We start from the raw sequence: 144,179 nt of genomic DNA on the forward strand, positions 1-144,179 counted from the left end.
AGATTTTTTGGACTTGACTCTGGGGCAAACAACATAGACATCCTGAGATATATAGCGTTAGATCCACTGTGTTCAACAGGAGCACACTGCTCTTTATCCACAACTCCAAGGCAGGAATCACTATTCCCAAATACTCCTTTACAAATATAAGTTGGATCAGCACTCTGTAGCAATAGAGACTACAAATGCCTGGAGCAGAAATAATATTTGAAGAAGGGAATAAAAGCCAGGATGAAAGCAGCCTAACCACCAGGGGACAAACTGGGAGTAAACATGGTGGGTAAAATTTAATGGGGAGCTGTGGGCTTGGAGTTCCTCCCTTGTCCTCTCTGCCTCCCTGGAGCAGCAGGTGACTTGACACTTTCCGAGTTCTCATGTCAAGACCTGAGCAGGAGCCGAGAAGACAAAAAGCTGTGAATCCCCTTCAGCATCAGAGCCAGCAAAGCAAGTGCTCAGCAGCACCAATGCCAACCTGCCCACTGCCAGTGGGAGCCAGACTGTTTCCTCCCCCACCATGTCTGAATCATGACAGATTAGATCGCATTCCACCTATATTTTCACCCAGAAAAACTGTCTGAACTCTAGAGAGCCTCGGTCAGGTTTCTAGGTTTATACCAAAGGCACAAATGCCCTCTAACTCCCCCAAACTCCTCTGGTACGTCCCAGGAAGCACAAACCCAGGATGCCGCAGGGCAATTTAAAGGCTTGCATTGCCGAATAAACAGTGACAAATTGTAGATTAAGAAAAAGCCTGTTATTTGTGTGAAAGAGGCAGCCTTTGCCGCCAAATGGATTCATCTGTCATTGCTACTGATTGCTCCCTTTCCACTCAACGTCCCCTAAGAAAAATGTAAATCCTATGTAAATCCTTTGTTATCGCCCGACAATGTGCGTATCACAAGCTGCATGGGTTAGAACACAGGTCCATTTTTCTCCAGACTACACCACTCCTCTTTCAAATTTCAAGGTCTTAATGTCTCAAGAGTGAGGCGGCAGAAGGCGTTCCACCCCCCTGGGACAGACTGAGCGAGGAAAGCCCTCACAAGAGGAGGAGAAGGGGAATCTCTTTATGGGTTTTGCTGCTGCAATCAGCCCCATTGCAGTTTATTCTCTTCAGGGAGATGAATGCCGGCTGCAATACAAACCCAGAGCTCAGAAGAAGAGCATCTCCCCACAGTGAGGAGGAAAGCATAAAGAAGAGGAGGGAGGGAAAGTTAAACAACAGGGAACTGTGCAGAATTCACCTGCTACAGCATTTTCCCCAAAAGTTTGTTCTCGTCTTTGTGCCAGATTGTCACCTTCATGCCACATTGTCACCTTCATGCCACATTGTCTGGGTTGTGATAGAAAAAATATAAACTATAAATGTAGTAGCCAGCCTCATGTTTACAGAAAAGCCAGCAGCAGTTAATCAAATGAATTTGAGTGCTGTGGCACTCAGCATTTGTTACTGAAATATTAATCAACCCTGTTCACTGAGCAACCTGTGAAACTCTGGACTAGCCTGCCCACCAAATCCCAGGAATCTCACAGACATGTACAGGTCACTGAAAGCTACATTAGCCTATTTCCTTCTCATAACAGCAGGACATAAAATACAAGTTACTTTTCAAATCTTGCTCTCAATACTCTCATGGCACCCACAGGTAGATTTCAACCCTGTGAGCATACCCTGGTTGGGATAACATCAGCCTAACTATCAATCCAACAGAAGTCCTTCTAGTTTTCCAGAGGCAAATATTCCTCTTTGAAAATCCAGCCCCAGAGAGCTGAATGTGGAACTGCGATTACAAAGATAAAGAGTGAGGAGTTCCTGTTTGTTAGGTGAGCTTTAAAACCTCAGATTTCTGGGGTTTGTGATTACCTACTGTAATAGGTGTATGGAAAATCACTGTTACTAGATAATAATGTCATGAATGCACACCATTATTAAGGATGACTCCTGACACGTAAGCCCAGCTGCATCCAGGGAGTTGCAATTATCATCATCATTATTATTATTATTATTATTATTATTATTATTTATACCTTTTGGAGCTCAGCTTATTTTAAGGTGACAGGTAGCCTGAGGCAACACTGAAATACCTCTAGCTTACTTCTCATGGTACAAGTCAAGTTACCTCTAGTTTGCTGAAGGAGTAGATATTTGTGTGCACTTGCAGGCAGTGGTGAGATGGGATAATTTACTCTAACATCACCACAATTAAAGACTTTTATTTTCATGCTCTCCAAAGACTACAATACTTTGCTGTTAAGGATGATTTTTGTATAGTGAATCCTAACTTTAATCTTAACTCCCAGAAACTGAGATCTGCCATTCAAAAAATGGAAAAAGCTTTCCCAACCATGCATTTCTACCCCAGTTCTCATTCCCAAACCCACCTGCAAAGACCTGTTCCTTTGTGTACTGTTTTTCTACATAACCCTACTCTGTTCCACACATAACCCTTTCTCTGGTTCTGTCACATCACACATAAGCTACTTATCTCCACCTTGGCAGTCCTTAGTATTTCTAATTTGGTCTCCTTCATGGGATACACCACTAAAAACTCATCAGGTGTCCTGCTGGAGAAGACTGATACAAGAAACACCATGTTTTCTTTTCCACATGTAGATTTAGAGAAGGGCTCCTATCTCTTCCCTGTCTCTGATGTTGCTAGACAAATTATCGTTTTAAAGGGCGTACTGACGTGTCTGCGAACGTCTGAAGGAAGAATTCAACTTCATGTTAATTAGCTAATTACACTAAGAGCATCTCTCTTTCCTCACAGCTCTCAACCATTTCTGCAAGATTCCTCCTGCCCATCAGCCCTCCACTCTCTCTGCCACAGTCACATTCTATCTGCGTGGCTTGAGTCTCCTGTAAACAACAGTGACACAATGCTGTGCAAGGATTCCAGGGCAGGATGGAAAACAAAAATCTGATGCCTTTGTGGGCATCTGTGTTTTGGAAGATGCAGAAGCAGACACAGCAGCCAAGAATGAGCACTGGTCTAGCAGCTGTTTGGCCACAGCCCTAGGAACAGAGACAGTGTTTTGCCTGCATAGCTATAATATAGTTACAGGCCAAACTGAAATTGCTGCAACATTTGAAGAAATTGTGTCTTTTTAAGGGTCTTCTGCCAGTAAGAAGCCCATAGTCCTGCCACGGACATTCACACTGCACAGAGACTGCCAAGCACACAATATCAGAAACTCCTATCTACCTTTATGGACAACAGACTCAAAAGTGTTTGACAGATGCCACCCCTAGGCATTACAAGATGCCTGCATGGTCATATCAGGCATTGTATAGGTCGCTCATGGTAGGGTTCACATCCAAAAATTAACACAGGCTTGGGCACAAAGAACAATTTGGTTGAGCAAGGTGTAAACTTGAGGCTTTATACAAAATGCACGGAGGAGATGTGGCCAGGGACACTGAGGATCATATTCATGAGGTACTTGTGTGCCTTCAACTCTACAGAGGCCCCCAGTGGAGTTTGCAGAAGTGAGCACAGAGAGGTAATGAGGTGTCTAAAGTCCTGCTGATCTCAGTACCGTTGAAGATCAAGGAAGGAGTGCCTACATCCATGAGATTTTGGAAAGCTTTCCAAGCTCTCCTCTCCATTTTAAGTAGTCTAAATATCTTTAGTAATCTAGCCCCAGTAGTCAGAGGAAACTGTACACAATGCATTCTTACAAATTAAAAACCTAAACACCAGATCCAAGCAAAGGACTTAAGTGCTAATATTTTTGAGTGTCTGGCCCTGAAGCAGAAGCTCAAACCTCAGCATTAGGCTCCTGGGCTCTCCGTGCCTGATGCATAGGGAGTGTTAGGTATCTCAGAGAGTGGAGCCTTTCCTTACACCTCCTCCCTGGTCCTGCTACAGCCTCAAGCCTGGAGGCTTAAAACTAGGAAGTCTGCCACAACAGGGAGCAGCCCTGGGGCGAGACTCCATGCGGTGCATCGGAAGCCACGGAAAGCAAGCCAATTTGGAAATGCTGAGCACAAAGGGTGTGCCCAAACTCCAACCCATCCTAAAGTACATGAATCAGGTCTGCAAAGTAAAATATCTCCCTCCACTTAGGTTCCAGAGGGCCGAGCCCACTCCTGAGGGGAGACATCTGGAAGCACTCAGAGCTGAGCTTTGCTCACTCTTTTTAAACATGGACCAAAACAGGGGTGCACACACCTTTTTTTTTTTTTTATCAGGAGACAAGTTCACAAAATCGCTGGCCCATGAAGTGAGAAATCTGGCTTTCAGTGCTTTCTTCAGCCTGAAGGGATCCAAACCACATTTCCCACCTCCCAAGAGAGGGCCCAAACCAACGGGGGTAAAATGAGGTTGAGATTGGGGAGATAGGATGTTCAGCCGTCTCTTCTCCTTGAAGCTGCACAGAAGTGCATTCCGGGGGGCATAGGGAGATCAAAGGAGCCTCCCGGAACTCAGACGCACGTAGACCACCACTCGCAGTCTCGTGGTTATGCTCTCAGCTGGCCAGCGTGGGCTCTGGGTTAGAGTTGCTCTAGTTAGAGCCTTTCATATGAAAATCAGTCATAGGGCAAAAAAGAACAGAACTGCATCTCACAGCAGGGAGAGGAATCCAGTGTCTCCATCGCTTCTCCTCACCGGAGGTGCCTCTATCAAAGAGTCGGGAATCAGGGAGCTGCAGAGAGCTGTGAGATAACATTTTTGAATCTGTGGGCATCTTTGTTGTTTCTTTGGTGGTGGTTGTGAACAAAACAATGCATGAAAATATGGGCCAGATCGCCAGTTTGGTGTTCCAAACACAAGGAGAGAATGTAGTGAACAACATTAGAGACTAGAAGCAGGTAAAGAGCCATCCATGTTGTTTTTTAAATTTTCTGGGTCATGTAACCAAATCATAGGCAAGATTTCCTTCTGGCAAATTATCTTTTTTTTTACCCTTTAAATTTTGTGTGAGTCAATATTCCCCAGAATCAAATGGGAGAGAGGGAAAGGACATGCTGGGGACATCTGGTCCTGCTGAGACCATGAAATGGGTCATGGGGCAAAATGCAGGAGCCCAGCAAAAGCTGCTGCCAAAGCATGGATGTCCCAGTAACTGACCACCAGCTGACTGGGCCAACCAGTCATATCTGGCTCATGGGGTGGGTGAAAAAGGACATGGCTGCATTCCTCCTTTTAGGAAACCATTTTCCTATGTGGAGCAGGAGATAAAAGCAAGATAGAGAATTCTTTAGTCTCGTCCTTGAGAAGCTGATGATCAATTCCTTTCTTCCCCATTTGCATCCTTATTCATTTGCTGTCTTTCACAGCTCTAACAACGCCAAGGGCTAATTTTCCCTACTCTAATGAAAGATAGGATTAATCAGTGGGTTCTCCCACGAACTTGATCCTTGACTTCTTTCTGATGTGAGCCCAGGAGCAGAGAAACTGGTATACCCAGGTAACAGCTTTCCCTCCAGAAAATTCTCTTGTTCTAGGTAATTTTTGAACCCCTTTGTGATTTTGGGCTGAAACAAAGGAAGAATATTAGTCCACAAATGAATATGAGGAATAATTTCAGACAACTGTGGTCCAAATCTCCAAATATACTCATAGAAGTGTATCTGTATTTACCAGTGTGGGCATTGCAGATGGAAATATTGCCTGTGGAAACACTAACAGTACAGTTCTTGCATGTAAAGTCTGAGAAACTTGTTCAGTTTTTAACAGCACTAATGGAAAGCCTTCATATCATATGGGAGTGTTTATCTGTATATATGCACCGTGTCAGGAGATGCCCTGGAAGCTCCTGTTTAGCAGAGAAGCTGCCTTAACACAGTCCCTGGCCTCACCACCTATGCTAGAATTTTAGGCATGGAAAAGAAGCAAAAGTTAAAACATCCTCTCCAACGTGGGACATGTCTAAGCAGTTCACGGCCTGGAACCTAGAACTTCCCATGGCCATGATATGCATTCACTGTGCTCTCTGAAACAAAATTTCTCTTACTTCTGTGCATATTTTAGTGAATTCACCCAATCTCATTTTTCAACATTTGCATCTATCGCCATTCATCTTGCAAATTAAAATATTTCTGCATGACACTCTGACACACAGGAGGGAGAAAGAAAAAAAAATAAAACACAAAAGCATTTCTCAAAGTAACAGAACTACAGAGCTTTTCAAACTTCCTGTTTCATAGCCCTGATAGAAAAAGTACACTGAGTTCCTATGAAGCACCCTCCTGACATTTCCAGACTTATTAGCCAGTTTTCACACTGACTTCAATCAACCTCTTTAATCCTCCAAGGAAAGAGCATTTTTAATTCACCGATTGGCTGATAAGCTTGAAGCCAAAAAATGATTTACACGTAGATGAATTGTGCTTACAAGATGGAACTTCGAGCATTAGAAGCGGATCTGAATTTCCTATCTGTCATTTTATTTGCCACATTCATTTTTGCTCTGCCATTACCCTTGCTGATTATGATCTTTCAGCGCTATTGGGCTCCTGCTTCCACAGTTTTTAATCTGCCTTTAATCCCATAGATTTTAAATATTCCCCGGCACCGAGAGACTGGAGGCAATTAACTGCCCTTCTGATGCTCTCCTTATCAGTTGCCTCCTTGTATCTCTCAGAAGCAGCCTCAAGACACTTCCAGGCTGACAAATACTACCAGCATTTCTGATGAAGCAGCCGCAGCAAATGCAATGTGAAGTCCAGCTGCGTAACCTGATTCTAAAAAATCCAGTCATTCAAAAAAATAAATAAATGCAGCACAGCCATCTAAACTCCTGTTTCATTTTGACTTGATGTGAATGGAAATAAACAGAATATCTCTTTAAGTTTTTAGGTTGGGGGGGGGGGGGTTAGGTTTTTCCTTCGGCTTTTGTTTTGTTTTGTGCTTTTTTCTTTATTTTTTTTTCTTTTCCTCAGAGATAATTTCTGTCTCTTCCAATCTGATTGCTGTTTCAAATTGAAAAATGAGGCTGTTTTCTTCGATCTGCCAGGGCATTTCTGATGCCCAGAAAACAGATCTGCTGGGTAGCCAAAGATCCTTGGATCAGAATCCGCATCTTTTTGTTCTCAAGCACTAGCAATAAAAAATCGGCTGTGCTAGTTCGCCTACCACTAGTTGATGCAGTGTCAATTTTCCTGCCTTTCTAAAGGATGTCCATTCGAACTTGGGCTTCATAAAATCAGCTCTACTCATTTTTCCATTACATCAAAGATCTGATACTATAAATAAAGAATCAAAACAGTGTGACACAGCTCATGAAAAGATGTTTTTCATTAAAAACCATCTGTTTATTCACTAACGTATACATTTACATAGCCCTTCAAGAATGCTAAACTTTCATTCAAATAGGTCACATGGCAATAGTTGGGAAACACACAGAATTAAATGCAAAAGGCCCAATTCTCCATGGCTTTGCATATAAGTAAAACAGCCCAGGAAAACAAGGGAAAGGTGTTATTATTTTCATCTCCTTTGTGCAGGCACAAATCACTACCTCTGAGATAAAAGAATTCATTTTTCTAGTAATATATATACATATAAGTATATATGTATACCTATATATGTAAACATATCTAAATGTGCATATCTATATCAGTTATAAACAATTGAGACTTCATCTTTAGAGATAATAATTTGACTAAAGCATAGAAGATAAATGTTTTACCTAATTCGTAAAATTGTGATTACTAAACTATGCAATCTGGTACAATGGTATGGAGCAGGAAATTTACCTAGGGGTAAATATTCCCACTCTCATCTTGTTCCTAAAACAACTAAAAATGGGTATCTGAAGTTTATGTTCTTGTATTTATTGTCTTAATAATCTCTTTTTTTATTTAAATGCTCAAAACAATGGGGAAACTCCATATTAGAGTGAGGGAAAAGGAAGCAAAATCCCTGACAAGGAAGAAAAAAAGTTCTAGTCCATAATCTTTTTTTGGGAACTTCCAATCAGCAGTATTTGTCCAGAGCAAAGGTCCTCTTAAATTAGGATCGTGTTTTAATAAAAGCCAAAAGCGAACACACACAGTACAAGGAAAAAAGTGCAGGAACATGATGGTACATCCCATATATGCCAGAAATTTGCAGATCAAGAATTTCTGAGCCAGAGATCACGTCCTTATATTTAACAACTTTAAATAGGTTTCTCTTCCATTAACTTCTCCTGTGGCCCCCCTAAGCTGTGTAGATTTTAAGCATCGACAGCATCCCGTGACAGCGAGTTTGCCAGCACAGCTCCCCGCCAGAGCCGCTGATGTTTGGAGAAGATCTGCTGGGGTGTATCAGATCGTGCTGGCTCGCTCCGAGCACTCGATATATCAGATCCCCAAAAAGGTGCAGAAACAAAAATTCTTGGAGTAAATTTATAGTCCTCTGCAGAATCGAGTGAAGGCATTCCAACTAAGTCAGAGGAACTCGAACGATTCCTGCTTGCTCAGTAGCTTATCTGAGGTTAGTGGAACTATGCTGATTCTCATTAGCTGAAAATTTAGCTCAATATTTTACTTTCGAACGTGTCTTACAGAATTATGAATTCCATTCCCGTCAAGCTGATATATTGTGCTCACAGCTGCAGGAGCCGAGCAATTAAATTGATAATATTTGATGATAGTGTATGTATGTGTGGGGGGAACATATTCAATTTTGTTTGGCTCTTGAAACAAAGTCTCTGATTTTTGCAAGGTTGCAATTCCGTCTCTCCATGTGCAATTGAGCCTGTATTTCCCTTCCAAAGGGAGTGCCTGCATGCTGGAATTAAAATTTGCTTGTGACTATCAGGCAGCAATCTATGACCGATTTGTTCTCACAATCTTCAAGGCAGGTACAGAAGAATGAACATCAGAACAAGTTTTCTCCTTCCAAATGCATCCGTTTGCAAAGGCTGTCCCATAGGTCAAAAGGTAGCTCGCCCTTTGTGCAATGAGTTTTCAGTGTCTTAACACAGAACACCTCAACAAAGTCCTGGGAGGAGAAACTTTTCTTTGGTGGATACATCTCCCATGAAAACTGGGCCATAAACAACATCTTTATTTCCCATACCTCAAAAAAAAAAAAAAAAAAAAAAAAATCTACTTTTGTCCATTACTGGCCTGGACAAGATTTGGACCAGCAATATCAAGGTAGAAGTACCTCATTAAAAGACTCTTTGTTTCTTTTCTCTCCTTTGTATTCCCAATTAAAGACCAGAAGAAAGCAGCCAACTGTTGGTCTTAGGATCCTGAGCCAAAAGCATCTGAGTCAATAAAAATATTTCTTCTTGATGCCATAACCTGCAGAATGTGTTGCCACTGAGCTATTATGACATTTGTATGGAGCATGCCTTACTGGTTATTATCCCTTCTTCTTTATATTTGCAGATGGAATAAAACAAATGTAGAGAAACAGTTCTTTGTTGTACATTTTTGCAGTGTCTAATATAGGCACAATAGCAGACTTTGAATGTTGTAATAATATTAAAGATAAAATATAATCATACTGGTCATGCAGAGTTCAGCTGTGGAGTTTTCTATCTGCAGTGATTGGCATCATATTTTCAATTATACAAAATAATTGTCATTTGCATTACTTAGTGTTCCTTATTAATTATAATAGTAGCTCAATTTTATTAGTGCCTGGGATAACAAATAGCTCAACAATATTTTAAAAGTAATTTATAAAATAGTCATGGAGATATGTTTACTGCTGTCCTGAAGATACTTCAGGGCTGAAATGCACCAGCATAAGAGCAGGAAAGGACCCAGGGAATAAAAAGGTGATAAACTGATGCTGAAATAATTGGTGCTAATTTAAAGGTAAAAATACATATGTATATATGTACTTAGTCGAGTGATGCCACATATCAAATTCATAATACAGCAGAGGGGTTTGTATAAAAATATGTTGGGTTTTAGAGGAAATAATAGAGCTTTGGTTAGAATTAGAATTTTTTTGTTGTTGTCCTTTTTCTCGAGAAAACATAAACAATTACCCAACAAAAGAGCAAATTGTGGTAAGCGCAAACAGACCGAAGGAAGAAACTTTGTTATATAACACGACAAACCTGTGGTAACCATCTCCAGTGTGTGTTGTTTGCTGTGACTTACAGCTTTGCTTAAGCATTTTAAAGATTCTTGCAGGTCTTTTTCAAGCTGCCAGCTCTAGCCTAGGAATTATGGTAATGTGCCACTTCTGAGCCCTCGGCAGGATTTGCAACAGAGAAATCACATCAGCCTATGCTGATTAACAATTCCATTCCATCCAGAGATTTATATAAAAAAACTATCTTACATTTTGCTTTTTAATAAGAACGATCGCTATCTCAAATTGAGTCCCAGCAAATTTTAATAAAGGCCCAAGGTTGAGTGGCATTTTGCATGCTGATTTAGCTGTGATTGCTTGCTTTTGATGAGCACCAGCCGGGCATGTATAGCTTTCCTCAGAGCAGGTTTAAAGACCAGTAGTAAGGAAAAGGATAAAAATAAAAACTTCCAACTGAAATTCGAGGTCTTTCCTCTCTATGATTGATTACTGAATAAATACCTACACATATCTCTGCATTCAACCCACAAGTAATATTCCCTACAGCAAAACAGCTGTTTAATGGCTTTTAATATACTCCACTGTCAAAATATGTTGTTTGAAGGATACAATTATTTAAATATATATATATATTATCAATATATCTATCTACCTAATCTTCATGACAACTCCTCAGTTTAATCAGCTGAGTATGGGTTGGAATAAACTGATGCTTTTATGCTGTGTTTGTATGAGGGTCCCCATTTAGCATATTTTTTTACCATTGTTTTGGGTAGCACCTTCAGGGCTCCGAGTAATAGTGGCACACTGCTGTGATAAAGCGTCGGGTTTCTGCCCTTACGCAATGGAGACGAGCTCTGTTGGGGGCTGCTAAAAAAGATGAACAAATTATCAGCCTATAAGCTTTTTGTAGTCACATTTTCCCCTCTTTGTGTTTTGAGTGAAAAAGGGCATTGGAAATATTTTTTTGGAGAAAACTGTCTTCTGAAGATATGAGGGGAAAAGAGGTTGCACAGAACAGATGAAGTCAGGGCTCAGTGGCAGACTGTGTGTGTGTGTATACACCTTATGAAAGCAGCAACGCCATAAAAGTGATCAGGTAAAACATTCCATTTGTTTTGATTCAGCTTTTATGGCTTTTCTTTTTCATCCCTCTCAATAAATTGTATTTCAACTTCTCTCATTAAAATAGTAACCCTTTCTTGCTCCAACTTGGGGAACAACACAGGCAAAAAGCCTTTCATATAGGAACCATCCATCATCATTAGAAATAATGATCCTCCCACACAGTAACTAGTGCAATGTACGTGAAGGAGCAACTAATTCCCACCCTGTTTCCTTTGCCTCTTTCTCTTTGTGGGATTGCAAATGATAATTTAAAGAAACAGTGTGTGAAAGACGCCTTCAGTCACAGGAAAGCTATTTCCATCTTGTAAACTGGGAAATCGCGTTAGGTGAGACAAAAAGGATCCTGTATGATCTCAGTGGAGACATGGCCCTGTTTTCCAGATTAATGTCCCACCTTGCTTTAGCACACCCAGGGAACCATTTTTACTGAACTGTTTTTTTTTTTTTTCATAGGGTGTAACAGAGGAAAACAATTAAATGTAATAGCCAGCACACTGAGAGGCAGCTCCCAGTGACCTGCCTTTAACCTACCTGAGGCACATCACTTAAGCACATACCTAAGCCCGATGCTTAAGCCCATATACTTAAGTCCAAGCATATGGAATAGTATGGGCTGGAAGGAACCTCAAAGATCATCCAGTTTCAACACCCTTGCCATGAGCAGGAACACTTTCCACTAAGCTGGTTGCTCAAGCCCCATCCAACATGGTCTAGAACACTTCCAGGGATGGGGCATCCATATCTTCTCTTGGCAAGCTGTTCCAGTGTCTCACCTCTCACCAAGAATTTCTTTTTTACATTTAATCTAAATCCACCCTTTTCAGAGTAAAGTTATTATACACATGTAATTTTAAGGGATCAGGACACTGCATTAAAGCAGCTCTGCAGTTTCTCTTTATGGTTAGTGAAGAGACGAGCATATCCTGGAAGGGGAATTCTGGGTGTCCATTAAAGGGCTCCATGGAGGCTGCCCTACCTAAAGGACCTCAGTGTTTGCTGATGACATCTGACAGAATAGACTTGGGGAAATTTCAACATCCAAAAAAATCACAATCCCCAAGCCCCTCCTTTCTACCATCTCACCCTGGAGGTGCCTCAGTTTGTCGTGTGCCTGGCTTGGCTTGGGCAGCCCCACTGCGATCCAGCACAGCAAGGCAAGGTGGCACCAGAGTCCCCTGAGGGACCCAATCCTGGAGAAATTCTGGGAACACACCTACCTCTCACCCACAAGATCACACCCTTCAAGAATGCAGTTGTAGTTGCTTTATTCTTTTAAATGCAGCTGGCAGGGGAGGAGGCTGCAGTGACAGTGCACTCTGCTCCTGTAATAACCCCAGGATTAAAGCAGGAGCCGGGACAGTGGGTCCTGGGCCCTCCTCAGCCCCAGGGGTTCAGAGTTCCCATTTCCCATGAAACCAACTTAAACTCTGAGTTATTGGGTGAGGGTGAGATCCAGGGCATGGGAAGGAGAAAGTATTTATTTCCTCCTTCAAACTATGTTGATGAGAAAGCAATGAAGGAGTCATGATACCCCAAGGTGACTTTCAAGCAGAACATGTGTTCATGTCCTAGGGTTTAAAAAGAGGACGGTTTTAAATTTCAGTTTCAGCTTTCATTTCTTTTTTTTTTTCTGCATGAGCATTTTGCACTACAGTGCTATGGACTGAGATTTGAAGGAAGTAGAGAGTATAATCTCTAGGAGAAATATTTAATTCATTAAATGTCTCTCTGACTCACTCCTGAAATTCACGCCCTCTCTCCAAATCCAAATCTCATACTGTGTCTAGATAAACAGATATCAGGCTGACACAAATGGGAAAATGCCCCAGAAGCCCAGCATCTCTTTCTCTTCACAAAGGGTTGTGGGAATCTCTTCATCTTTCCTGCATAGTCCCACAGCTTGACCAAGGAATGCAGAAATGCTTTCTCCACCCAGCGTCACCTGCAGTCTTGTGGTTGGGGTACTCCCATGGCAATTGGGAAATGTAGGTTTGAACCTCCCAGGCAGAGGCAAACCCAAAACTTGTCTTGCTTTTCTTGGGCAAGTGGCTTTAACCAGTGATCTACAACATAAATGGTGAGAGGCTCCTCCTTTTCCTTTGGTGATTGTGTTTTTTGAAGGGAGCAAAGCAAAGCTGACTTTGCTTAGTCCTTTGAAGACCTGCTCAGGTGATGCCTGGGACCTAGTTGTTCCAGCCATAGATCCCTGCAGCCCTGGTTTGGGCACTTGCATTTGGTGTTTTCTCTCTTGACAACATACTGATCACTGTAGGGCTTTGGAAGTATTTTTCTGAAGTATTAAATGCACTTCACATGCTGACATGAGGCCTTAACACTGAGTTGGGGGTCCATTCTGGGCACAGGTACTGCAATGAGTTGTCCCATTTGGCATAAGCATTAAACGCCCATGTGTGCTCAGCTTCTGCAAATGACAAAACTTTCTCTCTCAGGATTGTGAGCTTTCTTCACCAGGTCTACCCTTCAAAAAAGTCCACAGAGCTAAAAACAAGCAGGGTAAGCAGAAGACCTCTGCTAGCAAGATACCTGAACCCCTGTGGATGACTTCAGCCAGCTCCAAGAACAGCTGGGAATGCAGTGCCTCCTATCCTGGTCTGGATCAGGCCTTAAGGACAGAGCTGAAACTTCAATAAAGGTTTTTATGAAGGAAGGAGGGATAACATACCACAACAGAGATGCCATTTCAAAAAATTGAATGACTTAAGGCAGATACTCAGAAACCATAGAGGTGACTGTGGGATGGCCTGGATCCTCAAAATATTCTGCACCCTGGCTCAGCCCCAGTTGGGCAATTCAATGCATAGTTCCTTTATGGCTTATAACCAGGTTCTGTGGGACCACTGCTGTTTGCTGTCAAGAATGGGTTTAAATGTGAAGCTGGATGCAAGCCAGAACACTCAATACTTTGCCTAACTTAGCTTAAAAATATATAAGGCATAATGCCTGGCAGTGGATGCATCAGAAAAGTGAAACTTCTTATCTGCCAGCATATTTTACAATAATAATATCAGCTTGTGATTTATCCCACATGTTTACTTAGGGTAGAAAAGTGTCCTGAAATGCAAGTAAATATGCAGGTGTGAAATGAATTTATATAGTTTTCTTCGTTTGAGAGAAAAATACATTTTTGATATCACTCTATCACTCTCTCTCTTACTGCTGTAATATGCCATGGGAGAATAAGCCACCACTTTCCATTTCTTGTCTTTTGAAGTTAATTTCCGATCCTAACAGTAAATCAGAGTTCTGTAATCTTGCTGATACATTAGAGGGGAATGAAAATTTAATTTTTAATGAGATCTTTACTTAAAAAAAAAAAAACTTACAAAAACGAAGAAAGCTGTGTTCAATCAAAAGTGGGGCTTTGGCATGCGATGGATAAGTTTAGAATGAAAAGTAACATCAAAGAGATGTCTTTTAGTTTAATTTCAAACAGCACATGCCACCTTGGAAAGGATAAATTCTGGAACATTTCTGTAAAATCTAGAAAATGCTACTTAAGCTTAAGGAAATCTAAATAATAAGCAAAATATAACATTCACTGGTGAGTGAACACAAGGACATGAAATTCAGTGTGTGGTCATCAGGAAGAGTAACACATATTCACAAAATAATCACAAGATCATGCTTAGTATATCCAGCTGAAGGATGTGACCTGAAAATCTCTATGTACCTCTATTCTGCTGCCTGACTTTCTATGGTACTACTTAAACAGAATCCCAGAAATCTTTTGTATTTGGCAAATCCCTTCTGCCACGTATCATTCTTGGGCACTTGGAGCATCCTGTGAGCTGAACAGTAAAAAAACAGCCAGGGTCATCTAGGAATTGGCAAAATATTCATGCAAAGTTTCTTCTGTTGCGAAAATATGCAACTTTCTAGATCCAAACAGTGCCCTTCACACTTAGGCATTTTCTGCAGAAGCTGGTCTGTGAAATTTATATGTCCTGGCTGCAAAAAAAAAGGCATTAAGAGAGATTCAGCTAGATAATTCTTAAAATACATGGAAGTTGATGGGCTCTGGGTAACAAATGGAAATTGAGAATGCCATTTTGCATGCAACAAATGTGGCATTGTGCTTACTTCCCAAGAGGCAATTAAGGTCAGCAACCAGTTTTCATGGATGTTATCTCTGACTCAAAACACTTTCCAAAAGAAAAAAACAAAACCACGAAGCCCATTTCCCTTTGGTGTGACAAGCATTTATGCGACATTTTCACGGTAGCATGAGCTCCTTCCTGTCATTTTTCAGGCTGAAGAAAGCAGCAGCCCTCAGGCAGAAACCCATGAAAAGTCACACGCCATCCCAGAGCATTCAGGCCATGATTCCAGAAAAGGTCTGTTTGAAGAAGCAATTGGAGTTTGGACCTAGTTTACTTCAATATTTACTTTCACTGGAAAATCCGCCTCATGTCAAGCTAAGCAGCAATGCCAGAGAGATGTTGCAGAGACCCCTTTGGAAGAATTATCCACTAAGCAGATAAAAACTAATGTCTGTGACAAACAACAACCTCTTGTCAAATCAGCACATTTTAAAGACCACATTTTTTCTCAGCCTAGGCTGAGATTCCTATTTGTGCTTTCACACCATTGTTATGAGTCTTGATAAGATGCTATCAACAGGCCCTCTAAGTGCTCAAGAACCACTTTAAGGGGAATCACTGGGGCAATTACCATAAGCATTGAAAGATATGGTATTTATTGATGGGAGATTAATATTGGCTTTATTTCAATTTCTTACAATGTTTTGTGGCCTGCTGTGGTCTTTCAGGTTTCTTTCTCTTTTAGATATGAATTTATTTTTAACTATCATTCTAATTGGTTGGAGTTCTTCCAAGAGTCTCCAATTTAATCTTAGCATGTTTCATATAACTTGCCCTAATTTAATTAATAAAAGGAATGATGAGTTGAAGAAGCTGTGAAGCAGGATCTTTATGCTATCAAGTTTCATAGGCATCCTAGATGTAGCAAGGCAGATTTTTCCATCTAAGGCTGATGTTTCTGAAAGAGCCACAAAACTAAAACCTAGACCTAATGAGAAGACTGAAGTATGTGCAAGCTAAGTGCTTGGTGCTTTAATTCCTGGATTGTAGGTGCTTGGGATGGCAAAAGAGATGTAAAGCCCAGAGTTTGGCTAGTCAGCTCCCCTTGTGGAGGTCCAACACTTTTGGCAGAACACAGATCAGACAAAAAAACTGAGTCATTGAGCAGCTTTAAGCATTCCTGCAGAAATGTGGAGTGTGACGTGGAAAATAAAGGGGTGGGAGGAAGGGAAGAAACAAATTTCTTCCCTCAAGTTCCTTCAAAGGCTAAAAGCAGTCAAAACTTGGGATTTTTTTTTTTTTAATGGGTGAGTGTATATGGAGTGGAGTACAGTGTTAGACAGCTTCCAAGTAGTTGGAGGAACTACCCATGAAGTTGGCAAAGGGGTTCCTCAGCTAGAGAGACTGCTACGTGTCCCTCTCTCCTTAGCCCCATGTGGGGTGACATCCTGCCAGGGCCACTGAGTCCTGTTCTTGGATGTCATGAGCACCAGAGGATGCAGAATCATAAAATCACAGAACAGTGGAATCACTGAATGGTTTGGGCTGGAAGGGAAGGGATCTTAAAAATAATCTAATTCCAACCCCCTGCCATGGGCAAGAACACCTTCCACTAGACCGGGTTGCTCAGGGTCCTGTACAAGCTGGGTTTGAACACTTCCAGTCATGAGGTATCCACAACTTAAGATCACAAAATAGGCCTGGTCACTGAGTGGGGACTGAAGGTCTAGGCCATTTAGACAGTGACACTTATATATTTGCGTCCTTTTTCCTTACTAAAACTTTGTAAATACTGCTTTCACTAGCTCCTAAGCAGCCATAAATCAATATCAAGTAGATCTTCAAGGATTAAATTACAGCAGAGAAATTATAAATATGCGATGATTTTTTGAGTGCCAAGAATTAGACCTGGTGTTCACTGCATGGTGCTCAACATGTCTTACAATAGAAAGCTTCTGGGGTAGCTTTAGCAAAAAAACAAAAAAACAAAAAACAACAACAACAACAACAACAACAACAAAAACACAAAAAAAAACCCCAAAACCATTCTTTTAAATTATACTATTATACTTATAAAGCAGAAATTGAGATAGTAAAACCTAAAATCAAAATAATTTTGTTGAATTGTTTGAGAAAAAATTGTTATTATTATTATTATTTTAGCATATTTTAACTCTGCTATATTGAGGGGAAAAAAATAGCCTTGCTAAAGACATCTTCTAACAGATAAACCTCCAAGTTCTGAGAAGTTACATAAAATGAAGGAAGATATTTTTTTAAAATTAAAGAAGGGTTTTATTAAAAGACAAGTCTTAAAATTATTTTAAATTAAAAAGAGGTATTTTCAGGCTCTCTTTATAATTAACAAGAATCAAAATTAAAGACCGTTTTTTCCCCCTTGTCTTTAAGTGTTTCTTCAGTTCTGCTTGTCTTTGAAAAATGCAAAACACTCACTTGACTGCCAAAAAGCCCCTTGTGGCAAGCACAATGTCTTTGCTGGCCAACATGAGGATGTATAACTTCCCAACCTTGCATTCTTTGCACACACAAATTTGCCATTGATTTCAGTGGGAGTTCTGCACAAAAGGATGGAGTCTTTGGGTTAATGCAAGACTATGAAAGGGGAGAAAGTGCTTACTGTACTGAGAATATGCATCTGAATTAGTTTTATCACAGCTGGCAGGGCAGTAAAAGACATTTATGTGCAATAAACAGCTCTTGTGGTTAGAGTGACGTTGTTCATTCCTAGCCCAGAATTTGGAAGGAGTTATTATTTAATAAAGTTTAATTTGATGAAGAGAATATTTTTAACGCCCTAAACGGCACTCTATGAAGATGACTGATAGGCCCAGCCCACTCACAGAAAGAAATGCAATTAATTGGTTTAGTGAACTCACCACATTAATTAGCTAATGTCTGTGCAGTTTCAGAAGGCAGTTGAATAGGCAAATCCTGGAGAAGTTGTGCTCTGGACTAATTCCCCCCAAAGATCCTTTTGTGCCTCTCTAGATGTAGTGGTTAGTTACCAAAATGGTCAGGTGGGATGGACATGACAATTCCCTTGTGTGTAGAGATTGGAGCCGGAGGAGTCAGCTCCATCAGTCCTAAAAGGGAGAGGGGAAATTATGGGAGATGGGCTAATGACAGAAAAAATGGGTATTTTGTGGCAAACACAATAAACAGCAATCTTCTATGTGGTGGAGAGTGTGCAGTTCCTGTGAGCACGAGAATATAAAAGAACACATATGGCTTTTCCAACCTCCTGGCTTCCCCTTGGACAGGTCTGCTCCTGCCAGGATGGGCTGAGGGACATGTGCCAGCATATTTAAATGCACAACATGACTCAGTGTGGCTAGAGATGTCAACCCAGGTCTCACTGTCTTCTCAGCACTGGATTTTGGGACAGGAACTCTTTGTAGGTGCACTCAGAGCCACCTGCAATGTACCTCACTCAGCTTGACCCTACTCTAGTCTCACTTGGAGTGGACAGGAATGGATGGAAAAGCATTCCACATCTTCCCATAGAGGAAAAGGCAGGCTGAAAAGAGGATGGGTACAAATGTTGAGCTGACAAAGTGCAAGACCAGAGTTAAATGAGGGTCTGCAATGAACAGGGCAGAGGATTTAAGAAGTCACCTTTTCCTCTCCAACTCCAAACTCAGTCCTGAAATACAGGAGCAAGGAATGGTTAAAAAAAATCCCTGGCTGAAATGGCACTAATTGCATTTATGACCAGCTGCAATGAGGGCTACATTAGCTAATGTCTGCAGGTTGTTGGGAGGTCATCTGATAAGCAGGTGCCATAAAACATATTTTAGTTCACTTCCTTTTTTAATCTCCCTGGTGCAAAGTATATTTAGAACAGGGAAACCCCACAGAAGCAGGACACTAATATGTGACACAACTCTGCAGCCTCTCAATATCCTACAATTTTATCAGATGATCAAAGAGGAAGCAGTGAGCTGGGAGATGGAAGTACTGCTCATTCACCTCATTTGGCTGCCTCATAGTGGGAGTTTTGCTTGTGTGAAGACTGGCGGATCAAGGGGAAGAAGGGAAAAAAAAAAGACACGCTCAGTGTTAAAGGGAAGCCTGTTTATGCCTATAAGTAAGAAAGCTTGCTCAAGAATAAGTTAACTCTTGCTAGAGGATTATACCTGTAATGCTGGCAATTCTGGCCTCTGCATGAGCTGTAATATCTACTTGCATTACCTCACAGGGTGTTATGGGCCTTAATTAATTAATGTTTGTAAAGCGCTTTGAAATCCTCGGATGAAAGGCACTATAGAAGTGCAAAGCAGTTATTAATATTAATATTGCATAAGTGGCTTGGCTCCCTTCGCACTGCAGAGCACACTAACTCCTGCAAGGGCTGCAGCCCTGAATCAGCAATCTTCACACCACCAGGCAGGAGCCTCCCTTCTGCCTCCTCCTCTGATCTCCTTCTTTAGGACTTCCATGGACTCTTCTCCATAAATCCCCAACAGCTCTCCTGTGTTGCCTCTCATGCAGGAGGGCAAGCAGCAAGAACAGCACTTTCCCACCTATCACCCCAGCCTAGTCCTCTCGTGGGCAAGAAGATGCCAGCATAGAAGATCTCAGAGTAATTAAAATCTCTGCATTTGGGAGGTGGGACTTAACAGTTCTGGTTTTTACCTTGAATACAGGACTTTCAAAGTCATACTTGTGAAATACAGAGAAGAAAACGGTTGAATTTTGGTGTATTATAGAAACTTTAATATAGGATTGAGACCACCTTCAATTTCAGTCATAAGCAGAAAACAAGACCCTTGGCAACGCTGGTGCCACTTCAGATTTTTTCATGTTTTCAAAGAAATAAAAAATTACTAAAATATACGGGTTCTTTCCAAAAAGGTTCTTTTTCTGGTGAAAATTTCCCACCCAAAACCATAACCACACATGTAGATTGAGAGTCCACCACTTCTCACAGCAGATATTAGTGTGTTGGAAGAATGAATCCACATAATAAATTACATCCATATTTCTTTTAGTTATGTTCTTATTTGATGGGCTGCCCTGGTAAATAACAACAACATGGGAACTGAAAAGAAGGTAAATGTCATATTATATACAAAGTCCATGAAACTATCTCAAGATCAGTCACTTAAAGGTGATGAAGCAGGTCTAGGTTGGATTTGGTCAATATAAATTCTGCCTAATTTATCTTGAAATATTACCTCTACAATGGATGCTGAATAATAATGATTGTGAAATAACAAAATAATAATGATAATATCAAACATACTGAAGATAATCCCATTCATGTTTACACATGAAGTTAGGGAGGTTATTTTTAACTTAGATGTACAAAATCAAGCACTACTGTGATCAAGTGAAAAAAATTATTCATTAGAGAAAAACAGATATTTGATCATCAGAACTGGATAGTTTTCGCATCAGTGCACTAGCAGATCACAAACCCATTCCCCCTGTAGTATCTGCACTGGCTGTCTGTAGCATTAGCACTAGTTTGTACTTGTTTATGTCAGTGAAGCAATGTAGAAGTTAAAAAACAAATTGGGCTAATGCACTTCAGCAAAACTCTTCTTGACTTTGAAGGAAGTTTTATCTGCGTACAGAAGGCGAGCTTGACTCAGAAGTGAAAACAATACCCTGCCAGTTCCACGTATCTGCCTTCACAAAGGAGGCAGGGAGAGCTTCCCAAGCTCCTTACCACAAAGAGTATAACGTTTGCAGAGATTAGGAACTGCTGAAGGCAGCTTCAAATCTCAGTTTGTTACACGCTTTGCTGCAGTCTTGCTGTAAGGCAAAAAAAAAAAAAAAAAAAAAAAAAAAGGTGCTTCGTCGCACCGAGCACATTTGCTGGAGCAAAGGAACTGGTGCGTAGGATGTTTTACCAAAAGAAGAGCAATTTGGCCCAGCCCAGGAGTCAGGGCACCCAGGTTTCTTTCTTGGTTCTGCCACTAATTTCTTATGTGGCCTTGGGCAAGCTGTGCAACCTTGAAAGCCTGCTCACCCCCAAAAATAAGGATGATTATAGGAATTAGAAGGCAATTCATTAATGCATTAATTAACAGGCGGTGGGATGTTAGAGACAGAGCTGTTCTGATTCACCCTGGCAGCCAGACAACTCCAGTCCTATCAGCACCACTGCAGGGGCTTCCCTCCCCAGTGAGACCCCGGGAGCAGGGCAGGGGGAGAGTACCAGCGAGGCAGGAAGGGAATTCAGCCTCGGCAACTTAGAGTTGCCCTTTTTTCTCAGGCAGAGGGAACCGAGAGAAGGGCACGATCTCCATTGTTTGCAAAGAGCCCGTCCCATGAGACAGCTTGGGTTGAGATTTATTTTTGTTGCCATTTAAATTAAGTATATAGGCAATCCTGAGGCCGTTTGGACCAGATCCAGCGTGTGCAAGCACCGTGTTTGGAACAGGGTGGGAACTCTATTTGTGCTCAGACACAGAGGAAGCACTTTAAGCTGTGTCTGTAAGACAGATGCCAAGGACCTGTACTAGAAGGTGCTGAGCAGGCACTGGTTAGCAGTGAATATGATTGCTCTCTATAAATACATCCTAGGGAGGGGAAGGTGGGCAATCTTCATGGAGGGAAATGAGGTATTTAAGCAAAAGGACAATGTTGGCACAAGAACAAACTGTCTGTAAAGGCTGGAAATTTGATGATTTCTAAACATCAGAGGAGTGAAGTCCAGGAAAAACCTTCCATCAGAGAGGAGAAGGCATAAAACTGATTGAAATGCATGGCAGTAGGTTAATGGCTGTGACCTAGGAGCTGGTTGCTGGCAAGAGCAAAGGTGTGGTGGATTTCAGAGCAGAGACTGACCTTTCCAGGAATGACTGGGAAGGGCCCTGAAGAGCTGGGCTTTGCTTTCCCAATAATGCCAAAAAAATCAAGAGAGTTTCTTTGGGTTTACAGTAGACTGGAAGTGAGCAGGAATTGGCTTGGCTTGGCTTGCTGAAGCCCTCTATCCAGACAATACTTGCTTACGCCAACAACTGTTTTGCTGACACTTTTCAAGGGTCTTCCTGAGAGAGGCAATAAATGCCAGGTCAAATGAAAACCATGAGACTCATTGTCATGAGACATAAAATCCTATTTTCTTTCTCATTGCAAAACTTGAGTTTGCTCTTGTGTAGCAGAGGACTTAAATATGTGCTAAGCTGCTGAGGTTATGCTGGGCTTTGCTTGTGGAAGGACAGGTTGTGCTATCAAAAGCCTTCCCTGCACCAGGAGCACCATCCTGAAAGAGTGACACAAAGATCAGGTTCCTTCTCTCTCCAGATATCACACAGCTTTCTGGAACCACTAGATATGAAGGCAGAATAAATACAGTAACAGTGGAGCAAGAAATACAAATTCCAATCATTTGTCACCATTTCTCAAGTGGATGCTGATTTCAGAGAAATGCTGTCATCACTGGAAGGTGGGGATGCTCAGTACCTCCTCAGGATGCATCCTGTAACAAATTAAGGGTCAGTGAGGTTCTGCCAGAACCAAAGTGGGCCCCATTCATTGGAATAAAGAGGTGACAGGTAGAGCTGTTAATCATCCCAGTGATAATCATTTGGCTGGCACCACAGAGAAACCTTCTGTAATAGCCTGAGTCTCATCACTCAAGCATTTCTATGGAAGACATAAAAGCAAGAGTTGTTTGCAATTCATTTTACACCCCAGTGCTGCTCTCAGAGCTTGCTCCTGGGGCTGCTCTCCCTTCAATGAAAAGTGTTCCAGAGCAGTAATTCCTGCTGGTTTTCCAGTCGAGACTGAAATGACTCCATCGGTGATGGTACACTGCCCTGTACATGGAGCCTGGTAATGTGAAATTGCTGTGCACTGCCTCTCTCTCCCAGCCACATTTATAATTCTTATTAGGAAAGCCAGCAGCTGCCAGAGCTGCTGTAACCCTGTTGTTGGTGTCTCTCTTGAATTGTCTCGGCTTGTGCTTCCTACTCAGGCACCCAAGGGTAGGGTTATGGGGTTCCCTCCTATTCAGACATCACTGTTATTATAGCCGTTGTTATTATTATTATTATTCATTACTAATATTAATTATGCAGCATGTGGTAGTGCCTTGGAGCCCCAGACTGTGGCCCAGAACCACAGTACACCCAGCCCTTCACATGATCTGAACACAAAGACATTCCCTGCCCCAGAAAAAGTGCAAGAGCTTGTAGTGGAGTAACAGAATGAAGAATTTGCTACCTAAAGGCCAAATTCACCATGGCATGAAAAAATGAACTTCCCTTTAAGTACATCTCTACACCACGAAACATATCTGTGCAAGCTAGAGCAGAATTCACCTCCTTGGAGGGCAGGGACAGAATAAAGAGATCCTGGAGATGAGGCTTGTGAATATTTTATTACACTGTCATAAGATTTATTTGGTTGAGGACTAGAGATTTGGATTGATTTTTCAAACCAGAAATTTTATCACTAGTGCTGCTGAAAGCAACAGAAGCCCTGGAGCCTGATGGCAGCGAGAACCTCATAGTTCCCCACAGAAAATGAGAGTCCCAGGGCTGTATTAAACTTTGGGATCAGACAAAACAAAAGACAGTCCCAGTCCCCCACTTGTGACTTCAAAATCACATTGATCAAAGATCTAGAAAATGTTTAACCCCCTCCCCCTTTTTTTTTTTTTTTTACTTTCAAATGTATTTGTGATATGGTTTAGTGGGCATGATATTCAGTCAAACCACTTATGTTGCTTAAACAACTAAGGTGTACAATTAGTCTGGATTACTGCATTTCATTATTTCCTTAGGATTTAGTCTGTAGCAATTAGAGAATACACATTTTGCACGTAAGGTTACACAACACAGCCTGACATCCACAACGAGCCCAAGGATCTGGATCCTGCCTGCCTCTGCAACAGCCCTGCTGCAGAAACTTGCCAAGTTTCTTCACTTCTCTTTGCCTCAGTTTCCTTCTCTGTGAAAACAGGGATGAGCGTAATTTATTGTAATTCCTTTGTAAGTTGTTTTGCGGTCTGCTGAGTTCTATGATTTAAATGAATGAATGACACAAGGAAGAGCAGGAAAGTGATGCTCGCAACAGCGTGCTCTCATTTCCCTGCAACACTGACCTGCTTGTCCTGCAATAGAACACGCCACTTCAAGATTTAGTTTAAATATTAATTTAATTATTACTTAAAAATGAAAGTGACAGACTTTTCAAGTCAGGGGAAGTCTGTGTATAAATGCCTCAAGGCTTAGGAAGCTTTCAACTCTAAATGCTGATGGTCACTTGAAAGGTACTTTGGCACCTCTTAAAGAAAGGAGTGTGTGTTTTTACATCTTGCAGTGGTTTCAAGATTGTTTGTTTTTCTGCTTCTCTGGTGTGTAATTGAGTATGTTTTCATGTGGATATTGGGCTTTTTTTGTTGTTTTTAGAAAGCTTTATGAGAATTGCAGATGAATAATAGAATTCAAATTTTCTGACTACTTAGAAATAAAGAGCAACCTATTCTAAAAAAATCCTTGAAAGGGTGCACTTTGCTCCAAGGGCAGATGAAGTCCACTGTTTCTGGCATTACCTCTCACATTCTTAAAATCTGGCAACAGCTCATACATTGCAAAGAAAAGGATCAACTCCTGAAAAAGCTTGGAGTCATTGACCAGGTTATACTGAGTTCTAGGTATCAGGGTGTAGGTGAGAACATTTTATATTTGCCCTAAGACTTTTTATAAAGTAATCAACAACAACAATGGCAAAATCAAAACTAAAGAATCCTTTGAGCAGAGAATCTTGGCTATTTTCCCTCCCTTTTTAATGGATGAAAGTGATTATGAGCAAGAGGCAGCTTCAGCCTAAGCCCCTTCTCCCATAGTTCCATGGAGCAATAAACATCTTTGGCTACAGGAATAATTGGTAAATAATGATAACAACAAAGGGGAAGGTGTATCCACTTACATGCCAAATAAAATATCATGGTATAGTAATTATTTTATCATTATTATTATAACAGTATTCACCTTATAACCCAGAACACCAGTCCAGGGCTTAATACTAGGCAAATCTCTAGTTCAAATGAAAAATTTCATCTCTTTTGGCTCCCCAGGTAGTCAACAGAGGAAGAATGATTTATCTAGAAGACAAAATTATTTGTGTTTCAAATCACCACTCCTGAAATACCTGAGATCCATCAAGTGTCAACAGGTTTCAAAGCAAAGACAACAGATATTTAGCAGCTGGGGAAACCAAAGCACAGCAGGATCAGATGCTGTGCCTTTGTTTCCAGTTCTGTTCTAAACCAAAATCCCATCTGTTGGGTACCACTGAATCTGGAGCCACAGATGTTTTCTGCTAAATTCATATAATGATAGAATGATGGTTAGAAAAGGCCTCCAAGAGCATCAAGTCCAACCCCTAACCCATCACTGCCAAGTCTACCACTAAAACATGCCCCTAAGCACCACATCTGCAAGTTTTTTCAACATTTCCACGGACAGGGATCCCGTCACTTCACAGGCAGCCTGTTCCAGTGTTTGACAACTCTTTCAGTGAAGAAATTCTCAATATTCAATCTAAACCTCCCCTGGAGCTTGAGGCCATTTTCTCTTGTGCTATTGCTTGTTACTTGGGAGAAGAGACAAATTTCCCCCATACTACAACCTCCTTCCAGGGAGTTTAGACAACATTAAAGTCCCCTCTGAGCCTCCTTTTCTCCAATCTAAACAGCTCCAGTTTCCTCAGCCAGTCCTCATAAGATCTGTGCTTCAGACCCTCCATCAGGCTGGCAGCACTGAATCTACTTCCCTCTCCCCACAGACATCCACTTTCAGGTTAATGGCTCTTGTTGGATGTTCTTAGAAAGCTAATGTAGAATTTCCTAGCCAGGAAAGCTATTGGTGCATTAGCATGACCTAATTCTGCCCACATTTCATTCTGTGCAGTCACCTGAGAGTCAAAGAGCTCCAGCTGATGAAAGAACAGTGTAGGTGGTCTTGATTCGCCCTTACAAACGCCATGGTTGAGTTCCTTATTGGAAGCAAAAAAACAGACCAGCGCAGTGGAATCATTGCACTAACAACATTTAGGCATCTGTCTGTCCTGACTAGTTTCTACATTCATGTCTTTAGCCAACAAAGAGAGAGACTTCAACAAAGATTTTCTTAATATGAACCAACCCAGACAAAATTACTTTTTTCAATGTTTATAGACAGAGCATTAGGATGCCAACTGGGTAACTTCAGTAGTTTAGCTGTGCATTTAGAGTTATGAATTTCTATACAGAAGAAGTGTACACTTAAAGGAAGAGTCTCCCCTCATTCAAAGAATTTTTCCAAGCCACAGGTGGAGACTGCTTCATATCAATTCCCACCAGGACTGAAAATTGTTCCAGTGGCCAAAAAGCATGTGTTTCTCTGAAGGTAAAATTCTTCCATTTGGAATTCTTCTAATCAAACATTCTATATACCAAAACTGAAATGATGTCTGAAAAGACCAAAAAGGGGGAAAAAACCCAACTAAAACCACAAAGAATGCACTGAAACCCAAACTACAGAAACCTCAAAAAGAGAGCTAATAGCAACAGCATCACCCAAATTCCAGTTGCATCTCATTAGAACTTTCCTACACAGGGACATACAGGGAAGTGCAGGCAAGTCAGCTAACTACAGGTGTGAAGTCAGTGCCCATAAATTAAAGCACACGTGCAGGTTCTCATTTAGGATTAAAATGCCTTTAGTACTTAATCCTCCTCTGAGGATTTAGCTACAGCAATGTAAGGTGACTTTATTCCTGAATGAGAGCATCCCCACGAGGGCTAAATGTTTTCAGCCTGTGCACATGACTTCGCACTTTAGCTCATTCACCTTCCTGAGGGTTCCTGAAAACACATGGCCTGGTAATTCTTGGCTGCAAAGGGCCAAGAAAGTGGGGGACCAAAGCTGGCTGAGGGGAAAACAGGGCTAGGGCCATGTTGAAGCCAGGCCAGGTTTTCTTTGTGCACAAAAGTCTACAGGAAGGACTTCCTTCCCAAAGGAAGCTGAACACCCAAAGTTGGGCTGAACACCCAGCTGCATGCTAACTTAACAAAATGTGTTCAGCTTTTGTCATAGTCCAAAGGGACTATGCACTGCAGCAAAGTTTATTTGGCTGCAACAGCTTTTCTTGGTGTTGTGTTCTTCTGTTTTTCATGGTGCAGCCACCTCTGTTCAGACATAAAACACCTTACTCACAAGAATCATAGAATCACAGAATGATATGGGTCAGAAAGGACCTTAAAGATCTCTCAGTTCCAACACCCCACCTTGGGCAGAGACAGCTTCCATTACACCAGGTTGCTCAAAGCCTGGTCTTGAGCACCTTCAGGGATGGGCACCCACAGTTTCTCTGGGTAACAGTCTCAAAACCCTCAGAGTCAAGATTTTCTATTCCAAATATCTGATCTAAACCTTCCTGCTGTCAGCTTAAAGTCATATCCTCTTGTCCTATCACTACATATCTGTAAACAAAGTCCCTCTCCAACTCTTTTGTAGCTTTTTTAGGTACTGGAAGAAGCCATAAAATCTGTCTGGAGCCTTCTCTTCTCCAGGCTGAAGAATCCAAACTCCCTCAGCCTGTCTCCATAGCAGAGGTGTTGCAGACTTCTGGGCATCTTTGTGGCCTCTTTTGGACTCTCTCCAGCAGGTGCACATCTTTCTTATGTTGGATGTCCCACAGTTGGATGCAGAACTTCAGGAGGGTTCTCACAAGAGCAAATTAGAAGGGGAAAATCACCTCCCTCGACCTGGAAGTTGCACTTGGTTTTTGATGCAGCCCAGGATATGGTAGAACTTTCTGGGTGCACAGTGCTGGGTCATTTCAAGCTTCTCATCTATCAACACCCACAAGTCAGGAGTCCTCTCGCTCCCATTTTCTACACAGCCTGTATTTGTGCTTGGGATTGCTCCAACCCAAGTGCAGGATCTTACACCATGAGAAAGAGAGCAATTTGACTTTCAGTCATTTTTATTTTGATTCTCTTTCACTCTCCTCCCAAGTGATAGTGGAAAAAGATGGCTAATCCTAAATGGAATCTGGAAGAGCTTCAGTAAGAGCAGTGCATAGGGGTGAAAACCTGAAAAGTTTGTTAGAGGAAAGGGTAAAGATGACTGGCAGACACAACAAGGGACTAAATTTGACAACCCAAAAACTTATTTCCAGTCCCATCGATGTAGCCTCACATGAAAGTTGTGCACACTGAAAGTCATGGTTGGTGTCAATGCATGAAAACTGTGAGTGCTAAGGCCCACTAGCTCCATGATAACATTTCCTGCATTTCTCCTCGATTTCCATGGCATGCACAGCCTAATCTTAAGCTGAGCCACAGCAGCGAGTGGCCATCTGTATCTTGGATGAAAATCCAAGCATCTCTCCTCATTTCCCAGGTGGAGAAACTGAGTCTCACAGCAAGGAAAAAGCAGGACAAAGCTGCCACCAAAATCTGTAACAGAAATCTGGGAGGGAGAAAATTCTATTTTGTTTCCATCTCCATGCCCAGTGCCAAACTTCCTCCTCACAGTTGCAGAAAAGTCACACAAACAAGACTTTTGCCAGGCTTCCAGCTCCCCAGTGTCTGCTCAAAAACCAGTGTGGCATGTACCACCACCTCTGCTGAAGCAAATAAGGAAACAACTGTGAGAAGGGAGAACGGGTCTGAAGCAGAGCTGTGGTGAGCAGGGGTAGTGGCTTTAACCATGCCAGGAACCCAGCTGCAGTTCCCCATCTCCAAGGCAGGTCACAGCCAGGAAGGGACGTGCCCTTTGGCTGCTGTTTGCCACATGCTGCTGCTCAGAGCATCTCAGCCACAGCACGGATGGGACTTTCACATCTTGAGCCCATCAGCTGCAGTGCAAGGCAAACCAGGACCTCTCACAGATCAAACATACACCAATCCCTTCTTTCACTGCAGAGCAACCACACTGAGGAAGCTCAGCTACGCTGAGGAAGATTTCGGTTTTACCACGCGCACCCAGTGCTGTGGGAGACCGGCAGATAAAACTTTCTGCCTGGGCAAGTGCTCCATCGAGCTCCACTTCTGCTGCCTTCATGGCTCTGTCATGAGCAGCAAGGGTTTGGCAGGTGGTTTTGCTGTGAGAAAGGTGGCACTCTCATCCTAGCTGCCTCACACAAGTCTCATTTTTCCTCCTTGAAGAAAAGGTTCCTGGACACAGAAAGGAAACAGCACTTTCCTCTAGGTGATGGTGGCATAGCATGAAAAAACACAACTGGGAATTGCAACCCACCTGATGGTTTGTGTTTGCTGGCTAGGGAACCCAGCTGCATCCTATATCCCTAAGTGCCCACCTGCAACACCTGAATTGGTCCATCCCCACTACCACAGCAGAGGAGGGGTGAACCTTTGGTTCCCTCAACACCTGCATGAATCCTGGCTGTTACTTGCTGTCTCCTCAACCCTACTGGAAGTTAACAGTCCCTCCTTACATGGTGAAAATTTTGCTGCAACTCAACTCTACTGAAAGAAATTTAAGCTCTCCTGCCTGTTTTCTAGGTCCTGCACTGGCATGAGCAAAAGAAACACAGAGCTTTGCTCCAGCAACAATACTCTGCTTTCTCCTAGGAGAATGTTCCTCAGGGTAAATATCCACCTTCGCTTTTGCTCTCACCAGTTTGTGCTGATAAACGTCAGCAACCAGGATGGAACAGGTGACTAAGGAACAAGGACAAGAAGAAGCAGTTCTTCTCAAAAGGATAACATGGGCAGAAAAACTATTAGGCAAATCATACAACCTTACAATAGCAACTGTAAACTCAATCATGTAGGTTTTCTTCAGGTTACTGTATATATATTTTTGTATATAGTTCAAAACCACCAAAAAACAAAGAAAGACAAACCCGGGCATGCTGGATTCACACACGGTGATGGCATTTTTGAATTTCAAACTTCCGTGTGTGTGGGGTCCTATTACCACTTGGGTCTGGTAGTCATTTACCACACTTGTGCAGAGAACCAGGAGGAAGACCACCTGCCACCACAGCCATCATCACCAGGATCTCCTGCTGGAAGAGTGGAAAGTCCAACAGTTTAATGACAGGGGGAACTGCAGAACCCTGCAGCTGTACATAACCCAACTCCAGCTCTCCAGAGGCAGAAACAAGGCACAAACGGGCTGTGCCAGTGCCAAGAACGTCCAACACAACATTCAGTAAAAGCTAGTGAAAAGATTGCAGAGACTTTCTGGAATGATCCATTAACATTTTTATGATGAAATGTAGGTGTGACAGGTCCGAACCATCTCCTCTCACCTCCTTAGCGTGGCAGGGGCCGAAACACCTGCAGACATGATACTGCATATGGCAACACGCTCACTCTGCCAAGAGACATGAAACTGTGTTGATGGAAATATGAAAATAGCCACACCTTGAGCAGATCTGGGTTAAAATGGAGAAATTGTAGCTTTCAGTCTTCTTGCATGGGAGAATATTTACAACAGGGGGAGGGGGAAATGTGTGTGGAACTTTGCAGTCCCTGTTGTGCTCTGTTCAGTCAGGATGTTCAGGTATATTATCTGTGTGGTGGCTGGCATCCTAAAACTGAGGGAAGATGAAGGGAAGAGAGGAATATAAGCTGGGGTCTTTCATTTAGGTAAAAGCAAGTAACTGGGCCCACAGTGAAGGTAACTGGGTGAGAAGCACCAGTCTGGGGTATAGAAGGAGTCTGAAGGTCTATTGTAGCCATGAGAGTCTGTAGCTGGAATTTCACCTCACCCTGTGAGGAGGGAAAATGAGAAAGAAGGCACAGATTTGGGTACTAGGCCCACTTGTGGGGATGATGTGTGTCTGGATGGGGACTGAAGAGATCTGATGCTTCACCCATACTGGAGGGAATGAGAAGGGCAGTGGGGAGAGAGAAGGAGAGCTCATATAAGCAGAGATCCCATTTTGTTTCCTTTTAGTTTCATTGCAATTAAAGCTCCTAATTGAAACCAGTTTTACTCAAGGTTTACTGTGGTGGTTGTTTTCTTTCTTTGCTGTTAAATGCAGGTGTTTCACATAGCAGGAAGTTGGCACATAAGGGTAAATTTCCAAAGTGCTGCCTGTACCATTCATAAGTTAATGCCTGGAGAAACCAGCATTGTGAAGAGCCCAGCTGTGCAAGGGAGATGTTGGATGAGAGAGGAGGACAGGGGTGAAAGAAAGAAGTCCCTGTTTGTCACAGCCCATGGACACTGCAGTGAAGGTATGAGGAATAAGTCACAGAAACACAGAACTGGACTGGAAGGGGTCTTAGAGATTATTTCACTCCAACCCTCCTCCCATGGGCAGGAACACTTTCCATGAGACCAGGTTGTTCCAAGCCCCATATAACCTGGTCTTGAACACTAAGGGATGTCAAATAGGGTCAGCCTTGATCTGTTGCAGCATATGACAGCCCACCCCAATCCTACCTTAGTGCAGTAAGGAGAAAAGTTCTGCTAGGTTGCCATGGGAGCTTGCTTTGATGATGTCAAACCCCATCATTTTGTGTTGGACCTCTGCAGAGCAGAGCTGGCCCAGATGAAGGAGGACCTCCAGGGAGCTGTTTACCAGCCTGGAAGTGGACTGCAACTCTGTAGACGCCACTTCACTGATGTGGAGTGAGTGAAACATGAACTGAAGCAATATTAAAATTGTAGTGTGCCTACAGAGCCATAGGGGTGTGTGTGATGCTTTGCAGACAAAGAAAATTCTGAATAAGGAAAAAAAATATATATTATACCCTAAATAAAATACCCTCACAGAGGTCTGTTGCAGACTCTTTTCCCTCATCTTCCTCAGTATCTGAAATACAGTTTAGCAGTGCTAAGGGATGAGAAAATAGAGGTGTATTTATGGACAGTGAACCTGGAAAACCCCTCACATAGCCGCTTGGGGTTGCACAGTGGATGAAAGAGAACAGCCATTCCCAGCTCAGGAGAGGATGTGATGGTAATTTTGGATGTTACCACAGGGTAGGGTGATACCAGTTCCATGTACCATCCTCTTCCTGATTTTGACATTACTTACTCCTGGAGGAAAAAAATAAGGTCTTGAGCTTGTGAAGAAGCTTTGGAGCTGGGACACAAGCTGTGGGTAGGTTTTTTTGCTAATATACTTCTGTCTGCTCAAAAATCAGTCCTGTGGATGCAAAAGGGCTGTGGGCTGGAGATGCAAAATAGCTCCTAATACAGAAATCAGCTCAGTGCTCAGGCTCCTGTTCTGCAGCTTCTATTTACCTGTAGAGCCTTGGCCTGGAGGAAACATGGGTGTTGCAGGCTGAGGTGGCTCTGATGCAGAGCCACAGTCCAACCTTCATCTCAGACAGACAGAGAACTGCACATCTCATCTATTCGATCCCAGCACTCCTCCTCTAGAGGCAGAAAAAAACCCAACAGTTCCAAAAAAGAACACTTTTGCTAGGAAATAGGTCATCAAGCTTTGGGTTTTAACCACAAGGGCAACCATTTTCCTATCACACCATGGCTCTGTGCCCTGCAGCCATCCCAGCAGCTGCTCACGGGGCAGGGACAGCCCGGATTTCCCCAGCTGACCCAAGCACCATTTCATGCAGCGACGCACAGCCCTGCCTCGTCCTGTGCCGATTACTGCACTGAGCAGTGCCTTCCAGCTGCGTGCCCAGTGCCAGGGCGATGTGACAAAAGCCATGTCACTATCAAACAGACCTGAGCCCTGCATCACTCAGGTGCTGTTTTCAGAGGAGCGGTGTCACAGGGTTAACCACCAACGGAAGCTGAAGCTTCAACAGCCTTTATTAGCTCGGCAAGTGCTCCTAACCACACTCTTCCTACTTGCAGAAGAGGCATCTTCTTTCCTGGGCCTCCTCTTAGGTTGGGGAGGTGATATTTACCAAACAAAAACTGTTGCTGCACCTGTGTAGTTCTCATGTGGCTTTCACTACCTCCCAGGTTAACCCATTCCTCTTGGAGGCTGGTTTAGGGAGCATCCTTGACTTTTATTTGGGTTTGCAAGGGGGAGGATGGGGGCAGAGCCTTCGTGGTAGCACCTCAGCTTGCTCCTTGTCTTTCTCAGCAAGATGCTTGGGTGGCAGGGGTAGATGGGAGAGGGAATGGAAATGCCTTCAGACCTGCAGAGCTCCTCAGCTGCCTTGGCTGCTGGGATATGAGGTGTACATATGAGAACAGTGTAGAGGGGTGAAAATATTTCTTTGGCATGGTCACCCCACGTCTGTGCATCACTGGGGTCCACGCCAGCCTCCTGTTAGGCATCTTCCAAGCTGAGAAGGTGAGGGAGGGGCAGGGTTGTGTGGAGGGAGTGTTTTGGGAGTGCCTTCCAAATTCATAAAGACATTAAGTAAACAACTTTGCGATTCCACACATGTTTTCTTAGAGGCAGAACCCACCCTTATCTAAATCCAGGTCCTTCACTAGTCATTCCTGCTTTGGTGCTGCTTTTGAAAGAAGAAGAGGTGTGAAACAGACTGCTTTTTATCTAGCAGTGTTCAAATTGCTGTCTGCACACCAGCCCTGGAAACTGTGTGGGCACAATTGGGGTTGGCAAGAGGAGGAGGATAAAGAGGACCAGAGTACACTGTCACCCACTGCAGACACTTCCCCCAAAATTTGTGCCTCTGTCAAGCTTCATGTCACCCACCTTATTCACCATGGTGAACAAACTCCATGTGAAACTCCCCAAATGGTTCTGTAATCCTGGTCTCCATGGTCCAGGTTTCCCATATCCAAGGTGTCATTGGCAAAACACCTTCAAGCAAACCTTTTCTGAGTGTGGGGTGCTGCCAGGTGACAGCCCAGCTGCAGCAAAGCCCTGCAGCACGGCCTCTCCCACTGCTGTGATTCTTCACACCCAAGGCTGTTGCTTCTTGCACACCAGATCAGCCCTACCAGGAGCACCTGGCAGGTGGAAATACACAGCAGGACAGGAGCTGCAATGTTGTGTCCAGAGGTGAGAGTGATAAACCTTTGCCAATAGCTTACCTGGGTCGAGTGGGCTGCTGGAAAAATTCAGGGAATGGGAAAAACCCTCATGGCTAATGAACACAAAGGCAGCCCCTTTGGTTCAGATGCAAATTTCTGACACCTGGGAGAGTGTTTAAGGAAGTACCACTGCATGATTATGCCCAGGGTTTTTTTTTTCCAAGGTATGTATTTTTTGCTGTTAGCTATAACACACTGCTCTTCCCCTCTGTACCCACTCCTCCCAGCTATATTGAGAGTCTAGTGTTGAACATATATGGCTCAATACGTCTGACCTGAGTTCCTTTCTGATGTTGTAATAACCAGAGTCCCAGTTCTGTGCCACAATTTCAAGCAGGAAGGCTTTGAGGTAAGTGGTGAAATCAAATACTCAAAAAAAATGGAATCCGCCTCTAAGATTATCTTAAGGACAATGTGAAAATTTACAAGGGACAATTCTGTATTCTCTTTTAATCCCTTTCTGATCTAGAGCACTTAGGTAGCCACATCACCAGACTCATTTTCACCACTCTTAGAGATGGACATGGGCTCTTTAAAAAAAAACAAACAAAAATTTTTCATAAGTCATATAAGTAGCTGGTGCTACTTATATTGATGGAAATGAGCATCAGGGAGGGAAAGTGCAGCTTGGATATTGCTCTGAGATGGTCCAATCCATTCCTTGAGGCCACCAAGGATAAATAAAAGTAAAAGTGTTCTTGCAAGCAGTTCTCCCTTCTTCCATAGTGGGTCTGAAGTCATACCTGGAGAAATGTTACAGCAAGCAAGGCAGGACCCTTAAATCAGTTTATAGTTCCTGTTTTCCTTCACCAGGTGACTAATTAGTCCCAGATGGGGCTAGTTACATTTCCCTGTTAGTAAAGAAACCCTGTGGAAAAATCCTGTTTTCCAGAACTGGAGAGACCATAAGCTGCTTTATTGTGAGCAGCTCCTCTCTTTCCCCATCATGTCCTACCTCCTTCATCTTCCCACTTTGTCCATAGCTGGACGAGGAAATCGCAATTTCTGTACTTTGCCCACCCTGAGGTGTTCCTCAAACACAAGCCTCTGTGTTCAGTGTTAAAAATTCCTATAAACATTGAATTAAAAAATTTAAAAATATTTAATCTTATTCAGGATTTTGGCCTAAAGATGTGGAACCTAAAGTTGCTCCTTTTTTTCATGTTATGTCAGAAAAAAACAGTGTGCTTTGGGAACCAAAGGGTGCCAATAAGTTATTGTAGAAAAAACACATGGCCAGATGCTATTCCCTCAAGTCTGTGAGGGTAGATGTTACCAGTGGAGGTGTGACAGTTCTCCAGCACTCCAAGACTATAAACAGAACCTTAAACAACTCATTTAAGACAAATCATTTTAGAAATTAAGCTTTTACTTACTCATCGACACAAAACCCCCACTCTTTGTCTATCTCATTCTGTGAAAGTGCATTGAAAATCTACCAACTTTATAAATAGAAGTCAGTTAACAATCGCTTTGATGTCTAAAATGAGGTCCACATTGCTACTCCCCCTGTCTACCTGTCTGTTTTTTGAGATTGTCTCTGTTTAGACCAGCATTCCTGGGCTGGTAGTGAGATAGATGTAAATGAGGGATGATGAAAGATTAATTATTTTTCATTGGAGGGAGTTTCTTACCAAGGTTTTCTATCTCATGAACATCCCAAAGAAGAGAAGGGAGATTATAACAGCAGGAAAAAGGCCAAGTCCTCCCTGCCTCCCTCAGAAAAACAAATTGGGTCTTTTAATCATGATCCCCCTTTTCAAGTGCCACAGAACTTGAATACAGTCCTTATCATCTCCCAGTTTGCTTCTGGGGTGCCTCATTTAGGCTCTGTAGGCACTCCACAGCACTGATGCTTCAGGGTGGGGAGATCAGGGCAATGCAAATCACTCACTGGTCCTGAGGTAAATGGGCACATACAGAAGGTGGTCTGAACATAGCACCCAGAACCCCTCTGTGTCCCTTGCTGAAGGTGTCATCACCTAAAAACTGATCCTCTTGTGAGGATGTTCATAATCTGTGGCATCCAAATTTTATGTCAAACACCTTACTGTGCCCTATTGAAAACCCAGCCCTCGGATGGCAGGTGGGATATGAGGGATAGTGTCAGGAACTGGCTGTGCCAGACAGCTGAGATAGAGCCCACCCACATCTTGCCTGACTTAGACAAGCTACATCCATCCCTCACATTCATAATTCCTCAAGTTGCTTCCAAAATTCAATGTGTGGGACCTGAAAAACACCTATCGTGGAGGGGGTCTGAGCACAGATAAACCAGACCGGTTGCCAGTACACTGGAAGGTTAATTAAAATGAATATGGCTTTCAGTAACTTCCAAGCTAAACAATTTGCCAAACTTTCTAAATATTGGAAGTGTTTTGCCTCTATTGGCTCTGTCCTCAGGCATCACAGGATGATTCGTTCCACCAATAATTCATGTACCTGCATGTTTTAATGACAACTGAAATACCCTGGCATTTCTGGGCTAGCATGTGTGCTGTGATCTATGAGCCTACACTCCCTCTGCCTCCACTTTGAACTGAGCTGCTTTATTAAGCAACCCCACTACCCACCACTGTCGAACGTGCCAGGACCTGTGAAGTTCTCTTGTACAATGTTGCCTTTGAATCCATTCCAAGACCCAACCAGTAACACCAGTATTCAGACACTGTAGGATGATACCCACAGCCAATGAACTAAAACTTCCTTTGGGAATCTGTAGAAACCCAAGGAGCCTGTTTTGTTGTTTTTTGTTGGTTTGTTGTTGTTTTGGTTTTGGGTTTGTTTTTTGTTTTGTTTTTTTTGGTTTTTTGGTTTTTTTTACAAAATCAATTCATGCACAGTCTGCAGTCATTAGGACAGGGAGCTAGAAATAAGCATATCTGCAATAAAAATCTCTACATCTACCTGCTTCCCCAGGAGACAAAGTTGCCTGTCCTAGAGGACCAGAACAGGGCACTCTGAAAAGAGGAATATAGCAAAAAGTGGTTCTTCTGCCTTATCTGTACTGCACATGAAGCTGCCTCAGAAGCTTATTTCTAAGGATTTTTTCCTGATATTTACTCTTTTATTGTTACAAAGCGGGTAAGATATAGAGCCTTAGATATCCATGGTCAGATCCACGAACAGGCTCATGCATTTCAAGTGGTATTAGATATTCAAGCAGGAATTTGGAATGAGATTTAGTTCACAGATTAAGGTATCCAAATTCAGGAGTTTACTTGATGACCTGTGAAATCCCACTGCAGCTGGTGGGAAGCCAGCAGCGTTGTCAATGATTTGTTAAAATTTACTCAGCTCACCTTAAAGCAGATATTTTTGTTGGGCCACTAATCAGTTTTCTCATTAGTAGAGACTGTATTTTCTAGGACCTTCATCCAGCTGGCCACTTACCAACACCTGGAATATCTATATCATTTTCACCAGACTGTCAGAAATTATTTGGGATCTACAGAAGACCTATGGTCTTCTGAGCAACAGCAAGAGGCAAGACATGTCTTAGAACACCTCAAAGGACACTCAGCACAGGCTCTCCACAGAGGTGATCACAGCACCAATCCTTCCAGAGTTCAGAGAGTGTTTGGACAATGTTCTCAGGCACTTGTTGGGATTCTTGGGGTTGTCCTGCACAGGGCCAGGAGCTGGACTTGATGATTTTCATGTGTCCCTTCCAACTCAGCATCTTCTATGATTCTAAAATATATGTAGGAAATAAAGAGTGCAGGGAAGGCAGAATATTTTTTAAACAAGAGACAGAAAGAATTTTATGGTTGATTAATTTTGTGCCATTTGCCCTCAGAGACATTTCCTTTGAGTGAAACCTTTTGGCTTTCAGGCCTCTGAGCCTCCCAGATGGCTGGTCAGTATTGTGGTTGCTCAGACCTCTTGTAAGTTGTTTCAGTACAACTGAAACTAAACAAAAAGTAAAGGGAAAAAAAAAATTAAAAGACACAACAGCCAACAGTCTACCGCTTATCAGTCTGATCTAATGTCCTCTCATCTTGGGATGAAAGGGCAAGGGCAGCTTTGCTTCTCCTGACCACCAAAGAATTGTTCTTCATGCATTTTTTTCCACATATATATTTATTTATACTACAGTACTTCACAGCAAGCTAAGATGGCTCTTGGCCAAAATATGCACAGTGTTTTTCAGTTTGGTCTCTGTGAACAGCTCCCAGAAATGTCTGGACAGACACAGAGAAATTTTGGAGCAACCTGTACTGCTTGTGTTTTGCTGGATCCTAGCAAACACAAAACAGGATGCAGACTTAGCAAAAGACAGAAAAGGAGGATTTCTAGCTGTGCTTTAATATCTGCTGAAGTTGCCATGGGATCTCTTCTCTCCATTTCCCATTTCTCTTTACCTGTTGAGTTTTCCTAGAGAAATCCAAGGATGTGCTCCATGAACATGCCATGTCCCAGAGCCCTGATTCCCAAGTGTCAGCATGAGGAACCATCTCTCCCTCTGTTCCCCATGTCAAAGCTTTTTTCCTGTGCAAATAAATGCACACAGGATCCTGTGCACTTTTGAGACTCCACCAACATGGAATCTGCATGTGGCCATGGCATGCATCCAGTCCCAAGAGCCCAGAATTTCTCCTGAGTTCAGTAGTTTAAACTCATACCTATATAATCAGACCAAAACAAAAATCCCAGAACAGGTCTTACTTAATGAATTAACATACAGCTTTCTCCTTCCAGCCAATACCCCCCAAGCCACAGCATTCTAATTCCCTTCCTGTCCCACACTGGTACATTTATACCAGCAGGTCTGTTCTGGTAGGTCTGAGTGGGATAGGGTGAAGGCAAAGGGTTTATTACTGTTACTATTCCAAGATAATTAAGCAGGGCAATTTTGGGCATAAGCAGGGAGTAAGCCCCCTTTTATTGCTCTGGCAGAGTAAAGAGGCCATAAAAGGCATTTAAATTACCATTACCCTTATCAGAGTCAGTCCAAAAGAAATTCTGTTTCTTCCAGACTCACTGATTTTATTGGAGCCCCAGTTTCACAGCCTTGGAGAATATAACCCTATCAAAACAAGACTCCTTAACAAGCCATTGCCCAGAGAAGCTGTGGCTGTCTCATCCCTGGAAGTGTCCAAGGCCAGGTTGGATGGGGCTTGGAGCACCCTGGGATAGTGGAAGGTGTCCCTGCCCATGGCAGGGGGTTGGAACTGGATGGTCTTTAAGGTACCACCCAACCTAAAACATTTTATAATTCTAAAGTTCTGTGGTTACTATTTGCTTTGAAGCAAGCACAGAGAGGGGACACTCAGATAAATGTCAGGAGGTGGCTGCAGTGCCAGCAACGAGGCTTTTTTCTGTCTGCAAGGAGTAAAAAATCTAAAAGCCCCAGTTTTATAGGGAGGTGGTCTCCTTTCACCTCTCCTAACCATTGGCATCTTCCAGGTTGCTATTTTTGAATACACCCTAATAAACCCTGCCCTTCTCCTCCACAAAAACCTCCCAGTGGGATTTGCAGATGCTCAGCTTCAGGCTGGCTCCAAGTTTTCTTACAAGTTTAGTTCCTGCAGTTACTTGAGCAAGGATAGACTGTATCACAGAATCTTCAGCATTTCCTTTATCTGTTATTTAAAATGGTAAAGCTTACCAGGGAGATGAATACAGGAACAGAGGAGTTGAAAGCTTTTATATCAGTCCTGTGCAAACAAAGTTAATGTGTCTTCCTTGTGCACAAAGATTAACTGTGATTAAGTGCTCCAATATGAAAAACGAAGACAGAAAAATAGAAAAGTGTTGCAGTGCTTAGCCATCCTTCTTAAAATAACTACCATTGTGTTAGGCTTAAAAGGCATTTGCTAAAGATTTTGTGAAGAATTAAGCTTATTTGTTATTCTTTTAAGATAGAAACAAGACTAAAGGAAAAGCTGTTAGTCAACATTGTCTTAGAAGATAAAGGTTTCTAGATAAGAGCATATATGGGTCAATAGAAGCTTCAGTAAATATCTTTCTTGATTGACAGGTCTCTTGAGATTTTTTTAGCTGGTTTAATGTCACCTTCTTTCTTTTTCTTCTTCTTTTTTTTTTTTTCCTGCTTTTGCAATAATTATGGCTGAGGGGGATAAGCAAGTTATGTCACATTTCTGTACGGCCAGCAGTGACCCCAGGAAAACAGTGAGAAGCAACCTAAGGGCTGGTGTTTGCACCATGTCAGCCTAACTCGGGTATCTTATCAAAAGGCTCAATTAAATGAACAAGACAGAGTCATCCCAAACACTCCTTTCAGATTATTTCAGCAGTTGGACTTTGATGATCCTTGCAGGTCCCTTCCAACTCAGGATATTCTATGATTTTATGATTAATAATATCTCCAACAGGGGAGACTTTTCTCTGATTTAGCTAAACTCATTTAAAATCATCCCTTAGAGTATGAAAAGAGCTGTACATTGCAAACCCCAGGCTTTAGACCTGCTATGGGGAGTAGGCATTGATGCTTTAAGCTGTTTGTCTGCAAGGTGTAACTGTCAGGTGCTAAAAACTGCAAACCGACCTAGAAGTCCTAAGGCAAAATATAAAATTCAAAGATCTTTTAATTTTCCTTCTGTGGCTAAGGTTATTTTTTTTCAGTTTCTACTCACAAAGATTAAAAACAACTTACATCGAAGAGGTAAAAAGTAAAGACAAAAAAAGGAAAAAAAAAAAAAAAAGAGATTCTCAGATGATAAGCTTATTGCAGCAGCTGAGTATTTGTAAGATAGTCAAAACAAAATAGGCTGAGCCAGGTCGTGGATGTGTCTGTCCCCCTGGAAATAACACCTCACCCAGCAAAGATGCCCTTTGACTTCAGTGTGCTATCTGAGGAGTCAAGTGTTGCTCAAAGCCCTGATGCTCACCACCCCTGAAATACATCCAGCTGGGTGAGAGTAAAGCTGAGACCACAGTGCAGCATCCCTTGAATCTCAGTCTTAAATGATAACCACCCCCAGAAGAGATCCCTGGGTTGAACAGTGAGAAAATAAATAGCTCTGCTTTTGCAACGGGGTGCCAGATTTTGGAGCGTTTGAAGCCTTTTCACATCTCTGCCAGAGGCAGGAGAGAGTGCAGACAGAGAAGCAGGAGGACAGGGAGGCACAGAGGTTTGCCTTCAGTGGAAAACTTTAACTTAACTGAATGGCCATTTTTTCCTCATGGACAGATTGAGACAGGAGCAGATGTGAATTTTTTGGGCAACTTACCCCATGAATTAAGGCTTTTTTAAATGGACCTTAGGCTAGTTACTGAGCATCCATACCAGGGATTTACAAGAGCTTTCAGCCATGCCCCCAGGGCATGCTGGATGTGGCAGAGCTGGGTGTGTTGGCAGAGAAGATGCCCATTAGTGTGGACATTGCCTGCAGCTCCAGCTGTGCTTTGGAGCTGCCTCCCAACCCATGTCCCAGCAGCAATCTTGCTGAGACTCCCATGGTTTGTCCCCTCTCAGCAAACAGGGAAAGGAGACAGTCCACTCCTTGGGCAAGGTCACTTACTCCACAGGCTGTCTTTGGCTCTCACCACCACCCCGATGGCTCAGAAATGCTGACAAACCACCATGAGAACCACCAGGATGGTGCCCTTCAGCCAGCAAGGAACCCCAGAAACCCGACATCCACAGAGCACAAAATGATGGAACTGTGTAGGAGATGGATGGATGCTTCCAATGGCAGAGCAGTGTGAATCTCCTAGAAATGTTCTCCTTCCCACTTTCCCCCACACAGTCCCTCAGCCCCTCTTTCTGGGACAACCATAACTGTGACCTGTGGCACAGAGGGGACAGAGCTACAGCTGGAAGCTCCCCTGGGAGATGCACTGCCCGGGCAGGAGATAAAAAAGAGATTTCTTCTGGAAAAATGGGCACAAACACAATGACTGATAAAAACCTTTGAAATGCACTGTTCAGTGAGGACAAACCCAGGGAGAGGATATGTTTGATGAGACACACAAAACTTCCAGAAAAATATTTGTGTGTTTGAACTCATACAATTTTCAATGGGAATTGGTGCCAAGTGTATGGAAGAAATTCAAGTATTATCCTTCCCCACACATCCCATTGCTGGTGCTGGCTACAGCCAGCTCATATGATTTGAAACTTGATTTATCCTCTGTGCAAAGTCCTGTTTAAAATTCAGCAACGCTTTTTTTTTTTTTTTTTTCCCAGGCACAACTTATTTTCCTGACCTAAAGACTGCCTGAGAGGTAACAGATAGTTCTGCCTTGAAATGTGATATGGCAAAAGCTGGGGTGATTTTGGCCTGTCTCAATATTGTGATCACTGCTGGGAAGTAAAAGCCCTTCTCCTATGGTGTGTATGGATGATCACGTGCATTTCCATGTCCCTCATATCCATGTTGAGTAGGAGGGGTGCTGAGAACAGCAGCACAACATTTTAGGGCTGGCAAAAGCCACAGACAGCATGAGAAGCTTGCTGAAGAAAATACTAATTTGTAACCCAGCCTGAAAATGCCTGAGAGGTGTGAACACTGCAGAGGAGGGGGAACTGGCCTCATGTAGGCGAAGAAATCAGTGGAGACAAATATGTGAGGTAAATCTTGAAGGTCACAATCCACGTTTAGACCCTCTTAGAGGAGGCAGTGGAATTAATTGGTGATTCTGTAAATATACCGAAGTATTCTCCTTGTGTGGCATGAGAAACCAATGGGGAATTGGAAAAAAAAACAGCCAAGGTAGAAAAGAAAAAGAACATTTGTTGAAGTGCTTATATTGTGCACAGCAAGAGCAATCAAGAAGTAGGTGGTTGATGCAAATGTCTCTAAATGTTCAGTCACAGAGGATTTGCATGTTGCTACACCAATAAGATGATTTAGGGCTTCAGCTCAGCATTTTGCAGGTCAGGCCTTTGTTTTCCAGAGGTTTGCACGCCAACCATCCTTCCCCAAGGGGGCCAGGTCTCCCTGTATGTGACAACACAGACCTTAATCACATTAAGGACAAACTGCTAAAATGACCCTATAACTGACAGATCAATGGAAAGAGAATAACAAAACACCAATTTAGAGCCAATTCAGGGCCAAAACTTGTTAGATGGGTGTTTCTCTTATGCGTCTACCCTGGGTTTTCATCCTGAGACATTGCAAATCCAAAGCCTGGGTGAATACAGAGTTGAAGGGAGAGCAGCGGACCCAAGGTCTCAATCTCTGCACTCCCACTCCCCTTCCTCCTCTGCCATTATTAGCAAATGTCTGATTTCAAAGTAGGCCATTAGAAAAGACCCTTTTAAGTTGTGGGTTTTATCTCCCCCTCCATGTTTTTTATTTTTAATTTTGCACCTTGCCACCACTTGTTGAGGGGACCCAGTTGTTTTGCTTCTTCCTTCTGTTTGTTTTGCCCTTTGCTTTTCACGTGGGGGAGGATGGCAGAGGGTGGAAGCAATCATGCTCATCATCAACAAACACAGGGCACAGGGAGGTCAGCCCTGCATCACACTGGGTGCCTGAGATGGAACTTCAGGGCCAAGAGCCAGAGTACAACCAGCATGGTGAGGGGGAAGCAAAAAATAATGATGATTTTTTTTTTTTTTTTTTTGGGTTTGGTTTTTTGTGGACAGTCTCAGTGCAAAAAATAAAAAAAAAAAAATCATGTGCATTTTCAAGTTCCTGGAGACCTCAAAAAATAATATCTCTGAACAGGGAATGCTGGAGGGGATGGAGAAAGGAGGGAGGAGGAGGATGAGGAAAACTGCTAAAGTAAGAAATTATGAGTTAATGATAATATAATTTCCTAAACTGGCTACTAATTAACCCCAAATCTGGAGCTTACTACTGTGAACCAACTCCATCATAACCCAAAAATCACTCTGAAAAAGAAAACAAAATCAGCAGCAATTATTTTCAGCGACAGTGTTAGCCAAATGTAATGCATTTTACGGATTTTTCCCCCTTTTTTTTTTCTCCCTTATACTTTTAGCTAACATGCCAAAATTTCTTGTGTACACAGGAGACAAGAACAGGGGCCATTTTTGATGTGAAGCAAAACAACTAAAGCATAGGGGAAATTTCCTTTTGGTGTGCTCTGGCAAAGCCAGAGATGAACAGTGCTCAAATCAGCCTGATGTGCAGTTCCAAAGTGTTTTTTACACATGAGAGTAAGGAAGAGGAAAGACAAACACAAACACCCTCCCTTGCCCAGCTCAGCCTTCTTTGTGCTTGGAGTCCCCTGCAGTAGTCAGAGCCACTGGGGTCAGCCTGAGAGGTCTCAGGAGGAAATGCAGCATCCTGAACAGTGGCCAGGGTAGGGTCTGCAGCTCCTGAGGTCCTGGTGCCTTTTCCCATGACAGCAAGATATCTAAATAAAATACTCCTTCCATGGGAATAGCTGTGTAAGAAGGCAGGAACCCCTTGCTCATTTAACAGGCATTACCTACAGGCAGTTTTCTTTAGTGGAGGAAGAGGTTATATCTTCATCCTGCCCCCCACCTTAATTCCACATGCAAAAGGGCATTTTTCTAAGGAATTGCAATTAAATAAATCCACTCCTTAGACATAATAAAGTGCAGTGTAGCACAGCTTCAATGCAAAGCCGTGCAGCAACAAAAAACAGACAGTGGCTCAGTAAAGATAAAAAAATAAAAACAGTTAAATTTGCAGGAAGCCATAGATATTAACTTTTGAAAGCTGACATGGGGTGACAAGAAAAGAGGGGATGTCACCCAGGACATATCAGAAAAAGAAAAATAGGTGTGCCAGAAGTTCCTTCTTTAATGCTGGACCCCAAATGTCGGTAGCACAGTGTTGGTTGCTTCTGGCAACAGAGATGTCAAGTGGAGAAGTTGATGAGATGTTGCAACAGAGAAGGTGGAATGTTGAGCCAGGAACATGACAGCAGCAGTACCTCCAGGAGATGAAGAGAAGGGCTGCTTGGGAGACAATGAAAAAATAGCAAATATCCCAGCCAGGAGCCACAGAAAGAAATGTTTTGGGCAATGGGGTTAGGGACAGGTCAGGCCTTGGTATTTTGGATACACCAAGAGAGAAGGAGCCCAAGTGCCAGCCCAAGTTCCTAGTATTCCACATTGTGCCCTGGACTTGTCCCCTCACTTGCTCCTCTCACTGTCTCTTTCTCCCCACAGCACTGCTGAGGACCCAGACCCAAGACCTCTGGCCATAAAGGAAGGGAGGTGGAGGCTAATGAGGGGGCTAAAGCCCTTTTCTTTCCCCTCTCCTTGTAAACCCACACCTGTGCATCCCAGCTGTGTTCACAGCCCAGGTTTTAATTGGAATATTTCTTTTACATGGTGGAAAGAGCTTACCTGGATGGCAAATCTGGGAGTGCACAGATGAAATCAGCCTCATGCAGGGGAAAGTCTCCTGCCATCATGAGCTTGAGCTAACAAACCCTGCCAATCTTCACAGCTAAGAGATTTCCTCTCCATCACTCAGCACCAGCTGCAAAGGAGGGGGCACAGAGCTCCTGGCTCCAGTTCAGCCTCCACTTTCCAAATGCTACATCCTCCAGGTGAGGGATAATCCATTTCAAACTGCTACTCACACTATGCTCTTCATACATTTAACATAAGCAAAATGAGAGATTCAGGAGGGGATCACCAGAGCAAGGGGTTCAAGGAAGATGAATTGTGCAGCAGACTAGCTGAATAAAGAAAAAAATAGCTTGGTTTCTCTTTCTCACTTTCTAGTTTGCTGAGTAATTGCAAGAAAAATGTTTCCATGCACCAGGTCTCTGGAGTGGCCTTTGTGAACTTTAGCCATTATAGACAGTGAGAGACTCAGATGGTGTAAGGAGAACCCTGCCTTTACAAAATGACCTTTTCTTATACCACAGCTTCCACCCCCAGTCTCACATTGTCAGATTCTCCCACCACCAGTGCTTTCTGCAGCTGGCTGCAGCCTGACCCTCTCTCAGTCACAGCTTCAGAGCTGTCTTATGTATTTTGAAAACTGGTTTGGTGGTTTGATGTTGGTTTTTTTGAGATGGGGTAAGTATTTATTGGAGCTCTTTCTGCTGTATCTTAAATGTGAAAAGAAAAATTAAAAAAAAAAATCACAAGCAGAAACTTCAGGCACATCTTTGTGTCATAGGAGAGCACAAGAGGAATAGTTTGCAGCTAAACCAAAGGTTGCTCACTGAAAACAAGGATGAGATCCCCAGCTCTGGAAAATACTATTTTGTATCACTTTTGGAGGCTTCTTACTCAGAATAGGTCCTGCCAAGCCTCATACACCACACATGAGTTTCATTTCTTTGTTCTCTGGTCCATTTTTCCCCTCTAGGTGATGATCATCACATTTATTGTCACCCCGGCATCTCTCTTCTGCCCTAGGACCAGATACTACCAGACACAACCCATGGGCACATCCCATTTTGTGTCAAGGGCTCTGGAGCAGGGCAGAGGCTTCAGCCTGTGCTGGAAACATCCTCCTCACACATCTGCCTCCACAGGCACCTCCACCACAGGCACAATGCTCCCCTGGAGTCAGGAAACGTGGACTGGTGACCAGGGCATTATTATGGGGTACACAAAACACATTCAGTGGGTGACTTACATCTGCTCGTGCTGTAGGCAGAGACCCCTGAAACCCTGATAGGAAGAAGTCTGATGCATCTCTCTCCTCCTAAAAAGCAGAGAAGCACTTGAATCCTTTTGAGGATCTCGATTCATTTCCAGAAATTGTTCATGTATTTAAGAACTATTGGGGTTAAACAGCTGAATTGACTAGTGCTTTCGTTTTAACAGGGCTTTTGAAAAAGAAAGATCAAAATGGTGTTTCCTGAAAACTTTTCTTTTAAATTTTGAAATAGGAAATTCAAGCGAACCAGTTTGGCTTTTTGAAGGCAGGGGTTGTTTTTTTTAAGCTTGTTTTGATTGGTTTTTTTCCCCAAAAAAATCTGAGTTTGAATGAATAATTGTTTTCCAAAAAAGTTCAAGTGTTAATATCTTACCAGATTTTATTCAAAGTCATAGTTGAAACTGTCACAAGGTTGTACTAAGCTCTCTTTAAAAACATGGCACACAAACCCAGGTAGGTTTCCTCGAGCAGGGTGCTGCCTCTGGTTCTCTCTGACACCAGACAGCCCTGGCAAGAGACAGAACAGGGAACATCTGAAGAAGCCTTCCTCTAGGACTGAGTGTTCTTCCCATTATCCCGCAGTGCTTAAGCAAAAACTGTGATTCTTTCAAACCCCTAATTCCCTGCTGAGCCTGTGAAGGAAGTGGAGCACCACTGATGCAGCTACAAGGCACAGGCATCTCCCTGGTAGCCCGTTAAAGAGCAGGAGGCTGGCACATGGTTCACACCAGCCTGAAAAGCCAGGGAAATCTCAGGAAAACGGGAAGCTGGACAAGACAAACGCACCCCACCACACCTTAATAAAATTTCTAACTGCACCACAAACTCTTAATTTCTAACTGCATCAGAGGCTTGAAGGCCTCACAAGGCCCAAATCTGAGGCCTAGCCTGGAGTAGCTCAAATCTCATCATTCATGTCCTCTTTCTCTCAAAAATGCTGCAACAAGCCTGTACATCCTCCCCAGGACTAGCAACATCCCTGCCTCTGCAGGATGATGGAATCTCTTGCCACCAAGAACCACCTGACTCCCACTTGCCCAAAAAATGGGAAGAGAAAAGGAGAGAAAAGGTTTCATACAGCTTCTGGCTTCATCTGGGGGAGGAAGAAAGAAGGTGCTTTGGCACTCATAAATAGTTTTTCTCCCTTTTTGCATGCATCTGACTTTGGTAATACTCACACAAGCACAGCAAAACCCTCCTTAATGCATTAAGACTAAAATCATAGCTTGTCTTGATTGGAGACTGCATGTTAGCACTGCCCAGCTAAGTCAGGGCTTGCATTTTAATTAGAAACTCTAATGGTGAAATAATACGAGAATAATTCCAGTAAGTGCTTTCCCTCTGGCAACTGGAAATAATACTGACATTTCAGGTGTTCCCTAGTCTGTAGCCAGTTTTTATGATTTTTTGTCCTACAGCATCAGCTGCAGGCCCTTACACCTGATAGACAATATCCTCATAAATAAGCATGTAGGAGGAGTTTATTCCCCTGAAGAGGCATGGTCATGGATATGTATCTCATTGCCTGCATTTTGGAAAGCAAGTGGACAGGGGTGAGACAGTGAAGGAAGCCCAGAAGGAATTTTTTTTTTCCCTCTGATGGCTTTGCAGAAAGTTGACGCCAACTTTGGGATCAATTCTTCATGGCAGGCAGGTCCTGTTTTCCAAGGAAAGACCATTCTGTCCATCACTGTTATACAGCCTGGGCCAAAAAAAACTTTCTTTTTTTTTCCCCTCAAGTTTTTGGACCTACCTTTGAGCAGGTTTTGGACAACAATTAGCACAGTGGAATTTTGAACACCAATACGGACCACAGGAGACACCCTGGAATCAAAAGTAAAAACCAGTTATCTTCTGCTGTCCTGAAAGCACTACTGGGATCTTTTAAAAATATTAAGGTTTCTTCTTGGGGCTGATGTATTTAAATACTACTTTTAAGGCATTTCAGCTTTTTGAACCCACACTACTAGTGGAGTCAAATCTATGGCCAGCTGTGAAATGCAACTGCATGAGACAAAAAAAAAAAAAGGGAAAAACTCAGATAAGGACTTAAAGGCTATCTGACCCATTTTCCTATGCACAGAAAATTATTGCAGGTTTTTTTTTTTTTCAGACATGTTTACACTGTAAACAGGATATGGGTATCCAGCTGGAAAAATGGGGGAAATGGGGGAAAAAAAGCTAAAAGACAGTGCCTACAGATATACTTGAAGCAGTTGCACAAAAATACTTTGCTTCACTTGCTTAGACCAGTCCTCCCTGCCACTGAACTGGGCAGGATTGTGGTTTAACAGCTTTGCAGATGGCGTGAGGTAGAGAAAGAGCAGGTGACTCCTCAGGCTTTGCACTGGTCTCTCTGTGTCTCTCTTTTTCCCTGACCTGCTAACCAGAGCCTTCAGTGAAAAGATGAAGTACAGAAGCAAAGACGATTCATCAGCACCTGGGCACAGAGATTTTGATGAACAACATGGAGGGAGTCTAAAATGAAGTTCTGTGAAGTGAGAGTGAAAACCAGCCTGAGTAGCGTGGCCTGTTTAGGAGCTCTTTGCTCTGCAGTTTGGCCTCTTGGGTGTCAGAGGGGTCACACCAGCTCTGCGGGAGTGCTGAGTTATGCTCCCAATGTGCAGCTTCTGATGGATTTTATCCACCAAAAACACAGGTTTCTGAAGACCCACCGAATGCTGGCTGACTAAGCTAAGCACACTGCTTCCTTTGAAGGTGCCAAACGGCACTAAAAGTAGTTAAAGACACAGGAAATATTTCCTTTTTCCATTTAGGCAGTTGTTGTCTTTGCCCCAGGGATGTTATATGAGCATGAGTGGGAGGGACCCAGACCAGCACCATAGGAGGAAGGTTAAATAGCCCTGGAGCTGGTGGAGCATCCTGCTCCCCATTCCCTCCCTGTAATCCGTCAGCTGTCCACTGCCTGCTGTGGACCAGCATCATTAGGTACATAAAAGGGGAAAACAAACATGCCCAAAACCCAAGGAAACAAAGCAAACAGGATTCATGGTCTAGTGGTTAAAAGGCAAGCGCTGAGCAGTCAGGAGAGCTGGCTTCTCTCTCAGGCTGGGGCACTGTAGCTCTTGGTTAGCATCTTCTCCCTGTGCCTCAGTTTACCCAGCTATAAAATGGGGATGGTTACCCCTCCCTGAATACATTAGGAGGGCTTTAAAACACCCACAACCTAATCAGTGTTACAGGTTATTCCAGCCCTGGCAACCTGGGAAAAATCAAAGCTGATTTATACAGTCGAATCACTGTTGGCACTGACAAACTGGTAGAGACAGTCCTGTCAAGTATCATATTTGAAACATAAGGCTTATACCATTCATTCCTGTCTTCTTTTTTTTTTCTTCTTCTTTTTTTTTTTTTTTTTTCCCAAGAAATGGCAGATAGGTATTGCATGCAGTGATATCCCCTCAGTGTGTGCCAAAATGAATAATGCCAGGGAGTTTCTGCCTCGGGGAAAGGCCACAGCCGAGCTTCCCATAGGTCTGCTGCCAGTGGAACCCCAGTGCAGAGGAGGTTGGCTGGGAGGTGTGTTCACAGCTGAGGTTTCCCAGTACAGCTCTTCCCCTGGTTTTGTCACTAAACCTGACACAGTGCTCCTCAAACTGTGATACCAGCCAGGTATCACAGAGATACCATCAAACTGTGATAACAGCCAGGGCAGAGGAGGGGAGACCATTTCCGCACATTTCTGTTGGTTAGACATGGGATTTTTGCTTGTCTTGGGTTTGCTCACACCTTCTAACCAAGAACACTAACCCAGCAACTTTTCTTGAAAACTTGAACCAAGAATAGTGACTGCAGGGGTTTGTTAACACACCTGCAACAGTCACACATCACCCTGTCCCGACATGTGACAAGCCCAGCAGCACCACCAAACATTCCATTTCTCCTTCAAGCATGTTGGGAATTCCAGCCCTAAACCTTATGGTTTTACACTTCTCTAAACCTCTGACCTTTCTGGAGCACTTCAGTAGGGATCTGTGGGGTTCATTTGGCATTAATAAGCTCAAAATGAATAGGCTTCTTTACAGAGAGTTCTTGGTATGCTCTTAATGTTGGGGTAAAATATTTTTCTCTTGGCCATCACAACAGAAAAGGAGTCTCCAACTGTGGAGCTACTTAAAAGATGTGTAAGTGTGACACTTGGGGACATGGTTTAGTGGTGGCATTGGCAATGCTGGGTTAATGATGGACTCAATGGTCTTAAAGGGTCTTTTCTAAGCTAAATTATTCTGTGATTCTAAACTGACAATTAGAGACTTGCATAATTTTTTTCAGAGGAGGTATGCACTATGGAAAAACAGGAAATTTTTGTCATGAACTTGAAAACCTTCAAGTTAGCCCCATGAACTGAAAACATTCCTTCTAAAACCCAAGAAATTCAGTTTTCAGCATTTCCCTCATTTTTTAACACAGAAAGGTGTTTTCATAGAAAACATAAAAAACAAAAAACAACCCACTTCCAGAGAAAACTCAATCACACACGTTTGGAGTGGCACAGCACTAATAATGTATTAGGAACATAAGGTACAGATATTAGTTCCTGCCTTTATTCCGGAGTTCAGGACATTGACTGCTGGAGGGAAAGGTCCAAATAGCCACTGGATAATGATACTTTTTCTTTACTTTCTTACTGAGAAGACAGGTTTAAGAAAAGTCTGAAAGTCACATATACAGCCCCTCACTCAAGCCATGGCCATCCTTGAAGTTAGATCAAATTGCTTAGTGTGCCACCTGGTAGAATTTTGGATATTCCCAAGGATGGTATTTCACAGGTCTCCTTTCCACTGTTTGACCACCCACAAGGTGAAAAAAAAAAAGTCCACAATATCTTACTCTCCTTAGTTGCCTTGGTCCTGTTGCTGTGCACTCTGAGAGAAGTTTGATTCTGGCTTTTCTACACCCTTGATTGCAGTATCCAATCTCATAAGTGATCTTGAATTTTCTCATTGTAAAACTCATAAAAAAAACGCTCAGCTTCCCTTATGCCATGTGCTCGTGTCTCCACTGGGCTTGATTCAGTAGGCCCATCAAAAAATTGATATTTATTATCAGAGAATATAAATTCCTTTCTCCTCATCTTCTTGGTGTATAATCTTGAAGTCCTAGGCACTCTGGGCAATTCCTTACACTCACACACGATAAGCACAGACCCTAATGATGAAGAAATTTTATTCAGAACAGTAACTGCATATTAATTTGCACTCCTTTTATGAACTCTGTGTAGACTGGCAACTGTTAAGGCTCTGAATCTTTGGATCAAAGGCCTCATAGAGGTAACTGTAATATTTTTTAAATACAGCCTCTGCTGCTGTTGGTCAGCTGTTCAGTATGGTGTTGCTTCTGGTAAAATGCTTTCTGAGAAGCCCAAATGGCACAATTTTTTCTCAGAAAAGGAGGTGGAAATAATCAAGCAGTGATATAAACACATAGATCACTTGGCATGGAAAGTGGAAGCAGAGGACTGTAAAAAAAACAGGCTTCGTAATTATATAATCACTTTACAGCCAGTTAAAAAATAGGAAGGGAGCAAAATTTTAAAAAGCTGCCTTCACTAGAATGAAAAACTGGGTCTACATGACCACCTAAAGGGTAATAATAGCCATTCTGGGAGTGCTAAACTCTTTGAACTGTGTCTAAGTACCACTTCTGTTTATTTTAAGGAAGGAAACTGTCAGGTTCTGTTTGTTCGTAGTGAGCCATCCACAATGTGCTTGATGCATTCAGGACTAGTAAAATAGTGGTACATCAAGTATAGGAAACAAGAGGTTTATCATGGGATTAGTCTTACAGAGATAAAAGTAATCACAGAGTTGCTCAGGACTTCTTGTTTGCTGTGAAACTTGACTACAGGAGGTGATGGGTCTTTTCTTTTACAGCTTTTTCTGCTTGAGGAGGGAGGGAAGTGGGGTTAAAATAAAAACTGTTCATCTCTCCCTTATTTTGTTCTTCCCCATCGTTTGGTACTTTGCAAAGGGGCAACTTTATTTTAAGGGATCATGTTTCTACCTTGCAACAAATCCCAGTCATGATTTTTATGGGCTAATTGCATTCCTGAACAGGTCACGAACTCTGGTCTGTTTTATTTCTATTCCTGATTTTAATTTTAATTTTTTAAAAAAATACTACAAGAAAAGTGAACTGATGCAACTAAGACCATGCTTTTACTCTCAGTGCTTGTGTTATGGGGTCATTTACTGTTTCAGGGAATCAGGTGTTTTATAAAAAACTGACCCAGCCTATTAGCTCGTCATCTAGAGACAAGGTTCCTTTATTTAAGAGAAAAATTTCTTTTTGATGGATTTTTTAACCTTTAATGCACAGTGGCAACATCTCTCAGGAATACCATCCACAAACCAGTTCATTTTTACCTGTTTACTCTGAGCTTCTATATTGCACAGTGGATATATCAAAACTCTGGGAAAACGCTGTCTTATGGAATGCAGATGGATCTCCAGGTATTGAAGGACTGTTGCATGAAGATTTGGACTATCCAAACACCTTGGAGAGAGTGGGATATGTCTGGTTTTATTTTCAGATCTGGAGATCTGAGCTCTTCTCTCTGTCTGTTCAAACACCAGCAGTGGTTGATACAAGCATGGATTTCACACCACGTCAAAAATGATGGTCCAATATTCACAGAGAGCTCTTTGGGACAGGATGCCCCTTACAGGGAAATTCTGAAAGAAAACCAGCAGTCCAAAATGGAGACAATTAAATAAAAAATAGTAATAAGAAAATAAAATGGTTTTATCTTTTGTACTGATAAATGCCAGAGTTCCATATGGTTCTAGTGATGCTTAACAGAAAAGTGATTGGGGTTTCCTCTGTTTTGCATTGGTCCTTTCAACTCAAAGTTCTGCTGGTTAGGAGCTGTCTATGTAGTGATTATTTTTTCTGGTAAGTCCTGAACAAGCACAAAAATAGTGTACAACACAGAAATTACAGAATTACCTGCATTCAGGTAAATTCCATGTGGGATGAATCTATCTCAGCTATGTTGAGATGAATGAGACAGGAGCCTACCTCCAAGTAAATGTCTAGGATACCATCACTGTGAGATCTAAACATTGGAGGAAAACATCTGATTTCTCCACTTTTAAGGGAGAAAAATAGCACCCTGCTCTCTGCTATCCCAGCTGGGTTGGTTTTGGGTTTTTTTTTTTCACATATGCTAGCAAGGTGATTTGCTCAGTTTGGATCTCTACTTTTTAGATGAATTCTTTTGGTCAGGTAGCTCCCATGTTGTTGTTGTTGTTGTTGTTGTTGTTGTTATCCTAATAAGGGATGTAAGGTTCACCCATTCTGTCTCCAAAGTCTTGGGATACCTTTCAGAACTTCTGCTCAGAATAAGTTTCAAGGCATCAGTGGAAAGTATGAAAAAAGAAGTTAAAGCTGTGGCTCTGCTCACCCCATGATCCAACCAAGTGAGTGGAATTGGTGTGGATGATGACAGGGGTAAGTGGCCTGGATAAAGAAGTGCAGTGGCTTATCTCTCTCTGCAGAAGAAATGTAGAGGAAACAGGATGTTCCAACAGAATTCTGCTAAATATTGACCTAGATACCTAGCAAAAAACCTTGTCCATACTCAGAGACCTGTGAAAGGTCTTTAAGGAAAATATTTTCTCAAGCCCTGTCCAGCACACAGAAGGTATGTGCCTGACAATGCTTTTTAATGTTTGTGCTAAACCAAAACAAACCAGGGCTAAGCATTCCCATAAATCACTTTGTCTCCCTCCAATTCTGTGAACACAAGGGGAAAAAAATGCTGAAGGTGTAATGGTGGCCAAACAATGAGTTAAAGACATAAAATAGAATGAAGCAATGAATCCAAAGCCAAATTGATTTTCAGATGGCCAGATCCCAGCGAGAAAGGGATGATTATGATTTCAGATATTCATATTATGAAACAATAAATTCTTCCAATCTCTCCATGTCTGACAAAAGGCAGACAAAGAGAGGTAAGATAGACAATTCAAACAACCTCACTGCTCTCCACAGTCCCTCTTTGCAAAAGGATCCAACAGTTGTATGAGTGGTGGTACAGTATCACCTTTCTCTTTAGAGAGAACAGCAAAGTTTACTTTGAGAAAATCTCAAAACTGTAAGCAGAAAAATACATCATGCCAGCTGACAGACTTCTTGAACTCTATTGTGTGCTGCAATGGAAAATAGATATCAGGGGGGAAAACGGAAGTCTTTTTTCAAAAAAACTGGTTTTACAATTATTATTTTTGTTTTGTTCACACCTTTACTTTTCTCTCAGGGTGTGATCAAGTGAATAAATTTCCATAATTTTTTTATGTGTTATGCTCTATCTTGTCATACTCCCAGTCAGCAAGTTCAGATTGTTTTAGCATTGTTTAAAAACAAGCTCTACTTGTAATTCATATTTCCTGAATAATCACATGAAAAGCAACTAGGTGGCCAAAGGTGAGGTTCGGTGTTCTCTGGATGAATGAACAATGCCTAAATGTAACATAATCTACAGTGTGAACTCCAAGTCCCTCTGCCATGCTGGGGAAAAGGCCACTGTGCCAATTCCATCACACTTTTTCAGCAAAGAGCCTCATCACAGGCATGGTCTGATCCAACATCCATGTTAGTGCTTTCTCTTGATTTTAACCATAGCCATTTTCCCTTCTTATTGTCAAGAGGTCATTTTTGTCCTGGTAATCACAGACAATAGGCATCACTTTCCAGCATCACATAAAAAATCAGATTTTTTGGCACTTTCTCTACCACAAGGGCTTGTGAATGCAGGTGACCAAGCTCCTCACCATCTCATCCCTGAAAAAGCACTTTTCCTTTGGTCCTCAGGGAATACTAAGGAAGCCATCCAGGGTAAAATTTAGATGGAAATATTTATGTTAAGTAGATTATTTCCAGCCAAACATTCAACATATTTAGGTCATGCCTGTCTGCTTCAGGGAAAGCAACTGCTCTGCAAGCAAAGGGAAATTGGGAGAGGGAACAAAAAAAAACCCACCCGTCTGCTGAGTGGAAAGCCAAATACAGGCCTGGTCCTTCCCTTCAGAGGCCTGAAAGAGAATGAAGGGAAAGTCTGAGACTTCCTGCCTTTGTCAGGAGTTTACTAATTAAATGTTAATTGTGGGCCTCGACTGACCAACATTTAAATGAGGCCTCGGAGCCAGGAATTGGGCTATTGTGGTTGGATTGTTTATACGGACAGGAAAATGGCTTTCTAAACATCAGATTCCTGTGTGCCGGCCAAGCTCTGGAGGAAGCTCCACGCGGAGCGCTCCTGGAGATCGTGCCCAAGGAATGCTCCCGCAGAGCTGCTCCAGCCCCAGCCAGAGAGGGACCACACATTCTCCTGGAGGCTTCTGGCTTCTTCTTTTCCTGCAGCAGGGTGGCTTTGATGGGGACATTGATCAAGAGAGCAATGTCGGTGCTGCCAAGGGGTGCAGGAGGTTCCCCACCTCAGGTGCTGTGGGTGGTGATTAGAGGATATTTGTGCCTTATTCTGAGATTAGAAGTGGTTTGTGGCAGGAACTCTCCATTTTTTGTCTGTGTTTAGTGTAGAAAGCAACGGTATGGGACGGTGCCTCACAGTCACAACTGCAGTACTAAAGTCTTCACGCCTTAATGTTTCATTCTTTTCTGTACTCTTCTTGATAGTGTCCACATATTCAGATTAGCTGCTGAAACATGTTCCAGTCTGGGCTGTGATGCATCTTCTATACCCTGGGCTGAATTTTTGTCTTTGGGGCATTCAGCAGAGATTTGAACTTAGGAGTCTAACTAGTTTCAACACTCCTTCACCTTCTTTTAATCTGAATTTCCTTGGACAGCTTGAAAAGCCTTTTTCACACCCATCATTCGCATCACCTACTGTTCCTCATCCAAAATCCTCCTGCTAAGGAGCAATCACTGGGTATGGCTCTGCCCTTGAACCACTTGGATCAGTTGTTCTGCTCCCGTCATTCCTTCTGCTTTACTTCACTACACATGTCAAAATCCAACCCATAATATGCAGAGCACCCTGTTAGTATCTATCTTCAGTTTCAACATCTCACAGCAAGTAGTTTTTGAAGAATTCATACTATGGTCAGCCTATGTGGTCTTGCATTTTCTGAGAGTATTTCAGTACAGTAGCATGATATTGTGAGGTAAAAATAGTCTTGGGGTGCCAGAAGCCCTGGAGGTAAATTGTTTCCTGCATATCCATTTTTTCCCTGGACTTTTCAACCATGCTGATTAAAACTGGCTACTCTGCCTTAAGCCTGGTGACTGTGATTAATACCTGTCCCCATCAAGGCAAATAAATTTGACCTGGAAAATTCTTGTTGAACTTTCATCCTTCCCCTTTTATTTCTGTGTTTAAGTTGTACCTTTGTATTGTTGGTAGTTTAGATTTGAAAATGTATTTGACCATTATATCTCAGGGGGGTAGGAAAAAAGTACTTGCCTGATTTACCAATTAGCCTTCTATTTTATTTTAGAAATTGATGTCAGGGAAGTGAAGTGATAGCCTAAGCCAAGCTGAAAGGTTCTATTAGTTTTGGGGTAGACACGGTGTTAAGCAATTCCAGCTTACCTGGGAAAGGTCAGATGAGTCCCAGTGATAAAGCTCACAGCTGAATGTTGTGCTTTATTGTAGAACAGCTTCGAGCTGTATTAGCCAACAGTGACTTAAACTAGTAAACTGGGTTCCCATCCAGTCCAAATTGAGCTTTTGTACCAAAAGGTCCCACTGGATTTCAAATACTGAGAACTGAAGCAAAACTAGTTTTCCTGTTGTCTTTCACCCCCAGAAGAAAGCAGAAATGCATGTTTGCTTTTTGTTTGTTTCATTTGTTTTTGTTCTAGTTTAACAGTGAAGATTAAGGTCTTCTACACCCATGGAATATGAGCGAGCAAAGTGCCTCTGCATTGTCCCTGCACTTTGGAAATGGCAGTAGGCCAAGGTGTAACAGAAAGCTTCATGAGAGGGCTCTAGCATCCATCAGCTCAGGGATTTGGTTGTGTATCACTGGCAGTCCTGTAGTACCCCACCCTGAACTCCTCTTTTATAAAACTATTTTGGTTTTGTCAAACAAAATCATACCCTGCTTCAAGCAGTTCCTTTTCGTAATTTTGCTCAGTTATATTCCAGCTTTGTATGAAGATGCTCCAAGCAGCATTTGCTGTAATATGATCTGGTCATAGAGTTGGCCAAATTCTCTGCTGGGACCTGTCAATATAGCATCACTAATGCCAAGGATGGAATTTACTGGGATTACTGGTTGTCTGCTCAATTATATTAAATTTTTTTTTTCCTCTACTAAAGAAACTGTTTCTTATTACCTCCCTTTTTGAGAATAACATTGATTTCAGTGCAGGTATTTCTGACCAGCAGAACTGCACCAGATGTATTCCAGCATATAATGGATTTAGATTAGATGTTAGGAAGTACTTTACTCAATGTGATGAAGCACTGGAACAAGTTGCCAAGAGAAGCTGTGGCTACTCCATTCCTGGAAGTGTTCAAGGCCAGGCTGGACAAGGCTTGGAGCAACCTGGGATACTGGAAGTTGTCCCTTCCAATGGGAAGGGTTGGAACTGGATGGCTTTTAAGGTCCCTTCCAACCCAGACCCTCATAGGATTCTATGATATCTATTTTTCTACAGAAGAATTGGCTTATGGTTTTTCTTAAATAATGGCCTTTGAGCCACTTTTGGAACAATTTTGTAACACTTTTGTTCTGCATGTTTGTAGCAGCACAGGAGCACAGGGTAGCTGGAAGGAAATATTGCCACCACAGTACAGATGAGCCACTGACCTACCAGAGTCCAAACTTCTTGCAACAATTTTTGCTTCACCTTTTCACTGAAGTGAGACATCTGAGTGAAGTAAATAGTCAGTTCACACTTGGCCTGTCATGAAAGAGGTGGGTGGAGGTGGTGGTGTCTTTGTCAGACATGGTTAGAACTGCAAAATCCTCTTTTGGAGACTTTAGTTGCAAATGTGCTGTGTGGATGGGTGAGGAGAAAGTGCAGACTGCAGAACACCTCTCCTGGTTTGTTTTCTTGCTGTTATTCATTGGCTCTTTCTCTAATTTTTTGTTGTTGCTGTTTACAATTTGCTTTCTTTTTTAAGGGATGGAGAAAGAAAGATTAAATACACACCAAGAAATGTCCACATAATGCTCCTGAATTCAGGTCAACTGTTTTCTGTGTACATATATATATCACTGTTTTTTGGAATATGATCCTCCTCATGCTAGGCACACGTCAATTTTACTTTTCATATACAAATTTACCCCATAAACCCTGGGAAAGATACATGGCAAGGAAAAAGGGTCTATTCCAGTATTTGATGGTTCATCCTCTGGCTCTAGACACTGTATATTAATTTTCCAGAGTGAGAGCTTTGGCAGGTGCTCTGTATCTTGGTCCAGTCACAGTTATTTCCAACTAAAATCATTAAATCAAATGCAATTTGTAAGTAAGTAAACAGCTGTCACAGGAGCCTTAATCTCAGGAGATGTTGGCAGACTGTCAAAGAGATGTTGCCTCAGCAGCAGGAATTTTCCTTCCAGCCTAAGCCTAACCTTGGAGCACTTTACCTCAGTTTGTAGGCACAAAAACTCATACTTGCACTGGTCATTTCTGGGGTAGTCATTTCAGTATCTCACCTCTCAAGGAGTGTCAAATCAGGAGATTGATGAGAAATTCAGATTACCTCCCCTCTGAGCTGTCAGGTCCTCGCTCTTCTTCTGGTCAGTTGAGGAAAGCAGTCACATCTATATGAAACACAGTTATAATAACTCAGTTATTGCAGATAAATTAAAAACAAAAATAGAAAGAAAGGTCTGGTGTCCTACACATGAACACAACCTGCCTGGGCCAGACTTAATCCATCCATCCCAGTGCCCCTTTCCAGCTAAATCCTGAATCAGAAGATGAGGACATCACAAAGAAGAAATAAAAACTTCACAGGAGACGTCAGTTAAATATTTTGTGACTCCCATCTTGCTTCCCTTCTCAGTGAAAGGTGAAAGAAATTATTCTGTCTTAAATCTTTTTGCTACACAAAAGAAGTTTAGATTATCCTGATGATTTGGGGAAATTCTGGTTACTATAAAATCTGGCCAAATCATTCTAGTTGGGAGAAAAACAAAGAACAGGAAGTATAATGATTGATGTTTTTAAAACTTTTTTTTTTTGTAATGACCTAGAAATCAAATATTTCCTATAATATAGAGCTATAATCCTCTGTAACAGCTAGAGTTGATCTTAAACCTTGAAGTACATGGTTTAATATGCCTTCCAATAACTTTACTGTCTTTAATTATGGTTTGTATTGTTATCCTTGGTATCTGTATGAATGGCCAATCATTTTTTAATATGGTGTCCTTAGGGGACAAAGTGCATGAGATGACATTATCTGTGCCTTGTATCTTACTACCTGTTCTACAGTGAGAACTTCTGGATTTAGGCCAATTTTCACCATATTCGACAGAAAAGCAGAGATACTAAGTTACCAAATCCCAAAAAGTTTGATTGTAAGAGTAGCCTGAAAGTAAAACAGAATGAATGACTGATGCCAGGAATGCTGCACAGAAGGAAAATTCATAGAAATCCAAATTTAACAAATATTTGTCCAATATTTACACTTCATAATGTACTAGGAAACTAAATCCAGAGATCTTTTGCTTTCTTTAGGCCAAGGTATTTTTTAATAATCTTATTAAAACCTGCATTTAGCAATTTGGTAGCATGTTGTTCCCTAGGTTGATAGTAGAAAAATGAAGACAGAATGGTTTGAGTTGGAAAGAAACTTGGAGATCATCCAGTTCCAAGGTTTTTGTCATGACCAGTGACACCTTCCAGTAAACCAGGTTTCCCAAAGCCCCATCCAGCTTGGCCTTGAATATTTCCAGGTCTGGGAAATCCACAGCCACTCTGGGCAACCAGTGCCAGAGCCTCACCACCATTGCAAAAAATAATTTCTTCCTTATATCTAATATCCCTGTGATCCTAGATGCACCCTTTATGTCACAACCCAGTTAGCCTGTGCCTGATGGCAAAGGTTAGAGGCTCTTCTGGATGGCTGTGAAAATAATCCAGATTGATTTTTGATTATATCTCAAGTATTTCAGGGTCCTGAACAACTTCATCAAGTGGGCATTATCCCTGCCCATGATGGGGTGGTTGGAACTTGATTCCAACCCAAAACATTTTCTGATTCCATGACTTCCTTGCATGCCTTCATTCACTTCCCAGCTCCTTCCTGTGTCAGTTCCAATTGCACCTATTACATCTCTGTCTTTCTATCTTCTTTTTAGGTTCCTGTCCCCATTCCTCAGTGCAATGCACTCGTTTAGCAGCTACATGGGTAAGTTCAACAGAAGTTATTTTAAGCAAAAATTTGCACTGGAAACTCCCTTCCAAATACCTATCAGGCCCAGTGCTGCCTCATTTATATGAATTAATGGCATCACTGCCTAAGGTGCAGAAGCTCTGTTGCTCTGTAATGATCTGGTTCTTATTACACTGCAATGATTAAGGCTGCAAGTTGAAAGAAGTGTTTAAGTTCACATTAAACATATGCTTAAACCTTAATGGTGATAATAATAATACTCCCAGTTGTATAGCTGTAAAAAAGGGGAGACAAACCTGGACTGCCTAGTGGAATCATATATTTTTATCCTAGATCAAAAGTGAAATGAGAGATGAGATGAGATGAGATGAGATGAGATGAGATGAGATGAGATGAGATGAGATGAGAGGAAATGGGTTTATACCAGCTTTTTTAGTACCACAGGACAGTGTTATCTAATTCTTATATTTTAAAGACGTTATTAAAAAGTAAACCATCTGATTTGACTTCCTGTTCCATCTCATCCTGTTAGGCCTGTATCTAGGCTGTAACTAGTGTTGGACTAGCACAATTCTACCTGGAGGTGATTCAATTTAAATTAAGCAGCATGCATCAGGAAATGGAAACTCCATCATTCCTTTCTGTAGTTTCTTAATCAGCCTCATTGTTAAAAAGATATGTGCCTTCTTTCTGAGATGAGCATGTCTAGCTTTCATATCCATGATCCTTGTTATCTGCTTTCTGACAAAGTAAACTGCCCTTTCACTTCTGGTGTTTTCTCTATTATGCAGTGTAATCAAAGCATTTTTCAGTCCTCTTTCATACGGGCTAAACAAATAGAGTTCTTCATTTCTTACACCATCAGGCATTTCCCCCACACCTCCAATCCTTCCAGCGCTTTCCTTCTGTGTCCTCTCGACATCTAGAGCACCCAACCCAAAACAGCATTCCCACCTTTCATGCACAGACCTCCAGATCAGGGGGAGATCCTGATCTATAGCAAGGAACTCATCCAAAATATTCTGGCTTGGCCTAATTTACTTTTATTATTTCTCAGACAAGCTTTTTAATGGCCAGAAACCATGGTAAGAGAGCAATGACCCAGCAGGTATGAAGGTGCAAGAAGCATTTCCTTGGGGACAGCAGCAGCCTTGTACCCTGGCTACATCCAGGACATCCCATCTGACTGTGCCATCAGCTCACCTGAGGGAAATGGGCTGGCCAGTTATTGTCAATTGCATCAGGCTAATTAAGCTTTGATTTATAGATGTCATTTTACATAGTCATTTTATACTTGGTAGAATGTGGTTTGATTACTCCTTACTGTTACCTTATCTTCAATAGCTACAAATGCTATTAGCAGTTGTGCAGCAACTTATTCATTTCTAACAATATGACAATAAAGCCTATACCATGGTTAACCATGCAGGAAATGTCACTTGCAAATTATCATTTCCAATTATTCAGTATTAATTTAAGGGACACGGTTATCAGTCCAGTTACAATTCTTTTCTTTATATTACCTTCTATTTAATAGCTAAAGATTTCTTTTCCTCTTTATTTTATTTTTTGTTTCTTTAATTTCTTTTGTATTTTCTCTCCTCTTCTCTTCTCTTCTCTTCTCTTCTCTTCTCTTCTCTTCTCTTCTCTTCTCTTCTCTTCTCTTCTCTTCTCTTTTTCTCATCTCTTCTCCTGTCCTCTTCCTCTCTCCCATCTCTCTTTCTTCTCTTTACTTACCTTTTTCTCTTGTCTTCCCTTCAATCAGTGCAATCAGAAATTGAAATTGAAATTCCTAGAAAGATTCCATCTCTTGTCTAAAGGGCAAGTGTTGCAAAGTCACAGAAATTGCCTAATCCAATTCAGTGAGAGGAAGTTGATGACCATTTAGGAAAGGCTGAAAAGCTTTTATCTGTACTGTGTGAGACTCCAATAATTGTTTTAACCATCTACAGATGACTGGCAAATAAACTGAGGGTTTTTTTTTGTTGTTTTTTTATTATTATTATTATTATTTAGATGAGGAAGAGGAAAGAAAATAATCCAAGAAATCAGGTTGTTGGGGCATTACTGTATTAATCATCCTGATAGCTCTGGGTTCTTCAGGCTGTACAGGACAACAGAAGTGGCTGAGAAAACCCTGGGTGTTAAAAAATTCCTCCAGTGACCTTTATTCTCCATGGTACCTGTCTCCTCTGCCTGGGAGGAGCCACAGTCTTGGAGACATGCACCTTCTTTCTTCTATCAATACAAATTCAGGAGTCACATATTGGTCCTTTTACCCCAAGGCCTCTGCCACTAGTCTCAAATTTGTTTGTGATTGATGTGGTAGCACATCTCTCCCCAGCAGAGCAGTAAGGTATCTAGGTCATGCTTCTAGGAGGGATAAAGCCAGGCTCTCTCAGGGCTGAACTGTGAGATTTCACTTCCTAAATGACTGTTCAAACCAGTGGGCTATTAAGCAGGGGAGATCATACACCACTGGCTGGGTTTGCAAAGCAAAGCAGCTAAAACAGCATTTTGTGAGGGCTGTGATCCTATTAGAATATTTTAGGCAAACTCTGAGAACACCCACACAGTCAGAAGACCAAAGTCCTTCTCCACCTAGCTCAGGATCCCAGTGGGGATTAGGCATAGGCCAACTCTTCCATTGCTAAATTAAGTGGCTAAAAAGAAATAGGATATTTGAATCTGGAATTACCTACCTTCCTCCATCAGCTACAGAGGGACAGCAAACAACTGGCTTAGACCAAATGCCCAAATATAAATAGATAAGACATATCCCCCCTTTTGAGTCTCAGTCCTCTATTTCTAAAATGAGAAAACTAAGATTACTTCTTTCCTTCATGGGGTTATTATTAAGGTAAAACTAACAGTAAGGGTTTTTTTGTACTGTTAGGACAAGGTGAGAAACTATCCAGAAGCAGCAGTGCTCTGGGGGAGAAGAAACATTTTAAAAATCAATTAATTTGCTCTAGGAGAAGGGGGAATTCATTCTTTGCTTTATGTCTAACACATCAATTTTGCTGCTGTCTGTTCAGGCCCAGCTTGTTCCTTGGAGCTAATGATCACAGATGCAGCAGAGCTGGAATAGCTCCTTCTCCTTCACTTCCTGCTGATGGATTAGAGGACACCTTGCCTGTGTAACAACCAGAGTCTCTCCTTATCTACACAAGGAAGATGCAGGGAACACCTCATTTGAGTGCCAAGGGAGATTGAAATTAAGCAGATCTACAGGACAAGCTCCTATAAACCTGCAGAGACCTGGGAGAAGCAAGGGCAGCTCAGGCTTCTGCAAGACCACGCCTAAAACAGGGCGAGCAGCAGCAGATGTTGTCAACTCATCAGCGAAGGGTGGCAGGTCCCCCTGTGCTTTCTCAGGAAGTTTTGTATAAACATAAACTCATTTGTGGTCGCTGAGTTTGAAACGATTATTCCCACAAACAGACCAATAGGAAGCAGAAATAGACCGAATGCGTATTTTTCAGTTTGTGGTCTCTCCGGGGTTTAAATACAAAGAGAGAGTTAACAAAATGAATGACAACATTACACCTGAAGAGATTAGGAAACAAGATAAGACACCCCTGTGTTTATCTTTGACAGCCATTACAACACAACGTAGCCAATATGTAGTTCAATCAGTTCTGATGACACTTTCTTTCTCTTTTTATGATAAGAACCGTTAGGTTTAAATCCTGCCAAGTAAAACGAGCTGAGATATTGGTGGCAGCGATAAGAGTAGCTCTGCCTTTGGGCTAATAATAGTTGATACACCTATCGGTCATAAAGCAGTTTGCAAATAGTAAGGAATTTGATTATCATTTTACTCTAATTTAAACAGAGTTTTATTGAGGTAACTGAACAACTCAATGTGCCACTAGGCACTAATGGATTTTTAAAGAGTCATTTGGACATTTAACTGTCACTGAGACTCAAGAGAGCACTTAACCATGTACAGGTCCTGCCAGGCAGCTGCCACCTAAACACCACTGGATTCATTTCAGCACCAGCTGAAGGCAGAAATCCTTTAACACTGCCCTAAAACTCAGGAGCTTGTAGTCTGAAAGCAGAACAGGAGGTTAATTGGGGAAGCTTGAAGGACTAATGAGGAAGTTTTGGTCATCACAGAATGCTGTGCCTGCACAGAGCCTTTGTCAAGCTCTTGACTGTCAGTCCCTGTGCAATTAGCTCTACATCACTTACTGTGGAATTAATTTCACATAGCTCAAGCAGCTAAAACTACTACTCCTGCATCAGGGGTTAAAGTTAAATAAATTCTTTCACTTGTGACTCACTCCCACTTTTGTCCCAGCTCTTCAATTCACTCCAGGGATGGGGAGAAGGACAAGAGTACTACTTAATGAACAATGAGTGAGATTTAAAAAACAATAAATTACATCGATGTCTTTAAACCTGCACTGTTTCAGGCTCCCCATGCATCAGTATTAGCACAGCTGAGCTGCACAAGGGCAGGCAGAAGGCTGGAACTGGAGGACACAGGCTGGCTTTGACATGAACATTTCTTTTTGCAAACTTCCCATGTCTGTGGTCAAAGAGCTTAAGATGATGCTCAGCTTGGAGGGATGTAAGAATAACTTCAAGTCCTTAAGAACAAGTCAGAGGAAACCAAGTGTGGCACTTCATTCTTTTTCCACCCAGTCAGGTACAGAAGGAATTGATGCGGAATCTTAAATTTGGCTTGTGTACTTTCATCTTACACCTCATTAAACCTTTCTCAGATTATCAGATATTCATAATACCAGTCTATGTGTCATTTCAGGAGATTGTCAGAATGTTTACTGGCTCTCTAAGGCTAGAATGAGGATTTTTTTTTTAGCAAAGTGCAGGGAAAGAAGCTTATATGTTTAGTTACTTTGAATTTGGTGGTGATTTGCTGTTTTCATTGCTATATATTGAGAGAAGAGGCAAATAAAGAAACTGTCACTTAAACCACTAATGCAATTAAAAATTGACATAGTCAAGGCAGTAACCAGTGCCTCCTTCATAGTGATGTGTTATGATTTAGCTAAACAATGTGACCTTTAATTGTCTGCAATGTAATTTCCAAAAGCCTCCCATGTACTGCAGTTTAGGTCCCTCGCCGAGCTCTCTTTAGGCAGATGCAGCTTTTCATTGAAAATTCATGATTTTGTGACAATTTGGCAGCAACAAGAAGGTGCTGTGCTAGCATATCTGGAAATGTCTGTTCTTTCAGACCTTGCTTAAAAGGAATGTCACTATAGGTCTTGCACATCCAGAGGAAGTGGAAACTGAATTATTTGACATCATCAGAGGAAGAGAGGACCACTCTAGGTGCTTCATGTGGCACATGGCTCTGTGAACCTTTACCCAAAATCAGAGCTTTGTGCAAGCACACAGACAGGCACCTGAATCCCACAGAGATTGTAAGACAGATACCAGCAGCATATCCTTCCACAGGATGTTTTTTAGCTGGCAAATCTCATGCAGGAAGGTCTCACTAACCCACACAGAGTCAGCCCTAATGATTGTCTCATGGTAAAGTCTGGAAACTCAGCACTGAACGAGGCACTGCAAGGAAGTGCTCTCCCCAAATGAAATAAATGTCCATAAAAGGTATCCCTGTTGTTTTGTGAGTTTTGCTATGAATTTTTGGTTGAATCCATGGAAAAATAGCCCAACAGCTTTGTCAGATCATAAGCCTGGTGTCAGTATACCAGGTGTAGCTCAGCCAAACAAATGAGCAATGATAGGATCACAGAATCACAAAAAGTTTTGGGTTGGAAGAGAACTTAAAGTTCATCCAATTGCAACCCCTCTACCATGGCCAGGGATATTTTCTACTATCCCAGGTTGCTCAAACCCCATCCAATATGTCCTTGGACACTTCCAGGGATGGGGCAGCCACAGCTTCTCTGGGCAACTTATGCCAGAGCATCACCCCATACGGAGTAAAGGATTTATTGCTAATATCTGATTAAACTCACCCTCTTTTAGTCTGAAGACATTCCCCCTTGTTCCATTACTCCATGCCCTTCTCCAAAGTTCTCTCCAGATCTCTTGTAGATCTCCTTTAGGTGCTGGAAGGTGCTCTGAAGGCTCCCTGGAACCTTCTCTTCCCCAGGATGAGCAGCTCCTTCAGGTCCATGTCCTTCTTGATCCCCAGTAGATAAGGTCACCTCCTCAACTTAGATTTATGTTCAGGCAGACCTCTGGCCACTACCTTTCCCCAGAACCAAAATACCTACTCAATATTCCTTCTAAAACACAGGAGGCATTGAGAAAATTAAAGTAAAATATATATGTTCATGAAAACGAGGTGAGCAGATCCTTAGAAACTGCAATTATTATTTCTTCCTTGTCTCTTTCACAGCACTGAGTGGCAGAGCACTAAGATGCATTGAAGCAAACAGACTTTAGAAAGGTATGGGATGATGAAAAAGGCATAAATTTGTAAATTAATGCAAGAAATAACAGCATCTGGATCAAGATTTCTGCTTCCACTCCTGGAAGACTAAAAACCAATCAATACCATCAGGTACAATTAAGAGATCCCTTCACTATACATTCCCCCCTCTTAGATTCAAGGTTTTATCCCAGGTGGCTTTGTGGCACCATCCCTAAATTAGATAAATGCAAGTCAGAGATAATTCAAGCCAAATGTTTCCATTGGGATTATTAAGTTCATCCTTTCAGAAAATAGTGATTTCATCTCATCAGTATTTTTTTAATAATTGTGATGAAATCTAAATATATTTATTATTTACAACAAAAAAAATTGTCTTCCTTGTTGTTGCCATATTCAAAACATTTATCTTTTAATCCAGAATTGGATTACAAATCAAAACAACAAGACAAATCAATGAAGTAAAAATAAAATTGTCAATTCCACTTATCCTACACATAATTTCAGAATTTTGGCCATGCAGGTGTTTTTTTCTTTTTCTTACCAATCGAAAACAGAAAAAAAAAAAGATTTGGAATCCCCTGTAGTACAATAACCCTGACTCCTATTCCAAGTGCTTCACTCTTGCAATATTTTCAGCTCAGATTCCCATCAGCTGAACTCTTGTCCTTACAGATAAGGGAAGTGACTTTCTTAGTTTTACATCTATCTGGGATAGTTCCAGAAAAATAATTATTTATAATACTTGGAAATAAAGCTACATCCCAGGTTTTTACCAAGCTTCAAGATCCACCTCTGAATTCACATCTCTCTCATAGTGAAAAGAAAACCTTGTTTGATAATGGATAGGAAGACAGTGAGGCAAGGTTGCTGATACAGCACAGAAAAGAATTGGTGCATACAGCTAATCTGTGTTTATTAATTTTTTATCAGGTCCTTTCCTCTCTCCATTCTGTGCAAATAACATAAGTGTGCATTAAAATGGAAGCAGATTAGTGATTCACTGGACTCTGGGAGACTACACTCCTGCTCAGGGTTGAACATGAGTCTAAAATTAAAGTTAATCGAATCCAGCCAGATTTACGAAAGTTTTTAAATGCCTGAGGATGCAAACAGTGTAACCTCTCAACCCTTACTCTAAGTGCATCTTTTCTTTTATTAATTTTTGCCATGAGTGCAGAGAAGACTGGCTGCACACAGGATGCAGGTAGATAACACAGATGAATTCATTTAAGTACTGCAGCTGGGGTGGTCTCACTCCTTCCTTCCTTCCTACTCCTCCACTCCTTACCTACATCCTTCCACCACTCCCATCAGCTCCCAGGGCACCTCAGGTCCCTTTCTGAACCACATCAGCTCTGAACTGGCAGAAAAAATAACACAGCAACAGAACTGGGCTGGTTTTTGCCAGGTTACTAAAGAGTAGTATTTCAGTAAAGATTTCAGTGTGTTTCAGAATGTGAGAGGGTTAGGTTAATAAAATCACCAGTTGAACTTTATGATCTTAGAGGTCTTTTCCAACATAAATGATTCCATGATTATCTGATGGTGCCCAGGGATGGGAGGAATGAAAAAAAAGGGAGAGAAGGAGAGAAGGAATCCTTTTAGATTAGAAGGGAGTAGCACTCCACCATACACAAAGCATTGTAATTGCTACTCACACCCTAGCTTCAGAATAAAATCTAACCTGAAGAGGCTTTGTCTTTTAACAAAAATAACCACAAAGTTCAAAAAGGCATCTTCTAATGTTTTTAGAAGATTGTGCTGAATAATAGATGTGGCTTCATGTTTGAAACTTTGCCTGTTTAAACATGATATGACCACAATCTTGTTTTTGCACTTATATTTTAGTTAGAGAAAGAAACTCAGAGCAAAATATATCTGTGAATGTTCATTAATGACTGTGTAAACAGTGAGTACTGGCTTCTCAGGCTTTTTTCTTTTTTTTTTTTTTTTTTTTTTTTTTTTTTTTTTTTTTGCAAATATTCAGTAAGTAGGACATGCAATTCCTAGTGGATTATTACTGCAATGCCTGGATATTCCTAGATGGATATTTTATCAGCACTTTCTGGGAATTTGCAGCCACTGTCAGAAAGGTGTTCTTCAGCAATCCATCAGCTACTTTTCTCTACTGTCCTCCACTACTCTACTCTTGTGAGACCTCACCAGGAGAACTGCATCCAGCTCTGGGGCCCCCAGCAGAGGAAAGAAGTGGGAATATGGAATGAGTCTAGAGGAGAGACACTAAGTTTATCATAGATGTTGGAACTAGATGATGATTTTGGTTCCTTCCAACCCACATCACTCCATTATTCTATGATTTCTACATGATGCTTCATTCATTTTGTCAGATTTAACAGTGTCTCTAAACTGATGGGGGGGAAAAAAGCTTCCAATTATTACTCAGCTATTATATGAGTTTGTACAAACTATGCCACAAATAAGTCATCATTTGTTTTTGAAAGCTGTTCAGCAAAAGTTTTCTAACACTTTTCCTCACTCTCCAGAAGGGTTTCAGAATTACAGAAGAGATCTCACTTTGTCAGCCTTCAGCATGTGCTGATGCTTGTTCTCACAAGAGAAGAACCACAAGGCTTGATAAATATTTTCCAAGCTTTTAGAGTTATGGTTTGTATTTATTATTTTATGTTTGTAACTGTTTACCTTATAATGGATGTCTGCCCCATTCTGCTGAGCCGTGCATCTCAATAGTTGGCAGAGAGTGCAGTTTGTTGTAGCTCAAGGTACAAATCATGAGGCTGAGCTCAACCCATCCCCACTGGTGCTGCAGCTGGTGTTCTTTGGGTTTAGATCAGACACCTTTAAAAATCAGTCAGAGGGACTTCAGAGGCAAATCTGTGAGATCCTGAGTTGGTGTAACCCAGCTGTACCTCTTGCAGCCTTTTTTACAACTGTAACAAATCCTCTCTTTAAAAATTAATAGAAAATCCTACTCCATAAGGCAGAAAATTTCCTTCTTTAGGGTGCAACAAAGATGGCCTTCATTTGTGTCTGACCTGAGTGGGGATTTTGGTCTTCCTTTGGAGGCCAAGTTTCAGGTGTAAAACTCCCAGATGAAGTTGTGCCAAAGGGAGAGAGTAGGGGTTACATTTTTCAGGCAGGGAAATTTACTTCTTAATGTTCAATCCATGCATAGTCCTTGAACAATGGGCTGGCTTCTTTTCCCCCTCTGGCAACTGAATCATGTTGTACTGTAAATAATGTCCTGCAGTGTGGCCCTCCCCCTTCCTAAGGAAAAAGGAAAAATATAAACCTCTCCCATAGCTGGCTACGCTGATATTATTACTCATTGACTGCATCAGCACAGGTCTACATTAGACACTTGTCAAAATCCCTGCCAAGAGAAAGTTTTCATTTTCATCAATTTATTTTTAGTAGAACAGCTGGGAAATCCAGCGACTGGCTGAGTGGAGACCTGGAGATTGCAGTGGATAAGCTCTTTTTCCAAATGCACTTCAGGCTCCCTCTGTGAAACCTTCTTCAAGTGAAACCTCTGTCTGGGAACTTTTCATTGACCAAGCTGGAGAAGAACAGCCCTTTTCTCCCCAGGCTGCTGGGACTCTGCCCAGTTCCAAACAAAAAAACCCAGTTTACATCGGTGGTTTATTTATCTGTCCCACCTACTGTGGTGACACAGGGGACGGGGTGGTGGACAGTTCAGGTGACATGTGCCAGAGGTGCTTGCAATGCCATGGGAAGAATTTGCCATAGTCATTGGTCTGGAATTAACCACCATGTGGTTCCTTTCAGTTGCTTCTTCCTAGGATAAGCCAGAAACAGAGAATCCTTCTATACTGAGCAGAGAACACACCACCCTGAAATTTTTTCAGCTTGACTCTTCCAGGCACTTCATTTAGGATGGGACAATCATCCTGGGGAAGTGCTTGTTGCTTCCCTTTGATTATAGAGGGTCTGGACATCAAGTATGCCCTAAACCTCAACTTGGGGAGAGGAATTCTCCCTAAAGTTTGACTCGGTATTTTTGTCCTTGTGGTAGCGTCAAGCAATAGGGACACAACCATCATTTTGTTCTACAAAAGTGAATGAAATCAAGTTCTAAAAAGTGATTCAAAAGACACTGCTGTTCATGTATTCTCTTTGGGCTAACATCTTAATTCCTAGGCCAGTGGAAGCTAAACAGCATGTTAGATAGGTTTTCTACTGCTTAGATGAGTTCTCCAGTGTCTAATATCATTGCTGAGTTCATAACAATGCTTTTCTCTTTAGGTTAATGTCTCAGTGGGAGAGTTGATTTGTCAAGCTCTTTTCTCAGGTTTTGTAGAAATGCAATATCTTTGAGCTACTATTGCTTTTCCCTTATTTCCCCCATTTCATTTTAGCATAGCAGGTTAATATTTCCTTGCCAGTGAAATGAAATAATTTCTGGGGTTTTTTTTTCCCCTTTTTTTATTAATATTTGGGAAAAGGCCAATAATGGGGGCAAAATAACACACACGATAAACCCAGTTTGCTAAAGGAAAACCTTCACACTTGCTGATGTGATTTACAAACTCCCAGGCTAGGCTGCTTTCCATTTCTCCATCCTCTAACTTTCCCTCCATAAGACCCAAAACCCCAGATGTGGTAGGACAACTGCTCCATCACCCATGTATGCTCCTGTCTCATGACAGGGGAGAAAACACAACCTTGTGCTACCTGTGATAGAGAAAGAGGTTCCATGGCAGGACCAATGAGCCAGACTGATGTCTCTCAGATGTAGAAGGACTTGCCAAAATTTGTGTCCCTACTGATGGAAACTGCCAGTATCATAGCAGGGAACAGGAGCATTCAGCGATCCAGAAGAATTCCATGCCTCATCCCTACATAGGTCTTGTCTACACAGAATAGCTGAAATTATTTAAATTTGATTAACTAAAATATATTAAAGCATATTAATTTAAAATACATTTTAAATATAAAATAAAATATAATTAAAAGTCCCTGGAGAGGAGCTTTTTACAAGGGAAACCAAGGGCAGTAGTTTTAAACTGACAGAGGGCATGTTTAAATCAGATATTGGAAGGAAATTCTTCCCTGTGAGGGTGGTGAAACCCTGGCACTGGGTGCCCAGAGAAGCTGTGGCTACCCCATCCCTGGAAGTGTCCCAGGCCAGGCTGAACAGGGCTCAGAGAACCCTGGGATAGTGGAAGGTGTCCCCCATAGAAGGGGGTTGGAACAAGATAGGCTTTAAGGTCATCTCCAACCCAAATTCCATTAATTTTTAATTCTATATGGACTTCAGAGCAGCCACATAGTTTTTCACAAGATAACCTAAATTAGCCTGAGAATTGCTGTAAGTATATTTTCCATGGAAAGCTGGGGGGAACTATTCCATGAGCTGCTGAGAACAATTTTTGAGGTGCTTCAAATGTTTGGATTCAGAAAAACTCTCCATTTCCCTGTACAAAACTGGTCCATCAGAAGAGGTATTTCAATTATTTTCTAAACAAATATACTCAATACAACCTCCATCTATTGACTGTTATGTAGGACCTGACAATATTTGGTTTTCTTGTGTTCAATTAGAGAATTAAAAGTCTTGTGGGTAGACAAAATTTTATTTTTTCACAACCTCTGCAGCAATGAATTGTAAGTACAATGTCAATGTGACCTCCATGTGATGAAGCAATTTGAAAATAAAAAAAAACTTCTGGTGAAATTACTGAGGAAAGTAGTTTTAATGCAAGCATTCATTCAGTGCTGCAATAATAAAGGATTCAAATAAATCCAAGTGAAACATTAAGCAGAACTTTGTGTGTATGTAGGAGGGATGCCCTGGGGAACACACTGTGGTTATGCAGCATTCACAGAGACAGGACGTTAAACACACACACAGAAAAACGCAAAGTTAAAATATTGTAAAGACCTTGCCATAAACCTGCCAGAAATTAGAGAAATCTGGAGCAATGATAACTCGCAAGGGGTTTGATTCTACTCTCACTCATGCTGACTCCACATCAGTGTCATGGGTTTGATATCCCAAGTTTTGCTATCAATTCACACCAATTAGGAAGAGCTAGGTTCTACCCTATTAACTGTTTATGTTCTGCTACTTAACTGTGACCTCAGGACCATAACAGCCATCAAAGAGAGCTCTTCATTTCAAGCCTTTATTTTGATTAGATCAACATTTGGAGAGAGAAAAGACCCGTGTGTGCAATCTTTCATGCTGTCCTTCAGTCCCTGAAATATTTCCATTATTAAAAATTGGCCTGCAGTGAAAAATGATTCCCATAGAAACACATAATCACAGTATTGGTGTTTAGGTTGGAAGGGACCTTAGAGATCATCCAGTTCCAGCCCCTCTGCCATGGGCAGCGACACCTTCCACTAGATCAGGTTGCACAGAGCTCCATCCAACCTGGCCTTGAACATTTCCAGGGATGAGACATCCACAGCTTCTCTGGACAACTTGTTCCGGTGCCTCACCACCATTAGAGTAAAGAATTCCTTTCTAATATCCAATATGTCTTGCTTCTCAGCATTTGCCTTCAACAGATCTTATTAGCCTGGGCAAAGCTCCATCCTAACATGATTTCCAGTTCAGAGCTGGCCTATATCCAGCCAGCTCGGAGTGCAGGCAAAATGAGCTTCATCCATTTGTGCCCATCTATGTCAACATGCCCTAACTGAGAAGCTTTGAGCTAAACCATCCTAACTGTCAGAGATATTTGGAAAGAGAGGGCATATTTTTCTCCCTGAGAAAAATCAAAATTGCTTGCACATGTTAAACTGACTTGTAGTTTGTGATGAAGAGGTTCTGTCAAACTAATGGCCAGCTGGTGATTAAAAGATATTTTCTGTTTCCTGGACTGAGAGCTCGTATAAAGTAGCAGATGGCTTTTTTTTATTGTGTTACAAATTTAACAAAGTTTATTTTCCACTATTATGAAATGCTAAATTCTGAAAAGGAAAGACTTCTGTGGTTTATGTGTTGCTAAAACTAGAAACTATTACTTGTAGGCGTGAGACATTTATTACTAATTCTTGAGGAGCCCTTTTTTGAACAAGTGGCTCTCATTCAGTAGCTGGATCTCTACACCTGCTTCCAAGCAAGGATTTGGGAGAAAGGAATGCTGGGGAGAAGGGGCAAAAAGGAAGAGCTCCTTATTGAGCATACTGAGTGGTACTCCTAAAAGCTAATGAATGTTCCCTGTCCTTAAGGTGGAATATTTCAAAATCATTTTTAGGTAAAAGTCATCTTACCTTGGTTTGGTCATCTAAAAGATAAAAATTGGGATTCAGCTTGAGACTGACACCCAAATTTACATGTCTGTATGTAGATGTTTATTTGTGAATTTTGGTCTAGTTCAGTTGCTCAATAGTTGTCCACTATAACTTTATAGGTTGTAGGCTACCCAAGATACTTCTATATGTAGAAGAAATGACACAAGCTATAGAAAGCCAAAGCCCTTCTGGAGAGGTGCCCAAAAACGTTTAGGAAAAAGCCACAACAAGGCTCCATTTAAGGGCATCTGAATTAAGAGTATGAAATGGTACCTGCAACGAGGATATCTGCTGGAGGTGAGGACAGATCCACTAGGATAGCTCAGACAGCACTAAACACCCACTAATCTGCAGTCTGGAGGAGGCAGCTGACCTGTCTGCATAGTAAAATGAAACACAGGCTCCACAGACTGTCTTTACTACGTCTCCATTCCCTCCTAAGAGAAAAAAAGTGTCTACCTCACATGGAGACTTCCAAAATTCCAGTCTCTAACTGAACCCTGCCCCAGACATCCCAAATAAATTATTTACTCTGATTTCTATTAAAGTAATGAAGTGAGACAGTGGGTGATTGACCCCACTTATCTTGGACTTCTGCCTTAGGATGGGACGAATCAATCTCCAGAGGTGCCTGTGTCTCCCCACTGAACAAAAATTGAGCCTACCCAACCAGATTAAAAGCACTGCCTGTCTTTTACATGATGGAACAGCCCGCTCTGTCCACAAGCATCTCTTTATTTTCACTGGTATCAGCATTTATTAACTTAGTGGAAGGATAGCCCAAGTCTGAGCATTTCTGAGAAGCCCACCTCTAACATCTTAGAGTTCACTAAAGTAGTTTTCTTTCCCTCATCCCAGGAACTTGTAGCTCAGGGAGTTCTTGAGCCAGAAATGTAATTTTTTTTCTTTGTAATCCACAGCCCTAGATGTCCTTTTCTTTCACAGGTTTGTGCAATTTCTTATCTAATCCATGGGAATTTATTATTATCCAGACATTTCACAGCAGAAGAGGAACCTCTTCCTTCTGTATCCTTTGAACTTGTCATCTATTAATTCCATAAGGATCCCGACTAAAGGTTCTTTGAAAACATAGACCAGCTGTGGGCCAGTTTAATAAAAAGTGCTCTCTTAGTTCTAGAAAAAATCTGCTTGGTAACTTTATCAAAGTTGATAGGTTCATACTGAACTTGAGTTCTCAGGGCAGAAGGAGAGCCAGTTTCTCATTGCTTCTACTTTGGAGCCTCCCAGAGAAAAGGATCTACTTCAGATATAAGGAAATTCACTGAAATATACCAGTGACTCATACCAGATGCACCAGAGTAGTAATGATTTGCATTATGAAATCAAAGCCCATGACTTTGCTCCAGCTAAATTCATGTGATCTCTCATTCCAGGAAAAGCAATCAGAATCCTCACATAAGCAAGTGCTGTTGTGATGTCTAAAATGGGAAAAAATTGGAGGAGAAGCAAGAGAAGTATAAACAAAATTACTTAATGAATTAGTGATATTTCTAACTAAATTTTTGCCTTAGTGTGTTCCTTATAAGGCACTCTGTGCATGTGCACATAAAATCACTTCTCTCAGCTCTATATTTATGCAGAGACAGGAAGGATGGTTTTGTGGTTGAGAAAGTGATGCGGGACTCGAGAAATCTGGGTATTATTCCAACACATTTCCTCTGAGATTTTGGGCAAGTAGCATAGGTCCCGATTCTGAAAACACCAATGCACCTGCTGAAATGTGCTGTCATAAGTGCTGTCAGTGAGCAGGACACATTAAACATGGAGAGAAGAGGAGGCAGCAAAGAGGCTTTGAGCTTTTCATACTTTTCATACTCGCCCTTCTGTGAAATGGCAGTGTAAATAAATCCTCTGCTCATTATCCTCTTGATTCATCTTCTGCACTCTTTCCAGAGCTTGTCCCATTGGACATTTGGATTATAAAGATCTCTCAGATGGGCCTTGCAGGACCATAGAAGATGATCATCAGAGGTCTATGATATTTCTATTGCTCTTCTGCCTGGCTTGTTCCAATTCCCATACACATCTCTACTCCCTCTATCTCATATAAAACCTCTTATTTCTGCTATTTTCTCCCTACCAGGAGCAGAGATGACTCAGATCACGTGAAGTTCAGGCCTAATATCTCCCAGCCATGCACCATGGAGCTGCTCATGCTTTTTCTTTCAGTATTCAGGACTAAGCAGACCAAATTAACTTTGTTTTGGTTTTCCTTTTAATAGTTATTCAAATGGCTGCAACAGTGCATGCCTTATGTTTAGTTTAGAAAGTACATTACATCAGTGGTTGTTTTTCCAGTCTTGTGTTCTTCTAAATGTCCTTTCTGCCCTTTCCTTGTCTGTTCTTTTATAAGCAAGCTTGGAAAGAGGAAACGTTTGGGTTACATTACGAGCTGTTCAGCCTGGCTGGGAAGCAGAGCTATTGTCACTCAGCATGGTTTACTCACTTTGACTTCCTCTACGAACCGACAAATCCTTGGCAGTGACTCCAGAGCTGAGTTAATTGTTAATAATTCGTGGCCTCCCTATATATGTCATCTGGGTAATTATTGCAGTCTGCCAAGATGGAAGAAAGGGCAACAGCTCACAGGCTAAGTCCTGAAAATAAAGATCTTGTCAAAGAAAGGCCTTGTTTTGGGCTGTATTCTGGCCTATCCATGTTTTGTGATGCTAGAGGCACATGATCAGAAATCCCACTAATTCGCCCATCAGGATAGACCCTCAGGTGGTCATAGTGCTGTGGAAGCAATTCCCACCATTCTCATGGACAGTCTGAGGGCAGCATCAGTGGTGCCCAGTTGCTGTCAGCACTGCTTCATCAATCTGACCTGTAAATTCCATTCACAGGAGAAGAGGAAACAGAATAAGGAATCTCCAGTAATTTCAGTGGAGCTGTTTTTATCACAACCAAATGATGATCTGTCCACACACTGATATTCAAGTCCAAATATACCACTTCTTTGAGCAATACTTGTAAGGCAATATGGAGTCAGCAGCAGACGTGGTCACTGGCACTATCATTTGGGAGATTACCCAGTAAACGTGAAATAATTGCAAACTAATTTCAGGCTTCATTCAGAGACACACCCCTCATGTCTCCTCCTGCTCTGCAGGAGTCCTTTCCCTTTCTTGATAGACTCACACCAACCTCCCACAGTGCCAACAAAATATTTCCAGTAAATGCAAATTATTGTTATAACTGCTAATATTAAATTTAAGTTTTTCTTTCTGGCTGCGTATTTTGCAGTAATAACACCAAAATACAGTTTGAAGAAGGGCACAGTAACTTTTGTAAGAGCTCCAAACAACACTGCACAGCCCTGTTACCCACCCTGTGATGTTTATTGCCCCATTTTGCACCATCCAGCATTTCTAAGTAAGGGAGATAAGGATATTAACTCTCATTAAAACATCAGGGGAAGAAATATGCAGACAAAATGCTTCTATCTGAACTGGAATATAAACTAAGCCCTGGGAATAAAAGCCTCTCCAACTAATTGCAAGGTTTCTTGTACTTTTATAATGCAAAGTTGCACAAAACCCCCTCACTATTAAGTAAAAATAAGATACTTTGCAGCTCCCTAGCCTCCAGTAACCAAGGATCTCAAATCTCTTTATAAACATTATCAGCATGAATTAATTTAGACTGCTAACAGCCCTAAAAAGCAGGTACTATTAATCCTTCTTAATGTATAGGTAAAGTGAGGCATCAAGTGATGAAATGAGTTAGTCACTAAGTGAATCAGTAGCTGATCCAAAAATAAATAATTCTAAGTAGCTTTGCACTCTAAAATAAACAGGCTGGAAAAGAGAAGGTATGGGATGGCAGGGGGTGGAAATGAGAGAACAAGGGATAGTAGGGAATTCTAGAAAGTGATATTGTATGAAGGCAGTGCCTCTTAAAGCACCTAAATAACTCATACATCATTATTAAATATTTATTTCCCCAATTTCAGGGATTTGGGGAGATAAGGAAACTGGTTCTGCCACATCTGTTCTTAAACATGTTTCTTCTAAGCTTTCATTAGAGAGAATTTCAACAAGAAAAGCAGAGGGGAAAAAAGCTCTGTGGAATACCTTTAGAGGGAGAACCAAGAAAAAATGCATGGGAGCAGCTGAATGTGCCATCAATGATCATAGGTTGCATTGATTGTGGGGTCATCTAAGGAGAAGCTGTCAGTGCAGCTTAACCTCAGGGACCATGCTCTGGGTATCAGCTTCTGAGGAATTTATTCAGGTTCTGCCTCTTGCTGACACATGAGGAACCTATCCTCCCTTTCTGCCGCTGGTGGGGCAGAAGTGTGCCCAACTTCCAAGCTACTCACTGGGAAAATTCTGCCTCTATTTAAAAAGCTCATTCTTCCCTCTCCAGAAGGAAAGGCAGGAGACATGATTAGCTCCAGCAGCTCAGTGATAGATTTGTGCATGCAGCCTGCTTGAAGAAGGAAGCAGTAACTCTGGAACTGCTTAACAAGAGACATTTATGGGGTCTGGAGGAAATCACATCCTCTTCAGCAAGACCATGCAAATGATGACCAGGAGAGGGGCACCTGATTAGTATTTAAGTGCTAAAAAAGAAAAGGGTCCCTTAAAGGAGAAGTTCCCACCCTTCTAAACTGCTGTTCACACCCATCTTTCAAGCCTCCCAAAGGATGCTGTGTTAACGAACCCAATTCATCGTTGTCCCTCCTCACCTCAGAATAAACAGCACGAACAGCACAGGTTTCAGCCTCCCTGTTCAAACCACCTTAGCCACCCTAACCTGCAAACTGGCTGCTTCTTGAGCTGAGACATCAAGATCTCCACATTGGTTTCATTCTCAGGTTAGCTGTGGAGGTGAAGAGCAAGAGTCATTTTCACACAGGGAGGTGCAGAAACACCCAAATTTTTCAGCCCAGACTCAGAGCCAGCTCCAGTTCAGGCTGTATATCTTGTCAGCTCATTCATAATACTGCTGACTGCCTCAGGCTCAGAGCTGCCCCTTCACCTTGGAGCAGGGGAAGGTGAGCTTACATCTGTCAGTGCCCAGTGGGAATCTGGGATCCATAATACTCATCCCAGAAAAGGAGCTGGGGGTGGCACAGCCTGCAGATGCCACACTGCTCTCGAGGAGCATCTGGAGAGGAGCAAAGGTCTGAAACCACCTTTGGTTCTTCTGATCGAGCTCAGGAAAAAACAGGAGAAATCACAAAATCAGGTGAGCAGAAAGGTAAGGAAAGGTTGAGTAATGCAGACTGGATCCAGGCTGTACATGCAGAGGAATGCAGATGACACAGACCCTCCCTCCTCGACTGACTGGCTGCTGTGTACAGGATGTTTTGTTCTTTCCCTTTCCTGTTTTTTCTTCTTTATGGGCCCCAGTGTTTTTGTTTTGTTTCTTTTCTCCTTTTCTCTTTCCAAACCACAGCTCAGTCCAATATAAATTATTTTCTTTTTTTTTTCTTTTTCTTTTTTTATTTTTAATTCTATTTCTATGGCAGGATGCAGAGCGTACTCTCTAGAAAAAAGAAAGTTTTTTGCTCTTCATTTGTCTCCTCCACTCACTGTTTGAGAGTGGTGCTGAGTATATGATCCCTGAGTGAGAACCCTGTACAGCATGGAATATATTTTGGACTAGATGGTGTGTTTTGCACCCTGTGCAGCTGAAGCAAGGTTACTTTGTGTTGGGATGTGAGAGCTGGCTTGATGAGCCCACCTGCACCACAGCAGTCTCCTTGGTCACCTCAAAGGCTGCAGATTTGGCACAAAGAACTCAGCTTTCCAAAAAGGTGCCAGCTTGAAGCTGATGCTGACATCCATCTCTACTTACACCTGCTTCATCCCAGCTGCCTTGGGCCCACACTAGGATACAAAGCACCACCTTTTACAGAGCTCTGAGGTAGCTTGTTTGGTCCAGTTCCATTCTGCTCAGATTTCATCACTTGTCTGAGTACTTAGCTCTCTCTGTCCTTCAAACACATCCTTCTTTTATGCATTTGTGGGTAGACAGGTCAGGGGTTGTTGCCCAGTTGATGGACAAGCCCTGAGTATGACCTGAGAGAGTGAGTTTTGACAGCTCCACCAACCTACTTGACATATGCTCACAGTTTACTGCATCTGAGAGTGGGGCACTGCTGAAAAGTTGTAAAACACATGAAACCAACATGCAGGTTACCAGTAATTCCTGTTTGCTTGTCCAGAGTCCAGAAGTCAGTACAAAGCAGACCACTGGGAACGGTGGTGTCCTTGGATGTTCATGTATTCTCTGACCCTCCAGGACCACAGAAAACACGTGTCTCCATCAGGCACAGGTGGTTCCTTCTGGCCCCTCCAGGCATTGAGAAACACATGAAACAGTCTCTCAGGACACAGCCAAAACCAAAACAGCTGCAAGGGCAGGCACCAATGGGCATTTAGAAGAGCAGAGAGCACAGCTCCAGTTATGGAGACAGGAGCACGTCCCTCCCTCCATGCGTACCGGCTGCAGCTCCCTAATGAACTGCGACATTATAAGGAGGCAGCTACCTCACCCCTGAGAAAGTGGGAAGTCCTCCCTTTATCTCTTCTTGCACTGGTTTTTCAGTTCTGAAACACAGCAGCTCCTTCCCCCTCCCAAGGGTGGCTAGAGAAGGAAAGGGAGCCCTTACCTCACCCATTCCATCTCCTTGCTCCCTACCCCACATGTCAATATTATGCATCCTGTTCTCATCATCGCAGTTCATATTAACGACTGAAACAATCTCCTAGAACAATGGGCCTCCATAATGTCTTGACCACCTGGTGTTTTTTATTGGCTTCACAGCCAGTGCCCTTTTTTCTGTCCCATAAAAGAATTAGTCAGTCCACGAGCGCACGCCTGGCTTTTCGCGCTGCCGCGGGAAGAGGTGGGGAAGGCAGCTCTTCACCAGCGAGTGTTTACGACCCGCTGGGCCTCAGCTGCCGTCACAAATGCTGCCAGATGAGCCCAATCCTACGCATCCCTTTCACCTTCAAAGCCTTTCACCTCCGCATCTCAGTGCACAGGCAGAAAACGAGGCTCATGCAGGGCTCAGGGATAAAGCCTCCGCGCCTCTCCAACGACGAGAGACGTTCTAAAAGCTTCAAGCGTAACCCTGAGGGCAAAAGCCCAGCCAAAGCGCAGAGATCAGCAGTGTTTCTCAAGCCTGTTTTGAAGGTGCTTTTGAGTCTTCCCATCACTACTCGGAGGCTGCTGCCTATCCCCATGACCACAATATATTAGCTCCAGCAGCTTTTCAGCGACTCAGCTTTGCCACAGCTTCCTGCTTTTGAGCATACCTCCTGCGCTCGGCTGGAGCTTTGCCAGCCCCAGCTTTTGCTCAGGTTTGGTTCAATCTAGTACAAGATGGGAGTTTGGTAAAGGGTGGCTTTTTGTATTGGAAAAAAAAAAAATAGTCCAACTGCTGCACCTGAAGACTGTAGCGGAGCTGCTGTTTCCAATGAAACATCCTTGCTCCTGTTTTGAGACAGTTCACAGACCCCCATGCACGGAGAGCTCTAGAAAACATTTATCATGATTGACAGTTTGCTCCAGGAACTGCTGCTTTCCCCTCTCCCCCAATACATTGGATAATTTTTTCTAATTTACACCAAAGATTAACTTAGTTTAAAAAGAGAGAGCTGGATAGGCTCTGAAGGAATGCCCACAATTATGATTGTAATACATTTAACTATTTGGCAGTGCTGATCCATCAGGTATTGCAAGGGAAAATGAGTCCTTGAGATAAGTCTAGAGATAGGGCTTGACTTCTGAAAAAGCTGAGTTGGGGGTTTTTTTCCTTAACCTCAGAATAACTGAGTTGCCTGACTCAAAACTGCCTGAACTAACTTGACATAAAACTATAATGAAAAGAATGGGATATTTTTTTTTTTTTACTAGGGTGGATTTGCTGAGGTCGCTCCTCCATCCCTGAACCCCACCACACCATGCCTTGGAGCAAACACTGAAGGATGTGTATTGCTTGTATTTTTGCTTCAGTTAGCAAATTGAAGCTGTGCTTTAACATATCTTCCTAAAGAAAGTTTAAAATCAAGGACATCAAGATGTGCTTTACCTTAGGCTGAGGACCAACAGTTACGTGGTCCCTGCTCTAAAACTTCATAACTGTGCTAAACTAACAAATACAGAAATGTGGCTAAAAACTCCAGGACTAAACAAGTCTTCACCATGTCTACTTCCACAAAAGCATGGGCACAGCAAGAGAAATGTGGTTTTCCAGCACTGGCCTGTTTTATGACCCTGGGGTATATTTTTCCTACTGTTTCCCTATTTGTTGTCTTTGTCCCTACAGCTGGAAGCTCTCTGGGGCAAGGACAATGTCTCATCACAGGCAGGACCTTGAGCAAGGCTTCTCCTGGCATTGCAGTAGGGAAAATTACCCAAGAAATTGGTTGAGCAACAAAGGTACAGTGCAAATCATTGTCCTTGGGTGTCCCAACCACACCCAGAGTGGTGGTTTGATGTGGATTAGGAATTACCTTGCTTGTCCCCATTGACCTGAAGCTGATTACAAAGCCAAGTTTTTAACACTGACTTTTGGTCTAGGAACATGAGCAAAGTGGTATTGAGCAAAATGTCCCACCTTTCATTTGCAAAGATCTTGCTGGTTTCCTCTATAACAGAGTGTAATTTGACTGCTGGGATTTCTGGAGGACCTATACTTTTAAGATTCTGAGGTTTGGGGGTTTTTCTCAATTATTTTTTTTTTACAAGAAAAGCAACATAATGAAGACAGAATGAACAGTGGCCAAGATTAAACTAAAATTTTGCCACAAAATTGTTCCTTTCAGTTATTGCTTGAATGACAGGGATTAGTGGGGTCTTCTGGGTAATCAGCAATAGGACCACACTAAATGGCCTCAAACTGGGAAGGTTTAGATTGGATATTAATAAAAAGATTCTTCACTGTAAAAGTGGTCAAGCACTGGAACAAGCTGCCCAAGGAAGTGGTGGAATCACCAGCCTTGAAAATATTCAGAAAGAATTTAGATGTGGTGCTTAGGGACAAGTTTTAGTGATGAACTTGGCAGTACTGGGTTATGGTTTGAAGATATTCTTAGAGGTCTTTTCCAGCTTTAATGATTCCATGATTTGAAGAAAACCATCTCATCAGCATTTGTCTCTCCCTGGGATCTCTCTCCATCAGCACCCAGAAAAGTAGTTTATTGACTGAGCAAAAATATGAAAATTAAAGTGAATACTAAGATTCACTTGAATTCAACAAAAATGCAAGAATTTCTTTGAAGTTAATGTCTTCAAAGGCACATTTGCACTGAGAGGCCAGATCCATGTCTGAGAAAAGGGTTTGTCAAGTCAGTGCTGAGACATTACCCCAAAATGAAACACACTGGTCTAAGCTCAGCAATTATATTAGACATAACATGCATGTTTCTTAAAATAGAGTTAGAGTGATATCTGAAGTCTTCAATATTGATCATCTCCAAGAGATATGCCCTGCTTCAGTCAAGGAACAGGCAGTGCACCATGTGACCAGTTTGTCAAACCAAAGTACTTTTAATATTGAATGAATGAAACAAAGAAATGTTAGAAAGAAAAAGAAGTTAATTTCTTCACCAGTGATTCTAGATGAGATAGGAGTAGGCAAAACTCACTGCTTAATGGCATTGTGGGGCTGTGCAAGTATCTAATTTATAAGTTCACTTCCTCTTTTAAAATATAGAGTTTGGTAAAAATTCAGATCAACTCAGAAAGAAAATAGTGAATTTTCTGATGAGTCAACAAAATTCAAAGATTAACTCATAAAATATTAATTTCATTCAAAATTAATCCATGTGTATATTTTTATTAATCTTTTAGAGGATTTTTTAAACTACATCGACTTCAACTGAAAACCAAAACTGCCTCTTAAAGAAAAATGTCAATATATCTCATTTTAAAACATGAAAAGGGAGTTTTGCAGCTCTTCAATAGCTCAAGTTCTTTTTCTTCTGAGAAAGTTGCGTGCTGCAAAAAATACCAGCTCACAAAATATTTGTGTCTGCTTGCTTTCTTTCATTTTATAAAACTAAAGAAAAAAAGTTGGAAGAAAAGAGTTTTGCCATAAGATAGCTTTTTTACCATTATTGGTCTGGACCTAAGGCAGGAACTTGATATTCTGCTCCCAACCCTGTAATTTTCCAGGTGCCAAACCCACTTCCGCCATCCAAGCAAACAGAAAATTGATGGTTCCCACCTCCTAATGGAGCAATCCATGATTTGCACACAAGTGGTGTGATTTGGAGGCATCATGAAATGGGCAACTGAGGAAGGGACAGGGTAAAAGAGCAGTGGGCAGCACTGGGAACTGCAAAGAGCAGCCTTCATGGGGAAAGAGATGGGTGATGAGGCTCCTCCTCACCCACTGGATATTTCAGCTTCCAGCAAGAAAATATTTGAACTAGTGAGCTTAGGAAAGAAATTATAAAAGAAAGAAAGTAGAAAAAAAATTAATCAGAGAATCACTGAATGGGCTGGGTTGGAAGGGACATTAAAGATCGTCAAGTTCCAACACCCTGCCATGGGCAGGGACATCTTCCACTATCCTGGATTGCTCCAAGCATGTCCAGCCTGGCCTTGGACACTTTTCTGGGCAACCTGTGCCAGGGCCTCTCACAATAGAGAATTCCTTCCTGATATCTAAACTAAACTCAACTCAGTCTTAATTTAAAGAACTATCCCAATTTAAACAGAGAAGGTAAAAACTGCATTTTTAATACCTCACCACCAAGTTCCCAGGCCCACTATACTCTCCACATAAGCCAACCCATCTATACTATGCAGAAATAGGATCACATCAGTAAGAACATATCCAGTTAATCCCATTTTAGAAGAATCCATTGAACAAAAAAATCAAGAGCAGAACTGCTGTCATTCTATTATTGGTGTGAAAAAATCATCAGTGAGTTTGAACCATGACCTCAGACCTCAGTTCTGTTACTAGAACTCTGTATCTGTGTTTTTCCCTTCACAACAGGTGCAACTAGAAAGAAATCAAAATGTCCACACACCCCCACTGCACCTGGACCATGAATTTTTCACCTGGTCTGGGAAACCAGGTTAGGAGACAGAGTCCACCCATGGTGCTCAGAAAAAATTGGCTATTTCTGCTTTCTGCCCTGGGCTCCCTGGGCACACAGAGCATTTCCAGGCACCGAGGCAGAGTCAGCTCGTTCCGCCCCGCTCGTGCAGCAGTTGACTCCTTCACCTGCTCAAGAGGGTCGCAAAGGAAACAGCTAACTCATCACTTTTTGGTGTCAGTTATAACTACAAAGAGACCCTAAATGTTGCAGTCGCTCTCATCAAACTTCAGTTAGGAGCAGCAGATAGAAGCTGCCGTTCGTTTTCTCTATTTCACCACGAAGCTGCTATAAATAGAAGCCTGTGTGTGGCTTTCTGGCTCTCTGAATATATGCCTCACACCTTCTCCATTTTTTTTTTTTTATCACCCACATAAACATTTGCCTGTCACCAGACCCACAGAGACACACATTTTCCACAACATGCCTATCAAAAAGTAAGAAAAAAAAATAGAAAAGCAAAAAGAAAATTAGAAAGGGTTTTGGTTCTGTGCATATAGGGGTATCTGCACACCTATTTTTTTATGCAGCAAGGTTTATGCTCATGTAAAATCAAGCTTCAGCAGGCCTTATATTGACTTTTGGGATGCTTATAAACTCACTTTGCTGCCCTGAGTTTCACATCTCACCTGACGTGTGCTGTGATGTTTTTCTGTCTGTGGGCAGTGACTTGGCGTTATTAATACAATATTGCTGTGAGTGGCAAAGGGGTTCCTGTGCTGCTTCTGCTGCACTACTTTAAAAGTTCTCAAAGTGTATCAGAAGGAAGACTAGCGCCTAGTGCTGAGCTGCTTTGCTGGCTGGGCTGGGAGGTGGGGAGGCTGAGCAGAAGCTGTGACCATCTGCCCTGGGCAGCACTGGGGGAGCTGACACAGGAAAATCTGGAGCTGCAGAGGCTGCAGCAGCATGGACCCTCTGTAAGCTGGGCACCAGAGGACTTGTGGGTTTCTCCTGCAGAATGCTAAATGCTGAGAATGCTGAGAGCCTTCCAGCATTTGAGGGACAGTTCCTGGCCCCACGTCAGGGCTGTTTCCTGTCAGAAGTTTCAAAGTAGTAAAACAAAGTGCAGCTGCTCTGCTTTCTGCTCACCGTAGCCAGGCGTAGCTCAGGTTGCTCTGCCCTGCATCAACCTGCAGAATATGCCCTTGGGGGCATTATTTGAGACTTCAAATAATTTTTTTCCTCAATTTTTTTTATTTTGTTCTTTTATTTTTTAATTTCTCCATTTCATGTTTATATGAAATATACAAGTGTATGTGATACTAAATATATGTGAGGCCAGTGCATCACATAGTGCTGACACAGGGCAAAAATCAGCCATTGCACAACTTTCTAAGTCACACTGGAATTCTATTTTTATGCCAAAATGTTCATTTTCCTTACATTGTCTGCCAGACTGGATGGTGTAAAAAAAAAACCTTGTGACACTCTAGCTGCCTGAAGACCTACAGAAAAATACAGAGTTGCAAAAAAACAGGAGAGAAAAAAATTGTGAGGTTTTTCTCACCCCCTCCCTTTCTTACTTTTACACAGGTGTTCAAACTGCAAAGAGCCAAACAAACCTTTGACTTTGGTTTGAAACTTGAGATCTTAAAAATAAGGGTGACTGATTCTATTTTTATTTTTACTGAAAATTTCAAGCTGAGTGACGTCTCTATAGATACATGAAGATTTAGATTGGGGAGTAGGAAAACTTTCTTTACTGAAATGGTGGTCAAGCATTGGAAGAGGATGTCCAGGGATGTGGTAGAATCACCATGCCTGGAATTGTTCACAAAATGTGTAGATTTGGTGCCTAGGGACATGATTTAGGATTGGGTACCTGGCAGTTCTGGGTTAATGGTTGCACTCAATGACCTTGGGAGGTCTTTTCCAACCTAAATTATTCTATTAACCTATAAATTCATCTGACACAGTTCATTTAGGCTTTGTTTACCACTTTAACCATTGATCCAACATTACAGACCAGCATTTTATAGCAGCTCATGTTCTCAGATGACAGTAACTTACCATGCAGTTCTGCTGTCTGTCTTTAAGAAACTGTGTAAATGCATACAAGCTTACAAGAATTGCTTCCTTTATTGACTCATGTCCATGCACTGTGGTTTAGGCATATATCCTCTTAAAGGAAATGTGTACATTCATGAAAAAGATAAACATTGAAAAATGTGCAAAATGTTGTCCCAGGTAGCCATGTTGACTTCCTTTAAAAATGAGTTAAATCTCTTTAAAAATATAGATATACTTGTCTCAGGTGGATTATTGTGAAGCCACTGTAAGCCAGTGGAAAAAAAAATTGTGATCTGCATGCCTGTCAAGTGGGTTGTCAAATCCAAGACTGGTCTGATCCTGGCATGGCAGAAATTTTTTTATGATACATGGGCAGCAAAGTGGTTCCCGGTCATACCAAAATCCCTGGCTGGGCTCTCAAAAGCTCCTGGGCAGGAGGATCTCTAGTGATGGGATGACAGGAGCAGCAGTGGCACAAGCCTTGAGAGGAACTACATGAAGAGTTTCTGTGTTCACCATGAAAAATGGGTTTTGGAAGTAAATTTTCCATGGCACTAGACTGATTGCAAGGGAAGGATACAGAATCACACCAGCTGAGGTTCTGGTCTATCATTCAATTAAGAAACAGAATATATGAAATGCCTTGCTTTGTTGTTTTAACAAACTGCAAATGCATTTGAAAGATAAAATAAAAGGAAACTGTTATCTAGTTTCTTTAAAATGTCCATTTTTTGACCTTCCCAGGTGCCACATGGGGTCTCAGTTGCTATGTTGGGAAAAAGTTCTGGAATGGCAAATTATCTTAAATATATAAATAGAACAAAAACTAAGTAAATCTTTTCAGTTTCTGCACACAGTCTGTTCCAATATGACCAAATTTCTGCTGTGATAGTTGCCCCTGAATGCCTGAAGATGTAAGAAGGCTGAAATCTCCAGCACCTTGACATAACTTCACATAACTCCCATTGTATTTGGTGTATCACTCATTGCTGACAGGCACAACCACATAGTATGAAAATTTGTTTATCTGGGCCTTTGCAACCTTATTCTGATGTTTTGTAAAATTCAGTCTCTTTGTCATTCTCTTGAGGACGACAAGGTCATCATGTCCCAGGAAGGGGAGGAGGCTGCTGAGACTGCAATGCAGGTGTCCTCATCCTCAGCCTGATCTTTTTGTGAACATCACCAGTGGAATTTAAAGGAGGATCCAATCCATGCAGTCCAGTGCAGCACCAAGCTAAAGATTCTCAAGGGAACACAAAACAAAGATGAGAAAACACATCACTGTGGGCAGGATTTGCTAGAACCTTAGAGGTACAGATAAACTTGAACTAACCCAGAAGAAGGAATGAGGCAAGGAAAGGATTGTAGTGATGATAGGAACAAGTGAAGAAGTTCTTTTAAAAGGTGTTTTGGGGAGAGCTTGAACATCCAGAGATGCAATGGAAGCCAGGCAGGGTAACTGTCTAGAGGTCAAATTGGGGGATGGTTTCCAACAAGAAGTGTTTATAAGAGCTTAGATTTCCTTCTTCAAACTTATGGTACTTAAATTAAGGATGAAAATAACAGGATATCTTCAGCTATTTGAGTTTTAGGCATCCAGTGCAAGATAATTGTCAACATTCCCTCTATTGTCATGGCAAAGATGCAAAGACATCTAGAAGGCAATGAGGGACAACTATTTTAGGATAAAAAAATTCCTTTGAAGCCACTATTTAAGGCAAAATAGGCTACAGGAAGTAGTCTGAAATTATTACTGTGGGTTTGGACTCTGTGAGTGTAGTTTTGCAGCTTTCAAAACTTTTATTAATATTTATCAGCAAATAAGTAAAGAAATTAGTAGAAGCAGCTACTAAAGCACGTTTAGGAACCTGTAATAGCACAAGCTTTAAATGGTACCTTCCATTTTATGATCCCCATTTACTTTGAATTCCCAGACAACCAAGAGCAGGGTAGAAAAATGTGGGATGTAATTTCTCTTGACCCTTTTGTTATGCATCTCACCTATGCTGGCCATCCAGCCATCTGCTGGGACATAGGTACCTTAAGAGGAAAACAATTTTCTCAACAAGCCAGCTTTGTCAGAATTTCCCAGCCTGAGCAATGAGGTGCCTGAATTCTGCCAAAAACTTGTCAAAACCCAAAAATGGACAGAGCAAAGAGAGAATCCCCTGAGAGATCCCCTAAATGTGTGAATCACACTACCAGCATAGAACCCCTCATAAAATGCCACATTGCTTTCTTTCTCAAAGCCAGACAATCCATCCCTTCAAGAGAACACTAAACTATAAATAGTGAACCAAAATCCTCTTTGGGGTTTGTAAGCCTCCCCTCAGCCACCATCCCTGCTCAGCAGGTTCTTGCAATGTTCACATTATTATCCCAGGATAAGACCTCTGGGAACCTGGTGCTGGAGCTGGCCCAAGGAAGGCCAGCAGAGCATTTTTGTCATATGTTTGTTTGGGATGTGATCTGCAGTCATTCCGTGCTCTTCTGGACTTGGCTGATTCCAGGGAAAAGCTGGGTCCATCTCCAAACCTTTGAAATGCAGGGAACTGTGGACTTCTGTGAGAGCCACACATGGTTTTGTGGGATATATTTTTAAAGACTTTGGATGCTTCAGGCAGGTAGCTTTCCAGATTTGGACTTGTCCAGAAAGCCATATTAAGAGATCCTGGAGGATGTTACAAAGGCCAATGGCCCTAAATTTCCCTTCAATCAAGAGAAGCCTTATCCCATAGTGTCCTCAGAGTATCCCAAGGCCACACCAGTCAGAGTATTTTGCCTTGTAGGACACATGGGAACACCACAGCAGCAGAGTGTGGATAAATATAAACTTTTGGTTTTAGAACAAAAGTCTCATTATAAAGATCTCTAATATCAATAGTCTCCAAAAGCTACTGGCCAGATTCCACCACACTCAGCAGGAATGTGCTGCGGGAAACATTAAACACCGTTCTTGCCCTCAGCCTGAGCTGGAGCAGCAATGGCTTTCTGAGGCACACACTGCTGGTCACACCAAGCTGTGAGGAACAGGCTGGCGCTGCTGTTTGCCAGAGTTTTCCAAGCTGGTATTTGAAATATGGGGAGATCAGATTCTCTCCTAATTTAAAGTAAACCCACCTGCTTTGGTTACGTTTCTCATGGCATGATGTTCAGAGAGTTCATACTTCACCACTCTTCTGGAAAAGGAGGAAAGAGGGGGAAGATACACGTAAGTCTGCATACTTCAGAATGGAGTTTAATGAGGGAGAGCATAACACTTAATTCAAACTCAAAGCATTCATTACTACACTACCTTTCCATATCAGTGCAATATGTTTCATTCCCTTTTCAAAATACCATTTAACATAAACCATTTATTTTTTCAACTTTTCCCACAAGTGTTTTAATGCAGGCTTTGGACACCTTTCAGAAGAGTCGTGTGATGTAATGCATTTGAGAGACATAACAATGCATGTGGAGTTTGGAAAACCTTTTGCAACAGGAATAAAAATAGCTGTTCCTTTCAAGAGGCATAATCTGACTTGCTGACAAAGGTTTTGAGGAAGAGGAGGAATGCAGTAGTATCAAAAGATTTCTGTTGGGTTCTCAGTGCATGTGGGTTTGTGGAAATTTACATAAACAATCATAAGGAAATACAATAATCTTTGGGAACTCGGCAAGAGTTTTGACACATTGGCAGCTCTCTGAAAATTTGTTGTTGATAAGAATGAGATAAGTCCATACTTACACATGTCAGTAACATTTAAATCCACAGGGACACCCCAGACACCAATATTTAGCTGGAATCAAAGAACTAAGATGCAAGTCACTGTGATATTGTGAATAACAAAGGGGGAAGGCTATTACAATTTTTCATTTTAATTTTTAGCAGTCTATTTAGTTCTATATACTGAATTTTAAGATTCCCAAATCATAAGGATTTGACCTTATGTATATTAATTTGTCATAAAGTTTCAAGTTAAATAAGTTCTTAAATGCATACAAATTCTTAAGAAATAATTTAAATGGCTTTCTGAGGAAAAAAAAAATAGTCAAAACTATATGAAGGGAAAAGGAAAAAAGCAATAGAGAAATAAGGCTGCATTTGACTAAAGGAAGACAAACATCTGGCTAGAGAAGGATGCACTTTTAAAAATATTTTTTCCTTCTATCCAGGTTTATCTCTGTTAGCTTAATAAAAATTATAACAAAGGGGTGTGCCTGTGAGAGACAGTTAACGCTCAGCAAGACACTGAAATAATGCTCAGTATGCTGCCAGAGACCTTGAGATTAATTTTTAACAGGATGTATGATATTCTTCTTATCCTCTAAATGAATTTAAGCACCATCAACAATCTTTGCTTGCCCTCTCTTACTCATGCTAAGCTGGTGGGAATGTTTCAGGATGGTGTCATTAAACCAAGCAGAAAAACTAGTCTCAATATTCCAGATAAAAACACTTTTCCCAGAGCACAATAATGGCAAATATGTGTAACAAAGGCAGCAGATCTTTCAGGCCACCCTTTAGACTTTCCCTCCTCCTGCCACTGGTGCCTGGGGTTATGCTGAGTGATAGCATCTCACACCAGGCCTTGCTGGTGAGCTTCAGCTCTCTTCAGACAATATTCCTCCTGCAGGAAAATCCCTGTGGATGGTTACCAAATGCATTCCCATTTGTTTAGCACGGGGATAGACAGGGAGCGATGATATTGTGGTGAGATGGGGAAGCTTCTGTTTCCCCCTCGAGCAGACAGAGCCTGTGTTCAGCACAAAAATAGTCCAAGAAGAGCAGCTGGGTCGTTGCTGAGATGAATTCAGAGGTGAGATGGTGCCAGTTACCAACATACCTGAGAATAAAAGACATGTGGGCTCTCTCTGATCCCTGTGTTGATGTAAGGGCAACGTGATAGAAGAGTAGTAGATTGCCACAAAAAATAACCACAAAAACTTACTTGGGAGTGTCCTTTTCATGCAACCTGCACAAGAAAATGCTATATTATTACTGTATTGTCCTTTGTTATCAAAGGTGATGCCACTGACAACATAATTCCTTTTGTATTATATGTGCATGATTTGAAAAGTCCCTCTTGTGAATGGTGGTTGCACAAGCAGAGAGAAGAAATTCAAGCTGCTGCTTACCTCTCCTCATTGTTCCACACAGCAGTGGCAGTGAATTCCAGGGGAGAAGAATCTCTGCTTTGGAAACTGAAAAAGCATCACCAAGAAATTTTAGTCTCACAAAATTCTGCAGACCTGGTGGTGTAATGTCTCTGGCCCGTTTTTCCACAGCATGTCTCTGATGGAGGAGGGGGTTTTATGCTGGACTGACATTGCTACCCATTGACACACAAGGTCAGCATTGTTCTAGTTCCTGTTGCCCATGCAGAAGGGTTTGCCCATGCTGCATGTTTTCCACTGACACCTGAGAGAATTTTTTTCTAGAAGTTAAGAAAGAACTTAGAATTTTCTAGAATTTTTCTAGAAGTTAAATTTTAACTTAGAAGTTAAGATTTTTTTTCCATGTCCTAGAGCTGGCATTAGGTCCAACAGAAACAAAGGCATCTTCACCTTGTCTGCTTTATCTAACTCCCCAAATTAACCTATGTCCCTGCCCTGAACTGACTGTCAGATGATCAGCTGAGCTCCACAATACAGATATCCACATGAGGGAATAAAAGTAAAGACATCTCTTGTGCCTGTGGTTTCACAGAAATACCCATGATGACCAAACTCCACATTCCTGGAACTCCAGTGCAGCCACCCTGCACCAACAAAACCTTGTGCCAAGGAGAAAGGGGAAGATACCTGTATGGGTAACTGGTTTCCTCTGGTACAAACACACAAATACTTTGCAGAAATGGTGTTCACAGCAAGGATATCTCTTGTCTAGAGCATCTTCTCCACATGAAATGAAGAACCTTGTGGCTGAGTCCCTGCAGGGCACCTCTCATGTTAAAGAAACCTTGTCATTTCTCCCAAACAAGGGAGGAAGGAAGAGCTTGTGGTTAATGCAGCAAATGGAGGCTCAGGAAATCTATGTTCATATCCTGGTTCTACCACAGGTTTCCTGTGTGACCCTGGGCAAGTCCCCTAATCTTTCTCTTTGCCTCTTTTTCCCCCTGTGTAAAATGAGGATAAAATAGCTCCTTCTCCTAATGAAACTCACATATTAAATTGATTTATGAATGGTGCCATAGAGCAAGGGGACAGCTGCATGTGTGGACCAGTCCTTTTTTACCTGGGTGAGATCAGCTACAGGGCTCCAGCTCTAGTGTTCATAAAAGTTTCCATTATCTAGGTTAAAATATATCTCACTCCACCAACCATGTATTGATGGGTATGAACAGGTAAATCTGAAGATTAAAATGTCAAAACCCATTAACTGAAGAAAGTCTGATATTTGCTCTGTGGGCAACATTGATTTACTGAGGTGTAAGCTGAGAAAATTTTGAACTGTGATTTATTCATTGTATAATTCTCTGCAACAAGAAACAAAACTGAGATAAAACTAATTGATGTTGGGTACAGACTATTATTGTTTATAAAGAGACATCCTGGTTAGTCTGTTAACAACCCAGTGAGTTCCCTGTACTCCTCTCCTGTAGCTGACCAAAACTGTGGGGTCACAAGTTTCTCATAGAATCCTTGAATATCCTGAGTTGAAAGGGATCCACCAGGATCATCAAGCCCAACTTCTGATCCCCCACAGAACCACCCCAGGAATCCCACCATGGGCCTGAGAGCATTGTCCAAACAATTCTTGAGCTGTGTCAGGACTGGTGCTGTGTCCACTTCTCTGGAGAGCCTGTCCCAGTGCCAGCCACTCTCTGGGTGAAGAACCTCCTGATATCCAGCCTAAACTATCATGGGCACTCACTCTTCCTACTCCAGCCAGTCCCACTCTTACCTCCTTAGTGTTCAGTTTGGCAGATATCTGGATATTCAACAGTTGAGGCTGGTTTGGGTCATGTTTACCTTACACCATCTACCAGTGTTTACAGATACTCAAGAGAAGCCAAAAAACAAAAGTGGGTTTTCATCCAAAACTTTTCCATTTAGAGGTGAGAATGTGACAAACCTGGGCTGTAAAGACATAGACAACAAGTATCAATTCCATCAAAACCAGATGTGGTCACTCATAAGGCATGAAAAAAAAGGGCGGTGAGATTTTTTTTTTTTAAATGTACATTCTGTTCTCACATCCCTTTGAAGAAATTATTTGGGATAATTCGAAGTCTCCTTCTTACACAAACATTGCAAGCACTTCCTGTTGGTAACTATAAAAGGACAGTCTGGCTAAGTAAACAGCCCTCTTCATAGTTGTGTCTAAGCAGGAAAGCCCTGTGTTCTTCACCCATAGCTCCATTGATGACTACAATTGTTCAGCTTATTGTTTGCATTCGTAATAACGCTGATTATAACAAAAGATCAAAACAGGAACTTCCTTAAACTTATTAAATGCTTGTAGTCAGGGCCTGGATGTTGCTGGCATAAAGATGGATGTGAGTTGACATGCTAGAAAAGGGAGAGCCAATTCCTCAGCTTGTGTAAATCATGGTTGGCACCTCCAGCTGAGGACCTGGCTTTGCCATGGTATCTCGTGCTACCCAACAGTCCTTAATGCCCTGCTGTTACCTTCTAAATATCCCCAAGCACCATTTTCCTGTACCATGAATTAAAGGAAAACCAAAATTCAAGAAAATTAAATAATGGGCCCAAATGCACAAAAGAAATTCTCAGCAGAGTTCAGGAAAAGACCCAGACCTCCCACTTCTCACCGTGAGTGTGCCATAGAAGTGTCCCTGAGGTGCTCAGTGATTCTCAGCCAGTCAAAACACTGTCTCCTTTTCTGTATTCTTCTCTTTCATTTAACAATAATTATTTTTGTTCACTATTATCTATTATTTTACTTGTTAAGGAGTTTACAGGTTTCTTTCAGATTTACCACAGAGGAAACCCTAAATTGGTCTCTAAAATATAACAAACCATCAAAGCAATACTAAACACAGTATTCACAGCATTTTCAGCTTCTGCTGCACCACCAGTGGCCCATCTCCTCAATATAATATGAAAAAAAAACAATCCCATGTTGGGTTAGCTACTGGAGCTACAGCTTTGCAGTGGAGAATTTATGCCAACACCTTCCTCTCCCAAAAAGAGCCCTGTTGTTTGTTTTGGCTTCTCAGTCCTGTGTCCCAAGCGTGTGAGTCCTCAGCACTGTGCTGAGAAGCAGTAGACTGTTATCACTGATAATATCATACCATCCCAAATTCTGGTTAGCTTGCTCTTTGTTCTCTCCTTGCAAGACCAAGATTAAAGCACAGGTTTGACTTAGAATGGAGAATTTCAACTGGCCCAATCAACAAACTTCCTTTATTAATGAGACTGGGTCTCCCACAGCTTAACAGTTTGGATAGAATGCCCGGAAGAAACATAGCTCCTAGTAAGAAAATACGTGATGCTTAAAAACACTTCTAAGGTCACTTCTAAACATGGCAGGGATTAAGATATTTAGCCATTTAATAAATAATTCTTCATAATTTTTTGTCTGACATTGAAGTAACAGCATGAGGAGGGACTGCTTTTAGAAGGGTCATGCAAAAAACTGAGAACAAAAATATAAGTTGATGCTGTAAACAACAAATTCTACTTAAAATTGTGAAGCTGGATTCATTTGAAAAGGAGATATGCCATTAGGGAGCCAGGGAAAGCACGTTCATATTTGCAGTTTACTGATCTAGGAAATAATCTGTTTTGCCTGAGCTTGAGAAGGAAACCTCAGTTTGCTGGGGTCATGCTGATACCTGTGGATACAGCAGCTCATTGCTGGAATGCCAAGAGATCTCCATATAAAGTATGCAAATGGGCTGGTCAGACTTTTTAAATCTCCTTCCTAAGGCTTCTTTCTACATCTCAGTAGGCAGACAGTCAGGATTCACTTTGCAAGGAGGATTCCCAGGAAAACATTGCAAAGGTCAGGGAAGAAACATTCCTGCAAGTTCCTTGCACTGACTGGATGGGGACAGTGTTTATGTTTTTCTTGCCTGTGCCCTCAGACAGTATCATCATATTTTGTGAAAACCTTGCCACACACAGCCCCAGCATTGCCTCTAACTGAAGAGGGGACAGAAACACATTTGTTTAACTTTTGTTCAACTTGCAAAATTATTTGTGCTGCCTGTGTGCAAAAGAGGATTATTGTGATACCAGGTGGACAATATCCCTGTTAACACAGGGGACTTGTTGTGGAAAGTTGTGTTCCTTTCCCAGCTGAGGCTCATAGGGTTTGTTTTCCTGGGTGAAGCCAAAGAAGTTCCTAGTGATTTCCCTTAGTTCATGTGTAAGAAGGCTGACACAACTTACCCCTTTCCCATATGGGTGGAAAATGCCCAGGATCAGGAGCAAATCCTTGCACACGTGTGCAGAGCACCTGGCACCACGGCAGCCCAAAGCATAACCCAGATATTGACAGGACAAGTAAACCAGATCATCATATCCTTATGGAAAGGGAACTTCACATAACACACTGAAATTGGGGATTTAAATCCCAGCAGATGAACTGTGAACTCCTCATCCTCCAGTCCCACAGCAGATCTGCTGGAAGTTCAGCTTCCCAGCTCGAGCTCTGCTCTCCTCCATAAACAACCCGTAGTAAAACCTGGGCACTCAGTGGCACAGCCAAGAAGCCCTAATGCTTCTCCATCCTTTGACTGGGATTTGGTCCCACTACAAGCCATCTCAGCCAGTTAAGTGGCTTGCCTTTACTGTTTTGCCCCAAATTACATCACCATTTGGCTTTCTGAGTGTACCTCCTTGGCTCTAACCATTCCCCTTGGCTCTATTCCCTGTAAACAGGGTCTGATTAATGTTGCAGAAGAAGGGCTGTGAATCACGTATTCCATTCTCTTATGGGAAGTCAGAATGTCAATTTTTCCTAGTTTTAAGTGCAGAGAATTGGGATATTTAATGCAGAATCCCTAGCAACGACACAGAAACTGCAGCCTGAGCCCACAGCTGCAAGCTTCCCAACATACTTTCTGTAACAGCAGCTGATGAATCACCCACTAGAAGACATGCACTTTAAAAAAAAATTAAAATGAAACAGCATTCACTGATGCTGCCTATTATTACCCAGCCCCAAACACATTAACAGGATATTCTTTGATAAGGAAAGGGCCCTCACACACACAGATCCACAAATCTCTACTGGGCTGTTTAAAGGCTGAATGGAAACAGCTCCAACAGCCACAGATGTTCCCTCTTCAGTCTTGGGTAGCAGAATTTTACTGCCCACAGTACTCATCACTAGTAATGATTCCAGCTGGTGGCCAAAAGCTGAAACTCACTCTGAGCTTTTGCTTTGCAAATGCAAGGAAATCAAAAATGAGAGCTTGCAGAGCAGCTCAGGGACCCTGCTACAGTCTCCTTCCATTCCTTTTTTCATGGCTATCTTTCTCAGCTATTCAAAATAAATTGACAAATTAAAAACAAAGCATTATTTGGACTAAGCTTTTAAAGGGTTGTATACATAGTGAGGTAGAGCAGTACAGCAAAGCCCCAGAAAAAAAACGATGCTTATAGGAAAGGCTCAGGGAAATTCCTGGAGAGATACACTGTTCTTAAAAAGTACCTGCTTGACATCAATGACAGCATCATCTCTGGCACATTTTGTTGATCCTATGATTTCCTAAAAGTATTATGACTAACAATACAATAAATTAACTAGACAAAAAAACATCAACCGTTAAATAAAATGGAAGGGCACTTCTTTGCAGGAAGATCATTTCAATCATATACAAAACTTTGATCATATGCAGAATTTACCTGAAGTGGATGATCCACCCTGGAGATCCACATGAACATTCAGAATGATGCTCTTCTAGTGAAAGGTCCCTGTCCATGTTACGAGGGTTGTAACTAGATGGTCTTCAAGGTCCCTTCCAACCCAAATCTTCCTAGGAGTCTGTGATTTAGAAGCACTCAGAACCCACTGACGTGCACTGAGAAACAGAATCCTAAAAATCTTAAACCCAAAGGGAATTCTACCCAAGCATGAACTTCCTCCAGACAGAAATTAACTGAAGTAAATACTAGATAAATACATGTGATGAGACATTCACAGATAACCGGGTCAAGAGATGAAAAATAATCCACGTTAATCTTGATACCATCACTGAGGAATGCTTACAGTGTATTATCAGTGTTTATTCAGGACATGAGCCCCATTGTGCTGGGTGCTGAAAAATACACCATATATGTCTGACCCAAAGGTACATCATACATCAATATAAAGATATTCAGATGCTTATTTCCTAGCTGTGGCATGAAGATTTGTGCAGGAATTTAACTTTAGTAAGGTCCCTTTGCTTCTCTATGCTCCATTTCTCATAATAAAAAAAAAAAGAAAAAAAAACCAAAAAAACAAACAAAAAAAACAAAAAAAAAACCACTCTTCCCTTCCCTGTTCAGCCTGAAAACACCTGGGAGCTGGGACAACACCTGATATTTTCATTAAGCTTTTGTGCATGCCAACTCAAGAGCAAGGTAGTGCTTGAACCCACAACAGCTGTCTCCTCCTTCATCACATCATGTGGTTCATGACCGGGTGATTTAAGCAGACTCATCTATCAGGAAAAGGCTGATAAATTACCTAAACCTGTAACATCTTAGTGCAGCACCTTTGAATTGGCCAGCAGGATGTCCACAGTGGCTGTGGGACCAATCTCAGAGGTTCACACTGCTGGGCTATCTTGCCCACTGCTCTCAGGATATTTGGATCATGCTAATGCAGCACTTGTTGTGTCCCTATTGCCAGCCCAGTACAGAATTGGAAACTAGTTCTTCCTTTAACATTGTCTACCAGGAAATACTACTTTACTTCCTCTTTCCCTACCAGGAAACCTTTCTTTGTTTTCTCTTCTTACCAGTGGCCAGTCCAGACCGGGTATTCAAGAGCAGCAAAAAACTGTTTTGTAAAAGAGCAAATATCTCCTGGTTTTCAGAACAAATAGAGCCACTCAGATATGAAGGGCAGCAGTGCTGCTGCATACTCAGGATGCAACTCCTCCTCCCCATTTGCATGACATCCAGAGTAACAGGAGATATGAAATAAAGCTCCTCTCGAGTAGGCGGAGGCAAGTATCCAGTTGACTCAGAGCATCATTCTACACCAGGGTGAAAATTTAAGGGCAGCTGGAGGGACAAGAGGGGAACTTGCCTGACTAAAGGGTTTGTTATGTTGATACTGTTGTGCGGGGGAAAAAATAGCTGTAGGGTTTTCTTCAGAAGCTCTGTGTTCACAGAGGGGTATGGAGGTGGAAAGAGGGGGAAATAATTACTAAATCATGATTGCTATCTGCAGTATTTACACAAGATAGGCCACACAAATGTCTTAATAGTGGGGGCAGCTCAGTACTTATTTATTGCTATTGATTTGTAGAAGTGATTTAGGAACCCTGCAGGAAGGTGGTATAGAACAGAAGGATAAAACCTTTTCCCTCAACTAAAGGAAAAGACAGCTGAGAGACTCAGAAGGGATCAGTCTCCACTCACCTCCAGCCCCTTCAAGTCTAGGACAGAGACATCCCTCTATCCTGGCTCTGCCTCTGGTCAGCCAGAGGAGGGAAGGAAATGCCCTGGACACATCAAGGCAGTTTTTCTGCTGATCTGCTGTGGGGTGGCTGTGTCCTTCCATGCCTCTCTCCAGCTGTAAAATCCTGGGGGCAGGCAATGCCTTGTACCACAAGTGCATCCACCACCTGGAGCAGCAGGGCCTCAGTTTGCAGAGCAGTATCCAAGCACCAATCTTAATGACAGCAATTTTAATAACCAAAATATCTCTGGGAAGGAGCTGGAATGAGGGGCTGTTTTGCATCCCTCTGGATTGCTTTTGACTATTGGCCACTAGTAATAAACTATTAGGGAACAAAAAGAAAATAGAAAACAATAGATGTAATTATGTTGCTAGATGAATGTTTCACTTCAAATATTATTGTGTCTGTGAAGATATACAGCATGAATTTGTTATTGCAAAAAGAAATATGCATTGATCTCCTTACCAGGAAACAGGTATGACTGTATTATGTAAATATTACTTCATTTACTGTCAACAACTGTAAGCTTATTTTCACTTTGCAAACAGATGACAAATGTTCTTGAAGTCATACAGCATCAATCTTAAAGCTGACAAGGATCCCTCATTTTGCAGCCAATTTTTGAAAGTCAAAAGGCCAGATTCAGACTTGGGTTAATGCCATCCACTCCGAGTGGATGTGCCAGATCCTCCACATTAGTGCGGATCAAATGTGCTCTGTGAACTTCAGTGGCCAAAGAAGTGCTTCTAAAGCTCTTGACTTCAGAGCTTTGACCCACAAAGCTGAAGCACTGGAAGAGCAACAGGTCTGGATTCCCCCAGTACCACCACCCCAATGGGAGCAAATGCAGGCCAGCAGTTTTCTCTAGAAGTTAAAGATCAGGCATGATGCTCCTTGACACATCATTTGAAAACTCATCTAGCTCTGGTGTGGTTGCTAACATCAACAAAAAACAGAGCTATAAAGAGAGGATATAACAAACTGTACCCTTCCAGACCTGCAGCCTGGAGACCACCATGGAAACCACTGCAACTCTCTCATCCAGTGCACCACCACCCACCAGCTTGGGTTAGACTTCCTGAAAGAGCATGACTCTGGCTGGGCTTTGAGCTTATTCATCCCCATAGGATTATTCTGGAAGTCATGTAACTACAGAAGGATTCATCCTTTAGATTCACTTCCTGCTATTTTCTCTGTGTCTTTTGCCAGGGAAGATAATTTACCCTTCAGGGTCTCGTCTGTGAGAAGGGGGTGCCCAGACAGAAGCATGCATCCAGCTCCAGATCTAGACCCAGAGGAATTTGGGAAGATGAGACTTCTCTGGTGATTAATCACACAGTGATATCACAGGATAATTGAGATCTTCCTTCTCTCTTTTACAAGGATTAGTCTTGCAGAACAGTCCTTGGGCTGAGACAGACTTAAGCTGTTCAATGAGACTTCACTGGTCAAAGAGAAGCCCTGCTCAGATCTGGATCTGCCTTTGGTAGGTCAGACTGTAAAAAAAATAATTCTCATGTGATTTTCATACTTTCATGTTCTTACAGGTTGCTAAGACAATATATGGCATAATCTAACTTTCAGAGTGTCAATTCCCAATGAAAGAAAGTGAGATCAGTCTTGGAATCATAGAATGATTAGGGTTGGAAGGGACCTTAACATCCAGGTTTGATAAATCCCCGAAGAACCTGAGCTAGTGGATAGCATCCATGCCCATGGCAGGGGTATTGGAGCTGTGTGATCTTAAGGACCCTTCCAATCCATTCTACTCAGCATATGGTTTTCAGGGTCCAACACTGTCAAGATCTGACATTACAGTTTAGTGGTGGAAATGAAACAGACTCCCAATGTCCAAGCAGAATGACCCCAAGAAATATTCTTATCAGCAAGGTTGATTCCTGCAAGTGCCCTTCCTTATTTTCCTCTGTTCCCTGCTCTTTTCCTCTTTCCTTCTGTCTTGTCTTCTCACTTTCTCCCCTAGCATCATCAGGCTTGGACAAAGAACTTAATATTAATTTCCTAAAACACACTGTACAGTGGTGGTTTGGAATAGGTTTGAGAAAATAAAATGGCTTCATGCTCCATCAATCACGGAATCGTTAGGAGGGATTTACCAAGGAATCCCTTAGAATTTGAAGCAAAGTCAGCTCATTGATAACAAAAATTAAAACCAAAACAAAACAAAGCAAAGAAAACAAAAAAGCCAACACCAAACCTCCTCTCCTGAACACGAGCCCACTGTGACTGGTGCATAAAATAAGATTTGCATTGGCAGTTGTCATGTACATCTGAGTACCGAGCACAAGTTTGAAAATAATGGGTAGGAAAGAAAAAGCCCTTCCCAATAAAAACAGTGAGGATTTCTGCTGGAGGCTTCTTGCTCATAACAGTGTCAACAATGAAATAAGTTGTGCTAATGTGGGAAATGTTGAATTGCTATTCTTATTGTGTCACAGCAGGAAAACCAGAGTGTGGATACAACTATTCTAGAGCAGAACTTCAGGATTTCAGCTTGTCTGGCAAAGATGCTGGCAGAAAGCAGAATTATCTGTAGAGCATCTGCACAGAAAGTGAAGGCCACAACTATTTCATTTAATCCCTCTTCAGATAGATAGTGTCTAACAGGAGAAAAGGTCACTGATAGTTAGCAACCAGCCCCTTCTCTTGAAACACACAGGCTCTGCTGCCCCGGTGTCCTCCCACCCATATAACACCCAGCCTTGCTCCTCTCTGCTTCAGGCTGTGGAGAAAATTGCACCTTGAGACAGCAGAGCTAAAGGATGCCAAGCCATCAGCTCAGCTGGCATCACTTTCCAGGGCACAGAAAAGCCACCATGTCCAGATGTTTCAAGCAGTTGTCCCTGCCTGGGTTATGTGGGACATCCTTTATGTGCCAAGCTAAACTGTGATGATTTGATGAGGAAAACTGAGAGGCTCTAAATAACCTATGACCTTTTCCTTGTGCTCTGAACACTTAACACCTCACCAACACTTCACCCAAGTGTGATTCAACACTGTGCTGAGGCAGAGCTGAGCCCAAGGTGGGAGCTGGTGCACAGACTGAGCTGTGTCACCACCCAGTGCCTGGGCTTTTCCTCACCACCTCACCTCAGCCTGCCCTTCTACTGGCACCTCTGGACTTGGAGATGGATGAGTTTGCTGAGAAAGCACAGGTGAGTCAGGTTTCAGCAGTGGGCACAGAGTGATGCCTACCTCAGTGCATAGACCATCACTGTAACCACCAAAGTGATGCTTCAAATCCATTCATCAAATTTAACCATTTTCCCTGGCCCACCTCTGCCATGAGCAGTGGCTTCTTAGTCCTGCCTCAGCCACCAGTCCCAGTGACTTCCTCGCCTTTCCCAAAACATCCCCCAGCCTCCCTGCCCACTGAGGTTCAATCTGAGCTGTGGGCCCCCTCTGGTAAAACCCACTAGTGATAACCACTGCTCCCCAGCTGCTGGGGTGGGATTAAACACTTCTGAAAGCTGCCTCCACACATCCCTTCCCCTCAGCTGGGTAGCAGTAATCCCTCCCCAGCTTCCAGATCCCACTATGCAGTTGAGGGCTGGAAACTTGCTACCAGCTCAGTAATCTTTTCCCAACCATGACTGCAGAAGGGAATTATAATTCCCCTGGTACAGCAAGGTCTCAGTATTATCATCTGCTGTTTGTCCTAAACCAAAGACGTGCTAGTATGACTGAACTATTCTGTTTGCATGTGTGCATATAGTGTTGAATGGTATAATAGTATAATTTTTCATTTTAACTACACAGATATGTGTGTTGTGTCTGTGTGCTTGCCTGTGTGCCATATCCACACACTCCTATGGTTATTATATACCTATATGTTATTTCTCAGCCATACTAATAAGAAAATAATCTTCTGGATTCTTTTAAGACCTGGACAAGTTCCCTGCTGTTACTGCATCCCTGCACTCCTTGCATCCAGGGACTGCCCACAGCCTTATTGAGAGTAGCAGTGTTCCCCCATCCCCAGGGCATCTCTGGCAATAGCACACAGGAATTTCCAAGGACAGGTTCATAGAGCACAGATCCATAAGGACCAGACAGTCATGTTCAAATATACCTATACTGACTCAAAAATATCAGAATAAAGACACTGAATTTTAGGCACATGAAGGTGAAAGACTAAAATTAAGCAGTTTCTGAGGTTTTCTCTGTTATTACTGGGAGGGAACAAATACTTGCAAAGGGCAACCCATCATCTGCCAGTGATGAACCACTCTGCAGAGGTATCTGTCTCTCTGCAGGTGTGATGAGCAGCTGAGGTGCCACACCAGCATTCCAGGTAGCTGTGACTTAAGATCAATCCTATCTTGCCTGGCAAAGCATAGGAACCACTCAGCAGAGCTTAGGTCCCCTGAAAACCATTTTTATTTTTTCAGTTTCTAGATTGTATTCTTTCCCCACTGCAGAACACTTTGGATGAAGGATGAAGACAGATTGAGCATCCTCATTTAGCATTTTGCAAGGCATCTTCAGCACCTTTGAAGAATGGACCATAAAGCCAAAGAATTACAGAATCATAGAATATGCTAAGTTGGACCCATCTCATTCCTCATGCTGTGCAAAAAATGGGTTGCCAATGACCACAACATACCTTGCAGCAATATTATTTCCTGTAAAATTTCAGATTTTTTTTTTCCCCTGAGATTGTCTCACACTAACTGAAAAATTATACATTTCGACCTTCTTTTGCCGCAGAAAAATCCTGAAACAAGCAGGACACAAACATAAGTCTCTGAAGACAGAAAGCAAAGAGAAAGATCCCTGAAATGCAATTTTTACAGCAGTTTCATGGCTTTTAACCCAATCTTGTAATTTCGAAGGACTTGGCTTGTGATTTCTGAACTCCTGGGGTGAGAAATACTGAAAGTAAAAGGTGCATTCAAGCTCCTCTGGATGTCACAGCCCTAAACATGGCCTGAGGAAAGAAGGGATGGTACTGCTAAGGTACAAACTAAATGAGTAAAAAATGTGTCTTCCTTGTCTCCCTCTCTCCCCACCCAGCCCTGCTCCTGGCACGGGTTAGCTTCTCTTTTGAGAGTCAATACTTTTGTTCCGAGCTGACCTTCAAACAGATGTCCCTGCAAAAAAGGTAACTCTGGGAAGAAATGTCACAAAACAGAGGCCCACTATTGAAATCAGGTCTCTGAAAGGCTGAACAGATGGCCCCGGAGTCTCCCAACTCCATGGTGAGGACGCTTGGCAGCAGAACGAACGCTGAGAAAAAAAGGAGCTGATTTCATCGGCTTCACTGTCTGGTATAACTTTGCCTTGGGTTTCTGCTCTTACCACCTCCTTTCCTGGAAAGTGAAACGGCTCTTTAAACAAACTCCCAACAACAACAAAACCCTTTTATAGGCTTATGTTCATTAATCAAGTAGCTTATTTCATACTTGATTATGGTAGATCATCTTTAAGGTCCATTCCAAGTCAAGCCTTCCTGTGATTCTACAATTCTTTCCTATATTTCTTTTTTTGTTCTCCAGCCTAATTTTTACCTTCCCAGTGTGATCATCTGTGAGACACTATCTTGAATTACTGCACTTGTTATCCTCTAGGAATCCTCCTGCTCAGTAGTCTATGCAGGATTTTCTGGGAGGGAGAGTGAAAATGTGCATGTATTGGTGCACATGGACACTGACAAAATCCCCCCTCCCTTTTTCAATCAACAGAAATACCCTTTCCTTTTACAAAAACTTAAATATTTATGGGAGACTGAGTGTGATTTTCATCCTCCACTCAAGACTTTTCTTTTTTTCCCTGAGCCACATGAAAAAGCTGCATGAAAGCTTCAGGCAGGTGTATCCCAAGTACACAGGATGGGCTGGTATGATGCATGTACCTGTGGTCTGCAAAGGATCATTCTTAATGGTCACCTCTCTGTAGCTGACTTGCTCTGACACTGATTTTCTTTGCATCCTTGGAAAGGTCTCTTAACATTTGCACTCTATAAAATGATACCTAAATATTTTTGTGCTGTGCTCTCTCTCTCTCCATTGCAGGCAAGGCTATAAAATCCCCCTGCTTTTTTGGTGTCATGTGAGGGTACCTGTACTTCTAAAAGAGTAGAATGCACCCTTCAAGGAGTGGGCAGGGAGGGGATAACTTCATTCCTCACCCCATCCCTACTAGCAGAGGTGAGCACTGTGTGACATCTGCAGAGTCTGGGGGAATAACCAGGAGCTGGGACTCAGCAATCCTTGCTTGGGTGGTGCCCTGCAGAGTGACCCCATCCCCTTCTTATCTCCTCTGTGTGATGCATTTTCCCAGCCTCCAGCCACAGCAGTCACTGATGCATCCAGGGCGTGAGGCTCCCTCCCAGGGAGCTGCTGCAGCCCTGAAACCACCCCAAGGAGAGGTTTAATCCTTGTCACCAAAACAAAACTCTCTGTGTTTGTTTTTTCACCCTGCGTAACTGTCAGGATTAATGCTGTTTAAATTATGTCAGACAGCCACTGCTTTGTAGAAATTCACTTACTCCATATGACTTTTCAATAGGGCCTTAATATTTTATCACATGAATCAAAAAAAGGAAAGGAGAAAAAAAGTCTTAAGAAAGCAGACAGGAGTAATAAATCCTGGAGTTACTATCCCTAAACTCCTTCTTTTAATCACAAAAGCTCAAAGAGCTCAGAGATTGTGATAATGAACATAAAATATGGTTGCCATTAAAAAAAATTTCTCTGTCCCATCCATTTAAATTTATTCCACTATAAATCAATGAGCCACTTAATCAAATATTCTCACACTTTAATTGTTTTATCTTGCTTTTATGTTAAATTTGGTGGGTTACTGTGGGCACTAGTCTTCACATTATACAAAAATGACAGTGGATTGGCCTTAATTAGTATAAAATTCAAACATTGGTTTAGAGTATTAGCTACATTGAAGTAAGCTCCTGCAATTTAACTGGTTCAGTGAAACCATTCCAAATAGAGGAAAAAGAAGCCCTAAGTTGGATTAGTAAAGTTTGCTGCTCATTTGCTGTCAAATTCTGCAGCCAGTTTGTTCCCTCTATCTTCAAAAGGAGAATAATTTCAAATAGTTTTGTTGAAAACTGTTACTTGGTGTTATCCCATTAAATGTTAAAATAGAGATGGGATGTCCTTTCAAAATTCCTCAGCCTTGCCTCAATCCCCTTAGAAAGCACAGGTGCTTGTCTGGACTAGTCCAGCATTTCCCATGAGAAAATACATCTCACACAACACCTATAAAAGTCTGGGCTCCAGTTCTGGTGTTTGCCATGAAGGGCATTACCCTTGTATTGTGAAAAGATAAGAAACTGTCCCTTGTGAGTCATTTTCTTCAGTAAATAGGAGGGGAACCTTTCTTTTGTGTTTTATTTTGTTTGATTCTCTGTTACCAATCGATACCTTCTTCAAAAGGCCGCAAGGGATATTTTATTAGTTAGAGTAATTGTGATTTAAGGATGATCTTGTGTGATATAGATGTACTCAACATGGAAAAATACAGACTGAGGCATGAAAAGGGCCCTGCATTGGAGGGTGAGCTCTATTTGCATCGTTTCAACATCTAATAGAGAGTAAATTGATTATCATAGAATCATAGAATGTTAAGGGGTTAAAATGGACTTTAATGATCATCCAGTCCCAACTCCTCCTGCCATGGGCAGGGATACCTCCCACAAGACCACGTTGCTCAAGGCCTTATCCAGCCTGGCCCTGGACACTGACAGGGCTGTCCACAACCTCCCTGGGCAGCCTGGTACAATGCCTCACCACTCTCATAGTAAAGGATTTCTTTTACATATATAACCTAATTTTCCTCTCTTTCACTTTCAACCCACTGCTCCTTGTCCTGTCACTACAGCTCCTGATGGAAAATCCCTCTCCAGATTTTCTGTAAGCCCTTGAGATACTGGAAGGTTTCTATGAGGTCTCCACACTACCTTCTCATCTCCAAGATGAACAGCCCCAGTTTGCTCAGTCTCCATAGCCAAAGTGCTCCAGTCCTGCACCCCTCAGTTTAGGAAGGATGCTGAGATGCTTGAGCATGTGCAGAGGAGGGCAACAAGGCTGGTGAGGGGCTTGCAGCACAAGCCCTGTGAGGAATGCTTGAAGGAGCTGGGGTTATTTAGCCTGGAGAAGAGGAGGCTCAGAGGTGACCTTATTGTTCTCTACAACTTCCTGAAGGGAGGTTGCAGACAGGTGGGGTCAGTCTCTTCCACAGGGCAGACAGAACAAGAGGACACAGCCTCAAGGTATGTCAGGGAAGGTACAGGTTGGATACTAGGAAAAAAAATTTTCACCAAAAGATTAATAAAATACTGGAATTGTCTTCCAAGGGATGTGGTAGAATCACCATCTCTGGATGTGTTTAAAAAAAGACTGGACTTGGCACTTGGTGCTATAGTCTCATTGAGGTGTTAGGGCATAGGTTGGACTTGATGATCTTAGAGGTCTCTTCCAACCTCATTATTCTGTGATTCTGGGATTCATGGTCTCCTCTAAATTTCCCCAGCATTTCCACATCCTTCTTATGTTGGGGACACCAGCACTGTACACGGCACTGCATATGGGGTCTCATGAGAGATGAACAGAGGGAGAATCACCTCCCTTGGCCTGCTGGCCATGCTGCTTTGGATGAGCCCAGATCACCCCTGGCTTTCCAGGCTGTGAGCACTCACTGCCGGCTCATGGAGAGCTTTTCATCAACCATCACCCCCAATTCTTTCTCCACAAGGCCGCTTTCAATCACTTCTCCACCCAGCCTGTGGGTGTGTCTGGGATTGCCATGATGCAGCTGTAGAACTTTGGACTTTGCTTTGTTGAAATTCATGAGCCTTCTATCTACCAACCTCTCACTGAATGGTTTGGGCTGGAAGGAACCTTAAAGATCATCCAGTTCCATCTCCCCTGCCATGGGAGGAACACCTTCCATTAGGACAGATTGCTCCAAGCCCCACCCAACCCGGCCTTGAACACTTCCAGGGAAGTGGGATCTATGCTCAGGTGTCTTAGCTCCTCATATGGTAAAATGTCTGTGAATAAATCACCTTTGGACATCTCACCCAAGTTTCTGATGGACATCCTTCCCAGAGGAGGTGTCAAGGTGTGAGCCAGCTATGGACTGAAGCTGCCCAGGGAAGTGCTGGAATGCCCATCCCTGGAAGGGTTCAGAAGGCTGTGGACGCAGCACTTGGGGATACAGTTTAGTAGGCGCTGGCTTGCCTCCAAGCAAATGGATCAAGACAAGACAGTTTCCTCTAACATGTTTGTGCACAGTGGAAAAGTTCCAGCTCATGAGTCTGAAGGAGTTTGTGAGGACCCTCACTCCAGCCACTGCCAAATTTTAGATCCAGACTTGGTCTGGATTTTAACTATCAGGGACGTGTTGAGGCTCCTGGATCTAGGTTCTGGTTTTTTTAAGCCACCCAAGTACAATCATCTGCATCAGGGGAAGGAAAAAAACCTGCACAAGATTTACATGGAGGTTTTTGAATTTCAAAGATCTTTTTTAATAAGGCAAGAATGAGGAAGTCTAAAGATGTGCATATCTGCTTTACAGTTGTTAGTTTAATAAATGCAAATATTTCCAGCAGCCAAAGGTTTTACCCTGCAGTTTTACCTGCTAACATTTCCTTGTTTTGAATTATGTAGATCAGAAATGGAGGAAAAACATAACACTGGTTCTAAGGGTATAGAGCTGTCATCTAATTTTAGCTAAATATTCTCTAAAGCAGAAAGATGCATAACTGTGGGGTAAATTGCTAGTGAAGTTTTCCATTTTTTAAAATTATGTGTTTACAGCTTTTCTAGCCAAACTCAGAGGGGAAAAAAAAAAAGAGAAACAGCACAGGCAATGTTGAATATTTCAAAAGAATCATAAGTAAAAATACTCTGTCTCAACTTCCAAAATTTATTTCTTTTGCACATATAGGTCAAAATCTCACTTGAATATAAAATGAAGTGTTCAATATGCAAAGTGCCAAATAGATGACCAGGCTGCATAGACCAAGGATTGTTGACCAAGACTTCTGAACGTAATGAGAGATTCAGGGGGTCTGTTTGTAGGTTGCCAACATAAAATGTTTTATCAAAGCCTGGATTTCAGAAAGAGGGCACTCAGCAGTCAGAAATAAAGTTCATGAAGGCACCTAAGTTCAAGCCATTCAAACTAGGAACTCTGAGAATCAGTAATTGTGCTTGGAAATTTGGACCATTTTATTCCAATATTCAAAGTGCAACTTGCAAGATGCTATTCATTTTAATAATCCAGAAACAGGTCACAACCAGGAAGTAAAACCCTGCAGATGCCAATCTTCTTCGTAACACCTATCTACAGATCAAAGTCATGTTTATATGATTGTCATTTGAAAGGAGCTCCACTGAAGTGAATGAAGTCTGCACTAAAGTTGATGAGATTAAAATTAGGTCGATAAGTGAAAGTTATTAAAGATTATGGGTAGTGAAAATCTTATATTTGATTAATCCTTGCATCAGATCTATGGCTCTTGTCGCTGCTGTTATCATGGTTATTGCTGTTGTCACCATCTCTAGCGGTCCCAGCCAAGGTCTATCAAAACTAATTTCTGTTCTACATGTCCATGGGAAAACACAAGCTCTGCAGGCAAATAAAAGAATGGTATTCATCTTACCTGGATTTAAACATGTGAATGTGAGATAGTATTCAGGGTCTTTACAGCTCCTGGAGAGAAACAGGAGCTTCTAGATCATGATTTTTCTGCCTAAAGTGAGGAGTCCACCACAGTGGACAGTCTGGATTTCTGGAGTGTTTCTTTTTCCTTATTGGCAGTGGGAATCTAAGATATTTCCCTCCACATTGTAAACATCTAAACATAAGATGAGTAGTGTGAAGGAATTAGTCCTGGGCCTGGACCTGGGCTCAAGCAGGATGTATGAGAGAAAAAATGTGGTATTTTGTTTTCAGTTCATTGTTTCATTTATATATAAAAGTTATGTAAAAGATATATAAAAGAGAGGGCATATATGCCTCATTGGTACCTTAGAAGCACAAAATTCAGGATTTATCAACATTTATAGGGTAGTAATAGGCTATTTGCAGAGGAAACCACAGAACTTCTCAGTTCTCATGTACCAGAGTGAAGATTAGTAGCAAGAAGAGTCTCCTAAGGTATTGAATCTCAACTGCACCACAGGACCATATGCCATCAAGTGCACTTATAAATTCAGACTCTGCCCCAAGCCTCTCCTTGATAATTTTCATTACCCAGGCCACAAAAAAACACCCTTGTTAGGAAGGCTGGGGCTTGAGAAAATGATATTATCTTGTAAATGCAGGGTGGACTTAACCAAAGGCAGCTAGGAGGTATATATTTTGTCTCATTGGGTTGTAATCACTTTCATATCTATATTGCATGGCTGTAGGGAGCTCTATGGTAACTGCACTTCCTCAGCCTCACTAGCTGGAGTGGCAGGAACGAGGAAAATGCCCCAACCTTCAATGAGACCTCCCTACTCCTCACCCCTGCTGAAGCCCTCATTGCCACAAATCAACCACTGTGTTTCACCAGCTGTTGTAAGTCACAACTTAATCAGTTCCCTGCCCAGGGAGCTGTCTTTTCTGTACAGAGTTCCTAGAACTCAAAATCCCACCCCACCAGAGTAAGCACACTCTGATACTAAATTATACTTGTTTTTTGCTAAAAGTGCTTGAAATTCATCCATTTTTTCAGCACTCAGCATTTCTGACCAGGAGGAGTCATTTAACAGAAGGAAGCAAACAGGTTCTTCACTGCTGCTTGCAAAGATGTTGAAACAGTTTGGGAAACTGGGAGATAAAAGCTCCAGAAGTGCAAGATGGGATGATACCAGTTATTCTCCCTAACACGTCAGATGGGAGAGGTAAAAGCCAAATATGGTCACAGTTACCACATCCGTGCATATCCAGCAAAAGAAGGCTGAGATCATATTATAAAAATTAACCTGGAGGACATTACAGATGTTGCTTCTAATGGAATTTTATGAGCAGCAGCCATATATTATAATATTTGAATAACTTTCTGGAAGATTTGTTCTTCCAGCAATGCTTAAATTTTTTTCCTCCTCTAACCCAAACGAGTCTTTCAAAGAAAGTGCAACGCAAAAGAAAAACTGACCTTTCAAGCTGTAGGAGTTGAAATCTTCACACTGATGCTGTTAAAGCTGATTTAAGTAATGCAAAACAATTATTTCCTAAATGCATATGTTAAATCTGTAAATTGATATATCAAAACCACAACCTGAATATAGCAATTTGTCTCTTTTTTACTTTCTTCCTTCCCCTCCCTGTTGGAGTATATTCCACAGCTGCCTGCCAGATAATACACTGATTGCAACTTTCTTAATTTACAGAGCCTTTAAGTCTAATCTCATGAGCCAGCCTAAAGGGCTTCTTCATCCATTGAAATACCAGAATAATTGAAATTGTCTTCAGCTGACAGTCAGGCAATAATTAATATTTTACTTTGCTGATTGCATGTCAGGGTTGTATATAGCACTGCTAACAGACCTAATCCTGTGAATCTCACGTCAAGCTTCCCAGTGAGCTTTTTTTTTTTGTTTCCTCTCTCCATGGATTGGTATGAAAGGACTAAGACCAAGTGTGATGGTAAGTGGTATAGGGTCACACTGTTGCTGTTGGAAAAATATTACTGTGGGTTTTCAACAGCACTCTGGAGGCAAATGACAGTCTGGGAAACATTTTATTTAAAGATTTCCCTGATGGGAAAAAGGAGAGGGAGGAGGAAATGCACAAGTAGTCAGTCAAAAAAGGGGTTGGGAGGATATCTGTGGTATGGCATGAAAGAGGCTTCTGTGCAAACCCAATCTGAATAAACTCCTTAGATTTTCATTGCAATCACACATGGGCATTTCCGGATCCAAAGTCAGAGCCTGATCAATAGAGTATTAATGATATTAAGATCTATGGGGACAAAAAAGGATGATGACTGCACCATTAAAGGAAACAGAGTATTTTTGAGAGCAGAGAAATAAAGGCAAGATGGACACAGAGGGTATTCTGAGTGTCTGGGTCTGCACACACCCACACTGCAGCCACGCACAGCAGGATAAGCAGCCTATCAGAGATGCACCAGCCACACCCAACACTGGCATTTCCATAGGAAAGAAGTCCAAACCCATGATCCACAACCACGTTGTGTATGGGCAACTGGAAGCCAAGGTGTGTGGCAACTCATCCCACCAGAGAAATGCAGTTTGGGGTCTCTCACTGTAAGAAAGACATTGAGGTGCTGGAGCGTGTCCAGAGAAAGGAAAAGAGCTGAAATGGGTCTGGAGCACAAGTCTGATGGGGAAAAGCTGAAGGAATAGGGGTTGTTTAGCCTGGAGGAAAGGAGGCTCAAGGGGACCTTCCTGGTCTCTAACTCCCTGGCAGGAAGCGGCAGCCATGTGGGAGTCGGTCTTTTCTCTGGTGTTACAAGAAATAGGACAAGATGAAACATCCTCAAATTGTGCCAGGGAGGTTTAGACTGGATTTCACAAAAAACTTCTTCACTGAAACTATGGTCAAGCATTAGAACAGGTTGTTTAAGGAAGTGGTGGGATCTTTGTCCCTGGAAGTGCTCAAAAACCATGGAGATGTAGTGCTGAGAGACGGGGTTTAGTGGTGGGTCTGGTAGTGCTGGGTTAATGGTTGGACTTGATGTTCTTAGAGGTCTTTTCCATCTTAAACAATTCTATAAATACCAACAGCAGAGCATAAAGATATTCCTCCTATCCCCTGTGCCATCTATGTCAACCCCTAATAATGTTAAAAGTATAGGGAAAAGGAAATGCACAGAAATTTGTGGTTTGTGAATTTCTTGAGCCACTAGTGATTTACTTGTTGTGAAGGACCTTCTTGTTTTTTTCTCAGTTGATTTTTGCGCCCAGATTCTGAATCCAAAGAAACATTAAGTATCTGTAAGAGCCTGTAACAAGGAATTCTCTGTTCAGTGATTTTTCCCAGGTTTCAGGGAAAACTTGGGAAACTGTTCAGGGAAGTCAGGGAAAACTGACTCAACTTTTAGTTAGAGTCAGTTGTTCTGTGATGTGACCCTGAGACCACATCACTGTCTTCTGCACATCTTGAAAAGCACATGTCAGTCACCAAGCCACGTGTACCCTGGATGACTGTCTCGAACAGAAAACATTTTGGTATGAATTTTCTTTAAATATATAGATAAAGAGACTAAGAGAGTAAGAGGGAGAAAGGCTTGTGGGGGGGAAAGGAGAAGGGACAAGAAGACAAAACATATCTTGTTTGAGGAAAAATAACATGAAACCTGGGAGCAGCCTAATTTCACAGCACAGCTTCTGCATTCTCAGTAGCCTGGAAGGCTGGAAGCTCTGAGGTTTGATAGTCAAACAGCTTTGGACCTTGCCACCCAAGGAACCACAGTGCCCAAGGTGTCAGAGGCCAGCAGAGAAGAGCAGCAATCCCTGGATAATGCAGGGAAATTCCCAAGAACCCATATACAGCACTAAGCAATCTGGTTTGATGTCAGAACAGGAGGTTGGATAAGGGCCTCCTGAGGTCCCTTCCAACCTAAATCATCCAATGGTCCCATGATCCAGGAAGGACCAAGGGCACTTGGCTGACAGGCAACCTGCCAGGCCAACATCCTTGGAGGCAAAGAACTCTGGCAGGAAGCTGCTGAGGGAAAATGGGCATCAGCTCTGGGAAAGCCGTCACTGCAGAGGCACAAGGTCTCTGCAGAGAGGCCAGCCTTTCACTGACATGTCCTGCAGCCTTACCACCAGGGAACAATAAACCTCTCAGGAGCTCTTGCAGAGAATTCCCTCTTTCTTCAGGGCTTCTGTGGGACCAGCAGTTGGATCTGCCACTTCTATTCAGCCTCAGCACTGTGTTTAATCATATGCCTTCCTCCAGCCACCCCCCGCCCCAAGCAGCTTCACACAGCTCTGGACCCAGATGTTACACACACAGCTCTGACCAGTTTGCCAGTTCAGATGTCACTGTGAACAGCCCACTTCAGATGGAACGAGCCCAGTCACTCATAAATTTTTAACTTTTAGCTCAGAGAGTCTTGAGATCATTGAGTTAGAGGATGCTTAAAACTCATCCCACTGATCCCAGCAAGGAAATAGCTTCTAGTGGGGCCAATGTCAGCAAATTAAGAGCAAAGCAACAACTACATGGACATATACAGACAAGCCTCTAAGACTGTAGATGAGTTTTTCGGAGCTGGAAACTGGGTAGGGGCTGGCTCTGGAATTTGTCCGACAAGTAGGATTTGAGCAAAAGGCAACTTTTCACCTCCCTCCTGACACCACTACCCAGGTGCTTCTGTAATCCCTGAGTCTGCACTCAGCCACTGAGCACAGCATTGAGCCCATCCTCACAACAGCCTCCTGTGGACATTTGCATCAGGGACAAAGAGTGCAAGTTGATCCCTGCCTGTGTTTGACAACACTTTCTTCAGCTGCGCCCTGCCAGGGGTCCCAGGAGCTGCAATCCTTCCTTCCCAGTGCAGTCCTGCTCTGAAAGGGGCGAGAGAACAAAACAGGCTCTGTGGATGCACAGGTAAGGGAGGCACTTTCTCAGCTAATGCCAAGACACTGGGTTTGGGTGGCAGAGATTGAGTGGTAGGAGCTCTCTTGTTTCTGGCACATCCTGGAGGACCCCCTTTCACTACTTCTGCCAGTGGCTTGGAATACAAGAAGGGGCAAGATCTGTTCTCCAGGCAACCACTCTGATTCCTTGCTGGGGAAAAGCATACAAGACATTGAGGAAACCAAGATAATAAAATAGCTGGGAATGTATAAACCTCTATGAACTCCTTGCTTACAGACCCCATGGAGTGAAATTAAACCTATAGTAAATTGTTTACTGATAAAATCTGCCTTCGATCAGATCTGAAAGAAGGATCCAAGTATTTTCTGTTCTTCACTGGCTTTACGCCAGTGCTTAAATTTAGCAAGTTTTCTTTATAATTAAGAGTTATAGGAGGAACTTGAGGACGCAATGTCTTGATTATTATTAAATCGAGACAATAGCAAAATCTGTTGCTATTCAGTACCCATAATTTAAGGTGCTGCACCAAGGCAAGATATGCTGTAGGCTGATGATGACTCCTGCTAGTACCTTTTTGGTTAACCAGAAGAGCTTAGATTTAAGCTTCAAAATTAGTTTTCTTTTCCAATAAGAATAAAGGACAGGGCCAACTCCACCCAAAAGAAAATAATTCTTCTCTGCTGAAAATTAGGCAGCTGGACCCCTCAGGGATATGGTTTCTTCACATGCCAAGTAGCTTCTGTCTGAGCCTTCCTTCACCCTGCTGATCTGGGAACAAGCCTATCTCACTCCCCTCCTCCCTCAGCCCCTACCTTTCCCCAGGGCTCTTTCCCATTACTTCTACCTATTTATGCTCACAAATAGGGTCAACTGAACTGTCTTCATGGGTCCTGCAACAGCCCCACCCTCTGCTGCAGTGAGATTATAATTAACTTCACAAAAGATAGACGAGAAGCAGGGACAAGAAGGGATTTACCCCAGGCCCTCAGCACAGCCAGGAATACAGTCCCTGGATCCCAGCCCTGTACCCCCCACATTTACTGTTGTCTTGTTCTCTCCCACCTCCTTTGCCCTCATCTTGGGCTGCAATCCTGGGCATCCCATGGTTCACATCTCCATATTATTAAGAGTAATGATGACATGGCAGCATAACCCAAAAATCTATGGTCACATCGTTCTGGCTCTTTGAATGGGCTCTCCAGTTCTCTGTCATGTAACAACAGTGTAAAGCAGGAAGAGGTTGCTTCACACAGCTCTGAAAGCTGCCAAGACATCTCTGTAGCCTGACTGTCAGAATAAAATGTTGTAATTAACAACCTGGCCTGTCATCTCCTTACTGGACTCAGTTCAAGCCAACCAGTGTTTAGGGACCTTTGGGTTCTTGTGGGATGAGACCATGATTGCTATTCAAGGCCATAGCCTGTGACTCTGAACAGCAGAATGGTCACAACTGAACATAAATATTACAGGATTCCCTAAACACAAAACACAGTGTGCGCTCACCTTCTTAATGGATTTGCCATTCCTGCAGATTTTGATTTGGAAAACTCCATTTAAAAAAATATTCTGAAAGTGCTGGAGGTGCTTGACATACGCTTAAAAGCTCCAGGCCAGACCCTGTAGCTGATATAAATCACTGTCAGCTCCAGCAGCTTCAATGGCTCAGGCCCAGCCTCAGAATGCAGAGAGAGCTAGAGAGAATAAATCAGTATATTTATCTGTATGTCCCCTTCTCCTTAAACCCAAACACACTTGAACTGATGGATTGGGCCTTTCATATCCCTATATTATTGTGTCTCAATTGCATACATTTGTGCTCTCTCCACTGTATAATAGATACAAATAATGAAGAGCGGTAGGAATGCAAATATAGGTGGCACACATGTGTGTAGTCATCTATGCACACACACACACACACACACACACACACACACACACGCACACAATAGCTGCAGCCAGCAGCTCAGCCCTGTGGGTCTGTTGACCCTGCACTCCAGAGGAGGATTTGATTTATTCCTGGGGGGAAAAAATCCTCCTTTTATTTATTTTCATATTAATAATGATAAAAAAGGTTCCAGCACACCATTTCTAATACAATTAAGTATATTCAAGATCACAAAGTACTATTACAATAAGCAGAAAATATATATATAAAGAACACACTTTAATCCAACAAGTACAGTGCTAAAGCAGGAATTAATGCATTGTCTGTGCCATTGTGGCTCAGTATTAAAAGTTACACCCTGCCAGAGGAGGAGAGAGCAACAACTGAGCATCTGTCTGACATTAGACCTCCCAGGATGGGACACCAACTGCATGATGTTCAGAGTTTTTGCATCACAAGGTCCAGTTATTCATCTCCAAGGGTTTCTAAGCCTAAGTCATGGCAAATTTTCTTTCTATCTCAAAGTCTGTGCACCTTGAATCTCATAGAGTTTGCCCAAGGGAGCAAGGAGAGGTGGTGGAAGAGTCCCAAGGCACAGCTGAGGTGCAAGTCATTAAGTCAGGTCTAGTTGCCCAGCTTCCAAAATGTACAGACTCACAACAGAGATGAAAGAACCAAATCAACACTCAGCTGGAACTCCTTAGCACACTTCAGCTTTGCTGGACCCCAGAGCTAGGGCAGGCATTTCAACAAAACCTAAAGTGTGTGGCTAGGCACTTATCCATGGGAAACATGAAGGGGAAAAAGGGAATGGCTCTCACATGAAAAGGGTCTGGTTTATTATAGAACCAAGTGAGAAAGAAGGAATCCAGATGCAAAGGAGGAGCAGAGTCTATGGGCTGGAGGAAAAGAGTCCTGAATGCATGAAGATCTCTGACTGGATATATACAAAAATATGTTTTCTTTGTGTTCCATAAAGTAACAAGTATTTTGTTTTTGTTTTTTTTCCAGGGCCCTCTGAAAAGCTGCCTCATCTATTTCTTTCCAGAGCCACATGTTTTTGGGTTTTCTGTAGGCCAAGGTGTATCTGTTGATAAAACACAAAGGATGGTCCCAGTTTTGTGAAGGGTTAAGAGGTGATGAGCTTGGATGTGTGTCAGTATTCAGAAAAATATGCAATTTTTCCCACCTTGAGGAAAAAAGGGCCTAAATAGACCCCAAAGCCTTGTTTTGGGAAGATGCTTTCTAGAAGTGTAGCAGAGCCTGACTGCAATCATTTCCATGTGGTCTTGTCTCCTCCCTGCTTCAGCATAAAGTTGGACAGCAGCTCATCCTTGGACTCTCTGTCCCATTACAGCCCACACACCACCCCAAATAAAAGGTGCTCCTCAGTTATCACCAATTTATTTTTAAAGCTGCAAAATCACAAAAAAAAAAAAAATCTCAGTGATGGGTTGCATTCCTGGCAAAACTCATCACATTGAGCTTTTCCTGAGTTTGACTTCACGTGGCTGATTTAAATGATGTCAGTCCTTATTCTCCCATTCATAACTGAGAGCAGAATTGGGCCCTGGACTTAAAACTGGAGCATGGAGTGGGAGGCACGGCAACTGCAAATAACATCCAAGTAAATTTTTTAAAATGCAAATCAGCATTCCCATAAGCCCCTGCCATGGTCTTTGGGGTAGATACGCATTTAGGTGATTTAAAAAACGATCATTATTTACCCAGTAAGCTGTGGCAACTCCTTCAGCAGCTGCCATGCTCGACTGACTTAATACATATTTAGAGTATGCAGAGTAAGAGTGGGCAATGCAAAACAGAGCTGAAACATCTCAGTATTAGATACCTCGGGGGGTGTTTCTCCATATGCCAAATAAGACAATATTGTGGATTAGTCACTTGCCAAATTCCTTCTCTTTTTTGTTTTCCTCCTCCTTCTTTTTTTTTTTCCCCTAATTTTTTAATCCAAGCTGCTTAAATTAAATAAGAGCCAAAAAAATATTAGCATCTTCATCCAGGAGAGACATCTTTGCATCAACAATTAGATTTCTTTCTAGAACAATGCATTGCTCCATTATTGTGTTGGAGAGCAGGAGGAAACAAAGCCCCACATCTGACATTTCAACATGTCAAATTCTAGGAAAAAGGAAATCTTTGCTCTCAAACTCTAACCCTTCAAGGGGAAGAAGTCCCTCCCAGAACCAATCTTAAATTCCAGCAGAAGAGCTGGCAGTGGCAGCCACTGCAATATCATGCCTGGTGCTTAGCAAGGAGGCTCCAAACCTTCCTTCCTTTTCACTGCTCCTTATGTAGGACGAATCCAGATTAAAGGCTAATTTCTTTTCGACTTTGCTGGGTTTGGAGCCTGTCTCTTTGCTGTTTGGAGCCTTGGGCTTTGTTGTGCAGTGAGGTAGAGTGTAATTTTCTGACTCTTCCCAACTCCCTAGTTTGAGACAATAATCCACTCTGTCTCCTCTTAATTAAAGTAAATAACCCAGGCTCACAATAGCAGTTCAGAAAAGGGCCTTAAGTCTCGTCATTCCCTCGGTGCAAGGAGCTAATTGATTTTCAAATGATAATGGTGTTTACATTAGAAAGCCCACATCCCTCCCTCCCCCTTCCTTTTCTTTTCTTAAACCTTCTTCATCTCATGAATATCAAATGGCCAACGTCCCTCCATTGTGGCTGCCACCTCCTAAAGTACCTGGTGTCACTCCAAAATGCTTAACCAGCTAATGGAGAGATTTCTGATTTACCTGCCTGGCTCTTCTGCCCTGTTTGTTATCCACACACCGAGGACCTGCAGGAATGTCCCTTATTTTGCCTTCCTCACCCCATTGTCCCAGGACACAGAGGCCAAAGTTACAGGCCTGCAGGCAGGACTAGTTTTCGGCTGGGTGGAATTTTAAGGGTGAATGGGAAAGGTCACTTCAATCAGAAGATGGAAATATATGAAAACAGGAGAGAGCCACAAACGCAGCAGAAAGAGGAAAACAAAGTCAAACCTGCAGCCGTGCCAGCTGAAGTGCAAATGAGGATGCCCAGAAAGACTGAACAGGATGTGAAAAGCATTAGTTTCACAGTAATTTAGAAAAACGTCCAGCTCCAACTTCATAAATCCAGAATGTAAATATATGCTGCCTATCTAATGTGTCTGTGCAAAGAGATGCAAAAAGAGAAAGTACATCAAACAACTATAACTCAGATCTCCTAGTCAAGCGTCCAACACTTTTTAAGTTCTGGGATTAAAGCTGCTATTCTGCACACATCCACTCTGCAAAAGGAATGCAAATACACCCTCACTTCTTTCTCTTCCTATAAGGCCTTAATCTGTGCAGAGGCTGGACAGAGCTCCCCTAATCACAAAATCTTTAGGATTTTACTTTCTTCCCTGTGTGATGCATGACCCTCAAGACAAATGCTTTTGCATGTCAGCACAGTGTTGCCCCAAGACAGAATGATTCATTTCCACACAGTCCTTTCCTCATTGCCCATCACTTTAGCACCTGAAGGTGCTGAGAATATTTATGCCTTTCTCTCTGTAACACCTCTGTGTGTTTGCTTGCTCTCATTTCTTCACAGATTGAACTACAGGAGGGCTAAGATGACATGAAGCTGCTAATTTTGGATGCCTACTCTGTGGCAAGCAAAAAGCTGCTTTCCAGCATCTTTTCTAAGGACAAAACTGAGCTCTTTCACCAAAGAAAGCTTTTTGCTCAGCATCCCCAGGTTCCCTCCAAGGTGAGAAATTCACAACTGACCATTTTGGTACCAAACCAACACAAGATTATTTGGCTGGAAAAAATTTTCAGAAGCAAAGGCAGAATCCACTTCTACAGTGCAAGAGCCCTCAGTACCCATGGGGGCTGTGAGTTAAACCCTCCTCCAAGTGGCTGTGATGGGGTCTCCACTGCCTTGAGCCCCTCCCATCACTGCATCAGGTCCCTCCCATGTGATAAACAACACAGTCTGTGGGGAGGAATGTGTATTATATCTGTTGGGATTCCACCAGAATGCATTTTTCCCAGGGAACTGAATCACAGGGCCAGAGGGAACAATATTTCCCAGCTAGGGGAATCAAGTTTTTCATTTAATGGTATTTTTTTAATCATTCTAACCTTTTTTTCTACCTGGAATACAGACTCTTGTTGTTTGGGTTTTGTTTTTTTTTTTCTCAACAGACAGCTTAAATTCAAAAATTTACTAATGTTGAAATAATTAAATTTTATATCTACCCCAAATCTTCCCAAAAGATCATGTAAAAAACCCCCACATGTAACTTTGAAAAAAGAAAAGTGAAATTAAAATAATTATTTTTTTAAATAATATAATGGGACATTTTGCCATTACTTAAGTACTTTTATTTGAGCACAGCTTTATAAAATATGGATTTCAATTAAACATTCTCTTCTTTTTTTTTTTGTTTTTAAAAATGTTAACAACGACAATCTACATTTCCAGGCTTCAGTGGTAGACCCACTCCTAACTTAGCCATGTTATTTTAAGACAGGGCAGGGTGTGTGGTGTGTGTGTGCATGTGTTATTATATATACATACAGATGTAGGTTAAACAAGTAAAACACTTTGTGTGTATATATTTGTAAATAAATACATATATACGTGCATGTTCTACTTAAAATGACTTAATGACAAATGTTGTCATTTGGGCATTAGATTATAGGCTGAGAGTTCCCTAAGACTAACTGGCTCTTTAAGTGGCTTGGGATGAAATATGAACATCCCCCGGAGCATCTCAGTCAAGACCAGTTGTTAGTAGTCATTGAACAGCCTGGCTGTGAGAGACACAATCACACGCATCCCTCTCCCTCCCTCTTTCCTTCCCAAGCTCTTTCTTCTGGTTATTAACTTTCGCTGTTGTATTAAAGACACATCACAGTTGTAAGCTCCATCTCACAGCTCTCCTTGATCAGGAGGTAGGAACACAGGTTCAGCTGCTGCCTTTGACACAGCCAGCGTGACCTTGGGCAACTCACTTAATAACCCCAGGTCCCAGTGCTCTGCCTGTGAAATAGGGAGAATAAGTTCCTTTTTCCCGCTCTTAATTCTATCCATTAAAAATGCAAAATCTTCAAAGCTGAAACTGTGTGTTAATGTATGTTTCCCCAACCTAGCGTGATAAGGTTTGGATCTTAATTGGGCCCTGCAGGTTATGCCACAGTACTAATAATGACACTAATTATTTGGAGTGCATGATTGTTGTTTTCTTAATAGGCACTACGTGTTTTTCACAAAGTGGGAGCTGCAGTGACAGGATCAGGCTGGGGCAATATTTGCTGTTTCAGAGAAATTCAGGACACTGAGATATCTGACCGCTAGAAAATAAAAATCAAATAATTTTCCAGCACATAGAAAATGTGAAACAGGCAAAGATTAATCTGTGTAGAGAATGTAGACAGAGTTTTGGCTGCTGTTTTATCTGATGAGAAAAAAAGGAGGCAGAGGACATTTCACTTAGCAGCACTGCTTAGCAGTGTGATCAACCCTGAAGTAACAAGCCATCACTGCTTTTTGTCTGAGCCTTATTTCTTTCTGGTGCTGCCTGTTGTGGTAAGAATCCAACCTGAACTGGAGCCTCATCCTTTCTCATCCCATCTGTGACACTGATTTTTTCTCTGGCCTCACAAATCACTTAACTTTCCCTTGTCTTATACACTCCATCAGTCCTGCACTGATACACATTAAAGCTGAATATATGCTCCACCACAGAGCATGGTGTTACCATCTAGATTTTATAAATGAGTACACGTACCTATATACCATATTTTGCTAAATCTACTTTTTCTCTCTCCAAAAACACCAGTAAAATCTAAGGGGATTTATAATCTCACTGCAACACCAAATTTGCAGTTGTCCCTTGCAGGAACGTCGATCCTATCTCCAGCAGACAGCCGTGTCTTCCAGCCACTAACTCCGTCACTCCCACCACTGCAGTTCCCACTGCCAGAGGACAAGATTTCTTCAAAGGGAATCTAAAGGATCTGGGTTTCATTTATATAAAGGATTTGCTTATAACTGATACATTATAGGATACAGAAGTAATTTATAGCTTATCCTTGTGATTCAACCCTATGCGCTTTTAAGCGCTGAGAGATGAGAGCATTGCTCGACATTCCCCTACACCAAAGCTGCTCTTTTTAATGTCATAGAATAAGGTAAAGCAAGGGGTCACTTCCTCAGATAGGGCACATTTGCCTACCTCTTTTGAAGTCGCAGAAAAGTCGTAGAAGATCATCCTGTCTGAAGTCAGCCTAACTCCACCAAACTGCCCGAGGTGCAGAGCAGGCACTTTCCAGGGCACTGTGAAGGCACAGAATCACCCATGGGATCATCAGCTGGGAATAAACCAGGCAAACAGGACATTGCCACTGGATATACCCAAGGTACTAACTTTTTATTTAAAAACAGCCCCAAAAAGGGGGAAATTTCAACAAATAGACACACTGCAGGCTGTTAAGCCTGGTTGTATAAATGTAGTCTCCTGAGGATGTCTACATCAGTGATTGCTGGAGGCACAGACACTTTATTTTTCTATAAGTAGTTTATTCTTCTCTTTAAACATTTAGTCTTGACTGCCCTTGGAAACAGTGCTGGACCAGCAGGGCTCTCTGGCTTGAAGTAATGTAGTCATATACACTTTGTATTTCAAACCACATTAGCTAACATGATTTTTTATTATACAGCTCAAAGTCTGATATGAAAATGTTGTAAGTAATTTTAGAATATATTATTTGGGATCTAATATTTTTTACCTTCTCCAAGTAATTTACCCCAAAAGTATTCATCTAACTTTTATGCAGACCTCTGAGGTGTATTTATTCACATAGCTGAGGAGCATCTGCAGCTCCCAACAGCCCTGGTGAGAAATGGGCTTTTTTAAGTGGCAATTCCTCTGCAGATCATGGTATCATAGAATATCCTGTTGACTATGTCAGCATGATGCTTTACAAAAGGCAAGCAGCTCAGAGACAGCCATCAGGGTGAGGGGCAAGCAAACCCTACCCCAAGTGGAGCTTTGGGAGAGCTACAGAAGCCTGTGTTGGACCACCCTCCCCTTGGAGTGTCCTCCTGCCCAGACCAAGGGCACATCTGCACACCAAAATATTGAACATGTTTAGACTTCCCTCCTCCAGGAGCACAGTCCCCAGTGCCTATCTGCACACAAATAACACTGGCTGCAGGCAAATCTGGACAGTCTGGGGTTCCCATCAGTCCTCCACCCATCAGTGGAAAGCTGGGATAAATTCTCCCCTCAAATCCCACTGGAAGTAGTGTGTGTCTGTGCTAGGAATCACCTGAGCCATTTCCATATCTGTGTTTGGATGAAGATGCCACTGAGGGTTGTTGGAGGTGTCAGACTGTGCTCAGCTGACCCAGACATAGGCAGGAGCAAGGAGAAAAGCCAGCTGACCCTCTGCCCCAGCAGGGAGCCAAGAGAAAGAGCGTGAGAGATGTATTTACTTATACACTTACTGATGTAGTGGAGAGCGGCGCTGCTCGGAGCTGGACCTCACCCATCACAAACAGTCCCACCAAACAAAACCTTCTCCAGCTCCCTAGAAATGGAGAGGGAGGGGGGAGGCTGGGTGAAGGGAATGCAGCAAATGGGAGGAAGAGGGAAAGGCAGAGACCCTGCCAAGGAAGGACGAAGAGGACGGGAAAACCACAGAAAAATGCGGGAAGAGGGGGGTGAGTGGGATAACAACAAGAAGCAAACATTGGCCTCGGCAATTTTAAGAGACAGAGGAACTCAGAAGTAATTTTCATAAACTTTTAAATATAGCTTTAAATATTAGTAAAGCTTAAGCCAGTGCACACAAAGGCAAGTTCCCTTTGAAAGAGTTCCAGAAAACCATGAAATGCTGTTGATAAGGCTGTGCCAATTTGTAAAGCCTGCCACAATCTCTGGCTCACGTTTTCTGCCTCTCTCTCTCCAATTTTCTCTTTTCCTCTCCTCTATTTTTCTCATTCTTTCTCTCCTTCCAAAAGCTCACGGTGCTTTGTGAGTCAGAGGAGCTGCAATGACAACAACAAACAAGAGTACAAATCTTTATTTCTGTAGCTGGAGCATCTTCTCTGCATGAGGAGGATGAGTGTTGTGTCCATGTTTGATTGATTCAGTAAAAATAATGTCAAAGTGGCATTTGCAGAGGCTGATAAAAGATTCTGATGGAAAGTGCCCAGTGGGGATAATGTAAGTAAACTCAACCCAGGGTTTCTTGGCTTTTATTAGCAAATTGTATTCAGCCTTAATTATAGGTTTGCCAGGGCCTGACACTTGTCAGTGTATTTACATGGAAAGATTGAAACGTTGATAAGGGTCTTTTTGAACAGAAAGGAAAATAAGTTCCTTGTGGGGGGGATGGGAGAAGTCCCTCAGAAGGGGTTTTTTGACAGATTCTCTGAGTCACTATCATAAGTTTGGAAGATTTTTCTTTTTTCTGTGTGGGGTATTACTTAGAAGAGGTAGCTGGGAAGAAGATTTTGGTGTGGCCAGTGCTTTAGAATAAAAAATACTTGCTAAAGGAGAATATGAGCAACCTGGCCTAGTGGAAGGCGTCCCTGCCAGTAACAGGGGTGTTAGAACTGGATGATCTTTAAGGTCTCTTCCAAACTAAACCATTCTGCAATTCTATGATTCTATGCAAATAACTAAATATTCAGTCAAAAGACTGGAGGAACAGAGGCTAAAGGGGCTCAAGGTCACAAAACAAGGCCCTGTCACATCAGCTGCCTCACTCTAGGGTTTTTTTCTGCCAGACAAGTCCTCAGTTCACATCCCTACTCCACAACCTCCTGGGAAATTTAACTTCTGTTTTTACACCTCCTCTGCTGTGTTTCGGTCCCAGCATCAGGTTGGTTCCTGTTCACTCTGATCATCCCAGTGATAAAACATGGAAAATGAAAAACAGATTAAAAATGTATTAAAATCCAATATAAGAAAGACATTAACAAGAGGTGATTAAACTGAAGCTTGATCTTTCTGTGATACGAGTTCCCATAATCTCCCTCTCCTGGGTGGGGTGGTGGGGTGTGCCTCAGACTGGGAATTCTTTCGTAAAACTTTGATTTTGTCAGCTCCTGGAAGCCAACCCTGCCCATGGCCCAAGGTCCACATAACAAGTTGGTGGGCTTCAAGTATTGCTAGAAAAACCTCGCAAGGGGATCAAAGAGTTGCGGTTCAGTAAGTTCAAAGACCAGGTTTGTGATTTTCTCTTGGACCAGACTCTTTGGCGAAAAAAAATTTACTCAGAAAAATAAAATCATTTGTTCAAACAAGACACAAAGGAAATATTTTTAATTATATTAAACAAAAACTAAAAAAATAATCCTTTTTTTTTCTTTTTTTTTCACTTTTTGAAAATTTTGTATGAATTTTATTTCATCTCCTTCAGAGAGGTGGCTGTACCTTTTGTCCAACAATCACAGCATTTCTATGAGATGAAGAGCCTCTCACAGCCAGCTTAAACATTAATCCTGGAATTAATTTTGGTTGCATGCAGCTACAGCCTGAACAAGTCAGTTCATCTGCAGCAGCACCTCGGCACCCAGACCACACATCATGCTGGACCAGGCTAAGGGGGATTACAGCATATCCATCCCTTCTCACAAGAGCAAATCCTCTCCTATTATGCCCCAGTGACAACAGCTAAGTACAATCTGTTCATACAGAGGTCAAAATTTTTCCTATTTTATCCCATTTCTCCTTTTCCAAAGGGATTCTGAACCAGCATGGAGAAGATGACTCTGTAGGGTACACAAGCTCCTGCTGGTCCTTATTATGGAGGAGAAGCTGGGAGGGGCAAAAAGGTGCCAAACTGATCCATCTCTGGGGACAAAAAAGGCAAAGAGAAAGCTCTGGGGAGAGCTTGGAGCAGCACCCCCAGTACCTAAAGAGGTTCCATGAGAGCTGAAGAAGGACTTTTAACAAGGGCATGGAGTAGTAGGACAAGGGGGAATGGCTTCAAACTAAAAGAGTGGATTTGGGGTTAGATGTAAAAAAGAAATTCTCCGCTATATGGGTGGTGAGACACTAGAACACGTTTCCCAGAGAAGCTGTGGATGGTCAGTCTCTGGAAGTGTTCAAGGCCAGGTTGGATGGGAATTGGAGCAACCTGGTCCAGTGGAAGTTGTCCCTACCCATGGCAATTGTCTTGGAACAAGATGATTTTTAAGTTCTCTTCCAAGCCAAATCTTTCAAGGGCTCTCTGATGACAAAGGGACAAGGTGCAAGTGAGACTTTGCCAGAGGACAAGTAAGAACCATGTAAGCAGCTGGTGATGTCCCAGCCCACCACAGTGCCCAACACTCACACAGCCACACTGTTCAACCTCTCCCCATGCCCAGGCAAGCTGGCCCAGCCCCATTTGTCACATAATCACCAACACTGCACGACAAAGACTGTGAGGCAGCCACTTCCCCACCCTGCATCACATGAGACTTCACACAATGGGTCAGGAGAAAGCACAGGAGCCTACCCTTTGCCTGGGGCTCCCAACTGTAATGTATAAGTTAATTATAAGGCTCCTTTCACACAATGTGGAAATCTGGTGTGCATCTATATCCCTCCTCTCCTCTGGGGCAAATCCAGCAGTCTTTTGACAGCCAGCAGCAACCCTCCCAGAAGATCACAAGCCCTCCAGAGAGGAACGTTTTGTACCCAGTGCACAGCCATGGTGAGAGCTGTGTGTGGCACAGTGCAACAGCACAAGGTACAACCTGTGATCAGAGCTGCAAAAGTCAGAGATCCTTTTTAATTCCCAGAGAGCATGTGCCAGATGCATTAGGCCTGGCTTTTGCTGTCTCCTAAACAGCTACACAGACTTGTCCCAAAGGCAGGTTCAGTTCCATCATCATAAGAAGCCACCACTCCCTTCCATAACCTCCTCCTCATATAAAGATTTTTTATACCTTCAGTAACAGCCACCACTGGCATGGGCCCAGCTCCTCACCTGGGCTCGGTGCATCAGACTCTAACTTTGAGTGTTGTTCTGGCAATTTACATCAGAAAAAATCCAACACAGACTTTGGGCACTGCAGTGTCCCTGTCACCTCTAGATTTCTGCAACTTGCAGGATATTAAAGGCCAGAATGTCTAGACACATTAGACATGTGAGGACATCTTCAGTGCATGTTGGGTGTGATGCCTCCATCAAAGCAGTTGAGCTTGACATGAATGGGCTCAGACTCCTCACAGTGAACTCAAGGCATTTACATGACCAAAGCTATCTCCATCCAACTGCTCCTCCAGCCCTATCTGTCTTCTCTGTTGCCTAACCAGAAGGTGAGGGACTAAGCCTTGGATTTAGCTGTACTCATAGCATTGTGCAATGGGCCTTTGTCATGCAGATGGAGCAAAGAGACTTGATCTTTAATCCCCACGGATTGGATTTCTCCTCTCTGCTGAGGCACTGCCTTTCATAGTCACCTCTTTCCCATAACACACAGACAACATGCATGGAAAGTTGGAAAAGAGAAGTTATTAGTGCATAGAAAAGATAGTGGAACCATAGAACATCATGTGTTTGAAGGGACACTAAGGATTATCTAATTCCAAACCCCCTGTCATGGACAGGGACACCTTCCACTAGACCAGGTTGTTCAGAGCCCCATTCAACATTTCCAGGGATGGAGCATCCACAGATTCTCGGGGTCACCTGTTCTAGTGTTTCAGATGACTTGATTATTTCAACACATGGGGGCAAAATGTTTATAATGGACTTTAGGACAACTGCATGAAAAGCCCTGTAAAAGGGCACTGAACATTCAGATCTCCTCTGCTAGCTCAACCATGGCCACATTTCTAAACTGGGACATTTTGTTGTGCTTGCTATGGAAAGTACTTCATTCCCATTGTCCAGTCAAAGGGGCGATGGTCTTCACCCAAGCAATAGCTGTTCTAGGAAAAGGTCTCTCCCTTCCCCCCTCAAAGTCGCCTTTTCTATGAGTTCTGAAGATTGTATCAGTTACACCCTATGCTATTTTGGTCTGTGTATTTGGTTTGGACTTAGCTCAAATATTTACCTAAGATCAGGGAGGCAAGAGGAAGACAAGGTTCAGTGAACTACAACTCCTTTTCTTAAGAGAATTGCTCACTGTTTTATTTTTTTTTTCTGTTCCTTTTATTTATTTATTTATTCTTCCCTCACTTATTTCCTGCCTTTCTTCCTTCCTTTACAAAATCTATGGAAAAACTCCTTAATGATACTATAAATCTTTCGATATTTGGTCCTCTGATTGATATCTGTAGATGTCCAGATGACCATTTCTTATCTTGAGTTCCTCCTCCTGTTTTTCTACACTCAGAAGAGCAAAGATGCATAGGAATTTTGTTAGATTCAATATTTCATGGGCATACACGGGGCAATTCACAGTGCCAGGTAACAAAGTAAAGATGCAGGGAGTGCAATCGCTGCAGCCAAGAGGGCACCCTGCAGCAGGCACAGCTGAGTCACCCTTCAAAGTCCACTTGTGTAAAAGAATGAATGTCAGACTCTGAATTCAGCCTCTACCACTCTGACCACCTGAGTCTGAGCCTGTGTTAAACCAAGACTTGCTTCATGGCTTAAGCTTAATCAGCAGCACACATCCGTAATACAGACACGATGGGCACAAATCATTTTGCTTCTCCCATAGAAAAGCCCCATGAGGACACTTTAATTCAGTGATCTTTTGGTCAAATGGTCTTTTTCCAGGATGGACCCAAGACCACACAGAGATGGGGTATGTAGGCATCCTGAACAGCTCTCTATGCTGCCTTGCATACAGGCATCTTGACCCCTCAGAGCTAGGGGAGAGAGGGCTGGCAGTTTGCTCTCTGACTTATTTCCTGAGATACAAAATAGATGTAGACAAAAAAAAAGCAGTAACAAAGGCCCGGCAGCTATCCAAAAATCCAACTCTGATCCTACTATTTAATCACAAACCATAGCAGAGAAAGGAATGATGACTTTCCCCCAATAAGTAGCTTTCCCATTTCTTTCTCAAAACATCTACAAAGTGGATAAAATATTCAAGTTGCCTCATTCCAAGCATTTCTTTCCTGCAGTGTCAAGCAGTAAGATATGCCTGAACCACTGATGCTTCCACTAGCAGAACATGTTTCCATGAAATACAGGTTTCTGAGCCCAAAATTCCTTTCTGGAACATGAAGCATTCCAGTCTCGTGTTAAGGTATGCGGCAAACAGAGATGCAAAGGAGTATGCCAGGATTAGCACAGAGTTTAAGGTGCAGAGGTCATCACTGCTTAACAAAAACTTTCTCTCAAAAGTCAACAGGGAAAAGTGGGTTGTGAAATAGGAGTGGGAACAAGTTGTAAAAACTCAGAATTATTTGTACTTCTCCAGTCACCAGAACCAGAAGGACAGCGTCTGACGGGAGTGCTCCTATAAAGAATATTCCACTGTATTATTGATCATGTTTACAGGATTGGTACAGCTTTATAAGGGCTTGTTTGCTGAAAAAGTGCCTGCCTGGAGGCATGTGATGTATGATTAAGTCTCATTCTAGATGTGTAACAAAGGCCACCCACATCCTCCCAAACCCAGGCAGGTTTTCAGTGACCCCACTGAAGTCTAAAATAGCTGGACACATCTTTTCTCAGCCCACTGTGTGGTCACTGGCTACAAAATTTTGTCCTCAGCAATGACACTGGCTGCATATACCTCATAAAGTCTAAGTGATAATTTATATTATCTTCATCAACTCAGATAATACCCAGATAATACAGTTATTCCTTTATTAATCTTCATTTCATTATAATCATACTTAATTTCTCAGAATGCATTTGTTATGCAATAGAATTTGGCTCATTAGTTTATGTTAGCAGATTTTAACCTGTTGGAAATCATTACTTGTTCAAGTCGACTATTTGCCAATTATGTTCAATTTGGCATCTGGGACAATTGGTATTTTCTGTGTTGCCTAATACATGATTATGTGAAAATTAAGGTGGGGAAGCCATGAATGCTCTTACTTGGTTTCAGATGCTTTTGCTTCTTTTCTTTCCTTTTTCTTTTTTTTCTTTTTTTTCCTTTTTTGTTGTTTTTAGTGGTTTTTTGGGTGTTGTTGTTGTTGTTGTTGTTGTTGTTGTTGTTGTTGTTGTTGTTCTGTGCTAAGAAAATCCACTGAGATATCCCATATAGTCAAGGCCAGGACCAGTTTCTCCCACCTAAGGCACTATAGGGAACACCTAATTTAAGCAGGTAGTTGTTCCTGTGGTAAGATAGTGATAAGTATGGAACAACTGAGATAAGAGATAAGATGAATTGCCCTTAGAAGGGGACTATTGAACTCTCTTGACTATAGAAAAAACACTTCATAATGAAGTGACCATGCACCATGCTGCCAATTTAACTCCTCCAGTAAGAATCTGAAGTTTGAGGAAATTTCTTTAGGTCTAGAAGAAGAAACAAGCAATTTTTACAAGAGCTGCTGTGCTGTGAGAAGCCAGCTCCAGCAAAGAACTCTGCAGCTTGATACTGGGTTTATGTAATATGTCCTTTGGACACAGTCATACCAGAGCCCCACCAGATGAACATTCACCTACAGTGGTGATGCACAAATGGACTGAAGCAGAGAAGATGAGGTAATAAATACATAAAGGCATGATTCATTCTTAGGTATTTGGGAATAGTAACTGCTGAGCCACTCACCAGCGATTGAAGGATTTATTGATGTCACCTGGGAATGAGCTTGGGCCAGACAGAAGTCAAACACAGGCAGGTTCCCATCCCAAACTGCAAGGATTATTAGTTCCATGGCGAAGGACAGATTTCAACACACACTCAATCTGCCTTTCTAATTCAGAAATCTTTGCTCTTACAACACCTCTTTTCAAATCAGCAAACATTTTGTCTGGGTACTGACTCCATCCTTCAACCATCTATTCTGTGGGTTCAAAACACCAAAGAAAGGTAATTCCCCTATCCTTTCAGTGGACAACAGAAATGAATGTCAAACTCTAATCTTTCTGCCATCCTTGGCCTTCAGAATGAAGACGTGGTGAAGACAGCTTTGATTCTGTGATTCTGTGATTTAGAGACAGAAATGTGTTTGTATTCCAGTGGCTTATTGCTTCTGCCAGATGAGTATTCTGCATTTGGCTGCAGAGCTTACACACACACACACACAAGCACACACACACACACACATTGGAAAGCAGAAGATGTGAAGAGAACCAAGAAAGCTGAGAAATGGAAAGATCAATCACTAATCCCCAGAAAGTACCGTTTGTGGGCAGCATGGCTAAGTTTAGAAATCAAAACCTATTTCCCATAAAATAATCGTCACTAGAACAAAAAGGCCTGCAGCATAAATTATTTCCTTTGGACCCTATAACACAGAAATGCTTTTTTTTTTTTTTTTTTAAATTCCAGTGAATCACTCATGTTTCCAAACTGTGTCAAAGTCCTTCATATCAACACAGTATTAGATAGAGGTTATTCCTCTCACTGAGGAGCTCGCTGCAGATAGAATATCTACATCAACATCATGGTTCCTACCTAGCAAATTAATTCAGAGCATGTCAGCAGTGCGTAATTTTTTTCCTCCTTTCTTCTCTCATATTTTCTTTGTGTTTATTTCTGATTCAGTTATCACTAAAATACACATTTTAATTGTATTGTATGAGATTCAAACTTCCCCGGCTTTGAACATTCACACAAACATTTTCACTCAACTTACCTTCACACCGCCTGGAATCCTTGACAAATGTTTGAGTGCCTGTCTGCGTTATGCAACACGGAGGATTTTTCCAAATATTCATAGTTTTCTCTAATGTACAAGCACTACAGAGACATGTTTCAGACACATATTTATAACAGAGAGATATAGATAGATGTTTTATATATAATGCAACAATATTTTAGATATACATATATATTTAATAACCACATAGATCTAAAGAACAATAAAGAAATTAAGTTGATTAGCAGGAGCTCTTTACTTGTGAGAGTCTAACTGATATCAGTGTGTTTTTGGTCATGCAAGCCATCACACAGAATAATAAAAATCTACTGCAAATATGCATAAATTTTGTTTTTATTTTCAAGTGTGCCTTAGACAGAAACTTCTCAAAGAGCCAGGATCTAAGCGTGTCCAAACCTTATTAATTTCACTGGGCATCAATTTAAACCCAGACATTCTCTTTTTGGGAAGGAAATTGGAAAAAATCTTTTGCATGTATTTATTACAATATAATTTTACCCCAGACCAGCAAGAAGGTTTATGGGCTTAAGAAACACTTTATGACAAGGTAGAAGACAGGTAGGTTGGTAGGTGGATAGACAGACACACAGTGCTTCCTCCAGCTACTCTGTCACTGGTTTGTTGTTCATTGATTTTCATTCAAGTGGTGTTACAGCAGCATTCAGGACTGTATGAAAACAGAGCATATCAATTAATCTCTCTATCTACCTATTCTTTAATCTACTTATTATTTTATGCCTGTGCATACAAATATGTTGCACAGAGACACAATATTACCTGCATGTAAAATCAATAGCTAGACGACAAGCAAATGACGGATTAACTGAGGGCAGGAGGATTTAAACTTTAAAAGCAAAGAACAGAAGAGCTGGCTTAGGCTGGCTTTAGCTAGCCCTGCTCCACCTTTCTCTTCTGACTCCTGAGCTACCTCTCACCTTCTGGGGCCAGGCTTCCCACAGCGTCCCTAGGCTGATGCCTTAAAAGCACCTTTCAAATAAATCTGGTGTCAGTCATCCCCTTTTCTTCCCTGCAGCGTTGTGTGGCAGCACTTCCCTCGGAGGGGAGGAGAGGATGTGTGTGTGGGGCAGAGAGGGGAGGAGGAAGGGGGTGTACAACTTCAAAAGTAAGCCAATTCAGAGCACTAAAGCAGAGAAATTAAGGCCTGTGCTTGTCCAGCTGATTGGCAGAGGAGATGAAATCCATACGGTGGTCTCGGCACACTTCCTAGTGGCCAGGTGCCTGTGTAGGGGATAATGCAGCCAGTATCCCGTCTAAGCAGCTCCTGACATTTTCATATTAGAGCTGGCCTTAGCTCCCCATAGCCAGCAGAACACACAGCGTGTGATTGTCTGCTGCTCTCAGTGCCACACGTTTGGGGCATTGTTGCTGCAACCACTGATAAATCAGATATCCTAAATAGTAAGATTAACATTTGTGATACGGCTCCCTCACTGTCCTTTCAGCTGCCAGCTGGCTACACATTGCTGCTCCAGTCACTGAAAGGTAAGGTTGGGCTCAAACAATGGCTCAGATCCACAGGAAGTGTCACAGCTTGTCATATACAATTTTTTCACTGCATTAGAGCTGAACGGTGTTTAATAGCATTACCTTTCTCCCACGCATGAGTGGAAAAGGCTAACTCACTCTTCCTCTTTCCTGCCCATTCTGCCAGCTACACATTTCTCCACTTTGGCTCAGGGCCACAGCATCTGACAACCCTTCCTATTTGAAAAGTGGAGAAGGGGAGAGAAGGTGATTTGTTAGACGGAACACTGTCAGTCATCAGTTCAGTTTCTAACTCATAAGGAAAGTTTCAGTGAAGTTGAACTCCTCTGGTATGTGCTCTCTTTTCATTTCAGTCTTGAGAAGCTCTGATATTATATTTGCAGCAATTCAAAGCCACACACAACAGCTGCCAAAGTCACACACAGCAGCAAGAAATGCTGAGCCTTTATTCATGACTAGCTTTGCTAGTCCTGGTGACACTGTATGGAAACATAGTGCAAAAACAGAGCACAGAACCATCATTCTTCACCTACCTAGCAAATAGAGATTATCAAATGCTAATTTATTAGCTTTATTAGTACCTTTATTAATACACTGCAATGCACAGGGTGGGGAGGATGCTGTGCTGTCTGGAGAGACACACCTGAGTTATAACTAGATGTAAAGAAATTCTTTCTTGTGAGGCTGCTGAGGCTCTGGCACAGAGAAGTTTTTGATGCCCCATCCCTGGAAGTGTCCAAGGCCAGGCTGGATGGGTCTTGGAACAACCTGGTCTAGTGGGATATCTCCCTGCCCAGCTGACAACACAAGGCTTTCTATGATTCTGTGAAAGATCCCAAACTACAAATTGACTCCTAGGATGTCTTCTTGGCATGTGCTCTTGCAGTGCAATAGCAGGGCTACAAACCAGCTGATTCTTGCCAAGACCTCAGACTCATCCCACAAAAACCTGCCCTTTTGTCACTGTGCCCCACAGACAAATCCATCCACTGCACCCTCACATTTTCACTGCTCATGAGTCACACTACCAAAGGCACAGAACAAAAGAACGAGGAAGCTGCTCCACCTTGCACAAGCTGTAAAAGAAAATAAATCCCAGCCACTCTCCCATCAGCTGAGAAGGGGAAATACATTATTTTCTTTCTCCAGCAATGCTTCTCCTGTCTCTACACATCTCCTTACTATTCCCCACTGGGTCAAAGCTGTTCCCAGCAGCAGAGACAAGTTATCCAACAGCCCCCCCAGCCAGCTGTGCATTTCCCTCAGAACAAGCCTGGCAATCAGCTGAGGGTCTGGTGAAGGATGCTGACCTCAGAAAATTCTTTGCAAACCAACTTGTACAATGGTAGTGATGTATTGCTGGAAGTGCAGTTTTGTGTTTGGGAGGAAGTCACATCTACTAAAAGCTCCACACCTGATTTGCCTGCAAACAATGCAGCTCCTTCTGCAGGGAATGTCCCTGTGCCTGTGCTGGGAGGGGGGACAGACAGGGAGAGACCTGTGACACGGTGAGCTAGCTGAGGAAACCAGCAAGGAAACAGAGAGCTGGAGTATGAAGAGTTTGAACAAAGGACAAAGGCTGAGAAAAATGCCTTCAGAGTCATCAAAACTCCTCACAGGCTCTGAGTCAAACTGGGAAAGCATCATTTCAATGTGTTTTAATTTTGTTCTTCTTCTTCTTTGTCATTTTCAGATAGGGTTGTCCTATCAAAGTGGATGCAGATTCTTATTTGTGATTGTTATTAAGCTCAGCATTCAGCTATTTAGTATAAATGCACTGGAAAATTTCCTCCTGCTTAAACTGCATGTCTGTGGGTTGAACAGCCACACACTTTTTCTTTTCACTTCCTTTCATCTCATTGACAAAAAGGACTGACTTTTTGTCTGAAATTAGCTGAAGGTGATTCTTAGAATAATTTGGTTGATCTACCCCTCCTACCCAAATTTCTTTATTCATCTATTTTTGTGAGAATTTCTGGCAGTCTCAGAATTCATAACTTTTGCTTTGAAAATATTTACCATCTACTTCTAGGAAAACTGCCTGCGAACTACTACTAGACAAGATTACAACTGGATATTTCCTTCTCTGCTGTTTTCTACAGCACCAGTAATGCTACTTCCTTTTAGGTCTGTGTACTGAAGAAGCAGCACAGCCATGAGAAACTGACTTTAGAAAAGGAAGTGAAAACTGTTTCCAGTCTGTAAACCTGGAGCTGAGCAGGATAATAAAAAGAGGATACAACAGACAATAAATAAACAGTTGGTTCTATTCTGATTAGGCCACTCATGCAATTATTTCTGTATCCTGTTTGGGATGTTATTAGGAATTATTTGTGAATAGGAACTAATAGGATGTTAATAAGACTAAAGGTTATAATGATGCATGCAAATAACTGTGAATTGTCCAGAAATCTTCCATCCTTGTTCATTAAGTAGAAATTTGCTTATAACATCAATTCTTTATAATCTTCCTAAATTTATTCTCTGTTCACCTGTATGTCTACCTTATCTCAGATAATAATGTGAAGAGATTTATAAGAAGTCATCTTGACTTATGGGGTAGTAACCATTTTTCTACTGGGGAAATATTAGCTGAGATCTGGTATCTTAAAATCATCCCATTTCTTTCCCTTTTAAATCACAAGAGAGAGTTCACGGTTTGCACCTCAGCTGAGGCCTCTTGACTTCTGGCATTAGCTGGTCAAGTTTGCAGTAGCACAACCTGGTTTATCAAATAATTATTTCTTTGTGGCATTTAGTTTTCATTTTATTCCTTCTAGGACCTTTTTTTTTGTGAGGAATATGGCTCTTGGTCTCTAGGAGGAATAAGACTGGGATAAGAAGTCCAACATCCATCCCATCACACTGATATCATGTGACACCTCACTGCAGAGAATACATTTTCTTTGATCTATTTTAAACTTTCTCCTTTTTTCTTTTATTTCTGAAAGTCCCCTTGTTTTCCTGAGGTCATAGAGGAGAGTGATACAGTTCACCTTGGTAGTCCAGCACCTATCAGACATGATTGCATCTGAGCCTTGACAGATGGGTGAGCGGATAATGTCCAGGACTACATAACCAGAGATGGATTAAAGGAGGAGTGACAGACAGGACAAAGTAGATTCCCATGTCAAACCATCCCTGAAAAGGACATGACCATCCTAAACTGGCCAAAGACAGCCAGATGCAGCTGGCCAGTGGAACAACCTTTCGGGACAAGGATGAAGGGAAATCACAGCCATGTGCCAGAATACCATGAGCTCTGGATGTGTCTGGGAAGATATGAAACTGGACATTTCTGTGGTCATGAGCCCCACAGAACATCCTTTGTGTAATTTCATCTGAAAACACAAGTTCTCATCTGAGAATGCAAGAGGTTGTGTGAGCACTGCAGAAGGGCAAGCAGAGGACTTATTCTAATAAAAGACAAGGCAGCAATTATGAGCCAGTCTCAGTTTCACTTTGAAGCCTAGAAACACACTGAAATACATTACTCACTGAACCATTTGTAAGCAAGCCAGGGAGTAATAAGATAGAAGATGAAACATGAGTTTGTGAAGAACAAATCATGTCAAATCAACCTAATTCCCCTTAATGCCAGGATAGTTGGCATAATAGATGGAGCGAACATAAAAATCTGATATAACAAAACTATTCTAAGGTTTGTAGCACATTCCCATAAGTCATTCTTATCAGCAAAAATGCTTCTGAAGCATGGGTATGATCACTGAAAAGCAGGTGCAGAGCTAGTTGTAAAAAATATTCAAAGTAGTGTGGCAGAGATGTCCCAGAGTTTGAAAACCGCTCGATGACAGACTGGGCAGTACCTGCATAGAATCAGCATACAACACTATTGAGAGAGAGTTTTCAGGAACTCCAGAAAATATCAGGATTCATGTTGTCTGGGTAAACTGGAGAAATGGTCAGGAATCCAAAGAAATTATGTTTAGCCCAGGTAACCAAGGAAGTGGCCTGGTAGGGCAGGGCTTTGAGCAAACTGGTCTCATCTAAGGTGTTCCTGCACATGGCAGGGGTGTTGGAACGAGATAATCCTTAAGGTCCCTTCCAAACCAACCATCCAATGGTTCCATGAAACATACACTTGGGAGCTCAGAGACATAAATGCTTAATAGGTGGGAGCTTTCCAGAAGGAGTGGTATAAATGTACTGAAGAGAGATGCCAGTAGAAAACATCACCTGCAAGGACAGTTTCCAGAAATAAGATTTGTTTGGTCAAGAAAGGAGGAGGTTCAGTGAGGACAATCAAGCTTTCCTCACATGCAGAAAAGGCTGTTTTAGTGATGATGGTAATCATTGTTTCCCAGTGGCACTGAGGATAGGACAGGGCAAAAAAAAAAAAAAAAAAAAAAAGCTTCAATTTGCTGCAGGAAGGATTTAGGTTATCTATTCAGAGTGCTTGCTGAATAACAAGTCCCATAATCACAGAGTCTGGATATGAAGGGAGGTTGTGGAATCTTGCTCCATAACCTTTAAGACCACAGCAGATGGATATCAGATGGATGTCAGCTTAGGTATGTCTAGCTCCCACTTTTGAGCAAAGTTGGACTAATGTCATTGTGTCTGCCTGGACAAATCATGAACCACCTACATGGAAGGAAGACAACACACCCTGTATCTAAATGATCCCATTTTTCTCCAGGATGAAGATGACACTTTGTTTCAGATTTCTATAATATTATAACAGCTTTCATATTCATTTTCCTCATGTTAGACAAGTTTCATCAGGAACGGTGATAGGAAAAGGAGCAATGGGTTCAAATTGAAAGAGGGGAAAATCAGGTGAGATAGAAGGAAGAAATGTTTTACTGTGGGGGTGGTTAGGCCCTGGCACAGGTTTTCCAGAGAAGTTATGGATGCCCCATCCCTGAAAGGGTTCAAGGGGTTGGATGGGCATGGAGAAATCTGGTCTAGTGAAAGGTGATCCTGCTCATGGTGAGCTCCCTTCCAACCCATTCTGTGATTCTATGATTCGATTAAATTGTTCTTGTCTTTTGGATTTTTACTTGGAAGCAGTGGAAAAATTAGAAAAAGTGAGGCCCTTATAGAACTGATTCTCATATGAGCTCTTTTGAATGGTAGAAGGGATTTTTCATTGCTCTTGTCTCATTTCCCATATAGACCTGTGAGAAATCCACCTCAGCACTAAGCCCAAGCTGGTCAGGTAAAGCATGGATTTCAGAAAGATATCTAACCATATTATTAGAAACATGAGAAGGAAAAAAAAATACTTTATCACTTTATCAATTTATCCTGAAGTTGGTCTTACTGACTAAAACACAAGTGAGATTTGTGAGGATTCATTTTTCAGCTGTGGCCTTTTCTTATGTCTCTTTCTGCTGAGTTATTTTGGAAGACATTTTTCCGACAATGAAATTCACCTGGGGATCTGTTAAGAAAATAAGACTTCAAGATTTTGTTGGTCTGGGATAAGGGCAACTGCAACCTCAGAATTATAGTTACATTAATTTTTCATTCTTGGCTGAGGTTAGATCTGAGCTGTAGTGGCTGGAGGCAAGTTTAATTCCCTCCATGTGTTCAATGAAAAGAATCCATTGGAAGACTGTCACTCCCTTGGCATATGACTTTTTTTCACTCTGTGATACCATGAGGTCTTTTGTTCCATTTCACTTCACAGTCTCTCCATTGAGAAGCTGTGGTTCATTGACACAGGCAAACACAATATGAATAAAGCCTTTATGCTTTATCATCTGAGATGTAACGAAAAAGTTTGATATGGTGCTTAGAAATTGTACATTTTCATACTAGATCACCCAACAGAATGTTCCCATGAAGTGCTGGAATGTCACTTAAGCTGAGTCAGTAAGAGGAAGAAAAATATATATACTAGGCAGGAGGGAGAGGGAGAGGGAGAGGGAGAGGGAGACGGAGACAGAGACAGAGACAGAGACGGAGATGGAGAGTTCCATTTCTCTGCCATTTCTTGAGTGTGAATTTGAGACCATAAAACTATTCATTTGGTGGCCTGTGCATCAGAAAAAGGATGAAACCTGCCTGATAACTGTCAAAAAAATTGGCCTCTTTTGCTATGAGTTGTTTGTAGAGAGGAATTTAGAAAGGAAAAAAAAAAATCCCAGACTACTGATTAAATAAAATCTTGACGTCAAGATGCCAATGAGGGTGAAACCCTCTCATTCAATTCTTCTACATTTGTAGGGGTTTGAAAACATGAATGGGACTCAGGCATCTTTGGAAACAAAGGAGTGGGAAAAAGGAGAGAGCAGAAGGGATGTGATACCTGGGAAAGAGAAAATCCTATGAGCTCAAGCTCAAGGTGGCTGATGGTGCCCACTGGTGAGGTTCTGCAGGGTTCACTGAAGGATGCACAGTTATTGTCCATTGAGACACAGGAGCTGGGGGTCCCAGCTCTGCCTTTAGCCACACCACCCATTAATTTAGTAAGAGACCCAAGAAATTACCTACAAGGCCTGTGAGGGGGTTTGTTTCCAAAAGAAAGCATTTCATGTGCTGGCTTGTACTTCTGGTGAAAATGGGAGCGTTGAAGTGTGAGTAACTCAGCTCTGGCTGGATGTGACCTGCCTTTGTCAGGGATGTGGAGGGGTCTGGAGATCAGAAACGTAAGGCCTGGCTGGACCAGCTCGCTCAGGGATTAAGAGTGATGGCTGTGCCCTACACAAGAGGAGCTGTAGCCAGAGTTCTGCGCTGCAAACCATTCCTAAGTGGCACTTTGCATGCAAAGGGCTCAGCCTCCCCAAGGACACCCCATGAGAACTGTGTCCTGGAGCCAGTTCTCCATGTGCTTCACACAAGGAGGGGCATAATCAGACTGGGAGCAATTTAAAATACAGAAACAAGCCAGGAGCTTGGCTAGCCTTGGCTTCTGGGCCTCCTTCAGAGCAAGGGACCTTAATGCTTGTCTAAATCCTCTTCTCCTCCAGTCTTTAATCTCCATGGGTCTTTTTTTCCCACCCATCAAACAAGGATGCCTTTGCTCTTCAGTTTATCTATTTAAAATTTAGCCCTAATGCAGCTCTAGTGCGTGGAACTAGTTTCATTTTATGCCAGAGCTAGAAGAAGGTAATTAAACTCTACCTGTATTTGTCTAGATGGTTATGTATCCTAAATACACATTCCTCAAAGAAAGCTTGACAGCTTCTGCTCTACTGACTAACTTCTCATCAAACTAAGGGACATTTTTTTTTTTTTTTGGCCTTTCATTCTGAGTAACAAAGAGAGAAGGAAATGATGACATTCATACCTTCAGAAAAGGACAAATGAGCATTTCCTGCCTCAGAAAATTACCTTCTTCAGAAGTTTTGTTTAAGTACCCGTTTGACAGCTGTGACTTGTCTACATAAAACATGAGAGTTGGAATAAACAAATATATTCTTGGTCTTTAGTGGTGTGGTATTTATACATGAGAAAAAATATCTGGTCATTTATATTGACACCTACCAAAACTGCAATTTCCTTGTTAACAAATGACATGAAAAAGAAAATTCTGAAGTACATTAAGCAGCAGAGAAGTGTCCTTACTTAATGCTCCATCAATGTCTTTGAGTCATAAATACCTACTAGTAAAAGTTTAAAAAAGACTCACCTTTAATTTAGCTACAAAAAACTAAACTGGATACCTTTGGATTTTTGTTTTGCTGTGATAATGACTGAGAAAGAATATATATTTAGATATTAAGGATAGAGTTCAGTACAGAGTAATGTTCACACAGTCACCTGGAATTATTCTTACTCCCTAATGGGTCTTGGCTGTGTAGTAAGTATTCATCTGACCTCAATTGCTTAAAATAGCCTGCCAAAACCAGAAACAATGACAACTGTAAGGTAACACTGATATGTAACTACCATAAGTGTCAAGGAAAGCTGTACAAATGAGGAGAAAATGCAGCTCTGGTTTCAGCTCGGATAGAGTTAATTTTCTTCCTAGTAGCTGGTTAAGTGCTGTGTTTTGAATTAAGTATGAAAATAATGTTGACAATGCATTGATGTTTTAGCTTTTGCTTAGTGCTTACCCTAAAACAACGACTTTCCCAGGCTCTGCCAGTGAGGATGTGCACAAAAAGCAGGAAGAGAACATGGCCAGGCCAGCTGATCCAGGCTGGCCAAAGGGATATCCCATACCATGGAAGGTCTTGCTCAGTCTGTAAACTGGGAGGAGTTGTCCAGGAGAGGCCAATCACTGCTCAGGGTGGGCTGGGCTTTGGTCAGCATGTGGTGAGTAATTTTGTCAGGTATCAGTTGTCTTACTTGGATTTTATTCCTCTTGATTTTATCTCCCTTTTAATTGCAATTCTGATTAATGTCATTGCTATTGTTGTTATTATTATTATTACTATATTTATTTTATTTCAATTATGAAACTGCTCTTATCTCAACCCACAGTTTTTATCTTTTTCTGGCTTTCCTTCCCATCCCTCTGAGGGCCAGTGACTGAACAGCCATGTGGTTCTTATTTGTTGTCTGGGCTTAAACCATGGCAAGCTCATATTATCGTGGCTCTCAGCTCCTGTCTGATAAAAAGAAATGTAACTATCATCTAGGCAAGCTACCAGGCACAGATCTTTCCCTAGTCTAATATTCAAAGATCCTTGATTAACAAGAAAGGTGGTAAAAACACCAGCAGCAGAGCTGGTGAAGTATGATCCCTGTGTACTTCACAGAGCCTTAATGAAAAGGTGGAATGACACCTCTGATCATAACAACTTTACCACTTCTCCAGCAGAAATTTGCCCCTCCTTCCCTGCAGACATACACATTTCCCACTGTATATCCCTTCCAGCACTTTATAAGCAAGATGACAACATGGACATTACATGTAAGAGTTACAGCCTTTGGTTGATACAGAATTTAGTTATCTAATCAAAACCATCTCTGTGAGATCTGTCTATACTTAGAGAAAGAAAAGGTCATTCATGCAACCAGTAGGTGTTTTCTACAGGAGAAAAAAAAATCCCTACTGAAGTGTCTGAATACAAAAGGTTAATTTCCCATCTGAAGAACTTGATTGTGGGAAACAAATATCCTGGGACAGGTTTGTGTAGTCAGAGACTGGGAAGACACTGTGTGACCCAAGACTAGGGCCCAAATCCTTGGATTTAAACCTGTGTTTTATCATCTTCTAACTTGAAGCAGTTAATCAGTGGTGGATATGAGCAGGAAAACACAGTGATGTCACTGCACGGTT

The 144,179-nt window shown here is 42.0% G+C and overlaps 1 long non-coding RNA gene across 2 annotated transcripts; it reads right to left on the reverse strand.

The window, feature by feature from the left end:
- Positions 1-48,667: 48,667 nt before the first annotated feature.
- On the reverse strand, positions 48,668-103,371 carry LOC146763528 (uncharacterized). 2 transcript variants are annotated; one of them, XR_014952154.1, is made up of 4 exons: positions 93,523-103,371; positions 92,857-92,922; positions 90,856-90,914; positions 48,668-88,969 (listed from the first exon to the last, which is right to left on the reverse strand). It is a non-coding gene; the product is annotated as an uncharacterized LOC146763528 (long non-coding RNA). The 2 variants fall into 2 exon arrangements; XR_014952155.1 differs by having other exon boundaries at positions 48,668-88,978.
- Positions 103,372-144,179: the final 40,808 nt, after the last annotated feature.

Source organism: Lonchura striata, chromosome 1A (genome assembly GCF_050655825.1).
Source record: "Lonchura striata isolate lonStrDom1 chromosome 1A, ASM5065582v1, whole genome shotgun sequence".
In the NCBI taxonomy this organism is placed as follows: domain Eukaryota; kingdom Metazoa; phylum Chordata; class Aves; order Passeriformes; family Estrildidae; genus Lonchura; species Lonchura striata.